This window comes from Rutilus rutilus, assembly GCF_951802725.1.
Source record: "Rutilus rutilus genome assembly, chromosome: 6".
NCBI classification, from domain to species: Eukaryota; Metazoa; Chordata; class Actinopteri; order Cypriniformes; family Leuciscidae; genus Rutilus; species Rutilus rutilus.
The window spans coordinates 7,187,337-7,297,286 of NC_140214.1; the positions used below are offsets into that span (position 1 = coordinate 7,187,337).

At 36.7% G+C, this 109,950-nt stretch overlaps 7 protein-coding genes across 15 annotated transcripts; 4 read left to right on the forward strand and 3 right to left on the reverse strand.

The window, feature by feature from the left end:
- The first annotated feature begins 885 nt into the window (after window positions 1–885).
- On the forward strand, window positions 886–31,531 carry per2 (period circadian clock 2). Its single transcript, XM_084410368.1, has 24 exons — window positions 886–1,050; window positions 9,594–10,050; window positions 13,340–13,438; window positions 14,090–14,247; window positions 15,263–15,384; window positions 15,572–15,773; window positions 16,388–16,439; window positions 17,384–17,526; window positions 18,361–18,439; window positions 18,642–18,748; window positions 19,944–20,094; window positions 20,703–20,811; window positions 21,164–21,304; window positions 21,505–21,580; window positions 22,567–22,732; window positions 23,325–23,452; window positions 23,992–24,177; window positions 24,425–24,487; window positions 24,753–25,010; window positions 25,646–26,568; window positions 27,397–27,574; window positions 28,467–28,671; window positions 30,514–30,664; window positions 30,980–31,531. The coding sequence occupies exons 2-24, from the start codon at window positions 9,665–9,667 to the stop codon at window positions 31,142–31,144; spliced, it is 4,248 nt and encodes a 1,415-aa protein (XP_084266494.1). The 5' UTR covers window positions 886–1,050; window positions 9,594–9,664; the 3' UTR covers window positions 31,145–31,531.
- Window positions 31,532–34,632: 3,101 nt separating this feature from the next.
- On the reverse strand, window positions 34,633–46,739 carry hes6 (hes family bHLH transcription factor 6). Of its 2 annotated transcripts, XM_084410836.1 has the most exons (5): window positions 46,614–46,739; window positions 36,224–36,317; window positions 36,045–36,131; window positions 35,862–35,943; window positions 34,633–35,764 (listed from the first exon to the last, which is right to left on the reverse strand). In XM_084410836.1, exons 2-5 carry the CDS (start codon window positions 36,284–36,286, stop codon window positions 35,367–35,369), a joined length of 630 nt encoding a protein of 209 aa, XP_084266962.1. In that variant the 5' UTR covers window positions 36,287–36,317; window positions 46,614–46,739; the 3' UTR covers window positions 34,633–35,366. The 2 variants fall into 2 exon arrangements, with proteins under 2 accessions (XP_084266962.1, XP_084266961.1); XM_084410835.1 differs by lacking the exon at window positions 46,614–46,739 and having other exon boundaries at window positions 36,224–36,514.
- On the forward strand, window positions 39,643–49,549 carry itm2cb (integral membrane protein 2Cb). Its single transcript, XM_084410834.1, has 6 exons — window positions 39,643–39,880; window positions 43,461–43,601; window positions 43,778–43,966; window positions 44,684–44,794; window positions 45,262–45,412; window positions 48,358–49,549. The coding sequence occupies exons 1-6, from the start codon at window positions 39,788–39,790 to the stop codon at window positions 48,453–48,455; spliced, it is 783 nt and encodes a 260-aa protein (XP_084266960.1). The 5' UTR covers window positions 39,643–39,787; the 3' UTR covers window positions 48,456–49,549.
- A 252-nt stretch (window positions 49,550–49,801) lies between these two features.
- Window positions 49,802–51,918, reverse strand: lpar5a (lysophosphatidic acid receptor 5a). The gene has a single exon (XM_084410833.1). The coding sequence runs from the start codon at window positions 51,347–51,349 to the stop codon at window positions 50,375–50,377; it is 975 nt and encodes a 324-aa protein (XP_084266959.1). The 5' UTR covers window positions 51,350–51,918; the 3' UTR covers window positions 49,802–50,374.
- A 7,580-nt stretch (window positions 51,919–59,498) lies between these two features.
- Window positions 59,499–62,823, reverse strand: LOC311292775 (G-protein coupled receptor 55). 2 transcript variants are annotated; one of them, XM_084412592.1, is made up of 3 exons: window positions 62,750–62,823; window positions 61,868–61,949; window positions 59,499–60,943 (listed from the first exon to the last, which is right to left on the reverse strand). In XM_084412592.1, the coding sequence occupies exon 3, from the start codon at window positions 60,934–60,936 to the stop codon at window positions 60,013–60,015; it is 924 nt and encodes a 307-aa protein (XP_084268718.1). In that variant the 5' UTR covers window positions 60,937–60,943; window positions 61,868–61,949; window positions 62,750–62,823; the 3' UTR covers window positions 59,499–60,012. The 2 variants fall into 2 exon arrangements, with proteins under 2 accessions (XP_084268718.1, XP_084268719.1); XM_084412593.1 differs by lacking the exon at window positions 62,750–62,823 and adding an exon at window positions 62,129–62,681.
- Window positions 62,824–65,196: 2,373 nt separating this feature from the next.
- Window positions 65,197–92,147, forward strand: gigyf2 (GRB10 interacting GYF protein 2). Of its 7 annotated transcripts, none has more exons than XM_084412358.1 (29): window positions 65,197–65,344; window positions 70,332–70,382; window positions 71,850–71,988; window positions 72,108–72,203; window positions 72,491–72,599; window positions 72,851–72,959; window positions 73,198–73,238; window positions 73,871–73,903; window positions 74,524–74,700; window positions 74,779–74,993; window positions 75,116–75,266; window positions 75,761–75,997; window positions 76,110–76,306; window positions 76,702–76,852; window positions 77,652–77,818; window positions 77,926–78,020; window positions 79,881–79,979; window positions 80,149–80,288; window positions 82,320–82,417; window positions 82,569–82,709; window positions 83,707–83,865; window positions 85,708–85,941; window positions 86,788–86,916; window positions 87,047–87,328; window positions 88,373–88,563; window positions 88,694–88,842; window positions 89,490–89,671; window positions 90,492–90,654; window positions 91,396–92,147. In XM_084412358.1, the coding sequence occupies exons 2-29, from the start codon at window positions 70,345–70,347 to the stop codon at window positions 91,461–91,463; spliced, it is 3,990 nt and encodes a 1,329-aa protein (XP_084268484.1). In that variant the 5' UTR covers window positions 65,197–65,344; window positions 70,332–70,344; the 3' UTR covers window positions 91,464–92,147. The 7 variants fall into 7 exon arrangements, with proteins under 7 accessions (XP_084268484.1, XP_084268480.1, XP_084268482.1 ...); XM_084412354.1 differs by having other exon boundaries at window positions 65,218–65,344; window positions 74,779–75,008; XM_084412356.1 differs by having other exon boundaries at window positions 65,218–65,344; window positions 74,779–75,008; window positions 85,711–85,941.
- A 7,380-nt stretch (window positions 92,148–99,527) lies between these two features.
- On the forward strand, window positions 99,528–107,133 carry snorc (secondary ossification center associated regulator of chondrocyte maturation). The gene is made up of 3 exons (XM_084412634.1): window positions 99,528–100,503; window positions 105,784–105,945; window positions 106,149–107,133. Exons 1-3 carry the CDS (start codon window positions 100,416–100,418, stop codon window positions 106,256–106,258), a joined length of 360 nt encoding a protein of 119 aa, XP_084268760.1. The 5' UTR covers window positions 99,528–100,415; the 3' UTR covers window positions 106,259–107,133.
- Window positions 107,134–109,950: the final 2,817 nt, after the last annotated feature.

The window sequence follows — 109,950 nt, forward strand, 5'->3', positions numbered from 1 at the left end:
GGCCCTGGGATGGAGAGAGTCCAAACAGAGAAAGAGAGAGTGTTTTTCGCTATTCGTAATGTTTATTATTGTGGGCTCTAATAAACTCACATATCCAGGGTGCTTTCTAAATAGCCTTATACTGTATATCATGGTAGCCTACAAATAAAAAGCCTCCCTGGGAAAATAGATTTGTTGCAGAGGATGCTCAATGTGACAGTAAAATATCAACATTGCAGCTCAAACATAGGTAATATGCAGTTTGACTACTAAGGGCAAAAAAAATTATAGCTTACATGAGATGTTATGCAATAGCATCTGTATGAGAGGTTATGTAGCCTATGTGTTATGAAATGGCAAAAGTGATTGAAATAAACCAGAGTGCAGTCGGGTTATATATTACATGTATATGTGAATGTGTATATGTACATTACTCTAACGTAGATGAACTTCACTGCAGGAAAACAGTCCCTTGATATACCTATAAAACCTACTGGATAATTTCGAGCATCCACCATATAATAACAGGATCACATGCCGTGTTTCGCTCATACAGGGCGAGACCACATTGACTGTACACACACTTGTATAACCGTTTGTATAACGTTCGGCGTACTCGGCTTCCTAGGACCAACCACAGGCTTTTCCCTCTTCGGTGTCCCATTCACTAGCTTTCTCTTACTACTGATTTGTCCATACGCAACGCACGTCGTCGTCACTGGTCATGATTGTCCACGTGAGGCGTATGACATACTTATGTAAAAAGACTGGCGGCCCTCTGAGCCAATCACAGCGCGTTCCTGGCATTTCCGCATTTTTCGCATGCAAATTCGCGGCGTTTGGCCAATAGGAGTGTACGGTGGGAGGAGTTTGAATGCAGGTCATGCTGCGAGCTCGAGAGATCCAGGGCACCGGTGTGAGAGACTAGAGAGCAGTCTCCAGCAATGTGTGTCAAACTGACGCTGTGGCTTGATTGGAATTTCAGGAATATGTTTAATTTAGCCGGACAGGACGGAGACCTGCTTTGAGACACCCAACCTGTACGAAAAAGAAGACGGTTTAAGTTGTCAGGTAAGATACATTCATGTCGTTTAGAAGACTAGACTGTTGAGGAGTTGTATAACATTTTCCATTGACTGCAATGTGAACCATTCCCTTAAACAAATTTATGTCGTAAACACAAAGTGTTGTTTGTACATATACACTGTAACATATGTGATATACATCGGTTCAGTCATATATGTGTCAAATATGTATGTTATGTATTAAACTTACGCGTTGCATAACTGTGTCAGTGATTGGGTCATGTTCGGTCAGTGCTCCAGACCAAAGCCCTTTAAATCACTAGTTTTGTCCTCATTGTTTACCTTGAAGAAATGCCATATAACTTCTTTTGTTATTTTATTTTATTCACCCTAGTTACTGAGACTATGAAACTGCAAAATATTTGCTAAAAAGCGAACTCTTAGGTTATGAAACAGCCTCGTTTGTCATGGCAAGCCATTTTAACCATTTATTCCATTTATAGCCATTTATTCCTTAACTCACTAGTATCTATTTTTGTTACTACTAAAATTTTTGTAATAAATCCAATAGTGAATAATAACTTGCCCGCTATTCATTATGTATTTAATCTTCTAATACTGACTCCTTTAGTAGTCACTTCTCTAAAAATCTTCCTAGAAACAACTGGAATAGATACTAGAGTTTAATAAATTATAAGTTTAAGTGTCTATTCAGTTTGTTATAACTACAATATATGCTAGTACTTATTCTAGTAACTAAGAAATATTTAATATTTCCTAATGAATAGTTATGTAAGTAGGAATAAGTAATAGTTTGTGGATAAATACCTTTACCAATTAATAGTTTCAAGTAAAATGTATATAAAAAAGAAATAAAATAAAAGTTACCATAAATTAAATTACTTACTAGTACTTTAAAAAGAGAAGTAATCATTACAAAAATATACACTAGTAATAAAAGAATAATTGCTAAAATAGCCTGCCACACATGTCCCTCCCAAAATGAATGAATCTCAACCTTTTCGTACTGTTGTATGGGTCTGGATGTGAACATTATGTCATTGCAGGCTGCATATATAATTGTCAGGGGTAGAGTCATGTACGTTAGATAATGCCTTGCTGTAACACACGCCACTGATGCACACATCAGACTTATGACAATGAGGAACCTATTGCATAAGTTCTAGTTTACATTAATTAATTCAAAAACCAGCATGTGGTCATTTTAACTAATGCTGGAAACCTATATTTATATTTTCTGTAGAACACAAAGAAATGTTAGCCAGAATTATATAGTCTCAGTCACAATTCACTTTAATTTGAATCTTTTTGCCATACAATGAAAGTGAATGGTGACTGGTTTGGAACAACATGAGGATGAGTATATGATGGCAGCATTGACTTTAAATTGATTTTAAAGGAGTAAAAATAGCCTGAAGTTGGCAGTTGTCCACTTATGTCACAGTGTATGCTATGCTGGTTGAGCTTGAACTAGGTAGGCAGTGGGTTGTTTGCAGGCTATTAAAACTGACCTACTCATACAAGAGGTGCTCCAAATACCTTAATCTGCCTCTAATGTAATGAGCACATAAACTCTGCATGTGCATTGTGTTTCTGCAAACTGTTTATTTCATTGCATAAACTGTTTTATAGCACTTTTCTGTTTCAAAGCAGCTTTATAGAAAATCATGATGTTAATTTTTATAATATCTTCATCCTTTATTTGCATTTAGCAGATTTGAGCTGGGCAATAATGCAGTTTACATTTACCTATGCGCAAGTAGTTTAAATTGTCTATATATTACCCTAGTATGTCCAACTTTATCCACCTGTCCTACACTATACTCGAGTATAGTGTAGGTGGATAAAGTTGGACATACTTAAATATCCAACTTTAAATAAAGAGCTGAGCAATAATATAATAACATTTTGCAGCAAAATTAAAGAAAATCAGGTAGTTGAGATCTTTCTCATGCTGTTTTTCAGCACCTTTGTATCCCTGGGTTTTGTTTAACTGGTCTTTTTTCTCAAAGCTGACCTCAAATTGTATTCATCATAATTTGTTTGCAATCATTTCCCAAAATCTTTTGTGTGATATAAGCTCATTTGCATTTTAATTCGCATATGTCATGATCTACTCCATGTAAAATGTACAGGTTTAAAGTACATTTTGAGAATTTACAGTTTTGTAGATGGTTTCATTCAACATCTGCTTTGATTTACCAGAAGTAGTTTTTTTTTTTGTCTCGTATTTAATCTATTTTCTTGGCCAAGACAGTGAATGTTGCAATGCAGAGCTTGATCCAAATGAGAACCTAGAGACACGTAATTGTTAGATCTCATTTTGGTGATGCTGGAATAATGGTTGCACATGCAGCACTGACGTAATCAGAAACTGATCATCATCTTCTCTAAACAGTGGTTGGACACCACTATTAAGAATAAATTAAGGATAAATGCGTAGATAGCATCTGTAATTGATTCTTTAAAGGGGTATTTCACCCAAAAATCTTGTCAGTAATTACTCACGCTCATGTTGTTCCAACCCCATAAGACTTTCGTTCATCTTCGGAACACAAATTAAGATATTGTTGATGAAATCTGAGAGCTGGCTCACTCCTTCATAGGCTGCTAGGTCATTTCATCTGCCGGCCCAGAAAAGTTAGTAAAGACATTGTTATAATAGTCCAAGTGACTACAGTGGCAAGCGACGAGAATACTTTTTGTGCGTTAAATAAAGTTAAATAAAGTCTTTTTTGCACACTAAAAGTATTCTCGTCGCTTGAGGGTGAGTAATTACTGACAGAATTAAAATTTTTGGGTGAACTAACCCAATAAATGAAATAAAGGATGTGCTTTGGGTGATCTGTCTGAGTGGAAACATTATCTTTCTTTAAATATAGCTGTTTCTAGTACATGTTGTAGGGCCACATGGGTCGTTGTTGAACTCACTCTGACTATAAAAGAGAAAGTGTGGGCGAGCAGTTTTTCGTGATGTGTCCGGAGTTGCTCAACAGGATAGGCTGAAAGCGTTGGCAGTTGAGATGGGATTGGCTGCTCGGGCAGAGTATGCAGTGGGAGGGTAGGAAGTGATGACGCACGAAGAGTGTCCTCGGGTGCATTTTTATGTATTTAGAGACCATTCCTGGCTCAGAGCCACACGAACAGTCCAAAGCTTTCATTGATGCTATCTTTCCAAGTTGCAGCATTATTTTGTTGAGTGGTTGGATGGGAATTAGATGAGAAACAGAACGGTCATGGAATTAGATTACGCAGAGGATACGATTTGTTTTAAACTACAGTTTTATTGGCAGTTTTGAGTTTGTTCTTTTTTTGAAGGCTTTAAAAGTATTTGTTCTGCATTAAATCATTTTACCTTTAAAGAAATGCATAGTATTATGTTTAAAATTATGTACATTCACATAAAATGCAGAATGGCGTCATATTGGTAGCCTAATAAAAGTCATTTTATTCTACATGGAGTCGTTCACCTTAGGAGGGAAGACATATTAAGATAACAAGAAGACCATCAACTAATGGGGGTTTTGCGCAAAAAACAAAACAAAAAAACTTCTGTATTCTGTAAAACATTGTTGCATTGGTTTGGTACAGTTATTTTGTATGTGCTTCATTAAATATAGAGTTGTTTTACAAAGCATAATCCATGTCCATTGCATATGCAAATTGATATCTAAAAGTATTTTTTAGTTTTCTTCTTCACACTATCATGCGGTTAATTAAACTAGGTAAGCCGATTACCTTAAAAGTCCATATATCGCCATCAGTTTATACTGCTTTGCTTCCTCCAGCAAGCGGATGTAATGAGACCTGTTTTCCTGTTTGTTCATGTGATGTTCGACATAAAGCCTTCATCGAATAAAATAACATAATAAAATAATAATAAATCAAAATTTAATGTTGGGCATTTGTAGCCAAAAAAAAGAAAACTGGCTGTTGCAAAATTATCGATTGCACATTTAGGTTATTTGTACAATTGTAATTGTGAAAAAAAGTGTCTTCTTTAAGTATTTCCATGTGAAGAATATATGGCAATCAAAACGAGTGCTGTTTCTTTTGTGGCAAACTTCAAACTATTACAAGTGTTTGGCTTGCAAACTTGGTTTTCCATTTATTGCCCTGGTCCTGCTGCTTTCACCTTCTCTGTTGGCTATCCACACACCTACAGTAGATAGGCAAGCATGAGTGCAGATAAGGAATTGATTGATAGTGCTTTTTTTTCCCTAGGCGTAGAGACTGGAAACGATATAAGGTCATCCTGTGTTGGCTGAAACCAGTTACAGCTGGATACTCTTGAAGTAAAATCAGGATAAACGCTTTGCCTTTCTTTGCTTTGCACGCATGCTCTGGGTTTGGAGATCACCAGAAGCCTATTAAACAAGTTACTATTCGTTTGCTCACCTGTCTGAAACCCATTTTTAAAGTGGTTTCAGAGAGCTCAAAAAGTCCCAGATTCTCGGCTATGCATTGCGAGTAAATAAAACATGCTGAATTTAGCTTTAGCAGGAGGATGAAGACACTTACACAACCTAATCTGGAGGTCTCGCATGTGTCTTCTTGGAAAGATTTGGTTAGCCAGCTACCTGCTGCCAGCATTATTACCAAACAGCTGTTTACAAGGGCACTTTGCAATACGACTAACAGAAAGACCTTAGTATTATGTAAGTGCAGGCGACACTCAAGCAGCTACATCATTACAAACATTTTGGTGAGTCACATTATAGGGAATGGCTTGTTGAAAGTTATTCAGCCATGTGCGTAGGTAATGACTAATGTGCTTGCTTTCTGCTTTTACAAAGTAAGCAACATTTATAAACAAAGTGTTTACTGACTGAAATACGTCGCAATCATGTAGTAAATAAAATAAAATTTCCCCAAACAACATCAGGCCTCAATGCTAAAGATTTTTGCTAGTCTGATTGGACCAGTTCAATTTTCACTCTTCAACCTGTTTGAGTTTTGGTACTGATGATACGCAAACTAAAAGTACAAAACTAGGATGATGTATATTGTGGGATTGCATAGCAACACTGTGAGTTCATGAATCTGTACAGTTTCAAACTATTTTAATTTTATCCATCCAGAAGCACAAATGTGTGTCAGCAGATTGTGTAGTACAGCCTAACAACAGTTTTCCCGCCGCACACACACACACACACACACACACACACACACACACACACACACACACGCTACTCCGGAATAGTGTGCTCTTAAGCCGTGACCTGGTGACAGAGGATTTACATCATGACATCATGGAACACAGACATCAATCTCTGTGTCTAATCTTTTCAGGACTGTTGAACTCTACGTCTAAATATCAAGACTTGAGTCTAATAAATAATAATCACTTATGTAAGTAGGCCTATATGAAATAATGTTGAATTGTTTTGAACTCCTGGAATATTTGATGAAAAATCATACATTGAATTTGACATATTGTGTGAATTTGGTTTTGATGCCAAATGCAAGTACTGAAGTGTGTCAGAGGGTTTTGATATGAATCAGGTTTTCTAGCCTCTAAGAAATATTTGCACCATAAAAGATGCATATTTGTGTCACCACCTAGGCTACTTTAATTTGTGCTAATTGTGTAAAATTGTATTAAAATGCAAGCATCCAAGCAATATTAACTATTTCCTTTCAGAGCTGTCTGTAAACTTAGGTAAGTCCTTATAAGTAGTAGCCCATGTGCTACACATTCAATTACGTAAATGTCTCTAACTTGATACTGAGTTATAAAACCGTCTGCAAGGTGGTTGGTTGTAAGGTTCATTTGTATATCATTAGGTTTATGCTTTGTTTGTCTGATCTTTACTTGGTTAACATTACAGTATAGATTTTTTTTTTTTTTTTTGGTGTTGAGTGAAATATTAATATTAAATGTGCAATTGATTGAATTAATTGCAATGCTTATTATTCAAATTAGTCATAATATAATTAAGAAACATATTATTAAGTAGTTATGTTTGGGTAAGAGGTCATTATTTGTAATTTATCATATACCACAATAAATTGATGACTACTTATTTTACATGTAAATGTTCTTTGTATGTAGTCTTTGTTGTAGAAGAAACTCATCTAATCACATCAAGTTTTTGCACAGTATATGGGGTAGTAGTCGTTGGTCTTTGAGCTCAGTGTCCACTGTCCAGATTATAAACGTGCTGAATCAGCAGTGAGATTGTGACTTTGAACTTGTTAAGCAATGCTGGCTGTGGTGTTTGACTTTATATTTTTAGCAGGGTACGTTTACTTAAAAGGCCAGGAAAGGTACATGAATTTGCCTCGTAAAGTAAGGATTTTGAATATCATTGCATACTTTGTCTTTGTGTCTTTTAACAATGCAACATTAGTTTTTTACATCTAATGGATACAATTGACATTGCAGTTTATTTTTCATTATTAACACTTCATTTTTTATTAATCATTGATTTTTAGACTGTAGATCTGATCCCATGTGTTAGCCAATGTGCTTTTCCCATGAGCACCTATGATTGTATTATAAAGAGATAACAATATAAGTCTGTCAGCTGTAATTATATTAAATTGCAGTGTTCTGCTTTATGGCACCCCATGCAGGCAACTATATCACATGAAGATGCCCCTAGGGTTTGAATAAAATCCACAATTAATGGATTATAATGTGTCATCTGCAGGACTTTAAGAAAGATCTAGAGAACTGGCTCTGTCATTTTCTCTAGGTTAAAAGGTTATAGTTAAAAGAGTCATACTAAAAGGCTGAATGCCACATTTACACATGCTGAGGTTTACAGCTTTTTTGCTTGCGTCAAATATATGGCATGTTAAACAATTCTGTTAATGTTTACTTAATTTTCTTTCTCAATCAGCAGTGTCAAAGTGCTTGGCCAGTGTGTCACTATGCAACAGAAAATACAAAGGTTAGCGTTGTTGTGTCATCGCCCTTTGGGTTACTAGGTTACAGTAGGCACTCAGCCAGACATATTAAGATTATATGTGCTCATAAGTCAGACAGGTGTGATTTGGGTGGAGCACCAAGTAATATACGTCAAAAAGTTATTGATACCGGTAGGGCTGGTCTTTCGTCAGCAGTTTGTTATTATAGAAATTATATATTTTGCTGTACTTTTTATATGGGTAGGACTGCTTAATTTACATGTGAGAATGACAAAAATAATAATAATAATAATAATAACATGTGCCAAACATGTAATGATGAAAAAAAGTTGTTAAGTGGCAGAGATTGGCCAGCAACCATGCAACATGGAATATTAATGTAGATTATAAATACTGCAAAATTATTTGTTATAAGTGGCTAATCCAATCTGAATTTAGAGTTTAAAAAAAGTATGCATTTTTAAAGTGCAATTCACTATATTTTTCAAACATATGCATTGCCACATAATTATTTAATAATTTCAATGAGGATAATCAACTGGCCCCAAAGTCATTTTTAGTGCATGTATGATGTAATTTGTAATTTCCTTTCAAGTTCACACAGGTGTTCTTGCAGTACTGTGTGTATATATATATATATATATATATATATATATATAGGCTATATGTTACAGTGTATGTAATGGGCCTACCTGAAACAATATATCAGTCATGCATGGTAAATCTATTCAGGTCTTGGTCACACAGGTAATCCACTAACGTACTCTACTCTCTGGCAATCCTACAGGTGTATTTTTAGCTCTTGAGTAAAAGAGTTGTGAGTCTTGAAGGTGTCTTTCCTTAATATGGTCCATCTTAGGTCCTGACCAGGAAACTTGGCTCAGTCTTCTCTACTCTTGTTCAGTGTTCAGACAACTATTTATTTCTTTAGAGCAAAGGGATAAGAGTTTATTTTTTTCCCCTGCCATTTTCATGGAAACATGAAGGGATACAAACCAGTCAGGGCCTGCTGTTGGTCCTGTCTAGGCTAACACATTTAATGTGCACATGCTGGGATTAATCCTTTGAGGGAGGCAGTGTTTACAAGACGAAATGCCACATCTGTTTAGTTAAAGGACACGAGGGGACACCAGGATCGCCCACCTTTGAACTCTAAGTTTACGCTCTTTGGGTCCAGACAGAGGCCGACCTGCCTATAGATTTTACCTCAGTATTTGATCAGACAGTGTTTTGCATGCTTTACTTTGATGCACAATCTGGCTTTGTGATGAACAGTCATGAATCTGACTTGCAACTTTTGCTGTTATAGGAGAAGATTGCGCAACTAAAACATGATTGTATCTCCTGTACAGGGATGGCATGCAGATTATCTCTGTCCCGTCTTGCCCGGGTTTCTTTTGACGTGCTTAAGTGCATCATCTTGTTCCTTTGTCTAAAGGGATGGTCACGCTTTCCATTGACATCAGTTCATCAATTCAGTTTTGAATTTCGCTGCGTTCCAAAGTTCAGGTTTGTGCACTCAGACTTGTGAACTCGTGAATTTGTGACCATTGCAATTTCCGAAAAAATAAAAAAAAGTGTTCTCAAAGTCTAGTTTGACTGTGGTTTATGGACAAGATTTCCTGATGTTTTCAGATGAAACATGCATTTAATTTTAATGACTCATGTTTTGTTTGTTTTTTATTCCCATAGCAAACCGAGCGCTCGTCTGAATTCCCTCTGAACGCCACACACACTTGCTTCACTTCTTCAAACCAAGCCTGATGTCTGAGGACTCAGATTCCAAACCGTACCTGTTCTCCTCCCTGGAGGGGCAGAACGAGGCAGCCGGCTGCAGTTCGATGGCAACGTTGCATCGCATGGGCAGTTTCGCGAAGGGGGCCGAACTTGGCCTGGCATCCGAAGGAAGTGACAGTAGCCAAGACCCTCCCGCTTCGCCCCATAACAACCGGAAGATGAAACATTCCCTCCATGAGGATGTGGATATGAAGAGTAGCGGGTCCAGTGGGAGTGGGACAGAGTCTCATGGTAACGAGTCCCACGGTAACGATTCCCATGGAAATGAGTCCCACGGCAATGAGTCATCGGGGAGTTCCAATAGCAGAAGCAAGGACTCGGCACTAATAGAGTCATCGGAGAGTAACAAAAGGTAATTTAGTGATATTCTGTTTGTCTGTGACATGCAATGGTCCCAGAAAATATTTGGACCCATTTGGACAGCTTTGACAAAACTTTTGACAAAGTGGCCCAATACTTTTTAACTTTATCTTGCACATTATATCTATTGGTTTATCATGTATACCTAACAAACTTTGGTAAAAAAAAGTGTGCTTGTGCTACCTGATTTAGTAATCTGATGCATTTATAATCAAACACTTAAGTGTCCAAATTATTTTTGGGGCCCACTATATTTTTGAGGGTGAAATTTTAATAAATGTCCCTAGAACTGATTGTTCTGGATCTGTATACACTATCTTTCAAAAGGTTGGGATCAGTAAAATGTTTATGAAAATTCTCTTATACTCACCAAGGCTGCATTTATTTGATCAATAATAGCAATATTGTGAACTATTATAACAATTAAACTATAAAATAACTTTTCAATTTTCATATATTTTTAAACAATTTATTCCGGTGATGGAAAAGCTGAATTTTCAAGTCATGTCACCTTTAATTATGTAGCACTTTATACAATACAGATTGTTTCAAAGCAGATTTACAGTGATAAAAGGAAAGTGATTCAATGATGCTAACAGTTCATTTGGGCTGTAAAGCAGCTCTAAAAAGAAGATAGTGTCGGTTCAGTGTTGATTCAGTTCTGTTTTAAAAATCATTGATTAAAGAAGCGGTGCATAAAAAAGCACATTGTGCATTGTCCAGTTCTCATTCAACAGCGTCAGTGCAGTCAAGTCAATAATATTGTTGAATATTAAGTGTCCCCAACTAAGCAAGCCAGAGACGACAGTGGCAAGGAACCCAAACTCCTTCAGGTGAAAGAATGGAGAAAAAGACCGTGGGAGAAACCAGGATCGATCCGGGAGGGGCAGTTCTCTGGCAAACGAAGGAGCATGGTGTTATTGTGATTCAGGCAGCATCACAAGTCAGAATTCAGATTGTGGATTGTAGCATTCAATATTTCACCCAGTTCCTTTTTCTTGAAGATTGGATTCGTCACGCCAGTATGGAGACGCAGCTGGTCATAGGTTCTGTGCAGAGGACCTGTCAGGTTCTCGTGGGCTTTGCTGAGGATCTGTGCCGATGGCTGTCGTTGTCTAGTAGCAGGATCTCTGCTGACATTCAGGGCTTCGTTGTGGTCGTGTCTAGGTGCAGGTCCACCATCTGATCTGGATACCGACCGGATACGGCTGACTACGGTAACCTCGGGATAAACAGAGAGACTAATATTAGCATAGATGCCATTCTTCTCACGATGTAACAAGTACGTCGGGTGTTATGGGAAGTGTGTCTGGTTTGGTTGACCTAGTTTATGCAGCCTAACAATCCTTTAACGGATGTGAATTATAGAAATGTGATAATGTGTATGACAGGTTAAAGAGATGTGTTTTTAGTCTAGATTTAGTGTGTCTGCTTCCTGAACAAGGCAACGAAGACTATTCCACAGTTTGGTGCTAAATAGGAAAAGGTGTAGTAGTAGCTCAAGTACTGGGGAGCTCAACCATTTAGTACTTTGTAAGTAATTAGCAAGTATCAAAGAGCACACCTTTGTGGACGTTTTTGGTCCAATAATTAAAACCTCGGGGTTTTTTTTCAGAATTAAGTAGTAGGAAGTTACTAGTCATCCATTTTTTGTGTCACGTGATCCTTCAGAAATACGTTTCTGATACATTTCTTAGACATTTGATTTTAACATCAAACCTTGATGTTGACGTAAAATAAAAATTTTTTTTTTACATTTGCATTACACTGTAACATTTATTTAATGCCAAGCATAATTTGGATTGCACAATTTCTAATCACCATGGAGACCGTTTGTCTGTGTGACGATCTCAGCTCTGTGCCAAGAGGTTGCATGCAGACACTTGTTTAAAGATTAAAGCCATCTGGAATTGTTTTGGTTTGGCAATAGACAGTAAACCATAACATTTGAATAACCATTCATCCCCGTCGGTGAGTCCTTGCGTGTATAAGGATCTTTGACGTCATTCTAGCCTCAGTTCTCACCTACTATTTCTGGGGTAATCGTAAGGTCACTGGATAATTGAGAATTCACTAAAGAGATGAATTATTTGTCCTGTATGTATTTGAATTCTTCAGGTGCCAGGCCCAGACCGGATCTACAGACTTTATTCACGTTTTCTGCACTGGTTTTTGGAGATGGATGGATTTAAACATGGTAAAATGCCTATAATGGAATGGACAGCACAACAGTCTTACTGGCTACTGGATATTGATTACATTAATATTTAAGGAATGAATGATCTGTAGGCTTCTTTTCCCAAAACTATCATAACTTCAAAGACATGCTAGTTTGCATTGGGCTTAACCAATTGTGCCCCATTTAAATGGGTTTTATTTTTTAAATCTATTCCTTGTAAAGGAAGAAACTTCCCTGCATGTGCAGTTGTATAATAATCTTCCAAATTCTCGAATCTCATTGGTCTCCTGAAATGACTGACTGTATCAATAGCATCGAAACACTTTGCCCTGCGAGATTAACACAGATGTGCTTTATATAATTAGCTCACCTACAGCTAATAGCTGCAACATGTGAAGCCTGTTTCTATTCTAAGCTACTTAGTGGGCTATTTGTAATTACTCCTGGTGTATTTATGCAACTGGACGATGGACTCGCAATAGTATCAGTGCGCTAAATTGAGCGGTTTAATCCATCTAAGTCTGTCTCAGTTACTAGAAGCCTGCAATACAAGCCATTCTTAGCCGTGCTAATGGTGCATGGCTGGGAATGGCAGAAGTCATAGTGTTTTTGAGGCAAACAGATGAAGATTGGAAGATTGACCTCCATGTGGAGGAGGAGCACCCATTTCTTGTTCCATTGTCCACAGTGATTGAAAAGGTTGTGTGTGTGAAGGAAGTTTTGACCTGAAGCTACTGCATGATTTTTCTTGTCACTTTATTCTCTTGCGACAGCTGGTTCTGACTAGCTTGAGCTGGTATACTGAATTAATCGTTTATAAATAATGCCGTCATGTTTGTTGCAATGGCGTGCAGGGTTTCCAGGTGCTGGATATGATGTCGAACAGTTTGCAATTAATTCAGGGATTTTCTGTGTGCGGTTCCTCATTGGTTTGAGGGATGCGCAATTCACTTTATACCTCACTTAATCTCAAAAGTAAAGCAATCAAAGGTAGACATGCCTGTTAAAATAGCATCTGACTGATAACTAGTCATAAAGTGTCTGTCTGTATAGTTTATGACTTGTTTTATGATGGCTTATTGTATGTGTACTCTTTTTACAGCTCTAACTCTCACAGTCCCTCACCACCCAGCAGCTCAAACGCCTTCAGCCTTCTGAGTGCCAGTTCAGAGCAAGACAACCCGTCTACCAGCGGCTGCAGGTTAGACACGAACACACCAGACTGCCCTTCTACCAGGAATTTTATTTTCATTTATTTTATTTTATTATTATTTTTTATTATTATTATTATTATTATTTTTTTTTTTTTATGTTATATACAATATACAATATACAAATATACATTCATTATATTATATTTAATATATTTTATTTAATTATATTAATTATATTAGATTTAATATATTATTTTATACTATTATTATTTTATAATATATAATATAATATTTCAGGTTATTTTATTTTAATATATAACTATCTATTTATCTTTTATTATTTGTACATATACAAATATATATATATATATATATATATACACTTTTTTTTCTACCATCATTTTCACAGAACGCTTAAAAAAAAAAAATTTTTACTACAAATATGTATTTATTTATTTTCAACTTGTTTACAAAAACAAACCAATTTTTTATTAAAACTTGATGTGTATTGTACATTGCATAATATCAATCCCAGTTATATTTAACAGTAGTGCAGAATCATGTGTAGACAGTGGTTTGGTGGAATGAGGAGTTATGTACTTTATGAATCATGTGTACGCATGTCGTTAACATTTGATTTAATATGCTTTTTAAAATGGGTTCTATTGCTGACATGTGTGTGTTTTGCGCACCTGCAGCAGCGAAGAGTCTGCCAAGGCAAAGACGCAGAAAGAGTTGATCAAAACTTTGAAGGAGCTGAAGCTTCATTTGCCGCAAGAGAAGCGGAACAAGGGCAGCAAGTCGACAACGCTCAACACTCTGAAATATGCCCTGCGCTGCGTCAGGCAGGTGGAGGGTGAGCAATGCCTTTAAATTATCTTTACACAAGTCATCCATAATGCAGAAGCACTTGCCTGGCCACAGGGACATAGTCCTACTTTCTGTTAAATTATCAATCTATTTTCTGAGTTTTATTTCACTTGACTACAATGAAAATGTAGCTAGGCACATAAAACAACAACTTTCAAACCAAACAAATGCATTGCAACATGGAAGCAGTGCAAGCAGTATTTCAGCAAATCGGGTAGAACTACTGGGTGAACATCACGTCATGTGATTAATATGTTGATACATTTAATAATGTGTCTGCCCCTTTTTTAGATATCAATTAATAATAATCAATTATTGTAAAGGACTATGTATATTTATATCTTTGTTGGCTTATTATTAGTGTAGTATGATAATATATCTAATATAGGCTGTTTGTTATGTGTCATTTAGTGGATAGAACACAGGCAACCGTCCTTTGGATGAGACGTAAAACCGAGGTCCTGACTCTCTGTGGTCATTAAAAATCCCATGGCATTTCTCGTAAAGAGTAGGGGTGTAACCCCGGTGTCCTGGCCACATTCCACCCATTGGCCCTTACCAATCATGGCCTCCTAATAATCCCCTTACATTGAATTGGCTCTATCACTCTCTCTCCTCTCTCCACCTATAGCTGGTGTGTGGTGAGCGCACTGGCGCCGTTGTACTGTGGCTGCCGTCGCATCATCCAAGTGGATGCTACACACTGGTGGTGATTGAGTAGAGATCCCCTGATATGATTGTAAAGCGCTTTGGGTGTACAGTAGTACATATGAAAGCGCTATATAAATGCCCAATTCTATTCTATTCTATTCTTCAACCAATCAAAACGTAGCTTTCATACAGTAAAAAAAAATTTTGAGAGTCAAATTTACATGCATTGCAGTGTTTTTTATTAACTATTAGGCGTACATCACATATTTAATCTGTACTACATTACACCAGATATGTGAATTGGATTTGCACCATTGAATTTATCTTTTTTTTCTGCGTTTCTATTTCAGCAAATGAAGAATACTATCAGCTGCTTATGATTAATGACAGTCAGCCGTCAGGGCTTGATGTCTCATCATATACCATCGAGGAGATAGACAGCATCACTTCTGAATACACCCTCAAAAACACAGTACGTTTTTTTTATGTATGCGTGCGTGCATGTATTTATCCATTTATTTATTTATCCATTTATTTATTTAAGGTGTTCCAGTCAATATTGAATTATTTTTCAGAAACATTTGCATGATTGGATATTTCAGTTGTTCTCTTTTGTAAAAAAAAAAAAAAAAATGTATTGTGGGATCTTTGTTGCGCAGGATATCTTTGCAGTGGCGGTCTCCCTCATCACCGGGAAGATCGTCTACATTTCAGACCAGGCCGCCTCCATCTTGAACTGCAAGCGGGATGTGTTCAAGAACGCTAAGTTTGTGGAGTTTCTTACACCGCAGGACGTTAGCGTGTTTTATAGCTTCACCACACCGTACAGACTGCCGTCCTGGAGCATGTGCACTGGCGCAGGTATGACACAAATGCACACGATCAGTAGCAATATCTACAGATAAGTTAAGCATCTTTAAAAACACCATCACACCAACCAATCGATCTGAACTCAGGCGTCAAATAGACTTGGTCCACACCAAACGCCTCAAAGGGATAGTTCACACTGTCATCATTTACTCACCCTTATGTTGTTCCAAACCTGTATGAGTTTCTTTCTTTAATTGAACACAAAATAAGTTGACGGTAGCCATTGACTTCCATAGAAGGAAAAATAAATACTATGGTCACTGGCTACCGTCTAGTTACCAACATCCTACAAAATATCTTCTTTTGTGTTCAACAGAAGAAAGAAACTCATACAGGTTTGGGTGAAACAACATAAGACATTTTTCCTTTTTGAACTATCCCTTTAATCTGTCCCATTTTCCACACTGCGAATACAGTACAGTCCTCTGATTTGCCAAGGAAATCACAATTACCTTAAGAAACATTCAAATTAAACTAGCAATAGGCAAAACAGGCTCAGACGACTCAAAAGACATTCTGTTTCTTATTCATTCATTCATTCATTCATTCACATGCTGTTGAATTAAACCTGAACTCATCTCACTCTTGTTTTTCCCTCCCTAAAGAGTCGTCACCGGCCGACTGCATGCAGGAGAAATCCTTCTTCTGTCGTATTAGGTGAGTTTGTGAGGGTTAGAAAGTAAATTTATTCTGACTGCATCCTGTACACCATCTGCTCGGCATGATTTTATTCATAGATTTACCTTATTAATGATTAATTCTGGTGAACTTTTGTCCCTGTAAATAGGAAGATTTGATTACTAATGCGTTTGACATTACAATGGAAAACATGGATTCAGTAAACACAACTCTTAAGCAAAGTAGTGCAGTCAGTTACTAATGAAACCTTGGATTGAGCACTTGGGTGGTAGAACAGGATTTATTTTAGCATTTGCTAATAGATTATTAAAATCAAAAGTTGTTTCTGTTTATATTATTTAATGTACCTGAGCTAACATGAACTAACAATGAACAGTTGTATTCTTATTAACTAACGCTAACAAAGGTTAATAAAAACTGTATCAAATGTATTGTGCGTTCTTAGTTATTATTATTTAATGCATTTACTAACGTTAACGAGTGGGACCTTATTGTAAAGTGTTACCAGGATTTCTGTAACTTTACAATTCTTTCTTCACCCCTACCTGAGAAACCGGCAACTTTTACGTGCAGGCCAGATCTTAAACAATCTGCAAATAAAATAAAAAATACAGTAAAACCAGTCACATTTTGGACAGAGTTAACGAATTAGAGCTTCTTAGGGTGTGTTCACACTTGGCAGGTTTAGTTCGATTGTTTTGAATGCTAAGTCTGAAAGAACCAAGAGAACCGAACTACAAGTGTGAACACACCCTTAAAAGAACATTTGACTTAAAGGTTTATGCTTAAATGCTTGAAATTAGACATAAAATGTACCTACATATGAGTTCCTTTACAAAAAGTAAAAAAAAAAAAAAAATTGTTTTGAAATGGATAGGGAAAGAAAAAGGTTTTGACTAATCCAAAGTTTGTTAGCAGGTTTTTGTTGAGTGTGTGTGTAACTCTCTTGTTCTCTTCTCCAGTGGTGGTAAAGAGTGTGAAGGAGATCTTCAGTACTATCCCTTCAGAATGACTCCGTATCTGATGAAGGTTCAGGACACAGAGCACTCTGAAGATCAGTTCTGCTGCCTCCTGCTGGCCGAGAGAGTGCACTCCGGCTACGAAGGTCAGTTCTTTTGCACGTTCTTCATGTAGAACATATTTTTTTCAAGTAAGTAGTGGTGCATTTTTATTAATATCATATTATACTGCACATGCAGCCTTACAATCTAACAATCATTTTAGCAAATTGATTCATTTGAATAATGGTTAAACAAATAATTAATTTATTGTTGTGATTGGTTCCAAATAAATATGTTTTAAATTCAGTTATTTAAATAAAGGTGTGTATTTTTTTATTAAGACGTGTTTATTTGAGCAAAAATACAGTCAACTCAAAACTGTGAAATAATATAGCAGGTTAGAATATCTAAACATGTTTTAAAATGGAATTTATTCCTGTAATGGCAAAACTGAATTTTCAGCATTTCCTTCTTTCTAATATGCTGATTTGCTGCTCAAGAAACATTTATTATTATTATCAATGTTGGAAAATGCTGCTTGATATATTTTTGTGGAAACCATGATTGAGATTTTATTTTATTTTATATGGAAATCTTTTGTAACATTCTAAATAACTTTACTGCCACTTTTTATCAGTTGCATTCTTGTTGAATAAAATTATTAATTTCTTTCAAAAACAAAACCAGAAAAATATTACTGACCCCAAAGTTTTGAATTGTAGTGTATAATCAAATATATACAACAGTGTAGACAGCTATGTTTTGTTAACTTAACTTAACTGTATATTTAACTGCTTTCCTAAAAGGTTGACTTAACTACTTAAAATTCTGATTAGCTTTTAAATTGGCAAGTCACAGTTTTAAAGTAGCTTCCTCAGCATGTGCATGTATGGAAATTTTCATGTAATAAATTGTCAGAAACTTTGTTCATTCCTCAGCTCCCAGGATCCCCACAGACAAACGAATCTTCACCACAACACACACACCCAGCTGTGTGTTTCAGGACGTGGATGAGAGGTACGGGTGTTAATGCTTCACTGTTGACGAACTAGATGAAGATTAGCTGGAAATTTTAAGCACAGGGTGTTTCATGCAACAGCTGTACCTGCACACCTGCTTTTTTCCATTTCTCATAATCATGAATATTACATGAAAGGCAAAAAAAAGGGTTGTTGTTCAGACTAATCAGAATTGATTATGTGATGTTTTTTTCCTGTAGGGCTGTTCCATTACTAGGATATCTTCCACAGGATTTGATTGGCACACCTGTCCTTCTGCACCTGCATCCCAGTGATCGACCAGCCATGCTCGGCATCCATAAGAAGAGTGAGTGCTATTTTTGGCTGTTTTTTTTTTTTTTTTTTACAAGAAAAGGCAGAGACAGCTTATAAAGTCATGCAACCAAAAAAATTTCCCATTTTGTTCATTGAATGTCTTAATATGTTTACTGGAAGGTACTTTCTCCTATTGCATCTTAATCCAATTTTTTGGAACAAATTGAGGCCGATCCATTTGTTTATTAGTCAAATGGGTTTTAAAGGTACACCCGTATTAATTACAAGGTATTGCTACTGACTTATAAAGCCCTAAACGGCCTAGCTCCAGTCTATTTAACGGATCTTCTATCGCCCTATAATCCATCGCGCTCTTTAAGATCACTAAATTCGAGGCTTTTGGTCATACCTAGGATATCCAGATCCACCAAAGGAGGGAGAGCATTTTCACATTTAGCTCCAAAACTCTGGAATAGTCTTCCTGATACTGTTCGTTGCTCAGACTCGCTCTCCCAGTTTAAAACTAGATTAAAGACGCATCTCTTCAGCCAGGCATTCATATAATATTTTTAATCTTACAGTTAAATCCTGTCTCTAGTTCATAAACGCCAGAGGAGAACTGGCCCCTGACTGAGCCTGGGTTCTCCCAAGGTTTTTTTTTCTCCATTGGGTCACCTGATGGAGTCTTAGGTCACCATTAGGTCACTTGATGGAGTTTTTCGGTTCCTTGCCACTGTTGCCTTTGGCTTGCTCAGTTGGGGATATTTTGGGGATATTTAATTTTATCAATCAATAAATTACACTAGAAACAAACCTTGTTGTATTATTTTAATTTAATACTGTGAAGCTGCTTTGATACAATCTGTATTGTGAAAAGCGCTATACAAATATACTTGACTTGACTTGACTTTGTAACTTTCGGCACTCTTGTGGTTAATAAACAACTGCATGCGTCTTTTGGGAGAACGTTGTAGCCGGAGCTACTTCTCTCTGTTTATGTAGGATATGACGATTCATGCAAGCTACTCCACTGTGGTTTTTGTCCCGCCCGGTCTAAAATAGTCCGAATATAAACACTTATTATGGATGTTCCGTAGTGATTCAGGATAAGACAAAACACGGTTTGGACGATGGATAATATGATGTACTTGTTATATATTTTTTTTTTGATTTTTAACAAAAAAAGTTACATGGTGTATCTTTAAATATCTAATTTGTGATTAAAATCATCTTTTTTGTCTCATCAGTCTTGCAGTATGCTGGCCAGCCGTTTGATCACGCGATCCGCTTCTGTGCTCGTAATGGAGAGTACATCACCATAGACACCAGCTGGTCTAGCTTTGTCAATCCCTGGAGCCGCAAAATGTCCTTCATCATCGGCAGACACAAAGTTCGCATGTGAGTGCACGGTGAATAGGGGAATGTGTCTGAATGTCCCAAGATAAGCTTAATATTTGTTAAAAAATGTAATGCTGAAATTCAAGGTAACAGAATATTGTATCACTTTTTGGTACAAATCCAGTTGTAATTGCAGATATATAGTACTGTTCAAAGTTTGTGGTTTGTACGATTTTTTAGGGGACAGAAATTAATACTTTAATCTAGCAAGGATGCATTAGATTGATTAAAAGTAACAGTAAAGACATTTATAATGTTACAAAACATGTGAAATGCTGTTCTTTTTTCTATTCATCAAAGTATGCTGAAAAAAATTAAGCAGCAGAACTGTTTTTAACATTGATAATAATAAGAAATGTTTCTTGAGCAGCAAATCTTGAGTAATGATGCTGAAAATTAAATCACAGGAATAAATTACATTTTAATCTATATTCAAATAGAAAACAGTTAATAATATTTTCACAATATTACTGTTTTTACTGTATTTTTGATCAAATTAATGCAGCCTTGGTGAGCATAAGAGACTTTTTTCAAAAGCATTAAAACATCTTACCGACCCCAAACTTTTGAACGGTAGTGTAACTGTGATTTTTCTTCCATACTACCAGGGGTCCAGTGAATGAAGATGTGTTTGCAGCTCCGACCACTGCTGAGGGCAAATCCATAGACTCAGACATCCAGGAAATCACTGAGCAAATTCACCGACTCCTGGTGCAGGTGCGGAAACTCTTTCACAGTTGGATAAGCGTAAGATTAATGGATTCAGTTGAAATAAGAGGGTTTTGACATCTTTTCACATAAAAAGGCAGTGGGATAGACAGTAACAGACTGGGAAACAAAGAGTTTTATCACATATGCCTGTTTCTGCGTGAGTTTGTTGTGTTCGGAACGACTTGAAAGTCTTGTAGTGCGTGATCCTCATTCGTTTAGTGTATGATGTCCAGTTTTTGTCCAAAGTCGACAAGTTTAGGATGTCTAGTGTTTTAAAACCTCCTAGTGTTGTGTATTACAGCCTTTAGAATGAGAGAAATTAAAATGACCTGTTAAATCTTGTTTTTGTGTTTTGTAGCCGGTGCACAACAACGGCTCTAGTGGCTTTGGGAGTCTGGGCAGTAACGATCACCTGATGAGTGTGGCGTCGTCTAGTGACAGTAACGGTAACGGAACACGTCAGCGGCAAGAGGAAGAGGATGGCAGGAGAGCCAAACCGGTGAGTCACATGATGATTCACTTGGGAAGTGGTTCCCAACTGTTTTTTTTGTTGTTGTTTTTTTATCAGAGGAACCATTTTTTACAAGTCAAATGCTTCACGGTCACCTGTGTTTAGTCATAGCTTTTTTTATTCATGCAATTAGAACCAAAAGGGGCTCTGGTGGATTTATTTATGTTTGTATGCATATGTTTTCTCAGAGGAGCTTTCAGGAGATCTGCAAAGGAGTTCACATGCAGAAAAACCAAGAGCAGCAGTTGAAGAAGAGCCCTACAAGTATGTACCAATATCCACCACCATCTGTGCACCCTCGTCTATCATCAAAGTCTGTGTGTCTTTTTGTGTGCAACAGAAATGTGTCTGAAGACTATGGTTTCCATGATATGGTACCAAAGTATTATAGTGAGATTATATCAACAAGTATTGCAATTGTGATTTGAACTGTGGAACAAAAATTCGTCAAATCACATTGAAACATGATGTTTGCTAAAACCCTTCACACTTTTTCCCTTTTAAAAAGAATCAAATTTTCTCTGAGTGAAAAACATCCAACATCTGTTGTCACATGCAACATGTTAATGATTTTAACTTGAATAGAATACAATATGATGTATGATATAATGTAATTAATATATTATAATTTATTTTATATATTATTTACTTATATCGTTTAAAATACTGTATCATTCAAAATTCTGAGGTCTGTAAGATATTTTTTTAAGAAATTAATACTTTTATTCAGCAAGCACGCATTTTTATTTCATTTAAATGCTGTTCTTTTGAATTTTTCTATTAATTAAAGAATCCTGAAAGGACGTGTATCACGTGTCCACAAAAATATTGAGCAGCACAGCTGTTTTCAATAATTATTTCTGAAGGATCATGTGACACTGAAGACTGGAGTAATGATGCTGAAAATTCAGCTTTGCATCACAGGAATAAATTACATTTTAAAATATATTAAAATAGAAAAAAGTTATTTTAAATTTTAATAATATTTCACAATTTTTAACTGTGTTTTGATCAAATAAATGCAGTCTTGGTGAGCATAAGAGATTCTATCATCTAATCTTACTGACCCCAAACTTTTAAAGCAAGCATTATATTTAATATCTATTCTCTTAAATATAATATAAATATAATATAAAATTTGTTTAATTAAATTTCAATAGTTAATGATCACACTAGGCCATAAAGCAATTCTGATTTTAATTAGACTAATTGTGGAACCCTTTCTGAAAACCCTACTTTATTTCCTGCAGAGTTTCAACAGAAAAGTCCAGTGGTTCGACCCAAAGACTCGGCGTGTCACGCCATCGGGAAAGAGTCTCCTGAGGAGCAGCGTGCCACTGTGCAAGAGGAGCTGGCCTTCAAAGACCAGACCGTCTACTCCTATCAGCAGATTAGTTGCCTGGACAGCGTAATCAGGTACAAATGCATAAAGTCACGGCACTGTGAGAACTGATGGGGCATGGTCTGTTCAATCAACGTATTGATCCTGTGGTGCAAAGAGAGTATGAGCAACTGAATTAAGCATGCTATGAAGGATAATGAGAACTTGTTTTCATGAGATGGCAGAGAACATTAAGTTTAGCAGGATGTGGAATCTCATTAGCACTTTTTCACATCAGCATAATAGCCTAAAAGTGATGGAAAGTAACACAAAATCACGGCATGCTCAGTTTTAAAGCATTTTGGCTGTGTTGTGTTTTATATAGTTTAAAAAATTCCCTCATAAAGGTTGAAATCAAATATTTACTACAAATACACACCTGAGATTTTCATCAGCGATTTGTCCATCCTGCCTCCTGTAGGGTAATCGAAGACCTTTATTTTCAATGAGGGGTTTCGAAGAGATTAGAGCAAAAGTAATAGGATTGTGTTGTACACGTAAACCACAACGAACATTTTACCACAACAGTGTTATAAAGACAAAACAGAGCAGATCAGACATGCTTTTATTCTACATTCATCCTGGTTAGTCATTTGCATACCTTGTTTCCATCGATTATGTCCTCAGATATTTGGAGAGCTGTAACGTGCCTATAACAGTGAAGAGAAAGTGCCAATCCTCCTCAAACACAACATCCTCAAACTCAGACGAGGACAAGCAGAGAGGAGTCGAGAGCTCCATGCAAGTGTCTGAAGGTAATGGAAAGGTCCAGTTTGCGCGAAGAAGAAGAAGATAAAAACCCATATATTGTATTTAGATGTAATTTTTAACAATAACATATAAAATGTTTAAAACAGACCAGCTCTGATATTTTAAAGAAATAGTTAACCCAATAATGTATTTAAAAAATTTAAAATAAATTTTTAAATATTATTTTATTTATTCTTTAATTGGAGATTGTCCTTAAGAAATGTATTTGCTTTTTAATTTTGCAATAATATCTGAATTGAATACTGCTATATTATGCCATGACAGTTATTAATTCATGGAAAACAATGGCATTTTGAACGTTTTTAACAAAACTCTGGTGACATATTTAAATCAGCTTAATTTGCAGTTTTAATTTTAAAGTTCCGACCATCACTCAAAACAAAATGCTTAAAAACACATTTACAAGAATAACAAATATACAATGGATTATCAGGCCATCTTTGGTGTTAATCCTGTATTTATAACAGTTCTGTGTGAGGGTTGTTGAGTGACGGCTAACCTGTTTTATTTTCTCTGTAATCAGCGACAGGCCATCTAAAGAACCAACCAGGCCTTTCGTCATTAGATGCATCTAAGAAGCCTCCAGGCTCTGGTGTAGTGACTCCATCTCTGACCCCTCTCCCGCTGCCCAGTAAATCTGAAAGCGTTGTGTCCATTACCAGCCAGTGCAGCTACAGCAGCACAATTGTACACGTGGGAGACAAGAAAGGTAAATTGATTTGTTCCTGTCTGTCTGTCTGTCTCTGTCTGTCTAGCCTGTTTGTCTTCCCTGTCTGTCTATTCTTATAAATAATGTTTCTATTCCAAAACCTAGTGAGCTGCCTTGATGTCCGCTGCCTGCGTAGGAAATTGCCTATATGCTGCCTATGCAGCTCACTAGGTTTTGGATACGTTTATCTGTACTAGAGCTGTATGTGTTTTCTCTGTTCCTTGGTAAAACACCTTTTTTGTTTTAGTCGTATCCTCAACAAGACACATCTCTGCAAAGCAAGAATTCTCTTCCAAACTTCACTTGCAAAGTTAGTAAAATCTTACCATGGGGACAAAAAATTGATTGGAAAGACTTTTGATTGAATTGATGACTAAAATAAAGGTGCAAATCAGCCGTGCAGGACTCCATAAATTGGAGCATCCTACTTGCATTTCCCCATGTTCCCATCCCAACATGCATGAGATGCACTTGAGAAATCTGTGAGGCAGCTCATAAACAAGTGCTGGTCGTGTCACCTGTAAGAGAACACTGCACTCATTGTCGAGTTAAACGTCTTTTTTTGTTCTTTGTAGAGATCATTGAAGACGTCCCCAGCGCTGAAGGCACTGAAGGTCAGGGTCTCGCTGTCCCTCTGGCCGCACTCTTGCCACACAATCCAGAGCGAGAGGCTTACAAGAAACTGGGCCTGACCAAGCAGGTTCTGGCGGCACACACCCAGAAGGAAGAGCAGACGTTCCTCAGCCGCTTCAGAGAGCTGCGAGGTGTGCATGCTTTTAAAGCCGACTGCTCCCTCTATCTGGAGAGACAGAAAGGACAAGTTACATCTGAGGGTAAGGAAGGATTTAATACAACCCCGACAGGCAGATCAGGACCCCGACGTGAAGCGGAGGGGTCTTGAATCAGCCTGAAGGGGTTGTATTCGCTATAACAACCGCCTCGCTCTACATTATCCCGCTTATTACATGGCTACCCATCAAATAAATCAATAATTTGACACAAAATATTGATTTAAAAAGGAGTTTATTGATTTAAAAACAATTGTATTGCTTCCGCTAAAGAAAATAGTCTGTTCCGTCTCTACGGTTAGAATCCTGCGTCCATAGCAACGCTCTGTGGCAACGGTGTGTTATACTTAGCAGCGGTCTGTTATCAAGAAATAACCGACCACATTCTACATTAGAATTCAACCAAGCCATGTAATAATGACTTATAATCACTACATTGTTCCCAAATTATGCAGCCCTACAAACAAGCACTGCAAACCTGAAACAGTTTTTTCATTTAATACCATAATATTAATAATTAATCATTTCATTTTTCCATTTAATGATGAATTTATATCCAGAGTTTTGTTCCTTACTACATGTAGTACTTCCTAACTACACTTTTTACATACCTACTTTTATTAAAAAATGAAGTCAAAATGTATTTTAAGTCAATAACAGCTTCTCATCTTTCTCTCCAGCTGTTCCTGCTGCTCGCTCATGTAAGCACGGTGGTCGTGGTGCACCGGAGACCACCGGAACCCGCCGGGGTCGCAACAAGAAGACCAAGTCCAAGCGGATCAAGCCTAACGAGTCCTCCGACAGCACTCCTTCGGGCCGTAGGCCGACACCCAGACCTCAGTTACAGGGCCTCAACCAGACCTCCTGGTCTCCCTCGGACACATCCCAATCCACCTTCCCCATCGCCTATCCCGCTGTGATGCCCGCGTACCCACTGCAGATGTACCCGGGAGCCGGCGGCATGCAGCCCAGGGTGGAGGCTCAGATGCCAGGCTTCAGGGAGAGTCAGTGCAGCCAGGATCCATGCATCCCGATGCAGCCCATCCAGACGCCGTACTCGGCTCCTCTTGTCACGCCCATGGTGGCGCTTGTACTGCCCAATTACATGTTCCCACAGATGGGCAGCCCCCCACAGCAGCCATTCTACCCCAAAGAGGGAAGTTTCCCTGCGCAGCCTTCCTTTCAACCTCAGCCTAGTTTCACCACACAGGCACCATTCCCTCCGCAGTCGAACTTTACCATACAGACCCAGTTCACCTCCCAGAATCTCTTTACCTCACAGGCTCCATTTCAGCCACAGCCATTCCAGTTCGCTAGCCCCAAGGAACCCCCAAAACCATCCGAGCCTGAGCTGAGGGAGGAGCTGTTGCGAAGCCCCACTCCGCAGTCTGTAGGAGGAAGTGGCCCGCCATCACCGCCTTTGTTCCAGTCGCGCTGCAGCTCGCCTTTACAGCTCAACCTGTTACAGTTAGAGGAGACCCAACGCTGTGCTGAGAGGCAGGAGAGCACGGCGCCATCTGTACTGCAGGGCAACTACAGCAGTAGTGTGGAGAAAACAGGGAGCGCAACTGGGCAAACCAAAACTGACAAGGATGTGCAACAGGTTGGGACTCTTTTTCTCACTTTCTACCATCATATTACAGTGCATTTTTGTGCATGATTACATGATAATTATTTTCTTACTCTCACTTCTCATTCTTTCATTATGTCTTTCATCCAAACAACACACACACAAAAAAAAAATCCCAAATGCAAAACTTTGGATTGACCAACAGGTGGCAGTGTTTACAAATATTTTTTAAGCAAGACTATCCAAAATTAAGCTTTGCATTCTTGCATCATGTTGTAGTTACATTAGGCTTAAAGCATGCAAAATTGTTGCATGATTATTATTATTATTGCGAAATTAATATCTGTTTTTAAAAATTATAAATTAATTAATTAAAAAATGTTATGCCATCCACTCCACTATTTCTGTACTGCAATAAACCATGCAGCTTAAAAGTTTTTATTCTTCACATTAGCCTATTTGGGATCTCCCAACAGTATATGATGTGACACCCAAGTCCTTCTGTATTAAAAATAAATGTATTAGTAAGTAATTAATTTATTATTTAATAATAAATTAAAATACACTAACTCCACTTTCCTGTAATGCTGCAAGAATAAAAGTTTGTTTTCTTCACATTGAGCCCAGTGGTCATTCTTGGACATTTAGATCCTCAAGTATATCATTTCTGAATACAACTGGTATACAGGGGATAGAAATTGGCAGTTAAACAGTTACGCTGTTATAGTTCTGAATGTGTGAATAGTGAAGAGTTGCTATAGTGTGTACATGTGCATATAATGCATTTAGCTTTACATAAAGCTGTGTATAAATCTGTCAAATGAATGTTAATGTTATACTCTGTTTTTGTTGTTTTTCTAGTCTGAAGGGTCACCTGTCGATGGCCAACATAGCGATGAGTTCTCATCATCTAGTGACCTGCTGGACATTCTCCCAGAGGACTCGCACTCCGGCACCAGCTCTGCCACCTCCGGCTCCATGCGCTCTGGCTCTAACGGCTGTGGAACGTCTGCCAGTGGCGGATCTGCCAGTAGAACTGGTGAGAATGGGAGTTTATAGTGGTAGATCTGATATGACACTTGTGTCCTGTTAAATGCTGGTCTGAAATGTCCTTTGTAGTGTGCAGATTGTAGTGCAGGGTTGTTACTATGCCACATCAGAGAAATGTAATGATTTTTGATGCTGCAGCAAAAACTAATATGCTATTGAACACACTTCTTAAAGCATTAAACATTGATATTCACTACCGTTCTAAAGTTTGGGGTCAGTAAGATTCTTTTATTCAGCAAGGATTCATTAAATTGATCAAAAGTGACAGTAAAGACATTTATAATGTTACCAAAAAGTTATATTACAAGTGCTGTTCTTGAAGACTCCTGAACAAACTGTCACAGTTTCTACAAAATATGAAGCTGCACAACTGTTTTCAACAGTGATAATAATAAGAAATAAAAAGTACCAGATCAGCTTATTAGAATGAATCATTCTGAAAGATCATGTGACACTAATGATGCTGAAAATTCAGCGTTTTAAAATGTATTCAAATAGAAAAAAAAAAAAAAATTAATTGTAATAATATTTCACAATATTACTGTTTTTACTTTTTTATTTTTCGTATGAGAGACTTCTTTACAAAAAAAAAATCTTACTGACCCAAAAATTTGATTCGAATAATGCAATGTTAGATGTTTTTTTGACATCCTTACACACACGAACGTGAAAGGAACCCTAAAAAAAGGAAGAATCCCATATTCTAAGCCCATGACAATCAAAATGTACCAAAAAGGTTTCCCACTTCCTCTTAATTATTTTGTATTATGTTTGGTTTCAACAAATATAGACTTTCCTGTTAAAATAGTGCTTATAAAATTGTGCTTTTCAAAAGGTCCGCTTCCCTCACCACCCCTTTCTGCTGTTTTTTTCTTTCTCAGGAAGCAACAACAGCAGTAACTACTTCGGCAGTGTGGATTCCTCCCAGAAATCCCATAAGGCCAAGGGGCAAGGCTCTGTTTTGCGCTCTGTGGCGCTGGCGCTGGATGGGAAGGAGAAACTGAAGTATGTACTGCAGGACCCACCGTGGCTGCTCATGGCCAACGCAGACGAAGATGTTATGATGTCATATCAGTTACCATCTCGGTGAGTGGGTGGAAAAGTGAGAAATAGACACGCGCACACACACACACACACACTCACACACACACACCCCACCACTACCAGTTATGCCCGCTTACCAGTAGCAACGATGACGACAAGTGGCAACAGCGGGAAATGTAAAAATGACTACCTCCAGCCGGCGAAATGTTTAATTTCTTTATTAGCTGTTTTTTTTATGTATTATTGCTTTGCACTGGAAAGAAAGTTAACTATAATGGAAGTATAATTATATAAAGATATTTGCACTACGCTTCCTTAAAATGTTGTCAAATTAAAAATATGATTTTTTGCACTGGAAAGAACATTCTAGAAGTCTAATTCTATTGAATAAGTTCGCACAAGGCTACAGAAAACTTTAGTTTATTTTTCTTTAAATGCAGTCTAAAGGCGATGCGTTTTGAATGTTATAAGTTGTATTTGTTTAAGTTAAAAATAAAACGTATTATAAACTAAACAAATCCATGGTTCATTGTTGGCAAAATGATCATGATAGCCACGGCCACACCGGGGGGAAAACAATCCAACTGTCGCCATTGATTTTGCATTGCGAGAAGCTGCCTCCTTGTCATTTCTGACTTACAACAAAAACAAAACGACGTCTAAAAGCCGTGGTGGGCGTGGCCTAAATGCGCTCCGTCTCTATACTGGGCTCCTCCCCTAGTGGGCGGTGTCCGGTTTCATATTACAAAATCAGTTTGAAAAACTCCATAATCAAAACCTTTTCTAATCTTGTCAACACACATATCGTCGGAAAGGTCTGAGTCTCAAGGTTCCATATTTTGTAATAGAAGGGATATTTGGACAGAAATCTATTATTTTTACAGGAGAATGCATCACAACAAAATTCAATGGAATGTGGGTGACACCCTGTGGCTATTTTTGGTACAGCATCTAAACAACATCTTATAGGAACTTACATTTTTGTGACATCAACTTCAAATTTGGAAACACAACTTGGAATTTTAGAGTGTTTTTTTTTTTGTAAAATATATATTTTATGTAAAATAACAAATATTTAGTACAGTACATTTGATTTACAGTAAACTTAAACTTCCATAACTTTTTCATACTTTCGTTTTTTTGAAGTGCAATAATCTGCTGAGTGTTTTCTTTAAAACAAGAACAAACTTAGGTCTATATTCTTGCATTCTTGATTTACAACCATTTAAGTTCGGATAGTGCATTTCACGTCTATTCTCAAAAAGGGGGGGGTGATGACACGCCTGCATGTGAAAACAAACCTGAAAAGAGACATGAGGATTTGGGATATATCATAAAGGAAATCGGGAGAGGAGACCACAAATGCACAGTATATGCTGTCCTTTTTCATACTGTTACAGAAGAATAATATAATCGGGGTGGAAAAGAATGCAGCGACTGAAAAGAGCTCCTGCCATAGATGTTCTTGTCACATTTAAATACCAAGCGCTACGTTACTCTCCTGATATCCGAAAATAGAACATGAACAAAATGTTACTGCTCATTCAGTCAATTTTTTTTTTTTTTTTTTTTTTTTTTTTTATGATTTGAAATGATTTGGGGAAGTTCCACTCTTTTTGAAAAAGATTTTATTAATTTTTTTCAAATCATAAAAAAACTACAAATCATTTCAAATCATAAAAAAACTACAAAAAAATTGAATAAAATCTTTTTCAAAAAGAGTGGAACTTCCCCAAATCGGAAGTGCCTTCCATACTCTAAAACACAGTAGGCTCGTTAGGAAAAAGGTGGATAGGTTTTAATCTTGTATTGTATTTTTGCCATGAAAATATCAGTGGAAGCTGGCATGGCATTAAATCACAAACCAATTGTTCCCTTTTGCAGTGACATCCAGAGGGTTCTGAGAGAGGACAGGGAGAAGCTGCGGCAGATGCAGAAACATCAGCCGCGCTTTACAGAAGAGCAGAAGAGAGAGCTGGCGGAAGTGCATCCCTGGATAAGAAGAGCCGGACTGCCCAAAGCCATCGACGTCAAGGTCTGGATACATTGATATTTGATCTAATATGTACTGATGTCAGTTTTTTTTGTCCTTATTTTGATGCATGGAGTATATTCACTACCATTCAAAAGGATAATCCGTAACAATTAAGTATGCAATATGTACGTACCATACGCGCAAAGTATAAGGCATTACTTTCATCAAAAAATAATAACTTTTACCACATTTCACTAGTTAATTCCAGGTGGATCAAATCAAGCGCTAAATTTTTTTAAATCTAGATTAGAGACTACATCACATTAAGGAAGTAAAATGGGTTCCTTGTAGACTAATAAAAGTGTTTATTTGCAGGCGTGTGTCAGCTGTGAAGAGGTCAGTGAAACCCTGACAGAGGAGGATCCACCAGACCTGCACATGGGGGAATCAGAAACCAGTGATGTCACAGCGCCTCTGGCCAATAGCAGTGAAGACACGGCACTGTCAGAAGCACATGGCTGTCTGGGTCCTGTCACCTAAACCAAACCTCTTTATTACACCTGTAAGAATACAGACCTCGTCTGATCGGATAATGCGGACATTTTAGCATCGAGAAAATGCTTCTGCCGCAGCCACAGACCTACAAGAAGACTAGTTCTGGTTGCTAGTTTGTGTGAGTGTGTACAGATGTGTAAATACATGAGTGAGTGAGTGAACGATTGAATGCGAAAGCATTTCAAAGTAAACCGATTATTTCCAGACAGTCTGAACTGTCTTTAAAGCCAGACTCTGTGCTGTTCAGTGGAATAATGTTTTCTTTTCAGTGTTTCCCTGACAGTTATTCCCTGTAAATATACAAACTAATTTATTTTATTCTTTACAACTCTCTTTTTCTAAAAAAGGAACATATTTTGTTTTATTTTCTTCTGAATAGACGAATAAGCACTTGTGACACAGTTCTTCTGGTGTTTGATAGTTGTGTTGTGGGATAGATTTTTGATATCCTTTCAAATTCACAATTCTACACTGTGGACTTGTAGTTTATGAGCTGAAATGTTTTTTTTATTAAACAAGGGCAGTTGAAAGGTGCTCCACATGTTTTGCACAAACCACAATTTCCTTTGCACTTGCAGCTTATTTGATCAGATAGTGAATGTATTAAGAGCTCAAATGCATTGTAGCATTAGGTGAATTTATCTGAGAAGTATTTCGTGCTAAAGAGTTTAGGTGCTATTGTTTTGTTCAGACTGCTCGCCTGTCTGATGGTCTGTTGCTTTATAGAACCTCAGTGTTAAATTTCTCCTCTATAAGCTCAAGCATAGGTTGAATCTACTGAGACTGAGGTCTAAACCTGATCTTTCTGACTGTCCCAACCTTATCCTGCCGTGCAACCACAATTACCATAAATCCACAATAACTACAGCTCAAAAACAACATATGGGCAGAATGGGGTTTAAATATCAGATTCAAAAGTCCATGTGGAGGTCAGCTTGGCATTAAGCTTTTAGTATTGAGGAAACTGTTTCACAACATTTAGCCCACTTTGTAAATAAATGTCCTTGCATTCTGTCACTTTCCAACTTGTGGTATTCCTTTATGCTGCCCTATTTGTTGTTTAATAATTTGGAATAAAGTCTATTTTTTAGAAAGAAATTACTCTTGGCTGTGTCTTTATGTTCAAGGTTATCAAGATTTAAAATACAGTGTATGAATTAAGTACAGGCTAAATCTGGCCACTTTTTGGTGAATCATTTAGATAAGCATTAAAATGTATATTAAAGATATAAAAATAAATTTTCAATAATTTCATTTAATGTAAAATACATTTATATGAATCAGATGTTATTTCAAATGCATTTTCCCGGAGCATGTCGATTTTTACTATAATTTTTTTGTATTTATTTAAAGAGTCTTGCATGGAATTAAATGAATGGTCAGATTTTTTTTTTTCATTAATCAGGTATATTTTACTTATAACATCCTGGGACCCAGGAATAGATGTGTATCCACTGTAGTGGACATTATATTTTTGTGAATTTCTCTGACACCATACATGTCACAGGGCTTGTACCAAATGTTTGGAGGTTTTATCATGACAACAACTACTCCTTGGTCTTTAAAAATGACTGACAATAATTTAGTTATCAAATTTAGCACTCTAATGGAAATATGATCTTATTTTGTAATCATAATAATGAATATCTTTCATAACAAATTTGAGAATCATCTTTATACAAAGAAAAAAAAAATCAAATAATGAAACTTAAAAATGTATTGGTGAATACATTTTTAAACAACTCCTTGTGTCCACTACAGTGGACATAGCATATAACATATGAAAAAAAATATGGGTTTTTTTCCCCATTTGTTTATTATACTCCAAACGTCATGACATGAAGAACTAGGCTACTAAAAAAAATATTAAAAAAAAAACCTTGCCATAGCCTAGCCTACTTTTGTGAATAAAATGGCTATGTCCTATATTTTATTGAGCTGAATAAGACAACTTTGTTTTCCAGTGTGCAGCCCAGTCTTGCGCAAACGGGCCGTTGGTGCAGAGGGGCCCATTCTACGCCATATGTTCAAAGTCTGACGACCGTTACAACAGTTTTTATTACTATACAGCGCACATCCGACGCACAGCTTCCCTTCATGTGACCAGACTCTCCTCACTGCGTCCAGACAGGGCTTTCTGCCACCGCACATGAAAGGCGCGCTAGTTCCTCTAGTTCACACCTAAGCCAATTTGAGGATAGGGTGTGAATGGCTCTTGCAGGCCTCCTACCAGGACAACAACCTTCAGACGCCGAAAATCCGGCCCTGGTCCGATGAAAGCAGTGGTGATACAACCTGTCAACAGTCTGCGAAGTGCGAACCTTACATGTGGATTTAAAAGAGTTAATACGTATTTACATCAAACGTGCTTTAATCTTGGTTGTGGAAAACTGCAGTTAATGGTTTATATAAACTAAGACGGAACTATGGGTCATTCATTTGGACTACTTCTTAGTCTATTAGGCTATTTTTTTAAATCAGTCATCACTCATCAGTGATTTTAGCAGCGTCTACTTATTCTGTCAGTTTTACAGCTGCAATCAGTTGCTGTTTCTCGCGCAGCCCTAGCATGCAGTTTGCTCATCTCTACACATGTTAAATAAAAACACATAGTGGTTTTTGTGGTAGGCAGTATTTATTTCTGATATATAATGTAGCAGCTAGCCCAAAAGCGTCTGATAAACCGCGAGAGTATGGCTAACCTCAGCTGAAGTGACTTCGCGAGCGTCAAAACACTGACTAACTTTTGTTGCAATTAGCTTTTGGTTTTCAGGGTGCGGACCTAAATATGTTGACAAGTAGGATAAGTTTGCATTGTTCGCCACTGAACCGTTTTGGGGGGAAAAAACGCTATGTTTATAATTAGTGGCCTAGCCTCTTTTCGACTTCAGAGATGTTCGAGGCCTCAGCTCCACGCAAGGGAAAAGTCCTAGAAAACATCTTAAATCATGGACAATAGTGAATATACATTTTTTCTGTGCTCATCTCTGGAAGATTCCATGCTTTTTAATACTAATAGTCTATATCTGCTGTAATAAGGAACGAAATAAAAACATTGGCGGCCGATCGAGTAGCCTAGGCATGATGGTTTTATTGTTGTCCCTTGGCAACCATAGTTTCCGTATAAATGCTATTTTTGCTTTACCTATTTTTGATCACAAACTTGGCCAGCAGCACGTAGGCTAGTCTAAAGTAGCCTACACATGATCAGCAGCACGACATTCTCACGACGCTAGTCATTCTTTCTGACCGCAATACTGATCGGCAATGAGGTGTCAAGTTTTACACGTCTGAAGGGTCAAAATACCCAAAGCGGACATTCACACTTTAAGACATGTATACGAAGGTGTGATAAAACCGGTTACATACTCTTATTATTTCATCAAAGCAACTGCAGCTGCCTAAAGAATCTATAACTTCTGATTCTTGAGATTAGCGTTACTGGTACGCATATTTAAAGAAATAACATGACACTCTTTACAGTAAGAAAATCAAAATGGTATTTTAATGAAGGGCGAAGTCACAATCACATATAAAACACATTAAATGTCATTACATCTTACTTTTATTTATTTTAAATTCCTTTATCACAAAGATTACATATACGTTTAAATGTCAGAGATCTATATCTACAGCCACGACATTGAAATATTTACATCCTACCCCACACTCTTAAAAATGAAGGTTCCATAAAAGGGAGTTTTCACAGTGATGTCATAGAATAACTTTGGGTTCCACATTTAGAACATTTCAGTGAACAGTTCTTAAAAAAAAAAAAAAAAAACTTGTGCAATGGAAAGATTTCATGGATGTTAACGGTTCTTCACGAAACCATTAATGCCAATAAATACCCTTTCATTTTAAGAGTGTACATTAATTAGATATGGGAAGACACTCCCTAAATATTATTTATCCTTACAGTGTTGTTTTAACTTAGCTTATACAAAAGAAAACAATTAAATAAAATTACTAACTAACTGTGTGAAACTGGATTGAAATGCACACTGTTGCACCAAGAAGAGCTTTCTGAGGGGTATCCACTGGTCGATGACAAATGACAAAAAGCAACGTTGCAGCTGCCCTAATCCAACTGTAGAACTGTCTATCAACAAAGGTGCTCAATCCTGGACTACTGCAGGTTTTAATAGCTCTAAACTAAAAAACAATACACTCAAATGTTCATGAATCGACAGGGGTGCGCATCTGTCTACCAGGGTCTCCAGATGGACTTGGAGAGGTACATGCTTGGCGCTTGATCCCTCGCATCCACCGAGATGCGGCTTTGCTCCGTGTCCGTGTCATCCAGGTCAGAGCAAAGGTCATCGCTGCTGGAGGAGGAGGAGGAGGTGGTTGAAGGGGCCGGGGACAAGGCAGAGGAGGTGCTCCTATCTCCAATGCTAGAGTCCGTCATGAGATCTGACAGGATGTCCTGAAAGCGATTCTCGTCGTTCAGAGGCATGCACTCCAGGAGGTGGTTCAGCAGGTCTGCGGCTATGGTCGCGTCGATGCCCGGGCAGCTGGACACGAAGGTGTGCACCTCGTGCATGCACTGGATGTAGCCCGCGGCGAATCGCTCGTTAGCTTCGCGGTTCACGCTGTCAGCCTCTGCGGAGGAGAAAAGCGGCATGACGTCACCACCCAAATAGGCTACATACATTTTAAATGCGGCCTGTGTGAAACTTGATCTTGAAACAGCTCTTACCCGTCGCTTTGTTTTGTAGAATACTTTCCACGCGCTTCACGGTCATTTCCAACACCTCGGCATTCTCCATTTTCACCTGCGCCTAAAATAAATGACGCAAAGTGCGATGTTAGTAAGACTCTCTGTGCACACTGTATGTTGGCGGTGGATAGAGATGCTTTAAGAAGTGATAAATGAACTTACATCCGGGTCGGCTAGCAGTAGCCTCAGCTCCTGTAAACTTTCATTTATTCGGGCGCGTCTCTTTTTCTCCACCAGCGGTTTCCTCGTCTGAGGGGGGAGAGAGAAATGCGGTTAAGTTGCGGGAAACCGTCGATAAACTTTTCCTTGTGCTATTAAAAAGACGTGTTGCGTAGGCCTACCTTTCTGTCTTTTATCCCGTAATAGTCCTCCTCGTGGCTGTTGCTGCGGGACGCAGGGGCCATATTGCTGCAGTTGAGACCGCTGAGAGGACGCCTGAATGAGGGGCAGATGGTCGGCGGGTTCAATTCGAGACAAAAGTCTGCGCTAACAAGCACTACATATACTGCGTAAAGTGGGCGATTGAAGAGGGACATTTATGAGGTCTGATTTACATGTGAATGGACCGACTGGCAACCAATCAACAGCCATGCCTTTGTCTGTGCACTGTAAACCAACCCACCCTGTGAACCTGTATGGACCATAAGGACAATTTACTGAATAAAATTAAGCTCAAATACCCTTGATAGATAGATAGATTAGAAATATTAGATAGATAGATTAGCTAGATTAGAAATATTAGGTAGGTAGATAGATAGATAGATTAGAAATATTAGGCAGATAGATAGATAGATAGATAGATAGATAGATAGATAGATAGATAGATAGATAGATAGATAGATAGATAGATAGATAGATAGATAGATAGATAGATAGATAGATAGATTGATAGATACATATGTCATATACTGCCCTTTAAAAAATAACAATCAGGGTCAATAGTTGGAATAATTTATTGAGAGACTAAATTAATGTCTTTCAGGGACACTGTTTCTTTGTTACACTTTTCATTGAAAGGTATTCGCCTAAAAAAAACCTACGTTTTTTTTTTTTTTTTTAAGTCCGCAAGCTTCTTACTTTGTACTTTTGTCTTCTTTACAAATATACGCTTTGTTCCAAACTATTATGCAAGTGACATATTAGTTGGATTTCAGTAGGCTACAATAAAAATTCTTATGATATATAATTATTAATAGATTTATGATGATAGTTTTAATTTTATCCTCATACAAACACTCATACTTTGTGCAGCACATATCTTGTCAGTTTTGGCTACCTGGACTTTCAATGGAGGGACAGGGAAAACCTCTCAGTTTTCATAAAAAATATTCTGTGTTATAGATAGATAGATAGATAGATAGATAGATAGATAGATAGATAGATAGATAGATAGATAAGTTTGAATAATTTATTGACAGACAAAATTAATGTCTTTCAGGGACACTGCTTCTTTGTTACACTGTTTTAATTGTATTCGCCTGTCAAAAAAAAAACTGTTTATGGTTTATTGTTATTTTTTATGTTTCTATCATATTTTTCTTAAGGTAAAAGAAGCTACTGCAAGTAATATTAATAGTATTATGTATATGAATATAAGTAGGCTATGTATTAAAGTTTAGCAAACTGTGTCAAATTTATAGAGATGTTCAGATTTATTCCTGTCACTGGACAAAGTGGTGAAACTTCAACAGAATATTATAGGTTTTCAACTACCGGTAAATTTTCTTCAAATTAATTTCAAAGTGAAATGGTAATGATCTCGCTCTTAACCGTGGAACCATTTTATTTAGGCCTATTTATTTTCACTCCCAAAATCGAATAATAAAACTTATAGGTTTTCAAGTTTAGAGGGTTGAAACTTGATGCTATCTTGGAAATTACAGATGGAATTAAACTCTTCAGAAAGGTAAACGGACATGGAATGAGAAGTGACCTCATAAATGAGAAGAGATAGAATGGGAAACTTCAGCTGTAGAGCTATTATTTATTATTATCAAAGCAAATGGTACAGGTAGTTCTCTAAAGCAACTTCATCTGTCACATGTAATGAGGTTGACATGTTTGTATAGCGAGCCCTACACAATAATCTCTAACTTCCTATTGCTTATCCTGACCCTATATCTCACTAAGAGGATAAATAGGCCTATAATCAAATAGCCTAAATGGCAAATATGTCTACATAATCCAAATTGCAAAAATGCACCCTCTACTGGAATTCAGTGCACACTCACGGCACCATTTATATCAGTGCGGAGTTGATCTAATTCACGATGTCCTGCTTTACCAGTGTGCGTATGTGGGACATCGTCAATGCTCGTTTATGAGGCCATCCATGAAGCTACATTTAATGCAAATCATATGAAAAGGAAAGCATAGCCTACTGTTGTGTTAAAATGTAACAATCATGTAGGACTACTGAAAGCTAAACTACACAATTCAATATCATATTTAGCCTACATAAATAATAGAATATATAGGGCAGCCTATATATTAACCCCAGATAGCAAATCTCATTGTTTGCCTCATTTTAATATTTTATATTAGGCTACATTTAATACATTTGACGACATGCAGTTGTTTACTTCATTTGTTAATTAAATGGACGTTCAACAAAATCCCGTTTAATCCCACCAAATCAATCTTTTAAAAAGATAACCCCAAAGTGTTAAGGTAAAACATGAAATTCAAAACGATTCTCTTTTTTATAGCTTGAAAAATTTGCGCTATTTGTATATTATAATTTATATATTATAACCTGCATCATAGCCATAAAAAGCATTAATCAGTGTCAAGTTATTTATTGACTTCCGGCAGTCTGATGCAAATCAGAACGCGTAGTAGAACACCGTAAACGGCTAAAATAGAACCGGAATGGACATCCATTTGTGGAGATTTCTATAATAAAAGTCCAAGACGTGACCGGCGGAGATGAAGGGCTGGTTTTCATTTCATTTTAAACCTGTGGAAATGATCACATTATATATATATTTCCTGTTCAAGTATGATCACATTCATGGTGAAATAAGCTTTTTGATATATCATTCAAGGTAATTAATTTGGCAAATAAACATGGTACATTAAGAATTCTCACTTGCATTGTTAATTATGCAACTTACAAATTAAATGTATATCTCAACAATGTATGAACATAATTAAAATATCAGGACATCAATGCATAATGATACAATAGAAAATAATAACTGTATCTTTAAACTGTACCAATAATATCATATTGAAGAGTTACATTTAATATTATTATTATTACATGTTTAAGCACAAAGTTCTGTAAACTACAGAAAAAAAATGCTATATGTGATCTCAGTAAAAAATCTTATGGGGAAAAATGAAGAATGAAAATTTTAAAATAAAGAATGGTTGGATAGATGGATCATATAGTTGTACATTGACACACACTGCGATTCTCTTGTTGGTGGTGTGGAACTGGAACTGTGTGAAAAAAACGACTTTTCTTGGAATAACAAAAATTCATATGTCTAACAATCTGCATGTTTAACCAGTGTTGTGTGTTTTTTTTTTTTTTTAATAGACATTAGAAATAACTATTAAAATGATTTCCCCCCAATTTATGATTTAGGGTTGCATTTAGAGTAAAATAAAGCATATCAATTTTTGTCCCTTGCAACATAATTTGGATTGGAATGGTTAATAGACTAGACCTGGGTGTTTTTTCTTTTTTTTTTTTTATGTGGAAATTGTGAGTGGTACTAATTTTAGACGATAGACGCCGATTGGTGGACTCTTACTTTGAAGTGCGTACCGGAAGCGAGGGAATCCTCTTTAAGTTCGCCCTCTGTCGAGCGTTTCATTCACAGCTCAGAACTGTCCTTGGTGGTTCAATCACTACTGGACGTCCTAACCGCAGAAAAGTAGGAAGAAACGTCAAAATGGTGAAGATATCGTTTCAACAAGTAACTGTACAGAAGCCGGAAAAGGAGAACGATGGAGACAAAGAGGAAATTCACATGCCATACTCTCACGTGAGTTATAGCTTCCTATTTATATACATTATTGTCTTTGTTTTGTTGTCTGCTGTGAAACCATAATTTGTTTTGTCATGTTCCTCCCTGCAAAACGGAACCAAAAATGCAACAAGCATTTATTTTTATTTATTTTTTAACTATGCTTAAAAATATATATATATTTTAATAATTGGGCTTTGTCATTTCCTTTATTATGTATCTAGTCTAAACCAATTAGGCGTTCAGTAGGCACAACTGTAATGGGTAAATAATATAATATACACTTATTATTATTATTACTAATTATTATTATTATTATTATCATCAATTTAATGCAATTATATAATAATAATATTATTATTATTATTATTATTATTATTTACTTTGTCAGGCTTGTGCATGTTTAAAGCAAGAATAGGAGATCATTCTTCAATGGGTTGCACTTGATAAATGTGAGCCAGTATTGAGATGCACAGGAAAACATTAATTCTTTTGTCTCATTGTTCTAATCGCCAGAGAGGAAAATTATGCTGAATCCCAAAAAAAATCAGAATTCTCTCATTTATGAGAATGCATGAGTTTCTGTCTTTATTCTATTATTACAGACTGATAATAAGTATCAGATGGCTTATTTCTAACTGAACATCTCATAGATTTATAAATATATTAAAATAAAAGCATACAGTATTAAACACTTTGACAGGCTCATACATGCATTTCTGAATTGGTTTAAAGCTGATGGATGCAAGCCAGTATTGAGATGCATGACAGGATGACATTACATCATCATCCCGCCACTGCAGATTAGTGCCGAACAAACCGTCTTGAGCTACATTTATGTGTGTGTTCTCTATATTGATGCTTGTGCATGTTCCCATGATAGTAGTAGTTATTTAACTGCAAATCCTTTTATCGCCACTTGACTTGAGGTGTAACAGAGCAGATGACCGCAGCTTTTTGTTTTTTTTGTGCCTGGAACACTCAGTACTCGCTCCAACCCGGATAGGCACACGCTTGATCCTGCCAGCTGGGGTGAAATTGGATATTTGCCTTCACAAAATGGATGCCTAATATCCATTTTATTTCTTTTTTGTCTGAGGCTCATAGGAATATGATGCTGACAGCAGATTTCACAATGTTCTCATTTCTGAGAATGCATCAATTCAATGTCATTGCAGGCTGTTAATATGCATCAAATCTTTGGGGTTGTAACTAAAAGGCTTATACCCAAAATAACAAAAGTACCATTTATCAGAATTCAGCTCAGAGTCACTGAAATCTAAATGCATTAAAAACTGGGACATAGACGCATGTTGTGGGCGACGTAGAACATTCCCTTCTTTAGGCTGTAAGTGCGTCACATTTTCAATTTGCCCTCATGTGCCTGCATTCATTTTCCCTGCTAGAGTAAAAATGACGTGGATTCATCTAATCTGATACTAGTGCTGTTATTTTCAGCCTGGTACCCACACACTGTCTCCTACTCGCTGCTACTGTGTGTCCTCCCTACGTAGAAAGGAACTCCTGTACAAATAAGGAGCGTAGATTGGAAGTGCCGTATATGCCTAAAAATATCGCTCTGCCAGGAGGAGATAGTAGCTCTGTCAGCAGTCTGTTTGATTCACGATAATCCAGAGCTTGCGTGGGCTGATCCGAGCTGGTGTCCTCGGCACCAGCGTCTCTGAGAGACTGGAGGCGGATGGATTGCTCACGCCACCTGACGTCTTGAGACGCTGCTCTGACTAATGTTTGTGGCGCAGTTAGATGCTGAAAGTTAAGCACTGCAAAAATGGGTTTCTTACTTTGTACTTTTGTCTTTTTCATTACAAATATACACTTTGTTTCAAACTATTATGCAAGTGACTTATTAGTTGGATTTCAGTACAATTAAAATTCATACGATATATTATTAAAGGCAGGGTAGGTAGGATTTATTAAAAATGAAAGATCCAAATTTGTTAAAACTTTCTATATATATCAATACATAATTAAAATGTAAGAACTCTGAAAAAAAGAGTATAAAAATCAAGTGACTCTAGACCGTTTAATCTGTATTAAACACAGCTCATTATTTCGATTCGGGACGAATCAAAGGATTGGCTTAGGCGACTGTCACTCTCTCGCAACCATGGCAACCACCCTTTTGCCACACAGCACCTGCCCACTTGCGCGCGACCGTTTGATTTGAGGAGTGCGAGAGGCACGGAACCTGATCACACCTCCGTCCAGTAGATGGCGGTAATGCACTATGTTTGCAAGCTGCCAATAAAATCTATCGAAGAAGAAGAAGAAGGCACTGAACCTAGGAATACCAAAACAATGGCAGAGAAAGAGCAATCTAAATTTACAGTACCGGCATATGCAGTTAGTGAAGGCAAACCAGGCAAAAAAATGCCCCTTCCCCTCCGCTTGTCTCAGGTAAATAATGCGTCCTCTAGCTCAGCGGTCGGAGTCGCGCGTTCATGTGTTTTGGGGGCGTGGCTTTGGAAGAAGCACAGAAATGAGGGGGTGGAGTGAATGGAAATAATGAGATGTCTTTAAAACAGTCGTGAGAGGTCTACAGACACTCGATTTTGATACTTTCTTTTTCAGAGTACTTACATTTTAATTATGTATTGATATGTACATAAAGTTTAAACAAATTTGAAAAATAAATTTTTTAGACCATTTCTACCTACCCTGCCTTTAATAATAGATTTATATGATGATAGTTTTAATTTTATCCTCATATAAACACACATACTTTGTGCATTGCATGTCTTGTCAGTTTTGGCAACCTGGACTTTCAATGGAGGGACAGGGAAAGCCTCCCAGTTTTCATAAAAAATATCCTAATTTGTGTTTTATAGATTATCCAAAGTCTTGCTGCCGAAAATGACCATTTTTAATTTTGGGGAAAACCATCCTTTTGTTATCTTAGGTAATTTTGCATCTCAAGTAAATGTATCTTGATTAAAGAATGTTTAGGTAGTTATACTGGGAAAAAATGCTGAGTAAGAAAATGATCTTTTGGAGAGTGATTTTTGGCAGCTTGCACATACAGATTTTGGTATAAAAAAAAGAAAAAAAAACCTGAGATCTGTAGATAAACTCTTAAGGGGCCGTTTGCACGACAATGGCGTTTTGGGGGCCTGAAAACTTTTGAAAACGGGTTTCAAAGTGCAAGTTTTTGAGTACTATACCATTTTCGTCTCTGTGTGAACTACAAAAACTTGAATTTGTGAAAACGGTGACGTCATGCACGTGTATTATGTGTTCAGTCTATAGACGTGTGTAGTGTTTCTTTACAAACTGACATCGCCAACTACTGGCCTGGCAGCAAAATGCAGATCCGTGTGACTGTGAACGGGGATTGTTTTAACAATGCAAAACTAAAAAAAAATTGTCTGTGGAACAAAAAAAATGCGATTGGAAAAACTTTAACTGTCTAAATTGTTGTGTAAACGTACCCTAAGCCTTATCAGTGCCTATCATTTTGAAATTAAAGTAAGCATGCATGGTATATTTGACTTGTTTTGTCAACTATGAATCAGTCCAGACCCAAAAAGCCCATGAAAAGCATCCCAAGTGCTAATTGGATTTGTTTTGTGTTTCCCAGAAGGATGAGTTGGTGCTTCCAGTAAGATCTAAGAAGTCTCCCTTTAGTGGCCTTTGGTGCGTCGTGCTCGGCCTTGTGATCTTCCTGTCAGGCTTGATCATGGCATCTGTATGCCTGTACCGATACCACTTCAGCCCTCAGGTGAGACTCTAGATGTCACTGAATCTGTTAATCATCTTTTATTCACGAACAAGACTACTGAAGTTCATTGCCATAGCGATCACCATAGCAACACTTGCTGGATCTTTTACTCAGTCTTCCATTCACTAGAGTAGTTCAAGTGCCCTCTATTAATCTGCGCCGCTTTCTTTCCCCAGATCCCAGAGGACAGTTTGTTCCACTGTCGGGTGATGTACGAGGACCCCCTGTTCGCCCCGTTACTCGGACGGCAGGAGATCGAGGAAAACGTGGGCATCTACCTGGATGATAACTACGAGCAGATCAGCGTGCCTGTGCCCGACTTTGGAAGCAGTGACCCGGCTGACATCATTCACGACTTTCACAGGGTGAGGATCTTTCCAAGAAGCGCTTGAAACACTTGAAGCGCTTGAAAGTGAAGTTCTGCCCATTTAGCTCTGGTACAGTTTCTTCTAGTTCTTTGGCTGTACAAAAGACGCCGTTAGTCATCACTGCTTCCCCAGATGGACTGTGAACCATCTCTGAGGAAACCTTTTGTCTGCTGAAATCATTGTTTAATATTCAGCGCAATGTGCCAGGCACAGGAGTACAAGCGAATGTTTCTGTGAAAGACGCATTCCCAAGTTCCCCGACAGCTATAAATCTATGTCAATCTGGTACAAAGCAGAACATTTTGTTCTCCCATATGGGTTTAATTGATCAGAAACTCAATAATAATATTGTGAAATATTATTACCATTTTCAGCATCATTACTCCAGTCTTCAGTGTCACATGATCCTTCAGAAATCATTCTAATATGCTGATTTGCTGCTCAAGAAACATTAAATATTATTATCATGTTGAAAACTGTTAGTATTTTTGTTGAAATCATTATATGGATGCATAGAAAGTTCAAAAGAACAGCATTTTTTAGAAATGGAAATCTTTTGTGAAATTATGATTGTCTATATTGTCCATTTTTGATCAATTAGATGTGTCCCCCCCCCTCACAACTTTTACACAGTAGTCTTGTAACTGTATTGAACATGAACGTCTCAAATTATTCTAGAGTCGTTTTTAACGGAGGTGTTTCTCATTAACACAGGGACTCACAGCTTACTACGACATTGCGTTGGATAAATGCTACGTCATTGAGCTCAACACGACAATCGTCATGCCGCCCAGGAACCTGTGGGAGATGCTCGTTAATGTCAAGGTAACAAGATTGCATAACATTTTATGTAACTCTTGAACAAAAGGTCTCAGTTTGTGAGTCACACATTTGATGTGTGAAATTTTTTTTTTTTTTTTTTATCCACAAGCCAAGGACAGTGTTCCTATGATCATGGAAAACCTGGAAAAATCAGGGAATGATAAAGCAGGGTAGTGTTGTGGAAATGCCTTTATGAATAGACATTTTTATATATTTTTTTTGAAAATTAAATAAATAAGTGTATAAAATATTCTAAATTTACTTTTTTTTATATACATTTCTTCTAATTGAATTTATTTAATCCCAAAATGAAGGAAAAAACATGGAATTTCATTTTTCAAAATGTGTGCATCCCTTGTCACTTCCCTTGCAGAGGCGGCACACAGATTTCTAATGTTTGGTTCGTCATAGCCAATGTGTCAGTGTTGATGGAATGAAGTGACCGTTTGTATGTATTTGTGTTTCTGCAGCGGGGGATGTATTTGCCCCAGACCTACATCATTCAGGAGGAGATGGTGGTGACGGGACGCGTTCGGAACATGCGTCAGCTGGGACCCTTCATCCACCGGCTCTGTTACGGGAAAGAAACCTACAGACTGAGACGCCGTAGTGGCCAAAAACGTGAGTCTCATGACTTTATTTATTTCTTTATTATTGGTGTTTAAGTCAAACTTCACTGTGATTTATTATCATTATTATCATGGCTCATGCTTGGTGTTAGTGATTTGAGCAAACCCTTAAAACTAAGTATTAAACTTTGGTGTTCAACTTACAGTATCGCTCAAATATTTTGTAATAATTACAATTTTGTAATGTTTTTGAAAAGTCCTTATGCTCATTAAGGCTGAAAACCGTGATACATTTTTGCACAGAACAACTGTTTTCAACATTGATGATAATAATAAGAAATGCTTCTTGAGCAGCAAATCAGCATATTAGAAGGATTTCTAAAGGATTGTGATCCACAAATTCAGCTTTGCATCACAGAAATACATTACATTTTAAAATATATTCAAATACAAAACGCCTATGTTAAGTTGTAATATTATTTGACAATATTACTGTATTTTTGATCAAATAAATGTAGCAGAAGAGCAGAAATATTTGGTGAGCGGAAGAGACTTCTTAAAAAAAATTATAATAAAGGAAGTCTTTATAATTCCAAACAAGTAACCCTACTACTATTTTTATTTTTATTCTGCTCTGTATGTGCTGATATATGAATGATCTCATAAATTGTTCGGCTTATTGAGAAAAGATGTGCTAATGAATATTCTTAAGTAAAACATTTTTGCCTGCATGGCCATAAAAAGAGTGAAAAAATCCACAAGGCCTGCTTTAAAGTCTTCAAGTCTACATCCTAGTGAATGTATAACAACCAAGCTTTCGCATATTTAAGCCCCACTGATATTTTGTTCAGTTTTTTTATTGTAATGCATACATTATTTGTTACTGGCACCTGCGCACGCACGCGCACACACACACACACACACACACACACACACACACACACACACACACACACACACACACACACACACACACACACACACAGATGTGACTGTGGTCTGATCATCTTCCCGTTCCTGTTTCTTCATATTTTCTGTGCGTCCATTTATCTTGCGAAAATCAACCACATGAACTGTTGCCCGATAACAACAGCAACATCTTCCCCTTTTTGTGAGTCTAAGTACTTTGGTCTAATATGAAATATTGCATTCAGAGGGTATTGGGCATGTGCTACGTTCTTTTTAGTCTGGTGCGTGTGGCATCATTGATCCTGATTTATGCGTGTGAGCGTGGGTGTGCGAGTGTGACTCACGTTTGTATAGTACACAGAACGTCTCCAGTTAGGAAACCACACAGAGGGGGATGTGATGCACGTCAGGGATCTGATGCATTGTGGGAGTTGCCGGATCAGAGGGGCATCTCTCTCTCTCGTGTGATGCAGAGGCTGAGGTGTGGGTAGTGATGCAGTGTGGGAGCTGTAGTTTGCCTCCGTAAGGGTCGCTTCTCACGCCTCTGTGTGTGGATGGTGTCTGGGAGGCCAAAGGAAATAGAAATGCAGTGACTTGCAACATTTGTGCCACACCAAGAATGTGACCTCTTAGTTCAACCTCTCAAAAAAAGCCACTTCTTTTTTTTTTACATAAAAATTTCACAATTCTTGGTGTCCCAAACGACCAGCCCAGAGATTAAGACAAAAAGAAATTTAAGAAAAAAGAAATAAAAAGGCATGGGTACAAAACCGTGTTTTAAATGTATGATTTTAATAGTCTAAAGTGGCAGAATCACTTAACATTAGGTGGGTTGCTGGTTATGGAGTCTTTTCTTTGATTTGGTGGATCTCTGCGGGATTGTGGGTAGTCTAGTATTTCTTTCGGAGTAGCCTAGTTAGTAGTGGTTACTATTGTTTGACAAGTCATGGAAGCCTGTTTTGAATTGTTTATACACTTCTCTATGGATAAAATATACGACAAAAGTTAAGGGTTTTTTGTTTTGTATTAATACTTTCAGCAATGATGCATTACAGTGATGAAAAGTAGCATTAAAGACATTTGACATTTTGAACTGTTGAACATCAAATAATCCAGAAAAAACTGCATCCGTTTCCACAAAAATATGAAGCACCTCAACTCTTTTCAGCTTTGATTTATAAAAAGAAAAGCAAATCAGCATATTAGAGTGATTTCTGATTGGTCATGTGATATTAGCTGCGTTTCCATTACCCTTTTGCGCAAACTGAAATGGCGAATTGAAAATACGGCCAATGGAAATGCGTCAATTTCGCAAAAACTTGTGCTTTATATGGGAGTTTTCATGCTCTCATGAGGTGGAATAATAAAGACCGAGCTTAAACTCATACAAGACAAATAATTACGTGAATACTGGATTCTAAACAACAAAGAAATGCCACAATTTATCAAGACCTTGAAGCAGATAGGAGGGAGAAACACCTCATTCTGGCCGCTCCCAAGTATAAAGGGCTTTCCTTGCCATTAATGCTTGGATAACACGTCTACGTCTCCTTCCATTAAAAATAATGGCTAGTGCGGTGGCTGGGATATATGTAAACCTACCAACATTCATTGCCATTAAGTTTGGAATGACATCGCACGAGGAGAAATTACAATTTAGTCGCATAACGTTTAATTGCAACGCCATCATTTCGCAATAGTTTTGTATCGACATTTAGAAAATATCGCAGTTTTGAAAAGAGTTTTGCGCAAATCTGTAATGGAAACCAGGACACTAAAGTCTGGAGTAGCCTAAACGATGCTGAAAATTCAGCTCTGCAATCGCAGAAATAAATTGCATTTTAAAATAACTTCAAAAGAAAGCAGATATTTTAAATTGTAGGCCTAATAAATTTTTTTTTTACTGTATTTTTGATCAAATAAATGCAGCCTTTGTGAGCATATAAGAGACTTCTTTCAAAAACCAGTTTTAAAAGACCCAAACTTTAGTGTAACATACTTTCAAACTGGGCAGCTGTGATGTTGCTCCAACACGAGTCCCGTAAGATATCGTCGTTTTAATCCAACTTGAATCTGCTTCTTCCTCAGACATCGATAAGAGAGAGACCAGGAATTGCCACAGCATCCGGCACTTCGAGAACACGTTTGTGGTGGAGACGATGATTTGCGATCGACTCCTGCTGTAGTTTTACTCCCGTCTCCTCAACTCTACTGAGCAAAACCCAAAAGCGACCCTTCCCCATCTGTCCAGCTTAACAGCACTTTATCAGCATGATAAACCTGTACATAATGTTACATTATACCATCTTTGGTATGTGTTGTTTTGTCTTTGTCTAAATTATATTACGAAGTTTTGATTTGCATATTCTGAAGCACATTGTCTGTAGTTTTATTTCACTCTCAGGTTATTCGTTTTTATGTTTTTTTTTTTTTTGCATTGGGGAGGTTTCCTCCTAAATAACTGTGAGGTTAGTCTCAGACGTTGTCTTTATTCTGCCGTGCACTGACGAATGATTTGCGTTTTTTCTTTTTCTTTATCTGTAAAGCCTCAGTTTGTGTAGACTGATAGTTCCTGTGGTTTGTTTCATCTGTCCAGAGCTGACGTTCATTTCCTCCTGCATTTATAGAAGAAATCCAGTATTAGAAAATTGTCTTCAATGCCAAAAGATGTATACCTCATTATTTTAGAAATGTATGACTTGAAGCCCGTTATTTAAGTCATAAGCGTGGGTTTTTGAACGTGATACCTAAGCAATATAAGTTTTCTTTTCTTGGATTTCCTAACTTGTCGTCCATTTCTTTGTATTAATGTTGATTTAACTGAGCGGTTTATCATGTTCAAATACTCTGTGTATTGCTCTTTAATACGTGTGAATAAAGTTTGTAGAAAAATGTGAAAAACTAGCCACCAGATGTTGGTTTGAAATGTTTTGTTATCTCTAAATCAAAATGGGCTGTTTCATATTGTTTTGTCAAGATAAGGTGAATCTTAGGCACAGATGTGCAAAAATCTATTTCTTGCTTTTCCTTTTGTATGTACGATTCGCCCATGAAAAAAAGGTAGATCCTTAGACTTCGTCTGAGTTGGAATCATTTCATATTGCTTGCACTTTTTTTTTTATTGTATCATTTATATGTATTTGTTCCTCTTCCACACACTGGTGTAGCAAGTTTTGTCTGAAATAAATGAGGCGTTTGATTTGATGCACTCTATTCTGCTGCTCTCGCTTTGTAAATAATAATCGCTTGTAAAATCCGTCAATAAACTGCTGAAACCCTACTCGCGCTGTGTTGATCATTACAGCTACTTTAAGTGAGTGCATGCAAGAGACCTTTTACACTTGCCCGACAAACCACAAAAATAAAGTTCTCTCGTGTGGAACATCAGAAGTGGGTGTGGAGTTTAACCCCGTTGTTTACTCAAAAATTCAACTTTCGTTTCCTTTGCCAGTTTCACACACACATACATCTCAGTTTACAAGTCAGCTTAAAGTAATGAACCATTACTTGGAGAAGATATAAAAGTCGTTGATTAAACTTGCAGAAGTACGTTAGGTTTATTTCTGCTAACATAATGCATGACACAAAAGTAAAAGCATATACATGCGTCTACACAAAAACCTCAATGCAGTTTTGGTTAAATATGACCTCAATGACACAGAAACAATTATAAAAAAGTCTTAAATGATAATGCTGGTAGAAAATAAAAGGTAGCTAATGCGGTAAAAAAAGGAAACCACAGCAAAATATGAAGAGTTTCACACGAACTTTGGCTCTCAGTGATAAGCAACTATACAGCTTTGTTGATGATTTGCTACATGTACAACAATGCAAGTTTTCCAAAAACACATTAAAGTATGTCACATTGGCTGGTACTGATTCCTGTATGAGAACCACTTCAGCATCTTCTTCCCTTTTCACCCACCAAACTTTAGGTCGGCCAAGCGAACAAATCACATTTGCTGCTTTTCAGGCGATGCACATGAACGGAGATGTACAACACGCTCTTGCGTGAGTCAGCTTTTGGTTTAAGCTTGGTGTTTTTGCATAATCATTTCCTCTTGTTTACTTCAATAAACACAAGTTATTGCGGTAGTTTGTTGCTTCACTGTCCTGTCCAACTCATGCTCTGGACCAGGCCGAGGCCGATGCTTTTGGACGAAGAGTCGCATCTGCTCCTACCTTTTATTCTCTTTGAGCTGAAGTAGTAAATCAAGGGGTCCAGACAGCTGTTGGTGCTGGCCATGCACATGGTAACAGTTTGCAGGTCCAAGTAAAAATCGCTAGATTGATCTCCAGGCAAGTATCTATTTCTGCTCAGGCCTAAGAGGATGAAAGCAATGTGAAAGGGGATAAAACAAATAGCATAGATGAGCAAGTTGGATAGAAAGAGATTCACAATCTTGCTTTTGCTCAGCTCGGTGTTGCACGAGGAAGTCATACTGTAGCCTCTCAACTGCCTCACGACTGCCACCGTACAGCCCAGAATGATGCCGAAAGGTACCAAAATACCGAAGAAAGTGGTACAGCAGAGGATGAAGAAGCCTTTTTTCCATTCGTCTTCTGTGTATTTTTCAAAACAACGTGTAACGTTACAGTCTTTATCCTCATTTTCGGGGTGGTTAATGGCAGTTGGCACTGCCAAACCAGCAATGAGCAGCCACACGGTCACACTCAGCGCCCAGGCCACCGGTGCCGTCCGGAACGACCGAGATCTTATGGGATACACCACGGCCAGCATCCGGTCCACACTGATCAGCGTGATGAACAAGGAGCTTGAATAGATGTTGACGGCAAAGAGGGTGCCTGGAATCATGCATAGAGCATTTCCCAGCGTCCATCGCCCCGTGGCAAAGTAGATGATCCGAAAGGGCAGGGAGAGCGTGAAAAGAAGGTCCGATAAGGCCAGGTTGGCCATGTAGATCACCGGAACGGATTTCTTCAAGCCATTTCGACATAGCAGTATCCAAAGAGACACAGAGTTCAGAGGAAAACCGAACAGCAGCACAATGCTGTAGGTGGAAGTGAAAAGTGGATATCTAAAATGTGTTAAAGTACAGTCTGTAATGTTGTGTGGCATTTTCCAAAGAGACGAGCGGATTTAAGAGAAGTGCTGTGCTGAAATGTGCAACGGCTCTGTAACGATTTTTTTTTCCTGTGAGGTACCTTTTTTTTTTATAAGTTCCACTTGCTGGCAACAGGAAACGGTGGGAGGCGTCAGCATGCGAATTGCATTTACATGCAAAAATCGAAAAGTATTAAAGGTTAAAGATGTTCTGACGTGTGGCCAAATGCAAACTGTTGAAATTAGGTTGTGTACCATATCTTTTGGACTCAAAATCACATTTTAGAAACTGAGATTAACATTCAGCATGTACATGTCCCTTTCAAGCACGAGTTAAACATCTCTGCATGTCAACAGCAGTGATTGTGTTGCAGATAACAGCTAATGGTGTTGGTGTAATCACATTGATAGCAACAAAACAACGCTTGGTAAAGTCAGCATGGTCGCCCATGAATGTGAACTATTTTATTCAGACCTGAAGTGTTTTTGTAGGTTGTTTAGTAATGCCATGTACAGAACACACAATGCACACTGACAACATTCAGTACATGATAAAATTGTAGATACAAATCATTTATGAATGCATAGGCTAAAGTCTCACAATCTTACATCTGCTTTCAGAGCAGAGAGAAACAACTAACTGGCTTGCCTAACCGCAATAGACAATAATGTAAAGGTCAATTAAGCAACGCAAGCACAGATGTGAGAGCTTTTTTGCAAGTGTTGTGGGCGAAAGGGGCTCAATACAAACTGGATAACACTGCAAAACAAACACACACACACACACACACACACACACACACACACACACACACACACACACACACAAACACATTTTATAGATAGATAGATAGATAGATAGATAGATAGATAGATAGATAGATAGATAGATAGATAGATAGAAATACATATCAGTATTATTAATTAATATTAGATCATGAAAGCTGCATGTATGATATTATTTATAACATTTATTCTAACTGTAATATATATATATACACACACACACACACATTCTAATAATTAATTACATTTAAAGAATACATTTGAAAATATTATTAATATAGCCCTACATAATATCGAATAATCAAATAATGTTTTTAATTGTTTTAAATTCGAAACATGTCACATTGCAGTATACTGCTGTCACTACTTGCCACGTTAAATACCAGAGATGATTGTTTTGCACTGCAGAAAAGTTGTGTTGTCGTGGCGCCACCTAGAGGTCATTGTTGCACAGGTATGTCGAACATCATAAGGACATGCGCACTGAATAGTTTGGAGCTGTTTCTCCTCAGTAAAACAGCAGAGGTGTACAGCTCAGGGGTCAGAAAGCAAAAGTCCTGCCATATGTTTATTCCACCCATGTACTCAGCCTGCTGATTTCACTAATTAGTTCTATCTCCTGGCTGACAAACTGTGCTAATTAGCAAATCAAGGTGATTGGAACAAAATACTGAGGAGGACTTATACTTATTTTTTTTAACCTGGACTTTACACCTCAGCAGTGACGAGATATTTTGAGACGAAGAACGAAAACGGCGCTATAAGAAAGAGGGTATTTACTTACATTCGAAAAAAACTGCTAATGTATCCTATCGTTTGCAGCGATAAAGGTTTTATGCTGTGCCCGTGCATCTTGTGAACGACTCTACTGCAGCAGGTAAAGATATTTGACAATTAACAGAGTACGCTAACACTGGCTACACGAAAACACATAAAGTACAAAAATGACCAAATGACATTACTATTTTGTTGGGCATGTTCCACGTTATATTATGGTAGTAGTACCGCGGGAACCTTTGATGTACTCTGACTACCATGTAGGCCAAATGGGGTGCATCAAAAACATAACCCAATTCCCTACATTGGTCCACTAATATAGTTCACTTGAGGGAGTGATTGGCTGCGTCCTCCTAAAACTTTTAGCTGACTTGTTTCCTCGCTGCCCATAAGGCAATAAGCAATAAGCCCCGCGAAGCCGTGTTTTACAGTGGATTCAGAACAGCTAAGGGCATTGTTAGGCACGACGCGGAGCGGAGTAAATTCATAACATTTATTTTATTCATAAAATAAACACCAGCAACAAAAAAATATGCTAACGTTATAACACATTTATTCCTCCGCCAAGCAATGTAGTTCAAAAGAGGTTACTAAGCAACACATGCAGCAACAAAGACTCACAAACGGCAGTTGCGCAGTAATACTAATGTGGTTCTAGACAGGTGTATGTATGTTTGTTGAGTAATTTCATAGACAGTATATAAACTGGATACAGCGATCCCATTGGATTCAACAGAGAAAAGTGAAGTCAATTAGAAGCACTCACTTCCTGATGGTCGAGCGTACTGCGCAGACTCAAACTGAGCTTGACGACGTATGTGACGTTGAGCAACCTGTCTGTCTTCTAGTAGCTGTGCCAAGAGAAATCTGAATCATTCCCTTCTGAAACTTGCAGAGACGGAGAGCGTGAGTACGAGGTGTCCATTAGCTAGGAGCAGGAGAAACTTTTGCTAAGTATTCTGATTAATTGTTTTGTCATTTTGCCTCCACGTCCCCCCGATTGCCCGCGAACTTCTCCTCCTGTCCATACGGTAATTTCCCTACTGTGCGACAGAGAGTCGCGTGGTTATGACGCAATCGTTAGCCTATTTTTACAAAAACTGCTTCTACGGGGGCCATTTTTATACATTTTCGTGTTTCTTTAGAAATAAATAATGGACAAATGGAGTCTTTAAACGCCTCAGATGTAAAGTTATTCGCTGTCAAAGTGACGCCAAAATGAATGGGAGTCAATGGAATGTTAACAGCAGGTGATGGTCTGCTAATCAATGGTGGCCCCCGGGGAAGCTTCAGTTTTTTCTGAAAGATTACCCCCTTGAGTAATTTACAACGGCTTTGTACGCGGCTCAACCAATCAGAATCAAGGACTGGAACTATCCGTTTTATAATGACTTGTTTGTACGCACGTTTACGCACGAAGATACCTTACTTAACTGATTTCGGACAGATTTCTGAGGCAACGTAACGGTTTAATGATCTACAGCAAAACAGAGAGAGCTTTTGTAAAACCTACCCTATTATTTAATTACTACAATAGTAATTTCTCACTAGAAATGACATTAAAAGTGGAAAACGTTTGTCAAAAACGTACATTAACAACATACAAACCAACCACCAACTGCAACTTTCAGATGCCACCTTTTTTTCTTTTTGCTGCTTAAAGGGATAGCCTAGTTCACCCAAAAATGAAAATTCTGTCATTAAACCCTCATGTTGTTCCAAAACTGTAAGACTTTCGTTCATCTTCAGAACTCAAATTAAGATCTTTTTCATGAAATCTGAGAGCTTTCTGTCCTTTCGTTGACAGTCCACACAACCACAATGTTGACGCTTCAAGAAGTTCAGAAAGAGATTGTAAAACTAAACCATATAAATGTAAGTTTTCTAAAGTAAATTTTCTTAAGATAAACAATCGCTTTCTATGATGAATGAGTCACTCGTTGTAGGGATAGTTCATCCAAAAATGAAAATTTAAAGATATTTTGAAGAATATGGATAACCAACCATTGATGGGCCTCATTGACTTCCATAGTATGGGGGGGAAATACTGTGTAAGTCAATGGGGCCTATCAACTGTTTGGTTACCGACATTCTTCAAAATATAATATTTTCTGTTCAGCAGAAGAAAGAAATTCTTACAGGTTTGGAACAACTTGAGGGTGAGTTTCAGTTTTGGTGAACTATCCCTTTAAGGCAATGATATGCCGCCACCTATTGGCGGTTTCATATTTAAAAGTAGGCTTTTATTTCATTTTAGCTGAGATAGTGACGAGGATTGAATGCTGTATTTGATTTTGGTCATGATTGTAACATATAGTTTTGGTTAAAGAGACAGAATGTGTTTATAAATAGACTATTAAGAGTGAAATAAGAGATAGGCCTAACATTTAAAGGGCCCCTATTATGGATTTTTGAAAATGACCTTTCATGTAGTGTGTAACATAGCTCTAAGTGAATGAAAACATCCTGCAAAGTTTTAAATTTGAAAGTGCACCGTATATAAAGTTATTGTCTTTAAAAAGTAAGAGTCGACTCTGAGTCAATTAAATGAATCGTTTTTCAAACGAGTCATAAGCCGTTTCGTTGTGACGTCAAGACGAAACATTAGCATATTGCCCGCCCACTTATTGCACGTGCAGACACCAGGGAAAACTTGAACCTCAAACACAGTTGATTCCTGTGGATACTGGATAGCATCATGTCGAGAAGACGCCGTGCTCTACAATGTGAAGGTAAAACAAAAAAAAATTCCCACAGCCCAAGGACGAGCATGTGAAGAATCAGTGGTTAACTTAAAATTCATCTTTACCATGATACCACAGCAGTATAATCCTAAACTTTTGCTGTGTTCCCTTTATTTTACTGACAACTGCTTCTCAAATATCGGAGTTCAATGCAGGAATCGCAAAACGCTTGCTCTAGAAAGATGGTGTTAAAAATACTTAGTTTTGAGTTTTATACTATTGTGTCTCCTGCTAACTGGCTAACTCACGTTATACCACTGTCTTACTGAAATTCTTCTGCTAATCAGTTTGTGGACCACTATTACCTAAAACTGTCTCTATGAATGCAGATTGTATGTCGTTCTCACTACTTTGAGGAAAGATTAAGCATGGAGCAAGATCTGTTTTACCAACATTTGTTACATCAGATCAATCACTCTAGAGCTCGGCTAATGTATATTGTATACATGCAGTTATTGATACAGTTTCCACGTGATCACCGCAATATATTAGAAAAATACTCGGTAAATAAATTATTACAAGTAAAATAATCGGTTTGTTGATGGACATGCACTTGTTAATGCTGATGGTGAGGAATTACAGTTGCAATATCTCATAATGTACCTCAAACTGAGTAGTGTATCACTGAGAAACGTCCTGCTCGAGTCGTCCTTGCGATGGAGGTTAGGGTTGAATGACTAATTCTCGCATTGATATGGTAAAATCAACGCCATTGTTCATTACTGTCTTTAGTTTACGGGGTACGAAGCCTCAGGACCATAGACTATAAAGCTCAGGACATGCAGACCTGACGTTGTTATGGCAATGGCCGTTTTTGTTTTGGACGCGCGCGCTGTTCGCGGTTAACCAATCACAACAGACTGAGCTGTTTGGCCAATCAGAGCAGAGTAGCTCGCGGAAAGGAGGGATTTAGAGAGATTGATTCAAACCGAGTTGATTTGAGAATTATTGAAAATGTGGTGATGTGCAAATGTATATTATGGGGAAATTAAACGGTTTTTTGACCTTTCATGCATGTAAACCTGTTGTAGGAGACTCCAAAACAACATTAGGAAACTTTAAAATAGCATAATAGGGGCACTTTAATAAATATAACAGATAAATAAAGTAATTGCAGTCGCATTGCATGCAATATTTTTGTCTGTCTGTTTTGCTCATTGCGGGCCTTAGCTAACTACTAGTTGGTCAGACTAGGTCTTAAAACAGAGTGGCTGTGTTTATGCAACTAGCTCCTAGTACATTACTCTACTTTTTAAAAAAGGTAATCGATTTGAATTATTTTAAAGTTTTTTTATAATAATAATTTGCTTATGGAGATATTTTTGATTTTGCAATTAACATTATGCTATATTAGATCGAATTTTGGTTACTTTTAATATTTCATATTTAAATAAAATTAAGAATTAAGATGTTCATAATTTGACTATATAATTTTTTTAAACACAAAAAACTTTTTTTTTTTTACTTTTACTTTACCTGTCCTCTCTAAATTACTCTTATTTTTTTCCGTTCAGATATATAATGTTATTCCGGCACCATCTGCTGGTCATAGAAGGAAGAAAACGTTCAATCTATACCATAAAAAGGAGGAACTAGCACAGCCTACAAACACATGTCAAAGCATTATGACAATAACTGAAAGATTTTACAAAATTCAATTAAAATATAGCACAATAATTCCCATAAACCTTCAACACCTGTACAAAAAAAATGTCCCTTTGAAGCTTCTCATTCTACTAGTTTCGTCCCCAAATAGAAGGCAAGCCGAGCAGTAAAATAGGTTAAAGTGCATCAAGAGCATGTGGTCAAGTATGTACTATAGTATGAGCAACCGTTTAAAAAAAGTCAAAGGAAGCACAGTGGTTGCAAACCATACACACAGACTTCAGTAGTTCAGTTTTAAATCTAAATGGCTTCATCAAGAACTCCAGTGTTATTTTTCTCTTTATCATTATCCACTTTTTTTTATTTTTTTTATTTTTTTATTGTGACTGACTATCAGGGGTAATTTTAGTAGCTGGCAGTAGCACTAAACAACAAAAACATATACCACAGCATGTCCTGGTGTAACCACGAGCTGGTGTTTTTGTGATCTCCAGGCTTTTCCTGTTGGTTCAAAACACAGTTAGGTATTTTTCCTATATTACTCTTTGTGCAGAATGTTTTATTCTGATTAGCCTGAAAGAGGAACATGTTCGTGCATGTTCATAACCGTTTCTCATGTAACTTCTGACTTATGCTAGGTTCAAACATACTCTGTTTGAAGTTATTGTAGTATGCGGTGCAGAAGCAGCACCAGCTCATTATCCTTTCACATTTGACGCATTTGCAGTGATCAACTGATTGCGGCTGTGTACCACAAACACAACATTTATTCATTATTTTAATTTCAAATCCAAAAGTTTGTTCGGCAATGTGATTCTTTTTGTACACGGTACAGTTATATAATCATTCATTGACATATTCACATTCAAACGCACTAAATTTAAACAATGTATTCAATTTATTACTTCTATATTATATTCATTAAGTTGCTCAAGCAAGTGGCAAGACATTTAAACATACTTTTCTTATGATAAAACCACAAACATTTTGACATGTGACATCGTGTGACATTTATGCAATTTTTTTTTGTAATATCATAAGACATCCCTTTCAGCCAATAAAATTAAATCTATTTGCAGTGTGCTTGAAATTGTTAGCAACAAGGAAGTGAAGGAGACATATAGCACATGTTAGGCCACATGCTGTCAAGGCTCCATAGTGACTTCATTTAAGGCTAGAAAATGCATATATTTTCCATTTCTAAAAAAAAATCATTGTACGTACACATGTGTTTTCTAAAGTTTTTGGTCCTTTTTAATGCAAATTTTGTAAGAACAATAATTAAAATACCATAAGCACCTAAATAAAACACTCAATAAAAAAGAAAGCTCTACAATCGGAGTATGTGTGAACCTGGCGTAAGGATGCATGCACAGTACATGTTTCACCTACGCTCTGCCACACTTCATATAGATACAGCTGAATTATAGATATGATAAGGTATGATATAAGACACTCACCATCTGACTAGGTGAAACTAGTGGCATATGTCTATACCCACACACGCTTACCCACAACTAGTGGAAATCGATGACAAAACTCTTGCCCAATGGGAACCTGTTTTACACTAACGCAACACTAATGGAATTCTTGTTGATTCTTGTGAGACAAGTCTTCAAAAATATTTTAATCGTCTGATTTAGGAGGCAGATTACAGAACAAAAGAGATAATTAGGAAGTGTGTAATGCATTGCCAGTGTTTCATCAGAAACGTTTATGAGTCATTGTGAAGGTTTCAAGATGGTTTGTCAGACGACCATCGCATGTGAGCAGGAACACCAAGTTTTTCATGTTGACAGTGAGCTGTTAGATAAAAGACAAATACAGAATCTTTGGTGAAAAATCCTGATCACATCGCAAATGGACAGAAACGATTTCATTTAGAATTAAAATAAAATTCATTGGAGCACTGAAGTGATTACATATTTTTGCAAGCCAACCTGGAAGTTGGCATCGCCCTGGTTCCCTTGACAAAAACAAATAAGATTTAATTTGGCTTTTGGATTATTGCAGAAAATAAGCTCTGTAACCAACAGAAGGTTTATGATTCTTACATGTTTTGCTCATCATGATTACAACTTGTATGAAGTCTAAACACACTTGACAGAAGTACAAAGCTAACCATATAAATGAACTACACCAAGGCCGCATGATTTCAACGGCAACTCTTTCAGCCTTTATTTAAACACATTTTCCCTGAAAGTTTGAGGTAGTTTGCAAGAGTGTGAATATAAACACAGTGAGGTTCTGCATGGTGTTATTTCAGGCATTTAATTAAAAAAAACATAAAAAAACAACAACAACAACAACAACAAAATCATCGACTATGGAACCAGGAGTGCTAAAACTCATAGGGTTTTGGCCTAGAAAATATGTCATCCCCGCAGCACTCTATTAAATGCAGTAAGCATTTTGAAAACCACACGTGAAATCTAGAAATCACAATCACCCTAGACTCAAAAAACAGCAAAAAGGGGGTCAGGGGAGCGGAAATGCAATCAGAAATGATCTCAACAATCATTCTGTGTGTGGGTTTTTCTGTGTGGGGGTTTGTTGCCATGGCTTTGGAGGGCGGGGTTTCGAGGCTGTGGTTCAGGGACTAATGGATGATCTTTTTAATTACTATCTTTTTAACTGGAATGAGATGAGTAATATTTTGTCTGTTTACGTCCATTAATGCATTAAAGACCATTCAAAAAAGTCCAAGAGGTCTCTTACTCCCGCTGGAAAGCCCTCAGCACACAATAATAAACTGAATTTGACTTCTCAAGCATCTGAGGTGCTGGTGGTTCTCGCTCTGCTGATGGACATTTTAAGTGTGTCCTTGGTGGATCGGACTTCCTTCGCGATGAAATAGTAACACAGCGCGTCCAAGCAGCAGGTCACATTTGCAATGTTCATCGACACCTGTATGAAGAGGGCGATGTTCTTTTGATGTCTGCAGTCTGCAATCATTTTATTACGGACCAGATACTGCAGGAATATGGCTATGTGACAGGGGGTGAAGGGCACTAGGAAGGCTGCTAGGCTGCTGTAGATGATTCTCACACCTGCTTGCCTCTTGGGGTTGCTGCTTTTTGAGGCTTTGAGAGTACGGATGCTTTGAATGGAACAAACCACCAGTATAGCGGCAGGCAACAGGAAACCAAAGACCTCCAGGCACACAATTATTGCAGTGCTCCAACCATTCTCAGAGAATCCGTGGAAACAAGTGAAATTACCCTTAACCTTATCCCGGAAGGTGTAGATGGGTGAAGTCGCTGCCATAACAAATACCCAGATTAAAACGCAAACGATCAAGGCGTTTTTTTTCGAACGCACCTGCTTGGCACGAAACGGGTGGTTTATGGCGATGTATCGGTCTATGGCTATGCATGCAATTGTGTAGATGCTGCCGTACATAGCCACAAAGTAAAGGCTTTCTAGGAAAGAGCAAAGGAACACCTTGTCTTCTTGCCACTTGTGGTGTGGTGCGTGAATTTTGAAGGGCAGCTGCAGCAGCAACAGCAGGTCCATCAGGGCCAGGTTGGTCATGTAGATGGAGGACTCTGTCCATTTTCTGAGCAGCCGACAGAACACCACCAACGCCGCGATGTTTAACGCCAAGCCGAACACCAAGACGGGCACGTAAATCACCAAGTCCAACGTCTGCGTCAAAGTGTCCACGTCTTCAGTTGAGCAGTTCGTCATAGTGAAACTATAGAGATGTGAAAAATAACACATACGTGTTTGTGAAATTTCGAACTTTCACAGATGAAATGTATAAGTCACATGCAGAATAACATTAGTCATGCTTTCTTTTTTCACTTGTCAATGCAAAAGTTTATATTTATTTGTGTATGTATTCATTTTAGATTTTAAGAATATGTAAAGTCTTCAAGAATAAAAAGAGCAACTCTGCAGTGTTTTGAATAGTGAATGTTGTGAATGCAAAATGTATTTTTAAACCTGCCTTGCTCAAACTTTGAAACATTTTATAAATAAAAGTTAAATGTATATATAAAAAAGTGTGCTTTTTGTAATGGAAACATTTGTGTTAAAAATATTTGGTTTTAGATCAGGCAGAAGGAAGAAGCATTTAGAAAGTACCTTATTTCTCATAATGATGTTTCATATTTTGGACGCATCAAGCCTTTCACAGGGCTTCTATCTATAAGTTTCTATTCTTCTTTTCACTCAACAAGTTTCCACTCGTTTTCAAAAAAAACATGATGTCAATATGCTGATAATAAACATTTATTTACTCTATATGATAAACCCTTCATTTTATTTGCAAAAATTCTTTCGGATCATACCAGCTGCCACAGAATGAGGCAGATATGAAAATTCTTGCAAATAAAAATGACTCTCAGTACTCAAATATTAGCAAGATTAATATATATAACTGGCTGCAATCAACAAGCACTTTGCTGCATTAATATTAATATTTACTTTTATCGTTATAGTATATATTGTATCATTGGTTGATTGACAAATTTTATACTAATTCAAATGCATGTACATTTTCTTCAGCGGACAAATGTGAATATTCATTTATTATTAAAAAACATGAGAAAATGTAATGAGTGACAGTTTTGTGCAATTCATTCAATTGTTCTGCCGCTCTCTAGTATTTTCTTACCTTAGCTGATGACTTCAAAGTAACATTTCTTCTAGTGTGAAACTGGGGGTAGTTTTTCGTGGTGTACACCCATGAAGAAAATCTTTGTTGAGAAACAAAATATGACCGTTAGAAAAAATTGGAAAGGAAATGGTGAATGTGTAACAATGAAATTACAAAATACCCTAAATTTTGGACACATGCTAGCAAACACAAGCACGCACAAGACCTGCATTAATCTCACAACACCCATAAAGATTAGTGTAGTTGTATGATACGTACCTCTGCTGCCAAAGATCAGTAATATTTTCTCTAAGCAATAAACCACAAGAACAAAATCCGTTGAACATGACCTAAGCAGGACAAACTGACGGATGTATTTTTTTCTTCCTGCATTATCTATGAAATACAGCCAATTTTTAAGCGTCCCTCTCACGCATGTAACTTCTCTGAATCGTTAAACCTTTTTGACGTTTCAAATGCTTCTACATCTAAGTCTCGACACTCGTGTCAATAAACCACAGTCTTTCCCCTTTTTAGACATGTGGGCTACATCTCTCACGAAATCATGTCTGGTGAACAAAATCACCTTTACTGACAGTCCCTTGCAGGAAGTGAGGGCTAGTTTTGTTCCACCTGTACACTGATGAATAACTGGTATTTACAGACTAGTTATATTACTAACAATTTATCATACAGCTGTAATAATATTTTTCCACACGCTTACAATGAACCTGCAAGCAATTTTCTAAACTTTGCTGGATAAGAGAATACATTTACTGAAACTATGCCTCTGTGTAATGTCTTAACTGACTTCATGAAAAGGTTATGACCTGATACCTGAACACACACACACATCACACACAAAATAAGAATTGCTGAATTAAATATGGAGTGTCTTACCAGGATGATACTTTCCCCTAAATGCTATAAGCACTTCTGTTTTCAGAGGTTTTGCCTGTGACCACATCCTTGCTAACAGAAACATAGCTATGGTACTTTTCTGATATCTTCCTGTTAGCCTGTATGGCTACTTCATTTTCTCTTAGTCAGTATAATTAGATCATATGGGTATAGTTGATGTGAAATGCTTATGGGAAGTTAACATGCCCTGTGGTGTAATATATACTAGACTTCATCTTTAACAGCATAGTATAATGCATGCGGCTTTGGTGAGCTCATGCAATACTATTCTTTTAAAATGCATATCACACAACAAGAGCATTTAAGATGAATGTGAAAGCTGATTAAAAATTATGAATTTTTTTTTTTGTATCAGTGTCTCAAATCACACACAACTTACACACAACAAATCACACATAACTAATGATCTTTTTTTTTTTTTTTTACTGACTAATGATAACTGATGGAAAATTATTTATAAATAATGTGCTGAAATATGTTCACTGAAGGACAAAAAAAAAGGTTGAAAAGCATATGAATTTACAGGCAATTATCAGGCAACATAAATGATAAAAAAAAAGGACTTAGTCATATAGTATGTACATAAGTCATCACTTGTATGGAAGGCAAAGAGGATCACAATTACAATTCAGAGGAAATTAGTTTTTAACTGTTTTGGGGGCAGTACATAACATGGAGTATAAAGTACAATATTATATGTGCCGTTTCTCAAAATGTTGTTGCCTGACTGACACAACACATTTGTCTGTTCGTGCTTGGTTTCAGATAGAGTTGATATCTTATCAGGGTTAGAGTGATATGTTTCCAGAGGAAGAAAGAGAATTATGATGTTCACTGATTAAATAATCATTCATGATTTAATTTTAAGCTGTTTTCTTGATTTGCAGACAAAAAGAAATTGAGTTTAACATCTTAAATGCATATAATAGCATACAAATAAAATATCTGTATTATGTTTTTTAAAACTAATGATTACACTGATCAAAGAAATTACTGTTGATTTGCTTTGTAAATTGCATTTAAGAACACAACTCAAGGAAGTACCTAGTTATAAATTGTGTGGTTTAACACAAATTAACAAAAATGTCAAAAAATTAACATATAGCCTACATTATATTGGCTATATATGGTCTTAACCACAAAGTATTGGTCAGGAAATTAGTTACATTTAAGCAAATGTGCTACTTAGAAAGCCACTTCTGTCTCAGAAAAACATCAAAGACAACGTTTTTGGTAGAATTAGGGAAGTTGTGTTGGAGTGATGAATCACAATGAAACACCAGTTGTGATGCTCCAGAGCGGTGTCTTTGAAAATCTGCTGAGAAATATAATAAATGCATCCCACATTGAAGCATGGAGGAAGGCCCAAACTCATTCTTTCATACGGCCTAAAATTGCTAGCGGCACTCCTGGCTGCTGGTATTGGTGAAATGCTTTACTGTTAAAAGTAATTTAATGTTTTGGTGTACATGAGAATATTGCAGAATTGCTTGCTTCCCACAAATGAAAAGTTGTTCTCTAAAGAGGAATGATGCTTCTGCCCAGACTGCATAGACAACCAAGAAATGGCTTGAGAACAAGTCCATCAGGCTCATGTTTTGACCTGGCCAGGGTCCTGATCTGAACCCTAGTGAATTTTGGTCTCAGATTAAACTCAAACGAACTGGTAGACATTTTTCAACTACTCATAAACAGTTTGAAGCCATTAACATTGAGTAGAACAACACTGACTCTTCTTCCTGTAAAAAGCTGTTTGCAAGTACCCACATGGCTTATAGGCCTGCAGTAAAAGAAAACTAAGAGGAGGCTATTCCGGGTTAAGTTACTTTATCTACATATTTGTGCAATTCTTGCTAATTTCCTGACAAGTGAATTGTTATTAAATTGGTTAAGTCAAGATCATTAAAAGACCAATACATCATTTTCTTTTCTTTTAATTTTTTTTTTTTTTGGACATTTTGTTGGTCACCTTAATGAAAAACATATTGTAAATCACACAGTGATATTTTTTGAAAATGTAAAAATGCAGAAAGTTTTCTGTGATGGGTAGTGTTAGGGTAGATAGCCTATAATAAGTTTGTACTGTATAAAAAATTATGTAGCCTATAAAATTACACTCCGAAATCGCCCCCTATACCCTCAAATAGGGCGCTATTTGAGGGGACAGACATTTGTAGTGGTGTCCGAAACCATAACGTTATTGAGTGCACTCCTTCTATCCCACATATTGCACCGCAATAACGAGTGTACTACTAATGTATGCTTAACGGCCGGCCGAATTCGCTTACTCGTTTTCATTCACTCCTTCAAGTGAACAGTATTCGTGGACTAAGGTAGGGAATAGTGAATGAGGGTTTAGTGAGAGATTTCTGATTCAGGTCTATGGAAAATCCCCATAAAACATGGAAATCCAACGCGTGCGCACTAGGGAAGTGCTGCTGTCAGCACGCTCACTCTCATCCGGGCAATTTTCAGCATACGTGTTTGTCATGTGACCTACATTCAGCCATCTTGTGGATACGAAACGAGAGACGCCACTCGCACACAAACTCAGCGCTGTCAGTAAAAGCAGAGGTAAGACAGCGGGCCCGGCGTACACGGTTTTACTCTAAAATAAAACGTATCTATTCCTACGTTAATTCTCAGTTACATAGACCCGCCCCAACTTAGCGGACCGACGCTATTCTAGCCCGCATGGTTGTTAGGCCTGGAAGCACCGGGCTTGATTTGACCGGCCTACCGCTGATGATGCTATCAGCTATCCGTAGGCAGTTGTAGTGGAATGCGATGTGGCTGGAAACTGCAAGCATAGGCCGCACGGATTAAAACTCGTGCCAACTAACGTTAACTTACATATTTACTCCCGTCGGCCGTACGATGTGCTTCTGTGCTCCTGTCGGCATTTATTACGGCAGTATTTGACAGGTCGTACACTTCTCAGCGGTGCGTGGGACTGATTTAAAGTTGGTAGGAGTTGGAAGTCAGAAAGTTAAATGTCCAGCGATAGCCAGGCTAGGATATTTCGCTTTATTAAAACGCCTCATTAAACGGTAACATGACATCTGAAGCTGTCAGTTCAGTATTTCACATTAACGTTAACTTACATCTAAACGTTCCCAACGTTAAATGGATTAATTAGTGTTTTCTCGAACTAGCTTGTGGACTGCAGTGCTTACAGGGAGTATGAGGGCATGAACCGACATGAACGTGATCGATGAAACTTAAAAATGACATTTATCAGCTTTACTTTTGAGGTTTGTAGAAATAAAAACGTTAAGTCTTGATACAGATCAGTTACACACGATCACCTGTACACGCCTTAATGACTGGCAAGCCACTTATGGGATTGACAATATACCAAAGTGTATTTTCAGACCTATCAGCCTCCAAAAGACTAATTATGACTATTCCCACGCATATTACAGTGGTTTTCTGAAAACCTATTGTTTTATACGCTTATTACATTTCTAAACAGGCGATGCAAGTGTAATGGATTGTAACTTTGCAAAAATCTGTTGACCATCTGTTTTCAACCTAAAATAGCTTTATTGACTTTACAAATACAATACCTATGCATGTCTATTTGGGATCTGATGCAACCGCGTAATCGCATGATTTGATCAGATAAACCTATCGAAATGCCATATATATGTATGTATGTATGTATATGTGTGTGTGTATATATGTATATGTGTGGTTAGATTTTGTTGATGGCATGTGTGATCTGGATTGTATTACTTCCTTGCGTGTTGTACACGTGGTTTAAATCCCTGCATCAGCAAGTCACTACTGTTTGTTTTGCATAGACCTTATGTCATCTACCTAAAGTGGCTGCGTAGCAGTTCTGAATATATAATATTAAGCCGAAAATAAAAGGTAATTAATTATAAAATACAGATAAATGTCTCCTTTTCCCCTGAGGTTAAATGGGTCTGGTTTGACAAGTCTGCCAATATGCCACTGCAATGTGATCATCATTTCAAATCAAGTTGAAAAAAGTTAGTTGCACTACGTAGTGGGCAAGGGAAGCCATGGATTGCACAGATGTCTGAGAATGCCCTTCCTAATCGGGAGAGTTCTTAAAATAGCTCGTCACAGTAAAGGGGGGGTACGCTAAGGTGCCGAATGAATGGGGGTCACCTCTAGAATATGCTGGAGAAAATGATTTACTGTCAAACCAACCACTGTTTATATACAGTATTATTATACCTATCTGGGACTTTAAATAAAATCATGCACTTTCTTTAAAGTGTTCATTTGAAAATAAAAAGTCAAAAGCTTAATTTATTTTAGATCAAAGGTTGTCACTTTTGTGTATTCATAAGCGTTGCGTTGGCGAGTGTTTGCAGTTGCAACCGAAGGGGAAGACCCAAACAATGGAAATAGGAGATATGTATATGCAATCTTTGATCTGTTGTCCTCTTTTTTTCAATGTGTAGGTGTAGTTTTCATTTCACGAATCCACTCACACTCAACACACAAATATTGTTTTTGTTTATTGCAAATATGTCTGAAGTATGTGGATATTTTTTGTAAATCGAATGCATTTGACGGTACGCTGCAAAACCTGTAAAGTGCTAATTGACGTTTCCACTTTTTAAACATGCACCAGGTGATAAATGTATAATCCTAATGTTGACATGTGTCCTTGCTTGCACACATGTAAACCATGAATGATGGCATTTTTCAGACATGTTTTTGCTGTATTGCCTTGGGGTACGTTTACACGACAATGATTTGCAAAAAACGTAAAAGTTTTTCCTTTGCGTTTGCTGCGTACAGACATAAAATAATCCCTATTTGCACGGATCTGCGAAAACAATTAAGTATTAGGCTGCCAGGCCAGTTAACTATGTCACTTTGTAAAGGAACACTACGCGCTAGAGCTGCACAATTCTGGATAAATTGAGAATCACAAATTATTATTATTATTTTTCTTAAATTAAAGATCACGATTCTGAACAAACAACTAGGCCTAAACAAACTAGCATGTACGTACTTGAGGTTCTGACCAAATATAAATTGCTGCAGTCTATTTACAAATGTTTAATTCATTTGAATTAATAATTTTCGAAAATCTAGTTGAATTAATGATTCATAAATACTTTTGTTTCATTACTGAATGAATCGTTTTTGTCGATTCGTGAATGAATCGATTCAAAGAAAAAAATAAAATAATTTAACACACTTGTTGCCACCAAGTGGCGTAACAATGTAATCGATACATTTTTTCAAGCGCAAGTTACTTTCAAAAGGTGATTGTTTTATTGTGATTGCTACTAGGGCTGCACGATATATCGCAAATGTACATTTCACGATATGCATATCGCAAGGTCTTGTGATATCTGAAAGATTTTAATAGGCTACTTCAAAAAGTTGCGCAAATGTTTTAGTTTGAAGCATATAGCAGAGATACACTGGGCATGCAAATATATTACGTGCGACTTGCTTGATGATAAAAAGTGTTAAGCGCAATAAGCTGCAGAAAACAACTCGTTGCTGTTCTGTCTGACACACCCGAAATGCGCGCACAGAAAGCCATCTCCCAGACAGCGTGCAATCCCGAATTCAGTTTAAATACACACACAGTTGTCAAAATGCCAGTCTTGAGTATTCATGTAAAAACACAGTTATTTCTTAAAGGGATACTTCAGGATTTAGCATTAAGCTTTGTATCAGTAGAAAACCAGTAGTGTTTTCGAATTACCGTGCTTTGCTTTCCTCCCTCATATCCCCCTGAGACGAGAGATTTATGTATTTTTTTGTCTGGAAAAAATCCTCCGATGACGCAAAAATCATCATTTGGCCAGAGGCTAAACACTACAGCCAGTAGTTGGGGCTGAGGGTGGGATCTCACTCACAGAATGTACACATAGTGTCAGCCCTCTTTCTTTGGAAGCTAAGCTAGCAGGCTCTTGTTCTGTGGAGAAAGCTGAGTAGTAGGGGTTACCATCCTCTTTTTCCCGGACATGTCCGGCCGTCGAGATCGTCCAAAATGTCCGGGATTCAGCTTTTGCTTTCTGCGGTCACCATTCATTGTTTACGTGCACACCTTTTGTTTCAATCTAACTGAATTCATTCCGATTGGTGAATCTGAATGTAAAGTTTACATGAATGCTAAACAAGTGATCGGTTGATGTGCTTTTTAACATTGCTAAGAAAACTCCCGCTCATCCGTCGTTCTTCAGTAATCACGCCACCGGCCTCGCGCCGTTCTCCCGCGGCCCTCAGCCTCGTCCTGCTCGCCACAGTAAACATAATGAATGGCGACTGTAGCACGCGAAAGCCGAATCCCGGACATTTTGGGCAAATCTCTAAATCCCGGGCAGACTCGTCACGGAGACTCACTAGTAGCCTAGTCTTGTTGTTTAACTGCGCGCTCCGCTCTTACCGGTAGGCGTGGCTTGGGAGTGGCAAGTACATTCCGGGAGTTGTTGTCTTTCATCCACATAAGCCAAAAATACATTTTCTGGCTTTTCTCAGTCTAGAAGGCTCCAGATTCAAAAATAATTTCACATTTCTACTACATACATGACCCAATTTAAATACACATTCATCTTTCCAGAGGTGAAGTATCCCTTTAAGTGAACCTAAACAGTTGGGAAAGAAATTGGATGCGTGTCAGTAGGATCCATGCATTAGGTCTTAAAGGGACAGCAGCCTGGTAAACCTGCAGCTGTCTGTCAAACAAAAGAAAATCTCTCACTGCTCTTGACTGAGTAACTTTTGTAGCTTTAATATAAATCAATATATATTTAATTAATGTGAAGACAATGCAGTGTTTTATTTTTATATTTGATTATTCAGTTTGTAGGTTTTTCTTTAAATTGTTTTGTTATTGTTTACATTGATGTTAAAATGACAGATTTGTGACGCTACTTTATGTAGGCTAATGCTGAAACACTGTTCACTTTCAAAAGTTGTAATGCTTTCTTTTCACAGAAAGAGTGGTATGAAACGGCTTCACAAACAGTCTTTTCAACCACAGAGTATCATTATTTCTGTTACAAATATACACGTTTTCACAGAAGTACTGAGATAAAAGTTTGGATACAAACACTGATGTCTATGGTAGTGATATTGAAGAAAAATGCAATATTCGATATGCAATACGATAATGCTTTAGGTGTATAAAATTTATTTAAACCTAAAACATGACAACTGCTCCCTCTGGGTCAGTGGCAGTGCCGACGTGATTTTGTCAAAGGTTTAATAGACACAGGTGACTATTGTCATTTAGGAATAAGATTGTGTGGGTGTTTGAATCAAAATTTCAATCTTTTAAAGCTTAATCATGCAATTCTACTACAATCCTACAGACCGAACAAGTAACACGCATGCGCATGACGTCACCGTTTGCACAAATCTGCTTTTTTGTAGTTTACATGCCGTTGTCAAGTAGCCTAAATGAAGTTGAACATGAAAAGTTTTCCGGTTTTAGTTGAAAGCGATGTAGTGTAACATAAACAACGTTTATTTTCTGAATGTTCAGTATTTTTCATTTAAGTCAATTCATATTTGTGTGCTGAGCTATTAATCGAATCACTTTAATTTTCTTCAGACTTTCAAGGAAAATGGCAGAAACCCAGACGCTTAACTTCGGACCAGAATGGTGAGTGTTGTTGCTGAAGCATCAATGTCTGAAGCAGCATTGTGAATAGTTTTTTAATGAAACACGGTAAATGTTCAGGCTGATTATGTATGTACAGCCTTAGTCAGGATTGCTTCCAAGTTTAGTGATTATACCAAATGAAACTTAAGCTTTATGTCCATTTCACAGATGGACGTCATCTGTGGTGTGCTGTCAATTACACAGAAAATTAATTTTCTCTCAGAAAACATGCATACAGGGTATTGCCACTGATTTATTTTAATTTGATTGATTCAAAAGTTAAGCATTTTGTACGTTCCGGGGCTTCACACACTAAAAGTGAAAGATCTGGAAAAAGTATTATTTAAGATTGAAAATATCAGAATTATTTGACATATTAGACTTTTATTGGTAACACTATAATAAGGTTTCTTTAGTTAACTGCATTATTAAAATTAACTAAAATGAGCAATACTGAAAATGTTAATTTCAACATGTACTTATACATTATTACAATCAAAAGTTGCATTTGTTAACATTAATGTACTGTAAGCCAACATGAACAAACTATGAACTATATTTTTGCTAACTAACATTAACAAAGATTAATAAACGCTTTAAAACAGATATTGCTCATTATTCATGCTAGCTAATGCATTGACTAATGTTTAAGTCCCCCTGTAGTCAATCAATTTATCCCTTAAAACTCCAAAATTACATATTTAGGTGTTTCTTTCTTTGAAAAAATCACTTCATGGCTTAAAATAGCTTTAATGTAACTCTACACACTTGACTCATTTACTATATCCGGTTCTATGAATATTCAAATTTGACCCGCCTCGCTCACTCACACCAGCTCAGAGATCCACACGTTGACGCGATTGGTTATTAGGTAGTTTGTGACGTCAGAAACACCAGCGGTTTCAAACCACATTTTTGAGACTGTCTTTGGTTCACTGCGGTTTTAAGGAGAAAATACTAATCACCACATAGACACTTCTATTACACTAATTTTCACCACAGGGGGACTTTAAATGAATCCTTATTGTGAAGTGTTGCTGACTTAACAAATCAGAATATTATATAAATCTAGTATGTTTTTGTTGCATTTTATTTAGCTATTTCACTTATCTGAACATAATGCTTTAACACACCTTGATTTAAGAGTTTATGTGAATGCTTTAACAAAAATGTGTGATGTAAATGTATATAAATATAATTAAAACAAATACAAATTTATTATACTTTTTTATTTTTATTAAAATACTTTAACAAAAAGACAAGCTTCATATTTCTGCTTTTAAACTCTCTTACTGCTCAGTTACCATATTGTTTTTCACTCATTTTTACAGAATTCAGGAGATATATATAGATAAAAAAAAAAAAGTTATGTTCTTGGTGTGAGGAGTATACAGTATTTGTTTTAGTGTCTACTGACATATCAAATGATATGATGACGTAGCATGTTTTGTCTCTGCTGTGTCCCAGGCTCCGCGCCCTGTCAGGTGGGGTGGGTAGCAGCAGTGTGGCCTCCCCTCCACTCTCACCCGCATTGCCAAAGTATAAACTTGCAGACTATCGCTATGGGAGAGAAGAGATGCTAGCACTTTATGTAAAAGATAACATGGTAAGGACGTCCGTCTTTTGCTGACTTAGATTTTTTTTGTCATGCTCTGAAGACTCATTTATCTTCCTGATTTTTATTCATGTTTAAAATGTTACTAACCCTTTTATTTTCTCTTTTAGATTCCGGTAGATCTTCATGATAAGGAATTTCTACCTATTTTACAAGAGGAGCCCCTGCCACCATTGGCATTAGTCCCATTTACAGAGGAGGAGCAGGTAAGAATCGACCTATTTATTTACTGCGGTCCTAAGAATTTGCACATGAATTAGAAATGACAAAGAGGTGCTTCCTGCAGCAGCTCTCTATTCTCTGTGAAAGTGCTGTGCCTACGTATTCAAGTAGTGGCATTTGGTTTTTTTTGCATATGATGTCATTTTGGCACACGCTGTGGTCAAAACAGATAGCCTACTCACAATCTTGCTGTCACGCAACCCATTGCCAGGCTTGCATCTGTGAATGGAGTGCCCTTTACAATGCTTTGCATGCGTGTCTGTCTCCACAGAGAAATTTCTCCATGTCTGTAAACAGTGCAGCTGTACTCCGTCTGACAGGAAGGGGAGGGGGGACGGTGGCGGGGGCACCTAGAGGCCGAAGTTCTTCACGGGGGCGAGGTGAGCTACGTTGCAACCACAGACTTTCCTTTTTTTCCATCTAAAAGAAGTGCAGTTACTTAATACGTGTTTAGCAGCGGAAATGTTTTCATTCTGTTAAACTAGAGCAGAGTGCAAACTTTTGTCACCCTGTGTAACCTTTTCCTTCCTAAATAGTTTTCACTGTACACTGAATTTCTTTTGCACAGTTATGGTGAGAAAAGGTTAGACTTGTGCATAGGCTCATGAGCCCTTTTTTGATTGATTGACAGGGAGGGGCAGAGGAGAAGGAGGATTTTACCAAAGAAGTTTTGATGATGTGGAGGGAGGTTTTGGCCGTGGAGGGAGAGAGATGCATCGCTCCCAGAGTTGGGAGGAGAGGTACTCAAAATGAATTGCACCTGCAGCACCAACTGTCTACAACATATCTACAACATTTGTTTGTAACTCAGAGTATGCAGACTAAGTGCTGAAATTAAAAGTTTTATGGCCCAGATATGTTATCTAACATAAACCGCGAGAAAGGACAAATTAAGTATGTTAGGTGTCTTTGTTTTTGCACATTTGGTTCAGGTTACCCTGATTAAATTTTTTTTTCTTTTTTTTTCATCCTGCCCAGGGGAGACAAAAGGTTCGAAAAGCCAGGGCGAAAAGATCCAGGTTAGTATGCTAGGTTTTTAAGACATAAATGAGAGTGGGGTCAGATGTGCCCCCCATAATCTAGAACAGCGGTTCCCAAACTTTTCCATTCCAGGACCCACCTAGACAACTATAATCTATATCAAGACCCACCAAAATATTTGAGATTAGAAAACAATTGACATTTACTGTAAACCTAATCTTAGGACAGAATTGAGTATTTTATAGTACAAATGTAAAATTTCATCACTTTATATTTAAGTTTTAATTTCTTAATTTACTCTGGTTAAAGAGTGAATGAAATATGTACATGAAAACATGCTCACTCCGGTCCAGTTATGAACTGTAAGTGATTTGCTGAAATGCAAATATAGCTGCAGCCAATTTGTGCGACCCACAGTTTGAAAACTGCACAATTTTTGTCATGTCACCATATATTTAGAAATGGTCTTATACAGCTGATTGAGATTGCATATGAGAAAAGTGATTTAACACTTTGTACATGCAACATTTCTGTGCATTTTTTCCAAAGTTAGGGGTAGTTGTTGGAAAAAGTGGCATAGATGACCCCACTCTCTCCTACAAAGTGTGACCTGATGTAATGCATCACATTATATTCCATTACTGAACCAACTTAATCTCTCTGTCCATAGATGGAGCACCAGCCCATTTTCCACTCAATCACAGTAAGTCCTCTTTGCTAACAGACCTATAAAATGTACACTACCATTATCATTAGGTTTGTAAGTAAAAAAATAAAAATGAAATAAAAATACTTTTGAGCATGGATGTGTTAATTTGATCAAAAGTGAGTTCAAGAGTTTTTGATTTCAAATAAGTGCTGTTCTTTGAACTTTTTAACTTTGTTCATCAAAGAATCCTGAAAAAAAAATTTTCTCGATTTACACAAAAATATTAAGCAGCACAACTGTTTTTTAACATTGATGATAAATGTTTCTTGAGCAGCAAATCAGCATATTATAATGATTTCTGAAGGATCATGTGACTCTGAAGACTGGAGTAATGATGCTGAAAATTCATCTTTGATCACAGGAATAAATTACAGTTTAACATATTAAAATAGAAAAAAGTTATTTGAAATTGTATTGTCTTACAATATTACTTTTTGATGTATATTTTGTCAAACAAATGCAGCTTCACACCATTAAAAAAAAGCTTACTTGTCCCAAACTTTTAAATGGTAGTGTGTAATAGATGCATTGCAAATGTTTCAATTGCTCAACATGTACTATTTGGATCTTTTTTTTTTTTTTCATTGACTTTTTTTTTTTTTTTTTTTTTTAAGTACGGGCGAACTATGAGGATGCTAGTGCAGGGAACACACGAAAACACGAATTCGTTCGCTCAGGAAGTGACAACTGGCGCTCGATTCGAGATGAGCAGAATGGAGAGGATGACGATAGTGGCTGGAGGCTTGCAGGTTCTCGTCGGGAGAACGAACGATGGTGTCCTCCGAGTCCAGGTGTGTTGCATGCCCTTTTTTTCCCATCAAGAACTTATTTTAAAAATGTTCGGATACAAACTGATTCCTCATTTGCAGATGGCCCACGATCAGCAGGGTGGCGGGAACACCCGGATCAACGTCGGCGTTTTCCTTTTGACTCAAGGGATGAGGAGCGTGCTGGTTACCGTAGACCTCGGTCAGGCAGCGGGAGCGTAGAGGAGGAGAGGGACAGTTTGCCAGAATGGTGTCTGGAAGATGCAGAGGAGGAGACGGGGACGTTTGACTCCTCAGGGGCCTTCCTCTCACTTAAGGTGAGGGCGTGGGAAGTGAGTTCTTGAATTTTTATCTTTTATTCTATTTTATTTAGTTAATAAGAATGTCTGTCTAGATAAATGTATTTTCGATCAGTAAGTTTTCCTCATTGCTCAATTAGAAAGCTCCTAAGGAGCCTATCCTGGAAGAGGCGGAGCTGGACTTCCGGCCACTGGAGGAGAATGAAGAATACACAGAAAAGGATGACAGTGAATCAGAACAAACCAAAGATACTGATACAGAAACTAGATGTGAGAGTAATCGAAATGAAGGTAAGGCGACATTAAGAAATCCCATCGGATACTCCATTTCAAGTTAATGGACTAAATCAAGTTAATCAGTTTAGTTACAGGCAGGCAAGTCTCTCACAAAGGCTGCATTTATTTGTTCAAAAGTACAGTAAAACTGATATTGTGAAATATTATTACAATTCAAATAACTATTTTCTATTTTAACATATTTGAAAATCAGATTGCAAAAACTGAATTTTCAGCATAATTTCTCCAGTCTTCATTGTCACATGATCTTTCAGAAATCCTTCTAATATGCTAATTTTCTGCTGCTTAATATTTTTTGAAAAGTTTAAAAGAACAGCATTTATTTTATATTTAAAAATGACAGGCCCCAAAATTTTAAACTGTATTTTAATGTTACCGTTTTTAATTCTTCAATCTTGTACGTTGTCAGTTCACGTCTGAACAGCTCTTTAACAATTGTAAATCATTGTCATCATTTTTAATAAAGCTTTATTTTTGGTTTACTGAAGGCAGTAAATCGGAAGAGCCATCGCCGGTTGCTGTACCATTTCCAGCAGTGGTAACGCCTCCCAAGGCTGCGACTCCGGCACCCCTTCCGTCTGTTAACCCGGAACAGGCTGAAGAAAGTGAGAGACCATTGGAGAGAACGACAGTACCTGAACTCAGTAAAGCACCACTACACACAACCCTACCAAACAGCATTTTGGAGGCTATTTCCGTACCACATGTAACAAACACACTCCCAGGTAATAATCAAATGAATAAAACATATGCAAATACTTCCTTAAATATATTTTGGAAAATAAAACCTGTAGCCTTCATTTATGGGATGCTGAATTACCCTGTCTCTGCTTCCAGATCTTCCGCTCTCTACTCCTCCTGTGCTCCCCGTTCAGTCAGTGCCCACGCAAACCCAGCAGGTCAAGCCTCTGGAGATGCCAGTGGCGGTGGCTCCTGTTCTCCCCCACTCCAAAGGCATTGTGGGTCCTTTCAGCCGGCCCTCTGCACTCCCCTCTGACATGGATGAGGATGAGGGACTCAAGCACTTTGAGCAGGTGTGAATGGCTGTATGCACAGCAGTGCTTGCATCTAAATATAGAGTTGGTGCCTAACACTTGCTGTCTACACCGGATGCGACAAAGCAACCGTTGCAAATTCATTTGTTCTCTGTGTCAGAAGTAGCGTGAGCACTTGAAGTATGTTGGAAATTGACCGGGGCATCAGTTTACTGTCGGGAATTTGTTGTAGATTGCGTCACTGATTATAATGGGTTGTATTTGCTTTTGTCACATTTCGTTGTGATGCGTGCGTCTGGTTTTGACATGGTGTAAATTATTGGTATAAAATACTGCTGAAGGTATCAGAGCTACTCTAAGGTCTATCAGCCACATTACAATGCTGCCATGAAGATCGGAAATTTGAACAGTAGACTTTGTCTTATCTGAAACAGGAAGCTGAGAAAATGGTGGCATACCTGCAGGACGGCGGTTTGGACGATGAGCGTTTGGCCACCAAGATTGGTCCCAAACCCACAGCTCTTCCCATTACCCATGAGGCTGCATTCAAATGGTTTTACAAAGATCCGCAGGGAGAGATCCAAGGTAGGCAAATCAGTATCCAATCTAACTTTCACACTCACATTCAAATTTTTAAGATTCTTTTTTTTTTTTTTTTTTTACATTTATACATTTTTTTATGAAGTATCTTATGTTCACCAAGTTATTATGAAATGTAAGAATTATATATAAAAAAAAATATATATATATATTCTTAAGCTGCAAAAGCTAAATTTTCAGCAGCCAATACTCCAGTCTTGAGTGCCACATAGTGCTTTTATCACGCTAAAGTGTCAATAACTTTTAGTATTGTGCTGCATGGATATATTACATATTACTGATTTCTCCAGAGCTGCTGTATAGATAAATTAACTAAATAACTAATGATTTTTACAACGGAAATGAATCAACACCGAACTTACTTGAGCTGGACAATGACACTATTTTCTTCTAGATCTACTGTACATCCAAAATAAACTTTGTTGCATTATTTTCGTGTTATAACTGTAAAGCTGCTTTGAAACAATCCGTTTTGTATAAAGTGTTATAAAAAATAAATGTGACTTGACTTGACAAATATTGTCATTCCGCCCATCCCTAATATCATGTACATCATTCTAGTTTTAAACATTTTTATTTTCAACTAATCGATTACGTCAACTACAAAATTACTCAATGCCTTACGACTGAATCTGTCCATGTATGTTAAAACCTGTACCTTAAGAACTAACAACTTGTTCCCCTTCCCTGTGATGAAGCCTCTCTACTTCAGAGAATTTAAAATGCTACCGTGTTGCTCTAAATAGCCACATTCAGTGACCCCAGTCTGTCTGTCTTCTCACAGGACCATTTAATAACCAGGAGATGTCTGAGTGGTTTCAGGCGGGCTATTTCACCATGACCTTGCAGGTGAAGCGAGGATGTGACGAGATGTTCCAGCCCCTGGGAGAGATGATGAAGTTGTGGGGGCGAGTGCCCTTTACACCCGGCCCCACACTACCTCCCGTACTGGTAATAAGAGACTTGCTTATCTGTGAGAAATGCCAGACCCAAGACGACTTCCCCTTGTTGTTCAGCATACAAAAAGTTTTGATATGTGTGTGTTTGTCTGTATATAGGGAGATGCAGATCAAGAGAGGATAAAGAGACAACAGGAGATGAATGCTCTAAATATGTATCAGATACAGCAGCTGCAATATCAGTACTTACTCAGGTATGACGGTGTAATTTTTTGCAGCACAAGCCGAATTGCTAGAGAGAACATCAAAAACTAATTACTACTTAATTACTATTAACTTAATTTCACTCTTCTGTTGTCCGTTGTTTGGAAAAAAACGGGTAGTTCTGCCCTAACCTCGCACCATTTGTTAAACCAATGTTATTTTCAGCCCAGTTTTATTTTAAAATGTAATTAATTCCTAAGCTGAATTCTCAGCATCATTACTCCAGTCTTCAGTGTCACATGATTCTTCAGAAATCATTCTAATATGCTGATTTGCTGCTTGAGAAACATTTCTTCTTATCAATATAGAAAACAATTGGAATAGAAAATTCAAAGAACAGAATTTAGATCAAATCAAAATCTGTTATAACATTATAAATGTCTTTACTGACTAGGGCTGGGTATCGTTCAAAAAATTTCGAAACCGATACCTTGATTTCGATACCGATACCTTGATTTCGATACCGGTTCGTGAACGATACTTTTTTCGATACCAATTTTATGAAATCCATTTTAACAAGATTACATATTACCTCAGAAAGACTTTGGTTTTATTTTTTCAGTTTGACTCATGCTCCTTAGCCCAGTGCACAAAGGAACAATATTTTTTTTTTTATAAAGAGCTCATGCTCACCAAAGCTGAATTTGTTTGATCAAAAATACAGTAAAACTTGTAAAATTGTGAAATAGTATTACAATTTAAAATCTTATTTGAATATATTTCAAAATGTAATTTATTCCTGTGATGTCAAAGCTGAATTTTCAAAATCATTACTTCAGTGTCACATGATCCTTCAGAAATATGAAAACAATGTGCTGCTTAATATTTTGGAAACTGATACATTTTTTTCATGATTCTTTGATGAATAAAAATTTCCAAAGAACAGCATTTATTTGAAACAGAAATCTTTTGTAACATGACACATCATGTTTTAAGGTCATTTTTGATCACTTTAATGCATCCTTACTGAAAAAAAATTCTGACTAACCAACACATTTTTGAACGGCAGTGTACATTCAGTAGGTTATTATTGAAATATAAACACTGTCAGAGTGATCAAAAAGGGATCTCTTCATTTACCAGTCAAAGACGGAGCAACTTTCTGCTCTTATGTTTACTCCGTGCACTGTCAAGGTCTTCATCATATCTGGCGTGGTACCTGTCTTTGCAGCAATTATTTTACCGCAAATACTGGCATCGAGTCTGGAGAAATGTAGCCACACTTTTGATCGACTTATCCACATCTTTAGGGTATTGTGTTTGTGTATGTGCTCGCGTCTCATATGAGTATGTGCGCGGAGAGTTTGTGTGTGTGCTCGCGCCTCATTGAGTATGTGCGCGAGTTTGTGTGTGTGTGTGCTCGCGTCTCATATGACTGTGCATGGAGAGTTTGTGTGTGTGCGCGTGTCTCATGTGAGTATGTGCGTGGACAGTTTGTGTGCACGCGCGCGTCTCATATGAGTATGTGCGCGGGGAGTTCCGCGCGTCTAGTGTGTGTGTGTGTGTGTGTGTGTGTGTGTAGAGTTTGCATGTATTTGCGTGAGCGACTTTAGTTGTGTTGTTGTGCATTTCATATGTATTTGTTTGAGCACTGACGTTGACGAGTTAACCCCTTAGGTATCGAAACCTGGAACTGAAGAACAAGTCATTTTTCGATACTCGATAGTATCGAGGCAATTCGGTCGGTACCTAAAAAGTATCGAACTCGGTACCCAGCCCTATTACTGACACTTTAGATAAATTGAATGTATCCTTGCTGAATAAAATACATTTTTCAAAAAAAAGTCTAACATGCAAGCACATGACTTTTTTGTAATGCCATTAAATGAAGACTCTCTCTTGTCCTCTAGGCAACAGTATGCTCTGGCTCAACAGAAAGTTTTAAACTCTGCTCCTCCTCTACAACAGCAGCAGCTCAATCTCCTTCTCCATCAGGCGCTCAAGATCAGGTGAGATTAATTTACTTCTGTTTTCAGCAAACTTCTCAGAATTACACGCTTCAACAGGGCAAACAGAGGGCATATTAATGTAAAGCGTGGGTGGTGTGATACACTGCATTGGTATTGTGGTTGAGCATCTGTGACGCGATCTCACGGTTCGATTTGTGTGTCCCTGCAGAACGCCAGAGCCTCAACAGAGCCTCTTACCTCCCGTCACACGTTCCATGTCCGTTCCAGACTCGGGATCTGTTTGGGAAATGCAGAACTCTTCCACTCAGGCATCCTGTTCTCCAAACATGCAGCCCACCACTCCCAGCAGTACGTCAACGCCGAGATTTGCTCTGCTAAGCAATTAGATCAGAACAAGGACATGTTTAGAACTGGATCTTTTTCCTAGTGTAGAATATGTTGAGGCAAATTTTTTGAAAATCTTGATCCATTTCCCCCCCACATACTTGAACAGAGTCAGTTTATGCCTTTGTTTGTCTCTCTTCAAACTTTTAGATGTTAGTTATCAGGGTTCCCGCGGGGTCTTAAAAAGTCTTAAATTCTGAACTTTAAATTTAAGGCCTTAAAACATCTTAAAAACAGCCAGATTTTCATCCGCGGTCTTAAATTTCATGTAGTCTTAAAAATCCAGAAACGCTGGCCGCAGAAAGTTATTACAAAGTAGCAAAAAAGTATCGAAGTCGCTCGCCAAGAGGCAGCTCACATATCGCGTCTTTTTCGCGCTCAAGTTCATTCAAATGTAGGCGCGCGGTAAGCGCGCTTATAATTGAAGCGACGCGCTCGTTTTTTCCAGGCGCAGTGACATGAAAAAAGACATGAAGGATGCGGGTGCACCCAAACACTGGGTGTTTTTCTCTTCTCCGTAAATAAATCTTGTAACAGAGCTTTAGCAAGTGTTTTTCGGCGGTAGAAATCCATTAGCCACTAAAACTTTTTTGTCATTGTGGAGAGCGCAGTGCATGGTTGCCCCTATTTTTTACAGTCTATGATGGTTGCATAGCAACGACAGACGCCACGGGAAAATCGGACCGAATTTTACTATTAATAATAAAAGATAAGCTAAACTGTATTGTAAATGTCAGTAAATAATTTTTTATAAAAAGAATGAGTCAAAAAAGATCAATTAAAGTCTGAAATATGTGAGGTTTATCTTTTTATAAAAACCTTTTTTGTCAACTTTATTTGAACTTGTACATGTTAGTATATAACATGTTGCAAGACACTTTTAAAATCTGGCTATCATTTTTAATCGTATTATTTTAATGTTTATGTTAGTGTGTATTGATGCTAATTTTATTTGTTATTTGCTGTTTTTCGACATAAAACTTGGTGAATTGATTTCATTGTGTAGTATTAGTACTTTTTGAACAGGATTCTGTGATAACAGTGGTAATTTTTGGCACTATAATAATTAAATTAAATGTTCATGCCATTTCATCTCTAGTTATGATCAACTATGATCAACTAAAATCAACTAATTATGTGTTTTTTACAGTAGGCCTATAATATGCAAAGTACAATTTTCGATAAAAAAATGATATCTGATTCTGTTCTTTTCTCTGACACGCGTTGTTGGGTCTGGAAGGTTACTAATGTGATTGCTTTATCTGTAAATTAAGTTAATGCTTTTTCAATTACTGAATTCATTGAAATAAAATGAATTCTTTGATTTGAATATTTTTTTGGCAATGCGTCGTGTAGGTCTTAAATTTCAATCTTTATGGTCTTAAAATGTCTTAAAAAGATCTTAAATTTGACTAACTGAAACCTGCAGGAACCCTGGTTATTCACCTCACCTTGTTTGTTGTCTTGAACTCCTCAAGTCATTAGATCAGTTGAGTCAGAGTGCCACAGTAGCTTTAAATGGAAAAAAAAGTGCTGCTGCCTTCCTGCAGCTCTTGTATTGTTTCTGGTGTGCTTGTTTTCTACTCTCACTTACAGTAACACACCACTCACTTAGTTTTTGATATGACTCATGCTCATCTCGTGGTATAACTCGGTTGCTAGTGATTTGACTCAGCTGAATGAGATGCCACTTAAGCAGAACTGAAATATGTGGCATTTGACAGTTGTTTTTGCTTTGAAGTGGAACAGTGGCTTCCCTATTATTTTGTCTTTACATTCACAATGTTCATGCCCTTTACTACCACAGTAGCATTAAACTCCATTCATTCATATTTGATATATCATTTATTTTTATTATATGATGTCTATAAATTTAGAGTATCAAAATTGGTTAAACAGATAAGACTCATAATTAAGTTTGTATATATGCTGATCTCTAACAGTCAAATTGAGAAATCATGATATGCTTATTCTAAGTCTGTTTGTGTTTTTTAGCATGGGAAGGGAGTAGCGTATGGGATCTGCCACTAGACTCCATGCCTCAAGCGTCTTCCCTTGAACAGATTCAGCTGGAGAAAGCCAAAGCTTTGAAGGTGAGTAAGATGCGAGTAGATATTTTGTGACCTAAAATTACTGATACTGTAGGACTGATAGAAGGGTCTCATTTTGTAAATTTAATATATTTATATATTTATTTATATATTTATTTATTTATTTGTTTGTTTGGTCTTTTCTGCTCTAAAGCTTGAGATGGAGAGACGGGAGGCAGAGCTTCGGGCCAAAAGGGAAGAGGAGGAGAGGAAGCGAATGGAAGAGGCGCTGCGTGCTAGACAAGAGGAGGAGCGGAAACGTTTGGAGGAAGAAGAGCTGGCACGGCGCAAACAGGTCAGGAGAGAAGGGAAATTATGCAATGATTAGTGCTGAGATTCAAATACAAAGCTCTGCATTTAAAACAAATATGAAACGAAGGCGTTGAATGAGAGCATTTTTGCTTTTAGTACGAGTTTCTCGTACATGTTCACATGACACTGTTGATTGTTGTTGAAGCCTAAACACTGTTTTTTATGTGCTTTCGTTAAAAAAGTAAATAGCACATTGACATTCACACAACTAAACTTGTGAGTGTTTTTTGGTTTATATATTAGAGTTGGGAATCTTTTGGAATGTCACAATCCGATTCTAAATTGATTCTCAATAGATTTGATTCTAAACTTTGAGTTTTATTTTATTTAATGAAAAAAGTAATGGAATAATTTGTTTAATTTAAAGGAGTTGTTCAACCAAAAATGAAGGAAACGTGCAGAGGGTGTGTCCCCAATTGACTGATATTAAATACAACTTATAAATGTAATTAAACTTTAAAGTTTTGTTGAATTATTATTTTTCAATCTCATGTTATTGTTTTACTTCATCTATCAATTTAAAAACTATTTTATTCATAATAAATTACATTTCCAGCCTTTTCATTTTGTAGGACATTGGTAATCCTAGTTATACTGTTTATATTTGTTCCTCTCGTACAGATTTGCCATGTCTGCTTATTCGTTTTTAAGGGGCTTGTTTTGCTCTTTGTTTGGACTGTTGAACAGATTGTAAACTAATGAAGACAGAGAATGGGAGCGCTGTGTTCTCAGGCGCTGGGGTTCTCAGCACCATCAAAATAAGTCTCGCTTCCGACACATCGGCCAAACGTAACTTGTTGGCTGATGCCTATATTTTATATCGGCCTTAGCATTATATAAATCGACCACCAGTCAGGAGTTATTTAATAAAGTGGTTATCAGCTGGTTCCGTTAAGTGGCCGATCGTTTGGAGTTATTAAAAAAAAAAATAATAATAATAATAATATATATATATAAAATACGCACTCTGTTTTCTGTAGGAGGAGGCTCTCCAGAGGCAGCGGGAGCAGGAGGCGGCACAACGACGGCAGAAAGAGGAGGAGGAAAGGTTAGCTCAGGAGGAGGCACTCCGACGGCTGGAGGAAAGGAGGAGGGAAGAGGAAGAGAGGAGACAAAGGGAAGAATTCCTCCGCAAACAGGTAAGACTTGCGTATGAATATTTATTATAAAATGGATCCAAAATCGAATTGGTTTAGCCATGTTCAAAGCTTTTGTAAAATAGCAGTTGTTGAGTCATTAGCAATATCTAAGTTAGGTGAAAAGGATCGTTTAGGCCAATAGTTTTTAAAATTGATATATTGAATGAACAGATGAAATGTACAACATTTACAAAAAAGTCAATGTTTGACTTCATCTATGCCTTAGGGCTGGGAGAAAAAATCGCTTCACCTAGCTATTGCAATTTTTTTTTATTCCAGAATAGATATTAATTCAAATTCAATTGCTTTATTTTTGTCCTTGCTTATATATGAGGTTGACAGAAGTTAGCCACAGAGGATGAAATGTGTTATCTATGAGTGTTGAGTGACGTAATATCCCTTTCAAGTGGACGCGTAGAAGAGACGTGAGACTGAAAGCACTGTAAATCCCTCACGCTACTCGTGTGCTGAGAGAGATAAGACATTAGAGCTGCACGAATCATCTTTAAAAGACTGTGATCTTGATTCAAACACCCACACTTATCTTTCAATTTGTCTGTCTATTTAACTTTGACAAAATCATATCGCAACATTCAAATCTGTGTTGTCGCTGACCCAGATAGTTTCAACCTCATAGTATAATTTTTTTTTCTGTGATGCAATAGTTAAAATTATCATAGAAGTACTTGGATATGTTTAAAGTTCAAATATGAACACTGATGTCTACGATAGCGATCAAAATCAGCTTTTGATAGAAACTTGGTCCTTAAAATAACGCATTTATCTATTAAATTTTCGCTAATTGTTTATTTAATCATTTAGTCAAGAGAATGTAGTACTGTATGCTGTTCCTTTGTAAAATATTATACATCTTATACATCATGTATAACAGTCTGTATAAGTGTATGATTTAGCTTTTCCCGATGGTCTAGTGTTAAAAAAATTGCAATATCAAATCACAATACTTGTAGAATCGCAATTCTTAAAAGAATCGCAATACATATCGTATCGGCACTCAAGTATCGTGATGGTATCGAATCAGGAGATAGGTGTGTCGTCCCATCCCTACTATGTTTTAGGATTAAGGATGTGCCCAAAGCCTAATTCCAAATTTGGAAAGGCATGGAAAAATAAATAACGCATTCTACGGAGCCCCTAAAGGGACATGGTTAGGCTTGCTGCGAAAGTCGGTTACATTACAGTACAGATTTCACTTATCACGGGAAGAGAGTAAGGAGAGATGACTGACAGGGCGATGTTGGAGGATTTGGTGCGCAACAGATCCTGAGTGTCATTGACAAATATCATCTTGTAAAATGTGTGGTCAGTACCGCCGCTCCTTATACACAGTACGCGTGATTGCGAATCGTAAAGTGCAAGTTTTGCAAAGCGAGCGCCTTCAAAAATGATTTCAATACTCCGCATATTGATAGCAGTGCGCTGATGCCGGCAAATTATATATAACTATCCAACTATATAATTGCGAGAGAATGCAAAAGCATTGAAATATATTTTTTCCTCCGATCTCATGTTTTTTTCCATCTCTTAAGGGGCTCTTCCGTAGAATGCATCATTTTCTGAACATAGTATTTGGCTTCGAGCACATCTTTAAAGTGGATTTTTGCAAGCAAATCAATGACTTCGGTTTTGATGATATTTTAGAAAAGCTCTTTGTCTAAACTAAGATCAACCATTAACCTTGGTACAATCATTAATGCATGGCTGTCTGCCACAAATGTCTTGGTTCTTCTGAGTTTGGATAGATTGGCAGTATTAGCTGAGATGACATTTAGTGTGGTTTAGTGCTGTTATTGATCTTTTTGTTAATTATTTTTGTTCCAGCAGGAAGAGGAGCGGAGGAAACAGGAAGAACTGGAAGCTCAGAAGCGGCGTGAGGAAGAGAAGAGGCTAGAAGAGGAGGCGGCGGCATTGGCAAGGCAACAGCTGGAGGAGCAGAAGAGGAGAGAGCAGGAGGCGCTGAGACAGCAGGAGCTACAGAGACAGAGGCAGCAGCAGCAGGAGGCTCTCCGTCGACTGCAGCAGCAGCAGCAACAACAGCAGCTCGCACAGATGAAGGTGAGAAATCCTGTGAAGCAGATATTTATCAGTCTTTGTACTAGTCTCACTTCCTGAGATTTCATTTTTATATAGTTTGGTAGATAATCCATTATTCAGGGAAGTGATTCTTCTGTATTTATTTGGATTTTTTGGGCCTATGTGAATTGAGAACATAGCATTTCCCCCCCTCAGGTTTAAGCAAATACATTTGAAATGCATGCGTTTCATGCATGTATGCCACTCATCAACCACCTTCCCAAATTTGTTTATAAATCTGTCTTCCTGTGGTGTTCTGCTAAAGTAATTGAAGATAGCCATAAATATTATTATTGTAAGTTTACGTTTTTTTAAATACAAATATAATAATAAATGTATTTACAGCTCAATAGTTATTGCAATATTTATACATTTGTTTTGTTTAATTTTTATACTTTAAATAACATGATTTTGAGTATTTATAAGCAAAATTGTAAATATATAATTATTATTACAAATATAATAGTGATTAAAAAAATTATTACATTTTTAGAGTGCAATAGGATTATTGCAATTGCAATATAATAGATTTTTTTAATCATTGAAATTGATCAATGTGAGGAATTAACTGAATTATACAATTATACAATATAACAATCTATTAAATTATAAAAAATATTATAAACATAATTAGAGAAGTAGTATTATATTATATTATAGTTACGAATGAGGAAAAACAGGTTTTCCTTTTTTGAGCTCTGATCACATGCCTGATTATTTTACAAAATGGAATTTATGACGGTAACTTGGTTGGTACATTACCTGAAAACACAGTTTTTTTAACAGTTATTGTATTTATTTTTTATTTTTTCATGTCTATGTTCCCAGCTCCCTTCATCTTCCAAGTGGGGCCAGCAGTCGACCACAGCAAACACTCTCTCACAGTCTCAGAATGCCCTGTCGCTTGCTGAGATCCAGAAACTGGAGGAGGAAAGAGAACAACAAGCACGAGAGGAGGTATGCCAACTCAAGCTTTCTCATGTGACCAAGCTTTCAACAGATTCCCATGTGACCAAGCAAGAGGCAAAAACCATTACATAGAGATCATCTTTTTTCTCATTGATCTGTTTTGTTTTTTTTCCTGCAGCAAAGACGACAACAACAGGAGCTCCAGAGGGTCCAGCAGCAGCAGCAACCTCAGGCGAAGCTCTCGGGTTGGGGCAGCGTGGCCAAGCAGCCAGAGGCCACCAAGTCCCTGTTGGAGATCCAGAGAGAGGAAGCGCAGCAGATGAAACAGCGCAAGGAACAGCAGCAGCAGCAACAGCAGCAACAACAGCAGCAGCAACAGGAACAACAACAACAACAACAACAACAACAGCAACAGCAGCAGCTGCTGCAACACTCAACCGTCACCCAGCAGAACCGAGTGGTTAGTTACACACATCCTGATGCAGATACCCACCTTGTTTTTGACGTAAGAGTGGGTACGTCTGTTTGTAACTTGAATGTAGGCTTCAGGTTTCACCCACTTCCTTTTATTTTAGCTGTACAACAGAAGTTCTGTTATGCTGCTTGATGTTCCAGACTGCTAATTGTTAATTTTTTATTTTGTAAACGCACTAGTTTTACCATTTACTGCACTTTTATTTTTCCAGTTATTTACCTATGACGTTTGATCATTCAGTTTGATTTAAATTTAAGGTCACAAGTCTCCATTTTAAATGGTATAACTAAATGCGTAATTATCATTTTTTTATGTCTTAAATTTGGGGATGTAAAAACAGGAATTGCCTAGAAGCCTAACATGATGATTAAACTTCAAAAGGCTATGATTTGCAAATTTCAAAGTAAAAATGTTTCAGGCAGGAGTTGACAACCATTGTTTTTATGTTTTAATATGTTGTAAAGAGTGCGTATTTTATCTTCCTCAGCTGACAGTAGGAAACCATAGACATATAGTTCAGAATAAGAGTCCCGGCTTGTTTTATAATTCAAAAAGTACTGCATTATGCATAATGGAAATTTATATATTTTTTATCTAATTTTATTTTTACTATCTGAAATTTAATTTAATGTAAACTCTTGTGGCTTCTCTCTTGGCTGCCCTGTCACAGGAAGGAAAGACTAAGAACATTAAATTCAGTATATACATTTTTACTAGTATTAGCACAATAATCCTTTTATTTTATATCAATCAAGCTCTAATTCATATGTATTGATACATACACCAGTTTTTATACATAGGCATATATTGACTAAAACAGGTTACACATTCAAGTACAGAACAGGGAAATTGCAAGTTTAAAATCCTGTTTAATTAAGTAAAAGAATCTGAGATGCATGATTTATTTTGAGATTTTAAGAGTTTGTTCTCTGTGGACATAGTGTTGCTTTTTTGTGCAGATCTTAAAGACTTGCGTTTGATTCTACATTAGTCTAAAATAGATTGCATGGCCTCTCTTTCTCCTTCTAGGCCCTCAATACATCAGTGTGGGGTTCTGTCAATAATGTCGGCTCGAACTGGTTGATGGACAGCAGCAGTGTCTGGGGTGATGCTCAGAACTCTAACATTGGCTTCTGGGACGAAGCAGTAAAGGAGGCTGCCCCGCCTCAGGCCACACGTAAGAGCCACAATCAGAAAAACAAGGGCAACGCTAACCTCAGGTAAACCACCACCACATTAAAATATGCAATTAAACCTCAGACTTTAGTATGCTAACCAGGTCCAGTGTGCAAAACTGCTTTTTGTGTAATTTCCTTATTGTATTTTGTAAAATAATCTGTTTTGTAACAGTAATAGCAGCAGTGCTAAAGCAAGTAAAAAGGTGGAGGAGGAAGAGAAGCTACTGAAACTGTTCCAGGGAGCCAATAAGAACCAGGACAGCTTTATGCAGTGGTGTGAACAGACTCTACACACTCTCAACACAGCCAATAACCTCGATGGTGAGTCACTGACACATAACCGTCTATCACCCTCAACTATCTTGAATATCAGCGTTTAATGCGCACATGATGCACAGATAATTCTTCACACAAACCACTTCCCTGTCGTTTCATCGCTTTTTCTTGGCATTGTATGCACGGAATCCAGCTTCTGACGTTAGAAGGGTCATGTCTTTATTATGTCCTTGTTCAAAGTCTTCATTTTGTTTTTGGGGTCTGCTAGAATAGGTTTTCAAGCTTGAATGTCCAAAAAAAACATTACTTTTCACATATTTTGCATTGTATGCTCTGTTTAGTAACCTTCCGAAAAGTGCAATGTACTCTGATCGGTCGAATGGATCAGTGTGTTGTCATTGGTCGTAACGCACAACTCAACCACACCTCGCCCCTTTTTTGCGTATGCCCTTGGCAGGAGTTATTTAACTGAGGGATATTGTGACGTGTTCTTTTTCATGCTCAAACTGCAACATTTCACACTAAAGAAAGTTGAAAATGTAAAAAAAGCATTGTAATGTGAGACCCACCAGTGTGTGTTCAGAAAGTAAATTGCAAACAAAAAAAATGTATCATACATAACCTCTTAAAAACATGTGATTTAAAGACAATTTAGCTTTCTGAAAGTCATCAGTCTTCCACTCTTGCCACAGTTCCCACCTTTGCGTCGTTCCTGAAGGAAGTGGACTCGCCGTACGAGGTGCACGACTACGTGCGAGCCTACCTGGGTGACACTCCACAGGCCAAGGACTTCGCCAAGCAGTTCCTGGAGCGGCGTGCCAAACAGAATGCCAATCAGCAAAAACCTCAGCAGGTCCAGCAGCAAAAACAGCAGGTTCGTTGCACAAGCGTGTGTGTGTGTCATTTTTACAGCAAATTTTGATTTGCTATTTAGTTTTAGCCATAGTTTAGTCATCTGATTGTTTTAATTTTAGTCTACTTTTAGTTGCATAAGATTTGAGTCTAAGTCTACAGTAGGTTTAGTTGACTAAAATCTAATGGGTTTAGTTCAATTGTAATGCATTATTTCTCTAAAATAGTTAGATAGTTCTCAAAGTTCATTATATGCTCCCTGGAGAAAGAAAACATATTAACCTGTTAATATGAATGATATTAAGGTTTGAACATGCAATACAGACACAGATTTAACTGCTGTGACATATAACATGTCTTTATTTTTCTTAAAATAAAAAAAATAAAACACTTGAAGAAAGGAACATATTATTCATTTTAATTACAACATTCTTCATTCTTTCAAGCAGACATATTTTGTATAAATTAAATATAGATTAATTAGTTATTCAGTCAGGAGCATTGAGTGAATTTCTCTTTGTAGTTTGATTAACATTAATGACGGACAGCAGCAGGTCGCTTAAAGGCCGAATGCACAGATCCAATACACTGATACACATCCGAAATTCTCCCAGCTGTTTATCTGTACTTAAGACATAACCAACTGTGTTTACGTGAATACTCGCCAAAACACATTTTGACATAAATTTGTCCGTTCAAGCGAGAAACGACGCAAAAGAGCTCAATTTAGTACTCGTGAACTGTCTGAATGATCTAAATTATGATGACATTATTCCTCAACGAAATGAACACTAGTGTGCATGTGTCAGTTTGCTGCTAAACTCCCTGTGTTTGGGTCTCAGGACTCTGTGTGGGGAATGAGCCAAGTGTCACAGTCAGTCCTGCAACAACAACAACAACAGCAGCAACAGCAACAGCAGCAGCTGCAGCAGCGCTTTGAGACCGTCACTTCCGGCAAGAAGAAGAAGAAACAGAAGATGGTACGGGCTGACCCCAGCCTTCTAGGTGAGTGTCGGTGAAGTCATTCATAAACAAACTGTGCTGTCAATTTGAAACTTGATTTAATCTGCTGGGAAATTACTCCTAACTTCCTGTGAACTGAAGTTCTTGTGAACCAAAGAACAGAATTTGATTGAGCCGCAGAAGAACTCGTTTAATGCACAGCTAACCCTGGATTATCCCGCTTATACCATGGCCTCCATTGACCAGTTAAAGCTGTTGTTGATGTTTGCGTCGCAATATTTAACCCAAAGTTAAAATGCTGATGGTTATTTTCGTCAGTTACGGCTCATTAGACCCTAGCATTCTGCCCACTTTACATCAGACACAAAGATAAAGTAGTGTGTAAATTTACATTCATTTAAATGAGAAATTGTAGTATTTATTTGAATTGCTTTAACATAAAATCTGACTGGAATTACCTGTATATCAAATGGTTTTAATGCACATCTTCCAGCCAATCTGAATCGAGCATTCAGACTGACCAAAAATTATATATATATAATTTTTAAAATATGTATGTGTGTGTGAGAATAGAAGTTAAAAACCAGTATATTTAATGCCTTTCATAAGAAGAAGTCAAAGCATAGTAAATTGTCCAGATGCATTACAATGATAATTTAGAGGAAGAATTATCATAAAATGAATCCTCTCTAATTTTAGTTATTAATTGTAAAATGAAAATAAATTCTAAATATTTTCTTTATGCAAAATATTATTTTTGTAATTAATATAATGTCTCTGCAGGTTTTTCTGTTAATGCCTCATCTGAGAGACTCAACATGGGTGAGATTGAGACCGTGGAAGACTTTTGAGGCTTGCTGATCAACAGGCTCCCCCTACCGACCGTTTCCCTTCTGAACAGCTGCCCTTATTTTCCCCCCTCAAACTCTCTTTTCTGTTTTTTTTCCCCTTCTTTTTGTATCGTCAGTTCTCTGATTTGGAGTAGATTCGGGGCAGCAAGTTTTTCTTCCTCCCTAATCCGGAGGAAACCACAGTTGCAATAACAGCGCTGCCCCACAGCCACGAAAAAAAACCAACCCAAAACACAAAGCCCTGAGTAAAGGAAGAGAGAGAGGCTTGCTTCTGCAGGAAAGGAATCAATGATTTCAGTGTCCTTCCACTGAGATGGAGCGTCTGCTCGCAATCATGCTCGTCTCCCGACTGATGTTTCTTTAAAGCGTGAATAGAAGGATTGCAGAGGAAAAAAAATATGTATTATCCCCATTACAATTTCCTTTTTAATTTATTTGTTCCTTCCCTCATTCTTTTAGTTTTTTTCCATTTTCTTCCCTTTTCTCCTCTTCCGCTTTGCCCGCCCCCATGTTGATGGACGTCGAAAACAATGTAGGACTCGAGGAAATGTCATCAACAGTGTCCTGTTTTAAGGACATGTTTGAAAGTTCCAGACACTTATCCATTTCTTTGTAAAATATTAGGCTGTTTAAAGAATAAACTTTCAATTCTGCATCTGTATTATAATATATGGAAATGATGAACCAGTGGAGTCATACTTTTTTTTCTTTTTTCTTTTTTTATTACAGTACGACAAATAAATCAAAACAGTCTCTTGTGTGGGCTGATCTGCACGCTTTTGCTCCTAATGCACAAAGCAGGGTTGTGCAAAGTCGACTTGCAAATGTTTACACAAGTTGCTATTTACAAATTTGCATGATACAGATCCCACATTTATGGAAAACCTGGACATTTCAGGGAATTTTAAAGTTGTGATTTCCAGGCCTAGTATATTTGCTATACATCTCTGCTCGGCTCTCAAGTATTTATTTGGCTATCAGTACCTCTTTATGTGGAGTCAAATAGATTTTTTTAAAATGTATACAGTAGTTATGAATAACAAAAAAAAAAAACATAAATTCATATTTCCCCGGTTGGATTTTTATCAAGTTTAATTTGTAATTGTAAAAAAAAAAAAAAAAAAAAAAAACGACTTCCTAAAATTGACACTTTCTCTTTAGTTTCTTTCTCCAACGCATATTGGTTGATGAGTCTCAAACTGAGATTAAGCCTAATCCTGGAATTGCTTCCTAAATAACCACAGGAAATGTTTATTTTAAAGCATCATCATTTAAAAACCAGAATAAATGTTGAAATGCACATAAAAAAAAAAAAGTATACCTATTCAAGTAACAAAATATATTGTTAATATGATTAGTGTCATATGAAAGTTGAATCTGTAACCATGCTCTCCTAACAAGAGTTCATATTTGTAGCTTATAAACAGTAAGTCCCACCATTGAAAGGACAGTTTTGTACTGTGAATGTGATTTTTGTTTGTTTTTACAAACCTTGAGATCAGACTCAGAGTTCAGCTTAATTGTTATAAATTATTTCTTTATTATTAATTGACATACTGTAGGTTCTGGTTACAAAAGATTTCCTTAAGATCCTTAAATTAGTTTCCAGAGATGCATAAAGCAGGCACAATCAATGAGTGGTTATTCCACAGTGTCGTGTGCAGAAAATGTCCTCGTCGAGGCCAAAGAAACCCTTCAGAAACTGTTCAGTGTTGTAGCAGTTTGTTCCTGTATGGTGTTTATGGAAGGGAACTTGGCATCTAAAAATAATATTGATATGTGCTATATACTCAGTTCATGTCTTCATAACATAACATCAGTAGAAGAGTTTGATGGCAGGGCGAAGAAAAGCCTTGCAGGAAAAAGTTACGAGGCCTATGCAAGCCCTTCAGCCTTGACTGTATTTATAAGTTGCTAAATCTAAATGTATATACAGTACCAGTCAAAAGTTTGGAAACATTACTATTTTAAATGTTTTTGCAAGAAGTCTCTTATGCTCATCAAGCCTGCAGTTTAAAAAAAAAAAAAACAGTAATATTATAAAATATTATTACAATTTAAAATAATGGTTCTCTTTTTTAATATTTTTTAAAATGTAATTTATTTTTGTGATGCAAAGCTGAATTTTCATCAGCAAGTACTCCAGTCTTTGGTGTCTTATGATCCTTCAGAAATCATTCTAATATGATGATTTGATACTCAGTTATTATCAATGATGGAAACAGTTGTGCTGTTTAATATATTTTTTTGGAATACTTTTTTCAGGATTCATTGATGAGTAAAACGTTAACAGCATTTATTCATAAAAACAGCATTTATTCAAAATAAAAACATTTCTAACAATATAAATCGTTACCATCACCTTTTATCAATTTAATGCATCCTTGTTGAATTAAAGTACTAATTTCTTAAAAAAAAAAAAAAATTATTGTTCCCAAACTTTTGAACGGTAGTGTATATTGTTACAAAAGATTTCTATTCTAAATAAATAGTTCTTTTAAACTTTTTATTCATCAAATAATCCTGAAAAAAAGTATCTCAGGTTATAAAAAAAAAATTAAGCAGCACAACTGTTTCCAACATTGATCATAAATCAGCATATTAGAATGATTTCTGAAGGATCATAAGACACCAAAGACTGGAGTACTTGCTGATGAAAATTCAGCTTTGCATCACAAAAATAAATTACATTTTAAAGTATATTAAAAAAGAGAACCATTATTTTAAATTGTAATAATATTTCATAATATTACTGGGGTTTTTTATTTATTTTTAACTGCAGGCTTGATGAGCATAAGAGACTTCTTTCAAAAACATTAAAAATAGTAATGTTTCCAAACTTTTGACTGGTACTGTATAGCAACAGCTCCTACAAAATAATATTATAGACACCTTTTGTAATTGCAAATTCACAAGATGAAGCAAAGTGAAGAGGTCTGTTTCATGTCATAGCCAACCTGATCTCACAAGAAAATGTAACTCTTATATGAGGTGGTGATTTCGTATGAATCTATGATGTAAATCATACAAAAATGAAAGACTTTTAGAAAAAGGTAGCACTTTATTTTTCAGTCCTAGACTGTGTACTTATCACAGTAATGACAATAACTGGGTAATAACTAGGTACTAACCATGAACCTAAACTTAACCCCTGTACACTGTAAAAAAGAATACATTGATTTTATTGATATCTAATCAATAAAATTGAGGCAACAGATTACAAGCAATAATATTAATTAAATTTAACAAATTAGAATTGAGTAATAATTAATCAAATTAATTCCTTAAAAGGTAACCATTTAAAATGAGTAAAATTTACAAAATATCTTTTATTGCCAACATTGAAGACACCTGGTGTTAACAAGCAGAATCACTGAAGGAGAAAACCATAATTAAAGTCACCATTATGGCGATCAGTGTGTGTTTTAGTTGGGCTCTTGACCCTTAAATGATTAACTTTAAGTTTTGTTTGGCTGCTGTACATGAGTTATAACAGCCAGATGAACAAAGAGAAAAGGTGATTGATGGTGTTGGTTGTGTTTTAACATAATCATTATTTCACAATCATTTGACCTGAATCACTGAACTCATATGGAGTCCAATTTATGAGTTAGGTTAACTTTATTAATTACAGCAGCATCATATTTTTTAGCCTTTTCAAAGAAATCCAAATGATCAAATAAAAAAAAATATATATATATATATATGTATATATATATATAAAAATGTAGGCACACACACACATCAAGATTTTGCGTATGAATCTCAGTAATGGTGACAAACAGATCAACTCTGATCATAAGCTCATTATTTATTCATGCAGCAATGTATGATGGGAGCCATGAATGAGTTTTGATTGGTGGCACCCAGAATGCACTGCAACATGCTTTATAAATGTCACCATTGTTGAGATTCACAGGCTGATTATTGATGTCTGTGTGTCTCTTTTTCGTATAAGAGAAACTTTTTAGAAATTATTTGGATTACATTGTAAAAGTTATAAATATCATGCCATACAAGGCCAGTGCTGCTATAATTAATAGAGTTAATCTAACTAATTTGGACTCTATATGAGTTCAGTGATTCAGGTCAAATGATTGTGAAATAATGATTACGTTAAAACACAACCAACGCCATCAGATCACCTTTTCTCTTTGTTCATCTGGCTGTTATAACTCATGTACAGCAGCCAAACAAAACTTAAAGTTAATCATTTAAGGGTCAAGAGCCCAACTAAAACACACACTGATCACCATAATGGTGACTTTAATTATGGTTTTCTCCTTCAGTGATTCTGCTTGTTAACACCAGGTGTCTTCAATGTTGGCAATAAAATATATTTTGTAAATTTTACTCATTTTAAATGGTTAACTTTTAAGGAATTAATTTGATTAATTATTACTCAATTCTAATTTGTTAAATTTAATGAATATTATTGCTTGTAATCTGTTGCCTCAATTTTATTGATTAGATATCAATAAAATCAATGTATTCTTTTTTACAGTGTAGTTACATGGGAAAATATATATATGATCAGTTGTGACAACACAATTTTTTACATTGCTTTAACTCATAAAAAAAGAAGCAATTTTCAACTTTTTTTATGTTAAACAAGATTTAACTCGTTTTAGGTTTAATGTGATTTAAGTTTAAATTACTTAAACATCCAAGTTGATTGTACTTAAATTAAAAAATTTTTACAGTGACTTTATATTACCCAGTATTTTCTTAGGTAAGTACACTGCAAGTAAGGCCTACATGTACTGTAAAATAAAGTGCATCCAAACGTAAGTATGTAAGTGTACTCCTTATAACCGTCACTGGGAAGTAACCAGATTGCATGCAAATGTATGAATGAGATTGTCCGAATCCATACGAATTAGCCACCAATTCACCAAAACGTAAAATAGTTTGATTGTTGATCCCGCTGTTAACATATTGTTTTTTTCAGCACCAGCACTTTGTAATAACTGATTATAATAACTATAGTACATGTTGCATATTCAAAGTACAGTTCTTGAGCCTGTAAAACTAATAGTATTTTATTTTGGTCACACTTTAGGGTCCAATTCTCATTATTAACTATGACTTTTGCCTCAATAAACTCCTAATCATTGATTATTAATAGTTTAAGTTTAGGTATTGGGTTAAGGGATGTAGAATATGGTCATGCATAATATGTGCTTTAAAGGTACTAATAAACAGCCAATATCATAGTAATATGCATGCTTATGAACTAGTTCAGTGAGAATTGGACCCTAAACTAAAGGGTTACCTTTTTTTGTCAGTATTTCACCATTACGTAAATTGTCCCTAATTTTTTTTTTTTTTTAGAAAAGGGACAGTGTACATTAATTAACATTCATAAATGTAAATGTACCCAAATTAGCCCGAAGGCTAGTTTTCATTGGTAGTCCCTTAGCCAGATGTTATTAGGCTCTAAACTAGAAAAAAGGGTTAAACATTACAACAATACACTACAACAATCATAAAACTAGAACTTGTAAACGCCTCTGTAAAATACAATTAAACATATTATACAAAAAGACAATATATATATATACACACAATAAACAAATATATTGTTATGAGTTAAACATGACTGATTAGATCTATAATAAAATTAATTATAAGATTAATAATAATAGAGGAGCAGCATTAATGTTCACATTGTTGGTTATGAAAAAGCCATTTCTTAAGATTAATCTTAAAGGAGTTAAATGATGAGCACTCTCTAATTGAGTGAGGTACAGTATTCCACTGATGTGAAGCTCTGTATGAGAAAACCGCTTGACCAAACAATGTTCTCCTACGTGGAATTATACAATCCGCTCTAATTGCACCTCTTGTAATTCTGTTTTCAATAGATTTAAATTTAGTCAAATCAGCCAAAGGAGGAGGAGCCAACCCATGCATAATCTTATAAACTAAACAAACATTTTTAAAGTTGATTAGATTTTCCCAGTTAAACAAGTTATACTTATTTAAAATGTGACAATGATGAAAATTGAATTTTAAGTGCTTGTTTGTATAGTGATTCTAATGGTTTTAGGACTATTAAATGTGTATTTGACCAGCTTGTCAAACAATATGTGACATGAGAAAGAATCATAGAGTGGAAATATATATCTTTGCTGCCTCATTTGATAAACAATTTCTAATAAACCTAAAATTAACCAAGTTAAATTTAATCTTTTTGCAAACTTTTTTTTAATGTGTGTTTTAAAACCAAGACAGGAGTCCAGATATACACATTCTGAAACAACCTGTAATCTTTCTCCTGAAATAAAAATGTCCTGCTTTATATCAGGCCTACGTCCTTTAGAAAAGAACATACAAACAGTTTTTGACACATTTAACCTCAGAAAACTCTGATTGAGCCAAACTTTTACCATAACGTCTGTCAACTTTTTTGCAACCTCTTCTGCATTTTTACCATGTGTGAAAATGACTGTATTATCAGCATACATTAGGATATTACATTGTTCACACTCCTTGGGTAAATCATTCATATACATGCTAAAGAGAATTGGACCCAGTATGGACCCTTGTGGAACACCTGTTGATAGACCTAACAAATTAGATTTAAAATGATCATTTTTTACTAATTGAGAACGGGAAGAAAGGTAAGATTTGATTAAATGTACAAAATGTATAGAAAAATTAAAATCATACAGTTTATGCAAAAGGTTATTATGGTTTAGAGTATCAAATGCTTTCTGTAGATCTACAAATACAGCCCCTACCACTCCACCTTTATCCATTAATGCTTTTACCTTTTCTGTAAAGTAACATATTGCAGTTTCTGTTGAGTGATTTGCCCTAAAACCAAATTGCATCGGATGTAATTGGAAAGAACTATTATTAAGATGATCAATAATTTGTTTGGCCACTAGTTTTTCAAAAACCTTTGATATTGTAGGTAGGACACAACAAGGTAAGCCAGTGTCGCCTCCTTTAAATATAGGAGCTACAACCGCTGGTTTCCAAGAACTAGGGAATATTCTTTGATCTAATGAACTATTAATGATATTTGTTAGAGGGTTAACTATTGAGGAACTAATTTGTTTCAGTAAGAGTGTGTCCATACCATAAATATCCTTAGCCCTTGAGGATCTCAGAGACATGACCGCTCTTTCAACCTCTAACTTAGTTACTGGTCTTAATACCAACGCTGTATCACTTGCATTCATTGTTTGTAGATAAGGTTGTTGTACAGTAAAACTTTGGGCTATTTTATCCACAGACTCAACAAAATAGTGATTCAGGGCCTGTGCCACATCAATCGGGCTCTGTAGAAGTGTATCATTCATCTTTAATTCAGTTGGACTTGTTTTAATATTCTTTTGACCAGTCAGTTTTTTAATCTGTCTCCATATTATTTTTGAGTTACCATGAGCGTTTTCAATAATTACGATAAAAAAATCTGCCTTTGCCTTCCTTAATGCTCTTACTACCTTATTTCTTAACATTACAAATTTATTTCTATCATGGACCATCTTTGATCTTGTCGCTAATTTTAAAGCATTATCCCGTTCCTTCATTCATTTTTTTTATATTGTCGTTAACCCAGGGAAGGGACTGTTTCTTGTACTTGTATTTTATCTTGATTGAAAAATCACTAATTGTAGATTGTAGCTTTTCTGTAAAGATCTGACTAGATATTTCTAAATCTATATTAGATGATACCAGATCTTCCCAATTCATATTTTCAATTGCTGATTTAAACTACCGAAGAATTCCTTATTACTGGCATGTGTAATAAATCGTTTGCTCGTTAATTTTCTAGAAATAAGCACCATATTATGGGCTGACAACCCTGTTATCATATTATATATCTCTCTGGTCTGTTAATAAATATTAGGTCGATCTGAGTACTAGTGCTGTTTGTTATTCATGTTGGACTAAATTAAAACCATCAACGACTTGCTTAAGCTTCTTCCTTATAGATGTGTCTTCCCAATTTACATTTAAATCACCCATAACAATAACTTCCTTCTTAAAATCACATTGAGATAATACGTTCTTAAGTTCATCATAAAAACTGTTATTTAATGCAGGTGCTCGGTAAATAACTATAAGTGTAAAAGACATCTGCGATGAGAGAATCATATTTAAACCTATACGTTCTAAATCAATAGGATTTTGCCATATAATCTCATTACAACGGATAGTGTCTCTCACATAAATCATTACGCCACCTCCTTTCTTTTCAATTCGATCCTTCCTATAGAAATCATAACCAGGGATATTTAGAGCAGCTGATGGAGAATTGTCATGAAGCCAGGTTTCCGATAAACAGAGGAAGTCTAAATTAGATTCTAATAATACAGTATATGATTAATCTGATCACTTTTTGATTTTAAACTTCGTATATTTAGGTGCCTGTCCACCTAATATACCCTTCGGCTTTACATTCAGATCCCAAATAATTCTAGAGTTATTTACCGTTTGAAAAACTTCCGATTCTTTTGTATTGCTCTGTTGACCACTACACGCTTCTTCTTATTATCATGTACATCAAGTTTATCGTTCGACTCCATATCACTTGAACTTGCAGTTGCGTAATTATGAATCATGCCAATATAATCAAACTGAATCATGATCAAACTTCAGATTTCATGATGCCTCCCACAGTTTGATGCAATGCAATCGAATTGTCATCACTTCTACCGACTGCGAGATCCATCTCTATGATCCTAAATCCCACAGAAAAGTAGCGCGGGACATGAGGGCCGTCATCGTCGTGCTGCAGGAGTGGAAAAGACTGGCTTTGAAGAAGGTGGGCAGTTACCAGAAGAGTTGACACAAGTCTGCACTGTCCATACAGAGTCCTCCCACCTAAACCCAGCTTACCCCTACATCTCTCACTCGGTCTCTCACTTGCTCTCTGTGTTCTTTCATTAACGCACCAGTCTAGGAGCGGAGAACAGAAGTGTCCGATCAGGAACCATGGGCCTCGGCAGCAGAAGTTCCAGCGGTTTATCTCGGCTCGCCTTCGTCGCCGCTCTGGCATTCTGCATGGCTTTTGTGCAGACAGGTAACATCACCATCTTCCCATCTAATCAATGATGCTATTCTCATAAATGTGTTGACTTATTAAGGTTAATAGGGTTTTTAATAAGCGGGTAATTCTGATTGGTTGGGTGATATGAGTGTTGAATTTTGAACACTTGAAGTGTAGATCAGTGTCTTTCTGAGCTCATCTTGATGAAGGTTCAGAATTACTTCATCTCTGAAATCTCTTAATTGTGCATACGTGTCATTTTCGCCACGTTGTTTATTTTAATGAACATTTGCTTAACTTGCTAGGATTATTTCCATGGGCAATAAATTGAAAACAAAAAGGGTTCATTATTGTAAAAAAAAAAAGAAGAGTGTTATTGTAAAGCGAACCAAAATAACTGAAATTGAAATGTTTCACTGAACCATTCTCAGGATCGAGTCTTTACAGTGGCGTAAGTGTGCGAGACTCTCGCAGACTGAAACGTCACACTGTCTTCAATGACTCAGACCTTCTCTTTTTCACATCCAGGTGTTGAACCTGATTTTAGTCTTGGGTTCAGTGCGTACATAGACAAAGAGTTCGTTTGTTGGACTCGTGAGGAAAACAAGGCGTTTATACATCTGAGCACAAAGTTCATTTGTATAAAAAGTACATTAGAATTGCATTCTAAAAAGGTTGTGTTTTTCGACCATCATCTCTAAAATAGGACCTTCCAAATGATATAGTAAAATCACAAACTTGCTCATAAAGTGTGAGAAAATATTTTTAAGAGACTCAGAATTTCCAGCCAGAATACATGATGTAATGCTGTTTTTTTTTTGTTTTTTTCATTTTCTAATGTGAACTTGTTTGCATTGATGTCACGGGAGCAAAAATTATTCCAAAAGTCTGGATGATCATGATGTCACTGTCTGTTTGGATACATTTCCAGTACATAACAGAATTTGTGGTGGAAGAACTTCTATATATATATATCATTATTTTTGAATGAATTGAATATATGAATAGCTCTGCTGTGCTGTCAATATTGGACTCTGAATTTTGGTGTGTAAGAGACCGATTTTGAATGCATGATGCTTCATCTCAACCATAACTATGGCTGTTCATTTATATTACTTTCAAAATATTTGCCTTTTTTTTTTTTTTTGCTTTAATTGACATTTTGTTGGGGAAAAAATATTCATGAAGACGACAAATTCTGTAATACTGAACCTTGTTGACTAGTCCTCATCAAGTCATGTAACCTTCATATAACACTTCAAAGCAGCTTCACAGTAATAAACAGGAAAATAACAGAATTAATAATGCAATCTTCAAATTTGAGATCTGTAAAGCAGTTCTACAAAGAGCATTATTCAGTTCAAGTCAGTTCAGTGTTGATTAAGTTCGATAACTGTGTAAAATCAATTAAGAAACTATGTCGATTTAGCTATATGCTGAGAAGACAATACTGTTATTATTCAGATCAAGTCATCCAACACTGATTCAATTCAGTTGATGTTGATTCAATAACAGTGCCAATGCTGCTAAATGTATCCATTATGAAACTAATTTGATTGAGCTGTAAAGCAGCTCTACAGAAAACAATAGTGTCATCATCCAGCTCAAATCAATTCAGTTCAAATTTTGTTCACCTCTGAGGTCAAAATCAATGATACACTGTAAAAAAACAGTTGGATCAACTTAAAAAAATTACTTAAATTGGTAACACCTAAAGAAATTAAGTTTTCTCAACTTAAATTATCACGTTTTTCACGATAAAACGTGATAATTTAAGTTGAGAAAACTTAATTTCTTAAAAAAACTTAATTTCAAATTAATTTTTTTAAGTTGATCCAACTGTTCACTTTTTACAGTGTATTACTAAATACCCAGCTTGAACATTCTCAGAACTCTAGCTAACGTTCTGGCAAGTTATGATCAAATATCTTGTTTGTTCTAAGTTATTTAATGTTCTCAAAACGTTAGCACAAAAACATTTATAAATCGTTTTTTCTGAAACGTTTTAGTTGAACGTTCGTCAAACGTTTTTTAAATGTAACCAGTTTCAGAACGTTCAGAGAATATTTAAACATAACATTCCTAGAATGTTTGTAGAATGATAAAATGGAAATTTTCAGCGACAATCATATAAACAAGAAAACAATAAAATAAAATAAAAATTAACTCTTTCCCGGCCATTGGCGGAATTTTCCGTCTTTCCATGTTTTCACTGTTATACGGTAGGGGGCGCTAGAGCGCATCTTCTGAAAGAGTACTGAATCTCCTGATCAAAACACAGGTGTTGTAGTCTTTGAAAAAAAACACGATACTTTTTGTACAAAAAGTTGCTTTTTTTTATAAGAAACTGTTGATGAGAAAGAGTGAATGAAGCTATAGAATAAAACAGGGTTTTTTGTTTAAAAGAAAATGGTCTGTTCTTTCTTTTTATATATTGTTCAGATAAAAAAAACTATTCTAGGGACCATGACATTTTTGTAAAAAAAAAAAAAAAAATGCTTGCTGTGGTCGGCAAGTTTTTTTAAAGAAAATGCTGGCAAAAAAAAAAAAGACTTAAAAAAAAAAGAAGTACGTTTTGAATGTTCTGAGAACTGAATGGGAACGTTAGCAAAGCGTCCTTAAAGCACATTTTTGATAGCTGGGTTTAAAACCTATAGAATGAACAATGTATTTTTTTACTGTAGCGGGAGTAAGGTGAGATGAGGACATGGGCACAGGCAACACCCTGGTGGCACACACACTGTAGCGGACCATTGTGTCATTCGCACGCATCTGTCTGTGTGTTGTCATCTCACTGTTGTGTGTTAAAATACAAGAAATGAGACAACGTCCTTGGCCTTGTCCTATTGCCAAATGTTTAAGCAGTACTTAATAAATATTTAAGCAGGCCATGAAGTGACAAACACACAAAAAAAGTGTACTTTTTCAAATCAACAGGTTGTGCATGCTGACGCCGTGGTGCGTGCTTTTCCACAGACTGGCTTCATAAACAAGCTTGTTTAACTTGCAGTGCTGGCTGTGTTTAGGCCGTTGGTTCCTCTGCCTCTCTGACCACACAAGTGCCTGTTTGTACCCTCGAGTGAAGGGCTCATTGATGTATCGCTGGCCTAGAGCCCCGGTGTGCCGTACCTACAGCCGGCTTCAAGTCCAGAAAGAGTGTGTCTCGCTGAGCAAACACACTATTATTAAAAATACTGGCCATCCCCAACTCGCTGACTCCAAATATTAACCTTTTATTTTAAGATTTAGGGTGGAATATGAGCTTTTTAGCATGTTTAATGGCATGGAAAGGTGGTATAAGTGGCCGCTACATGTAAATACGTCTATTTTGGAAACTTAATAATAGGGTTTTCGATGCAAAAATTAGCAATCAATGTGCGTCTTGTTGAGTTAGTTTTGGCCTGTGCCATTGTTTAGTTATTTAAATTGGTATTATTACTTTATTTAGTATTCTTACTTGTAGTAGTTATTAGTTTTTAAAAGTTTTTTTTTTATATAATTTTTTTTTTGTATTCTTACTTGTAGCTATTTATTTAAATATATCAGCTGAGGTTCTTTTTTAGTTTCTTTTTTATTTGTTTAGTATTCTTACTTGTAGCTATGATTTTTCGATAATTAGATTTTTGATAATTCGCTGACTCCAAATATTAACCTTTTATTTTAAGATTTATAGTGGAATAAGAGCATTTTAGCATGTTTAAGTGCATGGAAAGATGGTATAAGTTGCCACTGCATGTAAATATCTCTATTTTCGAATTATGCTTTCAATGCACAAATGAGCACAATATGTGTGTCTGCTTGTTTGGGTTAGGTTCAACCCATGCCATTGGGTTGTTCAAGCAGGGTCAGGCTAGATATCCCACTATTTATCCATGTTCTCTCTGTCTGTCTTTGTCCCTTCATTTTGGGGTCAGAAACTTTGTCCATAAGGTGCCCTTTGGGAGCGGTGGGCAAGCGGTAACATAGGAAATGGGCTTTGTGCTCCGTGAGTGTGATGTAAGTGAGAAAAGTCTCATGGCTGTTCCATGCCTGTGGGAGATGTGGAATGTGGGTGAGAGATGTGAGGAGAAGAAGAGTGGAGGAACGCGCAGGACAAGATACCATAGTGAGAAGCGAGTGCTAATCCTTCGTAAAGATGCCCATTGAGTCATACATAATGTGACTCACATCTATCTATCTATCCATCCATCTATCATACCTATCTATCTATCATACTTATCTATCATACTCTATCTATCTATCTATCTATCTATCTATCTATCTATCTATCTATCTATCTATCTATCTATCTATCTATCTATCTATCTATCTATCTATCCATCCATCCATCCATCCATCCATCCATCATACCTATCTATCTATCTATCTATCTATCTATCTATCTATCTATCTATCTATCTATCTATCTATCTATCTATCTATCTATCTATCTATCATCTATCTATCTATCTATCCATCATACTTTATCTATCCATCCATCCATCATATCTATCTATCTATCTATCTATCTATCTATCTATCTATCTATCTATCTATCTATCTATCTATCTATCTATCTATCTATCTATCATACTTTATCTATCTATCCATCCATCCATCCATCCATCCATCCATCATACCTATCTATCTATCTATCTATCTATCTATCTATCTATCTATCTATCTATCTATCTATCTATCTATCTATCTATCTATCATCTATCTATCTATCTATCTATCTATCTATCTATCTATCTATCTATCTATCTATCTATCCATCATACTTTATCTATCTATCTATCCATCATACTTTATCTATCTATCTATCTATCTATCTATCTATCTATCTATCTATCTATCTATCTATCTATCTATCTATCTATCTATCTATCTATCTATCTATCTATCTATCTATCATACTTAATATCCATCCATCCATCCATCCATCTTCATATATAATATCTATCTAGTATTCATGCTTGTAAGATAATATTTAATATTCTAATTTCTAATATTAAGATTCTAATTTACATATATCATCTTTATTTGTATATATATATATATATATATATATATATATATATATATATATATATATATGGTATTCTTACTTGTAGATATTGTTATTTATATCATCCTAGTTGCCTTTTATTTATTTATTTATTTATTTATTTTGTATTCTTACATGTATATTAATTATTGAAATATATATAGTATGTTCTTTTCATGTTCTTTGCCTTTCCGTTTTGGAACGATTTCGTGAAAATAGCTTAAAACACATTCTCAAACTGCATATATTGTTGATTCACCTTCGTTTTTTTTCCCTTCTATCAGAAACAGTGGCTGATTCCTCCCCTACACTGCAGAATGATAACCAGGACACACTATCCGGTGCTGGAGCCATCGATGTGACAACAAAAGTCCCTTACCAGGACCAGACGGGAAACGCCCCTGACTATGAGGACAGTACACATTCAGTAACCCTGGATGAGGAAGGTAAAGTTATTCCATCCATGTTCACATACTGTATACTTAATCACACCTACCGAAATAGAGCATATTTTATATTGACTAGCTCAGAAATGGCTTGGTAATGAATCCTTCTCCAGCTACTGAATATGGTATAGTCTTTGTTAAAGAGAACTTGGTGTCATTATGTTATGGTGTGTGATTGACAGTTGTATTATTTCTGTTCTCAGTTGTGCTGGGGCCAGGTGCCATCACAGCTATCGTCATCGCAGTGTTCCTCGGAGCCTCTGTTCTTCTCGCTCTCATTGTGATCACGCTCAGAAAGTTCACTGCCTCTTAGGAAGGGGCATTAATGTTTTCATTTTCTCCCTTCCTCAGTCTCTTCTCTTTGCTCTCCTTGTTTTTCCCTCTCCTCCATCTGTACTCATTGGTGGCAGGTCCCTCATGAAATGGTTGTTTGCAGCTGTTCGTTACTGTTACTCTGAGACTTGTTTGGGGATTTCTTTCCCCTAATCTTAAAAATAAAGGTTCATTATTGGCATCGATGGGCCCATGAAGAACCATCCATGGAACCTTTTCATTGCACAAAAGGTTCTTTATACTGGACAGATGTTATTTAGATTCTTAAAATGTTCTTCACACTAAGAAAAAATGGTTATTCTATGCCATCACTGTGAAAACCTTCCTTGTGGAACCTTTATTTTCAAGATGAAAACTTCAAGACAAAGCAAACACGAGTCTGAACAAAAGGGCACTTGCAATCAAGAGAGATTTATGGGTGCATTTATTTTGTGACCATATTATCAATGTAGATATCATCTTGCAATTAGGTTTAGACTGAAAGATTATAGGGTTGTTTGTTTTTTTCAAAAGAAGTAAAAAATATAGATTTTAGTGACATTTTATGATTTAGTTTACCATTAATGTGCAACCATTTTTTATTTAGTTCATACTGTGTTCTTATCTAATGTATACCAATTTCCAATTTTTTGCCATTACATTACACTGATTTCTGTAAAATGATAATGTTTAAGATAAAGAGAGAGAGAGTGTGGGTGTGGGTGTGTGTGTGTGTGTGTGTGTGTGTGTTGAGAGAAATCAAAGCAGTCTTTGAGAGTGAGTGTTTTAACTGAACTTTTATATATAAACTGATGAAGTTGTGTGTCACTTTGTGATTAGTCACTGAGCAGATTAAAAGGCCATGTTTAATCCTCCTCCAAGAGTGTTTTTTTTTTTTTTTTTTTTCACTTAAGATTTTAATTTTATGAAATGAGTTATGCAAAATAATTGGTTATTTAGCACGTTGTTGCCTATTCTCTTTATTGTCAGTTGAGGGGGAAGAGAAACAGCCTTAAACATTAAAAGAACATGTTCAAATGTACCTTAACACAGCAGAGGCTTTCAAGTTCAACAAATCATTTTTTTATAGTTTAGACTTTAAAATATTAATTATTATAATTGGATATTTTTTAGATTGCATCTATTAGATATTATGGTAACACTTAATAATGTTCCATTTGTTAACATTAGGGTAACAATGACAAATGCTTCTAAAGCATATTTATCTTAGTTCATGCTATTTAAACATTTGCATTATCAAAATTAAAAGTTGATTCTGTTAATATAATTTGAATTGACCTGAACTAACTTTTTTTTTTGTATTAGCTAACATTAACAAGGATTAATATATACGGTAACAAATGTAGCCTATTACTCATAGCACCTAATGCATAATCTAGTAGTCTAATTTAACTAATGGGACCTTATTGTAAAGTGTTGCCGATATCAAACTATGTTTAGCCTACATTGAAATAGAATGATGGTTCCAAAGCTAACACATACCACAAAATTTAAATTGAGTTTGTGTACAATGTTGTTCACCATGACTGACGTTTATTTTGAGTCTGTGAAATGGGGGGAAAAAAAACATTGGATGTAAAAAAAAAAGAAAGAAAAAAGCATACTTTTGTTTACCTTAGCCTTGGCGGACCACCAAAGAACATCTTCCGAATAATCTGTAGTAACTTTGCAAAAGTGTGAAGGACTTAGGTGGTTCTTTGAATCTCAATGCATATCGGCTCGTTGGTCTAGGGGTATGATTCTCGCTTAGGGTGCGAGAGGTCCCGGGTTCAAATCCCGGACGAGCCCTACTTTTTCCTCTTTACTTTGACGACACGTTCCAGTCAGTTCCAGTAATGAAATGTGGACTCTTTCTCTGACTTTACTAAAAACAAAATATGGCAACGAGATTTAATAACAAGCTGACGCTTCAGCGTTCATTTCAGAGTCGTCAACACCCTCGCTAATATGAACCTACTTGTGGTGAAAAAAACATGCAACGTCCATCTTGGATTTTTTAAATAACTTGTATTGTAGACCTTATTGGTCTCATTGGTATGAGCCACTTGTTTTGTTCCATTCCTTTCCGTTTCGTAGATTGAAAAAGAAATTGACCCCGACGTGATTTGAACACGCAACCTTCTGATCTGGAGTCAGACGCGCTACCGTTGCGCCACGAGGTCGGTAATAACATTGAGATCTTAACCAGACTATATTTTGTATATATGCTTTAGGATATAAATAATAAAGACATACAATACGTGGGAATCATTCCAGGTTGCTATTGGTTTCGCAGGTTGCTTACGCATTTAACTCATGGCCATGAGAAATAGATTTTGTTTCCTCAACATATGAAGTCGTGGCCACGAAATAAGGATATCGTTACCTCGACATTTCTTTCTCGTGGACACGACTTATTATCACGTTCCCACAAGTTTATATGTCGTGGCCACGATTCAAAACTAAGTGAACCGAATGTCCCCTCCTGGTCACCGTAATTTACAAATTATCCACTAACATACTTTCTTGGACATAGTATAGACACGTTATGCGAACATGGCCGGTTAGCTCAGTTGGTTAGAGCGTGGTGCTAATAACGCCAAGGTCGCGGGTTCGATCCCCGTACTGGCCAAGTATGTTTTCTTACTTTTCCCATGTTTGTTCACTTATATTCTTTTAAATAGTAAATAATCAAAATGGTGTTTACAGGTCATTACTAAAGAGCTAAAAATACGTCAAAATGAGCCTATATGCATGTCAAATGTAAAATGAGTGAAAATGTTTATTTAAAAAAAGAAGTTATTTTTAACTTCTTGGCATGTGCAAGATCTAAATGTACAACTGTTTTTTTATTTGAAACTGATACATTTATCAAAAATGTCTTGCGCATTATAAATTAAATGGCGTAGAGCTAATTATTGCTGCTTGTTGGTTCACTTTTTGTATTTGGGAATTTGTATAGTAAATAAATCTGAAGATATTTCAACCTGTACTAAGAAAGTGTTCTGCAGCAGACTGCAGAACTGGCCCTGTTTACCAGTATTACTCTGATCACTCGCACTGCCTGACCTGCAGCAACTGTCAGGCATGTCATGCTGCACTTGCTCTTGCTCTTTTCTCTTTATCTTATGCTATGTGTGCTGGTCAGTCCTGTGTTTCAGATAGACGTCCCACCCTTAGGCAGACTGAGAAGCAGAGAGAGATAAGGATAAAAACAGAATGCACACACACTCACTCACTCACTCACTCTTTTTTCATGAACAAGCCGTATTCTCTTTTTTCTAATATTTTAAATGCTTACTAAATTATGGAATGGGAAAGAGGCATCAGACTGTCAGGGCCTCCAAAAGAGCATTAGGTCGTGAGATCAGGGACTGTCAAAAGAAGCTGAACAATGGGACCCTTGTCACATATAGACAGTGCATGTGAACTGGGGCCCCCAGTTTCTATTTATAGTCATGTAATCATAATCTACCAAAACATGCCTTTTCTATTTATTTTAATTTATTTTAATTAAACAACCTCTGTGTCCGGTTTCAGGCCTTCCCGCTTCGGTCTCTCCAGCACTGGAAAGCTTTTCTAATATTAAAGCGGGTCCTAAAGTTATTGCCTGATCATATCCCTTCTTTTTCTAGTTATATTCCTCTGAGCTTTTCTCTTTTGTAATGTCTTTCAGCCATCTCTCTTTCTACA

Excerpts from the sequence above, each read along its gene's own strand:
- lpar5a (XM_084410833.1), bottom strand. The coding sequence starts at position 51,349 with ATGCCACACAACATTACAGACTGTACTTTAACACATTTTAGATATCCA.
- per2 (XM_084410368.1), top strand. The coding sequence starts at position 9,665 with ATGTCTGAGGACTCAGATTCCAAACCGTACCTGTTCTCCTCCCTGGAG. Across the intron at positions 17,527-18,360 it reads AGTGCACTCCGGCTACGAAG|CTCCCAGGATCCCCACAGAC; the intron begins GTCAGTTCTTTT and ends TTCATTCCTCAG. Across the intron at positions 24,178-24,424 it reads ACACGTGGGAGACAAGAAAG|TCGTATCCTCAACAAGACAC; the intron begins GTAAATTGATTT and ends TTTTTGTTTTAG.
- hes6 (XM_084410835.1), bottom strand. The coding sequence starts at position 36,418 with ATGTCCCTCTTCAATCGCCCACTTTACGCAGTATATGTAGTGCTTGTT. Across the intron at positions 36,132-36,223 it reads ACGGGATAAAAGACAGAAAG|ACGAGGAAACCGCTGGTGGA; the intron begins GTAGGCCTACGC and ends CTCCCCCCTCAG. Across the intron at positions 35,765-35,861 it reads TCTACAAAACAAAGCGACGG|AGGCTGACAGCGTGAACCGC; the intron begins GTAAGAGCTGTT and ends TCTCCTCCGCAG.
- LOC311292775 (XM_084412592.1), bottom strand. The coding sequence starts at position 60,936 with ATGACGAACTGCTCAACTGAAGACGTGGACACTTTGACGCAGACGTTG.
- itm2cb (XM_084410834.1), top strand. The coding sequence starts at position 39,788 with ATGGTGAAGATATCGTTTCAACAAGTAACTGTACAGAAGCCGGAAAAG. Across the intron at positions 43,967-44,683 it reads TCATTCACGACTTTCACAGG|GGACTCACAGCTTACTACGA; the intron begins GTGAGGATCTTT and ends TCATTAACACAG. Across the intron at positions 44,795-45,261 it reads AGATGCTCGTTAATGTCAAG|CGGGGGATGTATTTGCCCCA; the intron begins GTAACAAGATTG and ends GTGTTTCTGCAG.
- snorc (XM_084412634.1), top strand. The coding sequence starts at position 100,416 with ATGGGCCTCGGCAGCAGAAGTTCCAGCGGTTTATCTCGGCTCGCCTTC. Across the intron at positions 100,504-105,783 it reads CATGGCTTTTGTGCAGACAG|AAACAGTGGCTGATTCCTCC; the intron begins GTAACATCACCA and ends CCCTTCTATCAG. Across the intron at positions 105,946-106,148 it reads AGTAACCCTGGATGAGGAAG|TTGTGCTGGGGCCAGGTGCC; the intron begins GTAAAGTTATTC and ends TTCTGTTCTCAG.
- gigyf2 (XM_084412353.1), top strand. The coding sequence starts at position 70,345 with ATGGCAGAAACCCAGACGCTTAACTTCGGACCAGAATG. Across the intron at positions 85,942-86,787 it reads AGCAGCTCGCACAGATGAAG|CTCCCTTCATCTTCCAAGTG; the intron begins GTGAGAAATCCT and ends CTATGTTCCCAG. Across the intron at positions 88,564-88,693 it reads AAGGGCAACGCTAACCTCAG|TAATAGCAGCAGTGCTAAAG; the intron begins GTAAACCACCAC and ends GTTTTGTAACAG.